Source organism: Monodelphis domestica, chromosome 2 (genome assembly GCF_027887165.1).
Source record: "Monodelphis domestica isolate mMonDom1 chromosome 2, mMonDom1.pri, whole genome shotgun sequence".
In the NCBI taxonomy this organism is placed as follows: domain Eukaryota; kingdom Metazoa; phylum Chordata; class Mammalia; order Didelphimorphia; family Didelphidae; genus Monodelphis; species Monodelphis domestica.
In genome coordinates, this window is record NC_077228.1 from 269472421 (window position 1) to 269611721 (window position 139301).

Below are 139301 nucleotides of genomic sequence, written 5' to 3' on the forward strand. Positions count from 1 at the left end.
CTGTTCATTGTTTTTTAAGTCTAATTCATGAATTCATTTGGAGCTCCTGCTTTTCTGAACTTGCCTAGTGTACACTAAATTTTACTTGTCTCTTGTTTATTCTATTTATATCTTTGCTTTTTAATTATTTCTCATAAGCAACAGACCACAGGGAGGGGATGTTTTCTTAACTAAACTGCTACTCTCTTTTATTTTAATAGGTTGCTTAATCTTTTCACATTTAAAGTTCTGAGAGATTTGTATTCCCTCCATTTGGGTGTCTAAAATTGCTTCTTTGTCCTTTCTAAGATTTGAATATGTATTTTTGTTCCTTTTCTTTTTTTTAAGACCCTACGTTATCCCTACAATTATTTTGGGCTTAATCTATTTGAAGGCAACCCTATTCTGTTAGGTTCTCTTCCCTATCCTCCCAATCTTACCTTCTTGATCTGTCCTCTCATTTCTCAACTCTTTCCCCAGTTCTGGAGTTTTACTTAGTAATCTTTTTTTTCTTTCTTCCTTTTATTTAGTTATCTAATTCTTCCTCTCTTCTTCCTTTGTCCACCTCTCAGTTAAGTGGTTAATTAAAAATCCCCCTCTTTTCTGTTCCTTCAATTTCTTTTGTTTGTCAGAACTTCTAAAAAAATGTCAGCACCTTTTACTAGAAAAGATGTTTTCTTACTTAGTTTTCTTCCCTTTCTATGTATTTTAAACATTCATTCTTTGATTTATATTTACTCATATTTTAATTAATTCTTTCTAAACTCTATACTCCTCATGGAATTAAAAACTCTTAAGTGTCTTGTTGAATTCTTTCTTTTAAACAATTTCTTTGTTATTACCTTGTAGGTCTTGCCCTCTTCCCTTTTTTTCCCCTTCTTACTCTTAAACTATTGATTCCTGCAGGAAGTATAAGGATAGAAGTACTGCCCCATAGTAGAAATGTCTCTGTGTCACAGGTTGTGAAATCTAATTCTCCCTCCTGCTCTCCCCCTGATATTTTCTTCTAACTTGCCACAAATTTGTCATAGAATCTCCTCTCCAATGCCTTCTGGCGGAGCCAGTTACTCCAAGTAACTGATTTCCCTTCTCTTGACACTGGAAGTTGTTCATGGAAGAATAGCTTCTCAGAGAAGAGGTGTCCCTTAGTACCAAATCCCAGTATATTTTACTCATTATAGGTCCCCACCTCCTATTACAGAATATTTCTCTTCTTTCATGAGAGTATTCTTCAGCATGATCCTATCCCATAATATAGTTCTGTCTTATTCAAATTTTCTTTATGTTATATTTAAATTTATTTTTCCTGGTTGCTTGAAGAATTTGTTGTTTGGCATTGGACTTTTAAACTTAACTACCATCTTGAACTTAAATTTAAACTTGAACTACCATCTTCATTTACAGTAGAGGGTCACCTGATGATCCTTTTGTTTAGTGCTTTATTTTCTCTATTCAGAAGTTCTTAGCATTTTTCTTAAATTATTTTTGTCTTCTGACATTCAGGATTTTTTTATTTGTCATGTTCTTTTGAGAAGCCTGTGATCCTTAAGTTGTATACACATCCAGACTTCAAGATTTGTTTATAAAGAAATCACGTGAAGGCAGCTGGGTTGCTCAGTGGATAGAGAACCAGTACTAGTGTTGGGTCCAAATCTGACCTCGGACACTTTCTAGCTATGTGACTCTGGGCAAGTTAATTAACTTCCCTTGCCTAGCCCTTGCCACTCTTCTTCCTTAGAACCAATATTTAATATTGATTCTAAGACAGAAGGTAAGGATTTTTTTTTTAAAAAGAGAGAGATTATGTGTTCTTTTTAACATTATACATTTGTTTCTCTTGTTCCAGGTTGTCCTTCAATATTATTATAAACATATAAATATACTTCAGTATATTCCCAAATAGTCATTCTCACTTTTTGCTTTGGAGAGATTTACCTTTATAGATGCAAGTTTTTTTGTTCTGCTAATTATTTCTGTAGTATAGTCAATATATTATATCATTTATACCCTTTAAATTTCTTTCAAAATTTCTGCTAAGGTGAAGTTACCTATGACTCAAATATCAAAGAAATGGTGCTCACTGGGAGGTCAGATCCTCATCAAGAACGCCTAATTGAGGGGATATTAAGTGACTCAGTGGATTAAGAGCCAGACCTAAAGACTGGAGATCCTGTGTTCAAATTTGACATTCCTAGCTGTGTGACCCTGGGCAAGTCATTTAACCCCCATTGCCTAGCCCTTACTGATCTTCTGCCTTGGAACCAATACAAATATTGATTCTAAGACAGAAGGTAAAAAAAAAAAGAACAGTAATTGACAGTCAAGTTGCTCATAGACAGTGATGAAGATACTGTGAAGGGGTCTTGAGCCATGCTACAGACTATTGGGAGGGATCTGAAACACTGGGTAACATGATGAAAAATGCTCTCCATAGCCAAAGAAAGAATGGTTAGAGTCTGATCAAAGCATACCATTTTCCACTTTATTTCCTTCATGAGTGTTTATTGAATATGTGATAAGTGTCTTCTGTCATAGCATGAGCAATATGGAAATATATAAAGCACTGGTATAACCCATATAGGACTATTTACTGCCTTGGGGAGGGGAAGAAGGAAGGGAGGGAGAAAATCTGAATCCTGAAATGTCAGAAAACAATTGTCAAAAATTATTTCTAGAAAATGATCTTTGTTTCCAATGAATAATGTTTGGAAATGACCAAATAAAATAATGTTCAAAAAAATTATTTCTATTCCCTAATTGACAAATAATCAAGGGACATGAATAGTCAATTTTCAGATAAAGAAATCAAAACCATTAATAAGCACATGAAAAAGTGTTCTAAATCTCTGATAATCAGAGAGATGCAAATCAAAACAACTCTGAGGTATCACCTCACACCTAGCAGATTGGCTAACATAACAGCAAAGGAAAGTAATGAATGCTGGAGGGGATGTGGCAAAGTAGGGACATTAATTCACTGCTGGTGGAGTTGTGAACTGATCCAACCATTCTGGAGGGCAATTTGGAACTATGTCCAAAGGGCGATAAAAGAATGTCTACCCTTTGATCCAGTCATAGCACTGCTGGGTTTGTACCCCAAAGAGATAATGGACACAAAGACTTGTACAAGAATATTCATAGCTGCACTCTTTGTGGTGGCAAAAAATTGGAAAATGAGGGGATGCCCTTCAATTGGGGAATGGCTGAACAAATTGTGGTATATGTTGGTGATGGAATACTATTGTGGTCAAAGGAATAATAAAGTGGAGGAATTCCATGGAGACTGGAACAACCTCCAGGACGTTATGCAGAGCAAAGGGAGTAGACCCAGGAAAACATTGTACACAGAGATGGATATGCTGTGGTACAATCAAATGTAATGGACTTCTCTATTAGCAGCAATGCAATGACCCAGGACAATTCGGAGGGATTTATAAGAAAAAACACTATCCACATCCAGAGGTAAAACTGTGGGAGCAGAAACACTGAAGAAAAACATTCAATTTTTCTTGTTTATATGAATATTGAATGTGGGGTTTTGGTTTTTAAAAGATTATTACAAAAATGAATAATATGGAAATAGGTATCTAATGATAATATATGTATAATCCAATGGAATTGCCTATCAGTTCTGGGAGGGGGGGAGGGAAAAGGGGAGGAAAAGAACATGAATCATGTAATCAAGGAAAAGTACTTAAATAAAAAAATTTTTAAAGTATTTCTATGTCACTGAAATTATTAATGAATTGTTTTTTAATTAGCTAATTTAAAAATAAACTACCAGGTGAGACAAAAAAGAAGGAAGTGGGTGCCAGTACACTACTATGTTAGCTGGCAGGATTTCAAAAGCATTCTTTTTTTTTTAGCCTTACTTTCTATTTTAGTAATAACTCTAAGACAGAAGGACAAGGAATATGCAAGCAGGGTTAAGTGACTTGCCCAGGGTCACACAGCTAAGAAGTATTTGAGGATTCATTCTTGGAACTCAAAAGAAAACTTAAAAGGAAATTAATAACCTCCCCTCCCCTCCTTGCTAACTAGGAATTGACCAGGAATTAAGTGAATTTAAAACTCTGGTAATCTTCAAGGTGGAAGAAGGATGATGTAAAAGTCCTTCAGAGGACTTTTCCCAGAAGTCAGAATCATTGTCATAAAATCCTTCTCGAAGGACAGTGATCATTTGCTGGCACTACAGACTGATCCAGACTTTAGAACAGTCTGAGCACTCTGTCAGGGGGCTCTCTGGTCAAGTAAAGTCTATTCTCGACATGACACCATCAATTGGCTACACAGGAAGCCTTTCCTGGCTTCCTAGAACATGCCACAATTATGCCTGGGAACCAGAGCAGAGGGCCATAAACAATGGAAAGCGCAGGGGACTTGCTTTTGACATTATTCAGACACTGAAAACAAAACAATTTGAGGATGCAGGATTCAAATATTTGTGGTATTGACTGCTTAGTTTGTTAGTGTTAGGAACACCAAAAATCCCTATATGAAATTCCCATTTCCCAACAGGATGAAGAATGATTTGTTTTAACGTTGGAGAAATTGATGCTGGAAATCAAAATGGGGGTGGAGTCCCTATGGAATTCCTAGACCACATTAAGCTGACTCAAGTGCTTTGTACTGTGTATTGTGTATAATTGTCTGAGGACGGAAGCTCGAATGGATCTCAGAGGCCATCTGGTCCAATCCCTCTATTGGACAGATGTAGAAACTGAGGCACAGAGAAATTCAGAAACTTTCCCAGGAATCCAGACAAGTACAGAGTAAGTATTTGAACCAAGGTCCTCTGACTCTCAGTCCAGCACAGAACCACACCAGTCCTGTAACCAAACTAGGATTCAGACTCTAGTCTTGTGACTTCAAGTTTAGCCTTTCAAGTTCAGATCTCTTTTTTTCTTTTCTTTTTTTTTTTAAACCATACCTTCAGGCTTAGAATCAGTACTAAGCAGAAGAGTGTTAAGTGACTTGCCCACGTTACAGAGCTAGGAAAGGTCTGAGGTCGAATTTGAACTCAGGACCTCCTACCTCTATGCCTGATTCTCTATACACTGAGCCATCTAGCTGCCCCAAGTTCAGATCTCTTTCCACCATACCATTCTACTTCCCTTAGCGTGCCTGTGACTGCTTGAGCAGTGGGAAGAACAACTATACTCCTATTTACTCAGAACATCCAGCCAATTTTAGAGATAGAGTATATGGACAGAAAGAGCACATTTAGACAATAAAAAACAAAAGAAGTCTCTAGAAGATCCCATTAATTAGGCACCACTGAGACCAAAGCAGAGTCACCTATTTGCCGGACCAATGCACAGTCATTCCTTCCGGATTGCCTACCTTCATGGGGGCGCATGCAGACAGAACAAAGTCAAAGGGACTTTTCTTCTTTTTTTCCTACAGATATGGACTAGAAAGGTATATGAATGGAAGGTGAATGTTACTGCATAATAGGTAGTCTCCCTAGCCCCCTATTTCCAGATCCTCTTTATATTTTATCTTCCCTCCATTAAAACATATGCTGGGGGCAGGGGCAGCTAGGTAGTTCAGTGGATTGAGAGTCAGGCTTAGGGATGGGAGGTCCTGGGTTCAAATCTGGTCTCAGATACTTCCTAGCTGTGTGACCCTGGGCAAGTCACTTGACCCCCATTGCCTAGCCCTTACCATTCCTCTGCCTTAGAACCAACACACGGTATTGATTCTAAGACAGAAGATAAGGGTTTACAAAACAACCAAAAAAATGCTTCTTAACATTTTCCCCTCAAATAAAATAATTTATTTGTGTTTTTATTTGGGGCTTTTTGTTTTATAGGAGTACTCTCTTACAACAATGATCAATATGGAAGGATGTTTTACATGACAATACATATATAACCTAGATCCAATTGCTTACCATTTTTGAGAGGGGGAAGGGAAGAAAGGGAGGGAGACAATTTAGATCTTATAATTGAGGAAAACATATTTTGAAAATTATTATTTATGTAAGTGGGAAAATAAAATATCTTTTTTTTAAACCCTTACCTTCCATCCTAGAATCAACACGGCATATTGGTTCCAAGACAGAAGAGTGGTAAGAGCCAGGCCATGGGGGTCAAGTGACTTGCCCAGGGTCACCCAGCTGAGAAGTATCTGAGGTCAGAGTTTAACCTAGGACCTGGCTCTCAATCCACTGAGCTACCCAGCTGCCCCCTAAAATATCTTTTTTTAATTGTTAAAAATTATGCTTCTCAAAGGCAAAGACTTGTTACTTGTTATTTTTATGTCCAATATTTAGCACAGTTCCAGGCATACAATAAGTGTTTAATAAATACTATGTATATATGTATACATTTATGGATCTGTCTTTCCATCTATCTATCCATTCATCCATGTAGCTATCTAAAGGAAGAATTTGTCAGAAGCTAACTTCAGCAGCTTAAGGAAGCAGAGAAAGAGAATGGGTAAGAGACAGGGGCCACTTGTAGGCTCACATAACTATTGCCATTATAATCTTCCCTCTAATATCCCTGCGGAATTTTATTCATTTCATTACTTCTATGAAGATCTCAGGGGCTGAATAAAAAGGGGGCACGGTGGAACAAATTCTGAAGAGTTAGCTCCCTTTTGAGACATCTAGCAGCAAGACAGGATAAAAGGGACTCTGTATTTATGATCTCTTTCCTAGTCTTATTCTGAGTACCAGAATTTTGAGAGACAAGAATTCTGGAGTTGGAACAGATGTCAAGAAAATCTCATAGGATTTGTGATTGTAAATAAATGTTTCTTACACGTTTGTAAGAAAAAAGTTTAAATAAATAACCTTAATATAATTTAATAAATATAATATATAATATAATAAAAATATAAGTAACGGGGGTGGGGTTGGGGGAAAGGGGGAAGAATCTTATTCACTATCGACTTGGGAGAGTCCACTCTGCATTTCATTGTTTCTAAGGGAAAAGGAGCGAGGCCAGCCTTTTTACTCTCATGCATTTAAAACAACTTAGCCGCTGGAGTAACTTGCCTGCAAACATTTTCTTTTCACGAAACTCCGCAGGGAAATGAGGGTGAAAAGAAGAGACCATTAGCAACGACTATCTATTTCTTCATAGGCAGAAGAACGAATATCTTCCTATTTTCCTTTTCTTCTGAGTCTAGATAAGTCATTAAATTGTTAACAAGGAAAGATATGGGCAAGATTCTCTATTCTATAGGAGGGGGGGTCCAAAGTACAATTATATTCCATATTTTAATATTTTATCAGTATTTCATCCTCTAGACTGGGACTCGGGAGAACGAGAAATTGACAAAGGAACTCGACCCTGCTGGGGAAGGAAGAGTCTCCAGGATTTTTCAGCCTGAGGCTGGTTGATGCTTTGAGTGCCCTCTAGTGGCCAGCAGGATATTGCAGCATATTTTTTTTAAGTGTTTACCTTTCCTACTCGCGATTCTCTCCCCCTTCCCGCACCTCCCCCACACATTCCAGAGTCTTCAAGGAGGAATCGCTATGGTAGAGCTCCCTCTTGTGGCAAACTCAGATATTACACTTTAATTCAAAAGTCAATTGGACTCAGCCTCTGAGAAAGCACACAATAAATATTTCAAGGGGAGCCTATCCACCATGTTTATCATAATACTGAGAATGGAAGATTCAGTGTTTCCTGCTGTTTTAAACATTGGATCTCCAGGGACAATTGTGTTTCATATATTTTAGGAATGGTTGATCCAAAGAAGTTCAAATTTGGAGACTTTTTACAGGAGACTCCCATGTGTGCAGTTCTCCTTAACAAGAGCAGTTGTTTTCACTGAGTTCTTTACTAGTTTAAGGATTTTGAGGTTAATACTAATGTATAAAATGCAAATTTTATTTCTTTTGTGAATACTACACTTGCCATTCTATGTATGCTGGATGACTAAAATTTATGTTAAATAAAAGTTTTTTATGAAAAAAAAATTTTGGAGACTTTTTCCAGTACTTGAGAAATAGAAGAATTATTTTAAAAAGAAACATGAGTCAGTGTGTTCTTACTGCAGGAGAGAAATATGGGACATCCCAAGGAGCAGTACATACAGTCCACATCAATGACTTTCGGTCTTTTCAGAAGGCGGTTGTCGGGTTCCCCCTTCCTCCCTTAAAAAAAAAAAACAACCCTTACCTTCCATCTTAGGATCAATACTGAGTATGGGTTTCAAAGCAGAAGAGTGGTAAGGGTTAGGCAATGGAGGTTAAGTGACTTGCCCAGGGTCATGCACCTAGGAAGTGTCTGAGGCCAGATTTAAACCCAAGACTTCACATTTCCAGGCTTCATTCTCTATCCACTGGACTGTCTAGATGCCCCTTGAGCTAAGTCTTGAGGAAAGCCTGGAAAGCTAGGAGGTGGGGCTGAGAAGGAAGAGCATTCATTATTTGACAGAATAAGCAAAGAAGGAGTTCTACCAAATTCCTTTTATGACACAAATATGGAGCTTATCCCAAAGCCAGGAGGTCAAAAATGGAGAAAGAAAACTACAGACCAATCTCCTTAATGAACATAGATGCAAAAATCTTAAATAGGATACTACCAAAAAGACTCCAGCAAGTGATCAGGAGGGTTAATCACAATGACCAGGTAGGATTCATACCAGGAATGCAAGGATGGTTCAATATCAGGAAAACCACCCACATGACTGACCATATCAACAAATAAACTAACAAAAATCACATGTTTATCTCAATAGATGCAGAAAATTGACAAAATACAACACTCATTCCTATTGAAAACACCAGAAAGCATAGGAATAGAAGAGCCTTTCTTAAAAATAATAAATAGTATATATCTAAAACCATCAGCAAACATCATCTGCAATGGGGATAAACTAGATGCATTCCCAATAAGATCAGGAGTGAAACAAGGATGCCCATTATCACCTCTGTTATTTAACATTGTACTAGAAACACTAGCAGTAGCAATTAGAGAAGAAAAAGGAATTGAAGGTAATAAAATTGGCAATGAGGAGACCAAGCTATCACTCTTTGCAGATGATATGATGGTCTACTTAAAGAATCCTAGAGATTCAACCAAAAAGCTAATTGAAATAATCAACAACTTTAGCAAAGTTGCAGGATACAAAATAAACCCACATATATCATCAGCATTTCTGTTTATTTCTAACAAAATTCAGCAGCAAGAGTTAGAAAGAGAAACTTAATTTAAAATCACTCTAGACAGACAATATAAAATGTTTAGGAATCTATATACCAAGACTAACACAGGAATTATATGAACACAACTACAAAACACTTTTCACACAAATAAAATTAGATCTAAATAATTGGAAAAACATTAATTGCTCATGGATAGGACAAGATAGATAACATAATAAAAATGACAGTCTTGGGGGCAGCCGGGTAGCTCAATAGATTGAGAGCCAGGCCTAAAGACAGGAGGAGGTTCAAATCTGGCCTCAGACACTTCCTGTGTGACCCTGGGCAAATCACTTAACCCCCATTGCCTAGCCCTTACCATTCTTCTGCCTTGGAAGGATTCCAAGATGGAAGGTAAGAGGTTTTTGTTTTTTAAATTACAATCTTACCCAAATTAATTTATTTATTCAGTGCCATACCTATAAAACTACCAAAAAATATTGATTCCAAGATGGAAGGTAAGGGGTTAAAAAAAAGAATTAAGAAATTAGGAAAGGCTTCCTGTAGAAGGTAGGATTTTAGCTAGGACTTGAAGGAAGTCTGGGAAGCCAGGAAGTGGAAGTAAGGAAGGATAACATTTCAAGAACAGGAAACAGAGAAAATGCCGAGTGAGTGGTATCTCATTTGTTAAATATTAAGGAAGTCTGGGTCTTTGGATCAGAGAGTATGTAGAAGCAATAGAAGATATAAAAAGACTAGAAAGAAGAAGACAGGCTGAGGCTAGGTTATAAAGAGATTTGAACACCAGAGGATTTTATAATTGTTCCCGAATATGATAAGGAGTCACTAGAGTTTCTTGAATAGGAAGGAAATTATATGGCTAGATCTATGCTTTAGGAAAGTCACTTTTATGTGTGAATGGAGGATGTATTGGAATGGGAAGTGTGAATCTTAAAATTGCTCAGACTCTACTTCAGAAGATTTGATTAAGCTATTCCCCATTTTTAGCAATGGAAGTACTTGGTCAGGAATGTATTGAGAACTTTAAAATTACTCCACCCTACTCAGACAGTGCCTTAGGGGAAGATAAAGTTGCAAATTCCTGATTGAACAATGAAAAGTCCCCAGCTCATACTTATAGTGAAGCAAAAACCCTAAGCTAAGTGGTCTATTTTTAGATCTAATACAAAAGGGTGCTAAGTACCTATAAAGGTTAAATTAATCACTAAAAGGTCAAGCAACTTACAAAAGGCAAGCTTAACAAAAGAGGTGTGAAGTTTTAGTCTATCCAGAGAAGGTGAGAACTAAAGAGTGGTAAGAACTAAGAATGGGCAGTCTTGGGGAAAAGTGTCTACTGTGATTGGTAGATGTGAAAATTTAGGTGAGGTGACACAAGAGAAAATTTCTTTAAAAGGAGAATTTAGTTCAGTTTGTTTTTAGTTCAGTTTGGAAGCTGAATTGGAGCTCTGAACTCAGTTCAGGAGTTCAGTGGAGGACTGGAGCTTGCTGTAGATGATCTTGTGGTGAGTGATAAAGCCTGACTCGCTCTCCCTTAAGGCCCTTTCTACTCTCTCTCTGTCTCTCTGTGTCTCTCTGTCTCTCTCCCCTTCCCTTCATTCCTTCATTTGTATTAATTAAAATCTCCATAAAACCCAGCTGACTTGGGTATTTTCATATTTGGGAATTTTCCCATGGCAACCACTTATTTTTAATATAAATCAAGACACTAAAAAGTATCTTTACAGTTTGGCCGAAATCTTTACAGTTTTGGCAAATTTTCAGTCTTGGAAACCCACATTTTCATTTACAAAAGATACTTGTGGCAGACAGGTCAGCAAGCAGGCTAATCAATAGACCAGGGTGGTGACAATATCAGAGGGAAGGAAGGGGCACATCAGTAGAAGAGTGAGGAGTTGAGGCTCACACCTAGGTTGGGAGCTGGTGTGACTAGATGAATTATGATGCCTTTGAGAATAATAGGCAAGTTCAGAAGAGAGATGAGATTAAGGGAAAAGAAAACAAATTTTGTTTTAGACATATTTAGTTTAAGATGTCTCCTGGACATCTAGTTGAAGATAGATATCTGACAGCAGCAGGAGATGTGAGATAGGAGGGCAGCAGAGAAAATAGGGCAGGATAGCAGATTTCAATCAATTGAATAAACATTTATTAAATGCCTACTATATGCCAGACTCTGTGCTAAGCTCTAGTTTGAGGATCATCAGCACAGAAATAATAATTAAATCCATAGGAGTTGATGAGATTGTTGTGGGAGAGCTTTGAGGTGAAATCTTGGGTTCAGGACAGGTTGCCCTTTGCAAGAATGCAAGACTCCAAAACTTAGTTTAAAAATAAAAAGAGAAATTTATTAATTTGGAAGCAATGTTGAATGGTCAGGAGATAGCATGCCTCTCCAAGGAAATGGGGTTTGGGGTTTTTATGCCCCTTTGACAACAGGGGTTACAGGATAAGAGGGGGAGATGGGGTGAATTGGGAATGAGGTAATTGGGTTGGGGGCTATAAGAGATGATCTGTGCAATTTAAAGGATGACTGGATTAGGTATCACTCAAAGCTTATCAGGAACTGGGAGGTACATATCTACGTTAATTGAAGATCTAGGAGGAATTCTAAGGGGGAATGTTCCTCTCTGGGAGAAGAAAGGAATTTCCTATGTCCCTTTTGACTTGGAACACTTCTGGAGTTTGGGGTATCTAGGAGGGAACCAATACCCCCATATCAGGATCACCAAGTAAAATAGTAGGGAGGAAAGGTGATTAAAGAGCATTGGCACTTATAGGGGAAAGAGAGTTAGACAGGAGCTTTAAGAAAATTACTTAAGCAACTGAATGGAGAATGGACTGGAGTGTGGAGAAACTTGAGGCAGGGATACCATTTAGAAAGCTATTGTAATAGGTCAGGAAAGAGGCAATAAGTGTCTACACTAGGATGGTAATTGTTTGAATGGGAAGAAGAGGACAGTTTGTTGAGATGCTGTGAAGATAGAAATGACAAGATTTGACAGTAGATGATATATGTGAAGAGTTGAGGGTTCCATCAAGTTTGTAAGCTTTGTGTTCTTAGGAGACTTGTGGTACTCTTGACAGTACAAGAAAGTAGGAAAGAGGGGGCAGATGGGTGGTTCAGTAGATTGAGAGCCAGGCCTAGAGAGGGGAGGTCCTAGGTTCAAATCTGGCCTCAGACACTTCCTAGCTGGGTGACCCTGGGCAAGTCACTTGACCCCCATTGCCTAGTCCTTACCACTCTTCTTCCTTGGAACCAATATGTAATGTATTGATTCCAAGATGGAAGGTAAGAGTTTAAAAAAAAGAGAAAGAAAGAAAGTAGGAAAGTGGATGGGAGTTTGAGGTGTATAGTGACCCCCCACGGGAGTCCTATATTGTTTATCTGTGGGTAATAACCTGAGGTGGGGAGAGGAGGCTAAGGAAATGGGAGAATAATAATGACTCAAAGGCAGAAGTAGAAATACATGGGGAGTAACGTAAACTCTGAGGAAATAAGAGGAATAAGAGAATAGGTGGGGAGTACCAACTCCTTGATACTCTATAGACAAGAGAGTCTGCTTTGGGGGCAACAGTGTTGCTAGAAAAAGTGGGGAGTCACAACTCCTTGGTGCCTCCTATAGCAATAGGAGGCATGGGGGGGGGGACCCTGTCACTAGGAAAGGGGGGAGTCTTAACTCCTTGGTGCCTCCTATAGACAAGGGAGTCTGAGCATTAGTAGGAGGCACTGGGGGCGACAACATCGCTAGAAAAGAGAGGTAAGAGGAGAGGAGGGGAAGGGAGAGAGAGAGGAAGGGTAAACGTAAGAGAGCTAGTCAGAGAGAGTTTCGAGCTAGTTCCCCAGTATTTATTGAAGGTTTTAGGAATGTGGATCAACCAATAGGTAATATGGCATAGGTTTTAACATTGGTTGAATTGACAATGATGAGATCAAAGAGGGGGAGATTAATCCAACCCATGCTTTGCAAATGAATGTAGTTGAGTGGAGGGCCCTAATCTTGCTTTGACTCCAAGCCAAGGCATGGCTATTAACTGGTGCTTTGCAAATGAATATATTCTGAGCCAAGGCTCAGCTCATGAATTTGCCCTTCCTATGCTAATGCCTAGGACTGTGCCTTTCCATACAATGAACATCAAGAGGTCTGACCATGTGTCTGGTAATACAATATCAATATGTTGATCATACCTCCCAGATGCTCAGATGCCTGGTATGCTACAAGGTGAAAGATAAATTGTATTGTGGCAATTTTGAGTTTCAAAGACCTGTCAATTTGGAATCTAGAAGCCCCAAGTTTGTAGCAACTTGAAATCTGAAGACCCCCAAGTTTGCCCTTGTCTCCTGAGAGTTTTGTGGAGAGGGAAGTCTCAGATTCACAGTTTCAAGCTAACAATAGACCTTAAAGTACTTGGAGGTCCTAATCAGGTGGAGATAAAATATTAAGTATGCTTTTTGTCCTGGTAGTTTCTCCCATTGTATCAAAGTCCTTTCCCAGGTAGCCCAGAACTTGGCTGGATCTTTCCCTTTTGCATCCACTGTAAAGTACCAGCCTCTCCCTGAGAACCCTGTCTTGGACTTCTTATTTCCTCATAGTCATTGTAAAGCCAATCAATCATAATCCCCCATCCTCAGTTCTCCAAGAGGTATATAAGTTCCCCAAGTTCTATGGTTCATTGGAGTTATCATCTAGCCTGGTGACCCTCCCAGGGCCCCAGGGTGTAGGCCCTGTAAAGTTCTTGGTGCTGGGCTCTACATAGTGGCCAAAAGTTGAACCTATCCCTCTCCTGATTAAAAACTTGGTTTTTCCAACTATTTAATAGTTTTGTGGGTGTTTTTTTAAGTTTAACAGACCTATGGAACCTCCAATTCAAGATAGCCAAAAGGCAGGTGGTGATGGAAGCTCAAGAGAGAGGTGACTTATTTAATAGAGGAGTTATGGTGAGGAGAGAGGAGAGGGAGACATGGTGTCTTCTCTTCCCCCTCCAATCCACTTTAGTTATGGCTCCTCACTAAGTTCTTCTGTTCACTCCCCACTATTTGGCTCCTTCTTCTTCTTCTTCTTCTTTTTTTTAAACCCTTACCTTCCATCTTGGAATCAATACTGTGTATTGGCTCCAAGGCAGAAGAGTGGTAAGGGCTAGGCAATGGGGGTCAAGTGACTTGCCCAGGGTCACAAAGCTGGGAAGTGTCTGAGGCTAGATTTTAACCTAGGACCTTCTGTCTCTAGGCCTGGCCCTCAATCCACTGGGCTACCCAGCTGCCCCCTATTTGGCTCCTTCTAAATAGCAAGCTTCTTTAATCAGGGGGAGAGATCACTTCTCCCCCCCACACACACACCCCCAGTTGTAATTGATCTTCCCTCGTCTTGAATCAGTTAAATTTGTTAATAAGTTTATTCTAAACAAAGGCATGAAGGACAAAGTTGAATGGTAGGTAAATTGGGGTCAGGAGGGAAGAGGGAAAAGGGATCCCTAGCTAGCTAAACTCTGCCCCCCAAAGTTAGGTAACCCAGGTTTGGAGGCCTGAGCTCTTGAGAGGTTCAGTGTTGAACCCTAGCTTCTGGCCCTGCACAGCATGTCCCCAAATTCAGGGTAAAGGGAGTTTGGGATTAATCTTCCTGTGAACTCCTTTTCTCTCTAGTTCTCTGTCCACTCGCTGGTTTGGGAGGATGGTGACAGGTTCAGGAAAGGAAAGATTTCTGAGATTGGGATCCAGTCAGATATTGATCTTCTCCTCAAGAGAGAGCAGACCAACTGACTCTTCTGGGGTTGTTCCTTTCCCAAGGTTTCAAAACCTTCTCTGCCCATCCCCCCTGCTGCTCATGGAATCTTTGCATTTTCTCCAGGCTTTTCTATTTCCAAAAGTCTCTGGATTTGTCTCTCTCACGCTTACCTCCAGAGAAAGAACTGTTGGAGTCAGTTGCAGATTAAAGCATACTATCTTTCACATTCGTTTATTTACAGTTTTATTTTGACCAATATGGAAATATGTTTTGTATAATATATATGTATAATCCAGATCAATTTGTTTGCCATCTCCAAGAAGGGGGAGGGAAAGGAGGGAGAAAGACAATTTTGATCTTATAATTTCAGAAAATCTTAAAATTTCAGAAAATTATTATTACATATAATTGGGAAAAATAAAATATCTTTGAATAAAAAGAGAGAAAGAGAGGTGACTTTCAATGATTTTTTAGCTCTCAATCTGTGTAATGGGCACTATGAGATCACCACAAGGAGGATAAGGAAAAAATGGTCTTCATCTCTTTGAGGGATTATACTCCTTGAGTACATGCAAAAACAAAAGAACAATATACACAATGACCACAGCAATATAAATGAAAAAAAATTACTACAGAGAAACAAATTCTGAACAGTGGAACAACAATGAAGGCCCCAGAAAATGGATAATAAAACATGTTCCCCCCTTACAGCCAAGAGATGGAAGAACTACTAGGAAAGAATATTGTAGGAACTACCTGATGTGGTCATTGTTTAGGACATTTTTGCTAAATTGTTTTCTTGGTTCCAAGGGAGAGAGGTCAATCTGGATCTTGACATGACTGTGATATAAAGCTAAGACATCAACAAAATGTACTTTTGTTCTGGGGTGCTTGAGGTGAACCCCTGGGGTTCAGGAAGGGCACCTTTTGCAAGAATGCAAGATTCCAAAGCTTAGCTTAAAAATAAAAAGAGAAATGTGTTTAATTTAGAAAGTAATGTTGAATTTGGCCAGGAGGATAGTGTAGGTGGAACAGCAAGATGAGAGACTGCTACCAGAATCCATCAATTCTGGGGATTATATACTTTTTACAACAGTGGGGATGTGATTCTAGAGTGGTAAACACTCAGGCATTTGGTGGGGGGGTTGGTCATCTGACCAGGGTCTGCCTGAAGACCCTGATAGTTTAGGGGACAGATGGATGTCTGAGATACAGTCAAGTCAGATGTTATCAAAGTGTAGCCTGGAGGTGCGTCTTTATGTCCATCTCAAATCTAAAGCATGGTCCAAGGAGTATAATTCTCTCGGGGTCTTATAGGAGTTATCAGATGTTTTAGGTTAGGCGTCACAAGGACAGAAGGGAGCAAAGGAATTTCCCTGCTTAGTTTGCCTGAGTTTGGGGGTTACAATACCCATGCCACTTTAAAAGTTGTGCATGTCAGAACTTGGAGATGTTATTTGCTTGGATGGCATCATAAGGTGACCTCACTGGTTTTAATGGATTCAATTATGAGCACTTTGCTGATACTTCACAAATCTATTTATCCAACTCTAACCTCTCTCCTAACCTCAAGACTTACATTTCCAATTAAGCTATTAGACCCCTTAAACTTGATTTCCTATAGACATCTTGAAAATAACATGAACTTATGTTTCCCCTATAAATGTTTTCTCTTTCCAAACTTTCCTATTATGTTTGAAGGTACCATTATCCTCCCAGTCACCCAGGCTGGCAACCTAGGTATTATCCTCTACTCCATAATTAATCTAATGCCAAGTCTTGTCAATTTTACCTCCGTAATTTCTCTCATATAAGCACCCTACACTCCCCTGACACTGTCACTACCCTGGTGTAGGTGCTCATCACCTTATATATTGTAATATGTAATGTAATAGCCTTCTCATCTGTCTTCCTGTCTCAAATCTCTCTCCAGTCCAGGCCATTATCTGCTAGGCTATCGAATTAATCTTCCTAATATACAGATCTGATCATGTCACTTGCTCTAAGGAATAAACTTCAGTGACTCCCTATAACCTTTAGGACCAAACAAGCCTATCCCAACCTGATCCTCTCCTACCTTTCCAGTGTTCTTATACCTTACTTCTCACCAAAAAGTCTTTGAATCAGTGATACTGGCCTTTTTTGCTATATTCCAAGAACAAGGTGCTCCATCTCTAGACTCCAAGCATTTTCACTGACTGTCTATCAAACCTAGAATCCTCTCCCTCTCATTTCTGTCTCCTGGCTTTCCTGGATTCTTTCAAGTCCCAGCTAAAATTCTGTCTTTTAAGAAGCCTCTCCTGATCTGATTAAATGCAAGTGACTTTCTTCTTTTTTATTATCTCCCTATTTTTAATTATTAATATTAATAAATTTAATTAAACTGATTACTTAAAATAAATTAATGTTTTTATTTATCCCACATACATCTTGTTTGCACATAGTTGTTTCCTCCATTAGACTGTTAGCTTCTTGAGAAAAAGAAATGTCTTTTGTCTTTCTTTGTATCTTCAGCACTTAGCTCAGAGCCTGGCACATAGTAGCCACTTAGTAAATGCATATTATTGATCAGTAAGACCATGGAAGAGCATAAGGAATACTAAAAGTATTAGATCAGCTAAAAGTCCAGATTTGAGGCTGTTAATTGACAACTTCAAATTATATAGCACTTCGATCAAGTCACAAAGAGAATAAGTACTCACAGCAAAGAGTACTCATTCCCAAGGGGAAAAAAAATTCTCATCAGTAGGCCAATTCTAAGTAGCTAAACACTTTTAGAATTTGATGGTTACTATCTAAAATTTATGCAGAACCATGCCATAATTGCAAAATCTCCCAATAATCTCACCCATGGTCATAAAGAACCAAAATCAGAGGAACTAAAAATGAAATTTTGGTCTGAATATTCGTATCCTGTTTGGAGACAGTTGGATGAAAAAAATGATTAACTGCCTCACACATGCATCACTGTTAGCTTTTGTAGATACACCAATGGGAGTTGCTGATAAATTCTACAATAATGTGTGAAGAACTCAATTTCAAGTATGGGCAGACAACCCACAGATTTACTGACAAAAGTAAATTTAGATGCCACCAGCCAGAGATAGGTAGCAGGACTGGTCAGCTATAAGTTCAGTCTACATTGCCAGTTAGACCAATATAGAAGCCCTATTTTATAGGTTCTTTACATTAAAAACTTTGTTGATCCATGTGAACAGAGTACAAGCAATCAGTGACATCGATAGACCCTGGGACCAAAGCCCCCTCTCCCTAATTCCTGTCCAAGACCAAAGCCCTGTCCCCCTTCCCCTTCCTCCCCAAACCTGCTGAGCCTGGGACAGAAACTGCCACAATAGTAAAACCTGGCAGGAAATCAAGATATCCCTGTCAGGCCCAAACAAATAGCCTCCTAGCTTGAGAATCATATGACCATCTGGCCTGAAAACTTCCCACCCCCAGAGCCAGAGGTTCCCAACCCCCTTAAGGCTGTCCAATGAGCTTTACCCAAATACCCCAATTTTGTCCAATAGAGGCAATCCAGATTACCTCACTGTCCCCTTCTCTACCCAGGTTGCCATCTATAGGTTTGTGGAATGCCTCCCCCTTGCTTTCCTTTCCTCCTCCCCCCCCTTCCTTTCCCACAATAATAAATAATAAATCTCTCTGTCTCTTTTGCCTCGGGTTGGATCCTATCAGTCAGGTCTGACAGACATGATCAAAGCTGGGCAAAAAAAGGGGAAGAAAGTACAGCTGAGAGTGTGGAACTTCCTCTGGGAATCCCATTCAATGGTGGGAATAAATGCAAAATGCCACACTAAAATAGTTGCCTCAAGCTGATCATCATTGGATAGTTGGTGTTGATTTCAGTTAGAAAATGAATGTCTACAAGAAGTTATAAAGTCCAAAGGAAAGGGATGTGGCCCAAGGGGATGAAGTGGATCTTCTTTGCCAACAGCCTCCAAGGTAATGAGTGGCAGAAGCTGGAGCTATGATCTTGCAGTGGGAACAATACTCCAACCCCTAGCCTATGAGCAAGCTAGGTCTGTTTTTCCTTAAAAGGTTTATCTTTTACACGGTGGCACAATCAACTGTAATAGACTTCTCTGCTAGCATCAATGCAATGATCCAGGATAATTCTGAGGAACTTATGAGAAAGAAGCTATTCACATCCAGAGGAAGAACTGTGGGAGGAAAAACACAGAAGAAAAACAACTGCTTGATCACATGGGTTGATGGGGATATAGACTCCAAATGATCACCCTGGTGCAAATATTAATAATATGGAGATAGGTCTTGATCAATGACACATGTAAAACCCAGTGGAATTGTGTGTTGGCTATGGGAGGGGGGTGGGAAAGAACATGAATCATGTAACCATGGAAAAATATTCTAAATTAATTATTAAATAAAAATTTCCAAATTAAAAAAAAAAGTTCATCTTTGAGACTTGATTGACCAGAGAAATAAAGACTTAGACTATTGGTATAACTTCCTGATTATCTGAATACAAAAGAGCCATGAGTAACTCCAAACATGCTCTGATGCTCTGGGTCACTATGGGTGACTCAAAGGCAGGGGAGTTTCATTCTGTGAAATTAGCTAAGAGTGTTCTCAATGTATATCCTTGTTGAATATTTTTCTCTTGCTTTGATTAAGTAAATCCTTTTGTAAACAATTGAATGGTGTATGACTAAATCTCATTTTGTTCCAATACCAAACATAAACTACCTGGGGGCCATTGAGAGCCAGATTTAGTCCATAATCTGCCAAATCTTTAACCATCTGAGGATAAAGTCTATTGATTAGTCACTAGATGGTGCCCCATCTACCCATAAGAATCTTACTCTCCAACTCTAACTCTCTCTGTCTCTCTCTTTGTCTCTGTATCTCTTTCTGTCTCTCTCTGTCTCTCTCTCTCTCTTTTTCCTCTTATCTTTGTTCTTCCTAAATGGCTAAGCCAGTTTCATGGAGCTGGAATCTATGCCAAATTTTCAAAATGCAAGTCTCTTCAACTCATTAAATATCTGTTTCCATGATACGACCCAAGTTCCCCTCAGTCACAACTCTCCAAACTCATAGTGTAAAGGTGGGGTTGTAAGGACTTTGGGTATGTATGGGAGAGGAGTTTATGGGAGTCATTTAATACCAAACAAAGCTAGGTGCAAGCAACAGTGCCAAAGTGGGGCACATGATGCTGAAGAAGAAGTCAAGCCCCCTCCCCACCCTTTTCCCCCTACCCTCTCTGACTGTGTCCTGGCCTTGAATCTGTAAACCTTAAAATTTCTTAGACTTATAAATGTTGGAAATTTCACCATTGGGAAATTTCATACTTGAAAAATTTCCTACTGATAGTCTATTGGAATGTTAACCTCCTTGGCATGGGAGGGTCTTTCTCCTCCCTACTTAAGATTACTTTAGGACAGAAACCTTTTGCTGAACAATGGAAAGGACTTTGACCTATGCTTAAGCATAGAACAGGAATTTCTTTGAGTCATGATTGATTTTAGAATTGATACAATGGAGATACTTGGAATGACAGAACCAGGTCTTGGAACTTCCAATCTCCACCCTACTCAGGGTAACAGGATTTAGGAAGGGCTGCAGCAAAGGATCAAGATTTAATTATTTGAGAATATGACCTTCAACAGACATGTGCAAAGCCCCAGACCTCTGGGTGGTCCTGGGTTAAGCTAGAGCCACCATTGGCACAGGGAAGACATGGACAGTGATTGGTAGATGTGAGAACTGAGGGGAGGGAACTTGGATGGTTTCCTTAAAGATAGAGGGGCTGAGGACTAGAGGTGGTTGGAGAGGTTTTGCTCTGAGAGGTTGTGCTCTGAGAAGCTTGCTCTGAAGGAAGCTGGAGGTGGAGGCCCCTGAGACTGTTTCTCCATTTTGGTCACGTGAGTGATAGGGACTGATCTCTTTTCTTTGCCTCAGCTATCTAAGGGCTTGGGCCTTTTGGCCCAGCCTAAACAGAGGGGGTATTTAAGCCCTATTCCCTTCTCCCCCCCCCCCTCTCTCTCTCTCTCTCTCTTTATCTCTAATACCTTTCTTCCTCCTGTTTATAATTAAAAACTCCATAAAAGGTTGACTGCTGACTTGAGTTTCATTTAGGAATTACATAGCTGAATTCCTTGGCGACCTTAAATTAATATATATCAGTCTTTTAAAGTGATTTCCTTGTCACAAATCCCAGGCTTATCATTTCTTCCTGCTCCTGACTATGTTTTAACCTTGAGTATGTCTGGTCAGCACAGCCTTGAATGTCTAGCTAGCTATCAACAATAACTATATGTTGTTGTTTTTTTCCCCAACCCTTGCTTTGATCATTACCCATCCCATGGCCCCAGCATATATACAAAATCTATATAAACCCTGTTTTTAACCCATTCTAGGTCTTAACCTCAATTTTTAAGAATGTAAAGACATTCTGAGATCAAAACATTTGAGAACCACTGCTGTAAATTCTCCCTCTCTATTTTTATGTACTTCAGCCTCCTATAGCAGCCAAAAGACTGCCTAAGTTGAGATCAAAGTCACCACAAATTTCAAATTCAAGTCCAAGGTAAGCCTTTCTCTTGATTCAGTCAATCTTGGTTGGGAAGAAGGAGCCACCAGATCCCTCAGAGCAGCCAGGACCAGCCAGGACCAGGGATGGGATCCATATCCAGGCAGCATCATCTCATGAGTTTTTTCCTGGATGTCAAATCTCATTGTTGCCTCATGTTGAGCTTGTAGCCCACTAAACCTGCCAGAAAATTTCCAAATACATTTCTTAGTACAATTTCCCTATCTTGTGCTTATAAATTTTAAGTGAATTTTAAGACAGAGTTGTTATGAGAGCCAGGCCTAGAGATGGAAGGTCCTAGGTTCAAATCTGGCCTCAGACACTTCCCAGCTGTGTGACCCTGGGCAAGTCACTTGACCTCCATTGCCTAGCCCTTACCACTCTTCTGCCTTGGAGCCAATACCCAGTATTGACTCCAAGAAAGAAGGTAAGGGTTTAAAAAAAAAAGACTGAGTTGTTATTCCAATTAAATTTTATTTTTATTAGCTGCAGCCTACCTGAGACAGCTAGGTGGTGGTATAGTAAATAAGAGTGCTAGCTGTAACAGTTAAATTAGTCTCTAGTAATAAAAGTATTATACTTTACGAGGTTTATTAAAGATTATTAGAAATCAAGGATAAAGAAATACAAAATAAGAAAAGCATGTGCCTAGGGCACATTAGCCTATTCACAACCTACTCACTACATCTTGCCTGCCAGGTAGAGAGAAGCCTGTGCTTAGAAGCCAAAGAAGAGAGACTCTTGGGAGGCAGAGAGCCCTTTAACTACTAAATTGTATTTTCTCACTCAGGTGAGATTATAGGGAATTCTGGGAAGTACCAAAGACTTCTGGGGATTGAAGTCTGGGGTTCAAATCTCCATTTTTACATAGCCCAAGAGTCAGGATGATCTGAGTTCAAATTTGGCCTTAGATACTCACTAGCTGTGTGACCCTGGGCAAGTCTCTTGTGGGGTTTTCCTTAATGGACCTCCCTGACCAGCAGGGTCCCACAAGGGAAGGGGCTCACCTTTGTGATGGGACCCGAGGAGAGGTAGGAACCGAGAACCAGGGTGGAGAATGAAAGACCTTCCGTCTTGGAATCAATACTGGTATTGGTTCCAAGGCAGAGGAGTGCTAAGGGCTAGGCAATGGAGGTTAAGTGACTTGCCCAGGGTAACACAGCTGGGAAGTGTCTGAGGCCAGATTTGAACCTAGGACCTCCCATCTTCAGGCCTGGCTCTTAATCCACTAAGTTACCCAGCTGCCCCTCACAGTATTGATTCTAAGACAGAAGGAAAGGGTTTTTAAAAAAATTTTTAGATGTAACTGAGTTTCTGAGCAGCATAACCTAGGTCCTTAGTTAAGGGTCTCTAAGCAGCAGGTAGAAGTGATTGACTTTCCTAGCCACACAGAGATAGATTCAAACAATACAATAAGAATTCCCACAACTGAATAACATTTTTTTTCACAAGACAGAGGTTGGATTCGACCTATAAATAACTAGAAATTAAGCCAGCTCCAGAATTGAGACACAAGCTAGAGTCAATGTGGTTCGCTCAGCTTCCACAATTAACCACTTGCTGTCCTAATCCCCTCAGTTTTCTCAAAGTAGAACTTCAACGGGAGTTACTAGCTCAACAAACAGAACAATACCCATGCAGGACCTAATCACCCCAATTATTAAATACCTTTGCACATACCCCAACAGGAATTGCTAGGGGGTCCCACAGCTCCCAACCTTCCCATTTAGTGCCTCATTGTAGCATTCCAGGAATATTTGCATCTAAGAAATATGATTGATGTATGGATATTGTATTATCAGACACATGGTTGGACTCTGATATTCATGAGATGACTCTTGACTTGGCCATGCTGCCTTTGTTCAGGGCAAATTCATTAACATTTGGCTTGGAGCCAAACTCATTTGCAAAATTCGGGTTAGAGTTATCCTAGAGTTATCCTAGAAGTTGTCATCATTACCATTGCATCCAATGTGAATCAACTATTGAACACCTCCCAATCCACACCTGAATAAATGCAGGGAAGCAGGGCTGATCCCTCTCTTGGATTTCTATTCTCTGCTTGATCACTTTGATTCTCTTTTCCTCATTCCTATCTAGGGATTCTTACTTCCACATGTTCTCTTATTTCTCATATTTTCCTTTAATTAATTTTCTAAGGAAAATATCACAGAAGCACAGGCCCATATAAATTAACTTGTCTGTGTCTCTTGATTTATCATCCATTTTCTCTGACTCCTTTCTCCTTCTCAAGCTAAAACCCACTAAGGAATTACTTTATGTAGCAGCCGCTGGTCAGACTGCTATACTCATCTTGAGTTTTTTAGTAGGGATATGAATTAACTACATATAACATGAGTTGTCACCTTCATGCAGCATGAGCAGGTTGTTCTATGACTCAGAGAGGTAGAGAGACATCTCTAGCCTCTTCTCCCAACACCTTTCCCCCAAGGAGGCTTTATTTCCTACTAGGAGGAGAAGAATGAGATTGGAGTCAGAAGTTTGTCTCTTCAGAGTGAGGGAGTACCAGCCTAGAATTATAACTTCTGTGCCCTTAAAAATTATTAGTGAAGGGGATGTGGTGTTCAGCTTCAAACTAGACTTCTTACTGCTCTTTCTTAATGGAGAAATGAGGAACCGAAGCCTAACTCCCTATCGAGCACCACAATGAAAATACACAAGTAATTGGAAAGAAACTTATTTATCTTTGATAGCAAAACAGAAATCGGAGAAAGTATACATAGAAAAGTATATTCTGGAAAATACAGAGTAAAAGAGCTTTCATCTTGGAAGCAAAACAAGGTAACAGCTCAACCAAGAGAGAGGAGAGAGAGAGAGAGAGAAGACACAGACATCCTCAGCAACTCATCTCAGCAGCTATTGGAAGTGAGTTTGGCATCTTCCATCTCTGTGTGTGCTTATTGTTATTTTAAAAACTCTTACCTTCCATCTTAGTATCAAATGTAAGACAAAAGTGGTAAGGGCTACAAAATTGGGGTTGACTTGCCTAAGGTCACATACATCTGTGGGAATGTTTTAATGCACTTATGAACCCCAAAAGAGAAGCACACATACTTTCCAGTCTTCTTACACCATAATTCAGTGACACTGTCTATCTGGTTGTTCCACAAACAAACTCCAATCTCTTGGCTCTGGGAATTTTCTGACTGGCCCCCAGGCCTAGAATATTCTCCAATCTCAACTCTGTCAATGACTTCTTTGGCTTCCTTCAAGACCCAACTAAAATCCCATCCATAGGAAGACTTTCCCAATCCCTTTTCATTCTAGTGCCTTTCCTCTCTCAATTCTTTCTTAATATTTTTCCTATATATAACTCATTTGTACATATTGATTTGCTTGTCTTCTCCCCTATTAGACTGAGCTCCATGAAGGCAGGGATTATCTTTTGCCTTTCTTAGTATCTATAGGACTTAAAATAGTGTCTGGCAGATAATAGGTGCTTGAATGACAATGTAAGGAAAGTGTTCTGTAAATTGTAAGGCACTGAATATGTGTGTTATTACTATCAACTACATTGAGGAGGCAACAGAGAACCACTGGAGTTTATTGAGCAAGAGGGACAAAATTGACCTGCTTTTAGGAAAATCACTTTGGTGGATAAATGAAGAATGGATTGGAGCAGGGAGAGATTTGAGGCTTAAAGACCCCCACCCCCCATCAGGATACTGCAATAATCAAGGTATAAGGGGCAGATGGGTTGCCCAATGGATTGAGAGCCAGGCCTAGAGATGGAGGTCCTAGGTTCAAATCTGGCCTCAGACACTTCCCAGCTGTGTGACCCTGGGCAAGTCACTTGACCCCCATTGCCTAGTCCTTACTACTCTTCTCTGCCTTGGAGCCAATATACAATATTGATATGAAGATGGAAGGTGAGGGTTTAAAAAAAAAAATCAAGGTATGAGTCAATGAAAGACTGCACTAGAGTGCAGTGTCAGAGGAGAGAAGGGGATTCGTTGGAGAGATATTGCTCAGATGAAGGTGGCAAGAGAGTTTTAGACATTATCCAGAGGTGAAAATATTCAACTTTGTTTTGTAGGTGAATAGAGTAGGAAGTCTCACCACACCTAGTGTGTCTCATCTGGATGTTCAGTTTGTTTTATAGGTTTTTGACAATTAAGCAACATAAATGATTAAGTTTAGGGAATATTTGCTAAGAAAGTTAACAAATTCCAATAAAAGGTTTAAGACGGATGCCCCCCATTTGTCCTTGTCTTTCTGGTGATTTAGCATCAATTAAGACTTCTTATTTGGTACACAGAGACTGATACATTATGGCACAATTGAATGTAATGGACTTCTCTACTAGCGGCAATGCAATGATCCAGGACAATTCGGAGGAACTTTATGAGAAAGAACACTATCCACATCCAGAGAAAGAACTGTGGGAGCAGAAATGAAGAAGAAAAGCATATGATGGATCATGTAGTTCAATGGGGATATGATTGGGGGGTTGGCGTTAAAAGATCATTCTACTGCAAATATGAATAACATGGAAATAGGTTTTGAATAATGATACATGTATAACCAGTGGAACTGCTTGTCAGCTCCTGGAGGGTAGAGGAAAGAGCAGGGGAGGTGGGGGATCATGAATCATGTAACCACGGAAAAATATTCTAAATAAAAAAAATTTTTTAAAGACTTCTTATTTGGACATCAGAAGGATTTACAAAGATCAGGGCCTCTTTTAAATGTCTCAACTTCTAGAATGTATGGCTCATGGTATGTACAAGCACCATTCATCATTGCAGTGTGGAAGTAAGGATAACAGTAAATATGGGAATGAATCTAATGAGGATACACTTTTCAATCATCTCTAATTGATACTATAAATAATAGTCTGACATAATCAGACTAAACTCACTACACTATCTCTGGAAGCCAGATCTTTAACCTTTTAAATGAAGTTCCATGTTCTTTCTCTTTTGGCAAAAGATAAACCACAATGTATCTGGGAAGGTGGGAGGTCAGAAGTACTTTAAGAAGACAACATATAATTAGTAAAATTTATGCCTTGTAACTATTATAAAGGGGTCATAAAAATATAATCGGTAAGACTTAGGAATGCTAGAATTAGCCAATTAGTCTATTGTGCCTAATGGCATTACATTACTTACAATGATGCTATACTTCAGGCAAATATAGACAGGGAAAGGATTTTGTTTCTCCAGAGATTCCCAGGCTTAAGATCCTGCTTAAGGGACAGATACAGAAAGCCAGGCCTAGAGGTGAGAGGTCCTGGGTTCAAATTTAGTCTTAGACATTTCCTAGCTTGTGTAACCCTGGGCAAGTCACTTGACCCCAGTTGCCTAGCCCTTACCACTCTTCTGCCTTAGGAACTGATACTTCATATTGCTTCTAAGACAGAAAGTAAGGGTTTAAAAACAAACAAAAAAGATCCTGCTTGAATGAAAACCAAAGTAAGCCTGTAGTCCAAGGTGTCAAGAGGTTATCAGAGACTTTGGAGATACAGTGTGATCAAGCAGTATAGGTAACAATCATCAAGGGGATTGTTCAGTGCAAAGAAGAAGACGGCAAGGTAGCCTTTTTTCCCTACTACCAAGAGCAGGTTTAGGAGAACAAAGGGAAAGAGAGATCTCCTGAGATGGTATTGAGAAGCAGACACATTCTGAGAGGAGATTCAGATGAAGTATAAATGCATATGCTCCTCACCTTTGTTGTAAAAACGCCAGAGACTTTACCATGCTTCCCATACCATGCCTAGCCTACTCCTCTATCTTAAAACTATACTTAGTATTCTAAAATAAAAAAGTAAGGGTTTTAAAAAGAAAAATCTTTAAAAGACTTTATTATATACCTACTTTGTACAAAACACTGATAGTTGCAAAAGATACCATTATACTTAAATTAATAACTCCAGGTTCTTATTTTCCATAGAGTTTATTAATAATAATTTGAAATAGAGAAAAAAGAAATATAGAGATTTAAACCTAATCTAATTTAGCCCTGCCTGGGGGTGGGGAGCAGATTCTGTTTACACAATACAGAGATAAAATTGAATCCCAGGTCCTGCCCCCAAGAAGTCTTTGTTTTTACTGAGGGGATTACAATATACAAACATAAATAACTGCATTATTATTTGAGGGGGACAGTACTAATTACTAGGGGGATAAGGAAATCCTTTCTGTAGCAATTGACATATGAGTTAGACCTTGAAGGAAGCTACATATTTTGTGGCATACATGCATTTGGGGCATGAGAGATGAAGATGGAATTCTGAAGCTCCCGAACAGCAAGTAGAACAATTTGGCTTGAAGGTAGTGGCAGTGAAAAGAAATAATGTGAAATACAGAAAATTAAGAGCCAAAATGTGAAGGGCTGAAATGTGCCAAGCTGAAGAGCTTGTATTTTATTTTAGGGGCAATAGTGGCCAATGAAGGGTTTTGAACAGATTTGTTTTTTAGGAAGTTCCTTTTGGAAATTAGATGAATAATGGATTTAATATGGGAGATCCTGGAAGTCTGTAATTCATTTAGGAAACTGCTGCAATAGTCAATGTAAGACTTGGGTGGGGGTGGGAGTGGCCATGTGAAGGGAGCAAAAAAGACACATGGAAAAATACTGTGGAACTAAAATCAGCAAGAATTGGCAAAAATGTAAAACAGACACGGAGGATGATGGCCTTACTTACTTCACTTAGTTTTTATTTTTATTTGCATGGGACATAGGAAACAATATGAACTTCTTCATCCCTGTCAGTTTGGGGGATTTAGGGGATGCAGACTCACAATCAGGGATTTAACTAGAGTTTTCTTTCCTAAAGTTAGACAGTTGTCTGGAACCAAGGACCCTGAAAGAACAATAAAAAAAAGTCAGCCTGATTTTGGCCTACTGTCTTTTTTTTTGTTAGTTGAGTGAGTTTATAGGTCTCAGTCCTGCAATAAAAGAGCTATCCCAGCATATAGTAGAAAACAACATCAGAAGAGAATGAAGAGGGCACCTTGACAATCCCCAAGCTTCCCACACCTTATATCCCTCTGTCCCTTACTCTTCCATTCAGTGGTACTGGCCTTCTTGCTGTTCTTCAACCAAGACAGTCCATCTCCCTATTCCAGGCATTTTCAGTGACTGTTCCCCATTCCTTGAATGCTCTTCCTTCTTATATCAGCATCCTAAATTCCTCCAAGTTCTTGCTGAAATGCCACTTTCTTCAGGAATCCTTTTCTGATGGAAACAATACTTACGTTACAGGGAAGATCAAATAATATTTGTAGAGTGTATAGCACAGTGCCTGGTGCTATATAAGTGCTTATTCCCTTCTCTTCCCTCCAACTTTTAAATTCTAGTGCCTTCCTTAGGTTGATTTTCTCTAATTTATCCTATATATATTTTGTCTGTACATAGCTGTTTCTATTTTGTATCCCCTATTAGACTGGGCTTCTTGAGGGTAAGATTTGTCTTTTGCCTTTCTTTGTGTAGGCTCAGCACTTAGCCCATTGCCTGATACATAAAAGGGGCTTAAATGTTTATTGATACAGAACAAAAAAAGAAATGCCCAGAAGACCCCGGTGCAATGATGATTCACCAGCAGGTATATTGTATTTCCCAGGTTGTCCAGGCTACATGGGCTCCTAGCATGTGAACACTGACCCAGAAAGTTCCCTGCACTCATTTCTCAATGTGTGTACCTTTCAGCCTGTTTTTTATATGCTTGTCCTCCACCATTAGTGTTACTGTCATCTAGAGAATATATTCCATCTTTTTGGTCCTTGCTTTAACTGTATTTTCTGTTTGGCTAGTAAAAGTAAATAATAGCTAGCATTTCCATAACAGCTTTAAGGTTTGCCGAGTGTTTTAAGCATTTACTAAACACCTACTGTGTTCCAAGCCCTTTACAAATCTCATTTGTTCCACCCAGTCCTGGAAGATGTGTGATTCTCCCCATTTTACAGTTGAGAAACTGAGGCAGACAGAAGTTAAATTATTTGTCCAGTCACACTACTAGTAAATATATGGGGGTGTTTTTTAGCTTGGGTTTTCTTCAGTCCGGGTGCTTTAGTCCCCAGGGGCTGAGCCACAAGCATGGTACTGGGTAGAGGCCCACTCAGAGATTCCAGAACTCCCAATAATTGTAGGGGTGAGATTCCCGTGAATCATTCCCAGGAGCTACAAAAACACTGGCTCCACTCAGAGAACCTGGGAGTCCCATGTCCCACCTCCCTTCTTCCTAACGTCTAATAATAGGTGGGCGACAGTGATTAGGGCATAGGAATTTTAAGAAAAGGAGGATTGACATCAATTGGGGAATGGCTGAGCAAATTGTGGTATATGTTGGTGATGGAATACTATTGTGCTAAAAGGAATAATAAAGTGGAGGAATTCCATGGAGAATGGAACAACCTCCAGGAAGTGATGCAGAGCGAGAGGAGCAGAACCAGGAGAACATTGTACACAGAGACTAATACACTGTGGTATAATCGAATGTAATGGACTTCTCCATTGGTGGTGGGGTAATGGCCCAGAACAATCTGCAGGGATCTAGGAGAAAAAACACTATGCATAAGCAAAGGATAAACTATGGGAGTGGAAACACCGAGGAAGAGCAACTGCCTGACTACAGCGGTTGAGGGGACATGACAGAGGAGAGACTCTAAAGGAAACTCTAATGCAAATATTGACAACATGGAAATGGGTTCGAATCAAGAACACATGTGACACCCAGTGGAATCACGCGTCGGCTATGGGGGGTGGGGGGGAGGAAAAGAAAATGATCTTTGTCTTTAATGAATAATGCTTGGAAATGATCAAATAAAATATTATTTAAAAAAAAAAAAGAGGATTGAGTAGGCTAGGGTCCCGACTGAGAGGAGCAGGAGGACCTAGAGCCAAGGCGGGAATCTTCTCTACGATGTTGCCCCGCCTCCCAAAGCTTTTAGACCAATCAGAAGTCCCAAACTTTCACGCTAAGCATTTCCTTGACACCTCCCTCCCTCCTTCAGTTCCAGGATGTCTCCTAAGCCAATCAGAAGACTGATTCCAGAGTAGGGCGGAGTTCTAGGGAAAGGCGGAAGAGGGGAGGGAGTTCGACGTTTCCTAGGTGACCCAAGAAAGAGGGTTGATCCCGCCCCGGCCCCATTTCTAGCCAATCACGAGATACTTGGCCCCCTTGTGGCTTAGGGAGCTATAGCCTTGGAGATTGCTAGAGCCTGCTTTTTCTGGCCTGCCCTGCAAAGAATGGTTCTGGGATCCCTGCTGGAGACACTTTTGGTTACATGCTCACCTGCCAGGAATCAGGGAGAAATAGCCTAAATCTAGTGGGCCCTCTCAGGATGGGGCTAGTCCCTGCCTCACGACAGCAGTCTTGGGAATTTTGTATGGGAGGTGAGGGGCCAGATAAAGACCAGAGACCAGAAATGAGAAGTAGAGAAAATGAAGCAACTCCCCTCCCGCTCCCGACTACTCCCCCCCCATGCTTTGGTGGTTCTCTGGCTGAGACATGAAGACCTTCTGGGAGGTGGAAACAGCTACTGGCAGAACTAAACTAATCCCTCTTTTTCAGAACCTCGATTCAGGTATTTGAAAACTCCTAAAATCTTTCCAGTTAATTATCATCCCCATGTCCCTCAACTGACCCACATAAGGCTTGATCTCCCGAAGTTAATTGTTCTTGAGGTTCTATGCTGGGCACTCTTCAGCTTTTATCAGTATGCTTCCTAAAATAGTGCTAAAAAGAGTTTATTTGTTTCACAAATTTTCAGATCTACACATGGGAGTTAAAAGGCCATCTAGACCAACTCCCACCTTTATTTTGGAAATTGAAGCCCAGTAATGTGAAAATCACAGGCAGAGATCTGAACCAGTTCTCCTTCCAATGTGCCATTTAGGCTAGCTCTCACTACATATCCACTCCCTCCCTGCCAAAAGCACAGAACTTGAAGAGATAATATGTTCCCCATGTTAAATTGTCTATATTCTTCCCCAGATTAAATATCCCCAATTTCTTCATCTAATCCTCAAGGGCATAGTTTTGAAGTCATTTGCCTTTCTTTGAATTCTCTCCAATTAAACATTCTTTTTAAAAGTTGGCATCCAGCACAATTCCAGATGTGCTATGGCCAGGTTTGAATACAGTAGGACTTAATTACTTCCTAGTCCTTAGGTCTTCTGACCCCCAATTCAGTGTTATTTTCATGCTACTTCAGAGATGTGAGGAGGAAGAGAATGGGGTTGGGGTTAGAAAGTTCTTAAGAGGGCAGCTTGAGGTAACAGTGGAAAGAGTGATTGAATTTGGCCTCAGATACTTCCTAGCTGGGTGACCCTGGGCAAGTCACTTGACCCCAATTAGGTAAGGACCTGGTCCTTACCCATCATTTGCCTTAGAACTGATACTAAGACAGAAGGTAAGAGTTTTTTTAAAAAAAGTTCCTTAAGGTAAGGTAAATCTCAAGTCTGGCTTAGACTTGAGACAGACAATTGTATGACAACTTTTTCTCTAAAATCAGTGGCCAGAAAGTCACGATGGCCTCCACTTCTCAGAGTTGATGAAACAAAACTTCTTTTCCTCCTGTGAATTTCAACAAGGCTATATATACCAAAAGCAAAGCCTGAAAGGTTCTACCAAACTGGAAAGGTTTTGAATATAGGTCCAGCAAGAAACTAGGGGTTTGGTCTGAGGACTTAACAGTTTCTACTTACGTGTAGAGGGCTGGCCCCCAGGTGATTTTTTTATTTTGTCACAATAACTAAGAAAGAACATAGACAAAATCTATAGCAACAAAGGAGTACCCATACTAACAAAATCATGAATATCAAAATAAGTCCTTGGGGCTGAAAAGTTGGAAATTCTGGAGTAAGCTCTACCCAGGGCTAGGATTTTTTAACCTAAGAGGTGCATGAATTTTTTTGTTTTTATTATTTTGATCATTATATTTCAACATAATTGGTTACCTTTCATTCTATGCATTTAAAACTAACATGAGCAGGGATCTATAAGCTTCACCAGACTGCCACAAGAGTCCATGAGACAGAAATGGTTAGGAGCCCCTGCCTTAGTGGTTCTGCTATCAAAAATGACCCTGGAAAGCTACACTTATCAATAGCAATTCTTTCATATCTCTCTTGTAACTTAAGAGTCCAAGAAATGATGAGAAACAAAAACAAAAACAAAAAAACTCAACAAAAACAGAGACACGGAAGTTTTATTGGCTAGAAGGAAGACAGAACTGGGAATAGGGAATGTCATCTTGAAGAATCACCAGAGTAGACTATGAGAACACAAATTATTCTTAGTCTGGCAAGGAGTAATAACAGGTTTGGAAATAGGCACATGAGGAGTCTAGGGAATGGGGAATCATTAGTTGGGCAAATTAATCCCTGAAAAATTAGAGGTATCCTGGGGATAGACTGGATTGAGAGAGGGCTTGGAGAATCTCAAGGATAAACATATCAGAAGTTGGGCTTATGCTTCTTAAGCTCAACCATAAGGTGATGAATATTGATGAGCTCTGCACGGGCTGGGAGGGCTCGGAGCTGGGGCTGGGATAAGACTCGATGGAAGCGGTGATAAAGCTGGATCAGCTGGGTCAAGGCACCCTGGTCAGAGGTCATAAGAGGTTACAAAGGTGGTTAGAGCTTGAGGACCACCAAATGATGCCAGTAAGGATTTGAAGGTAGAATCAATGTTTGGAGATTATTAGGGGGTCACAAAGATGATGCTGGGCTCCTGGTAACTGACCTCAATGACTTGGAAAGGGGCAGGATCAGAGAATGGGAAAAGGGTGTCACCTGGATGATGCTGGTCCCATTTCGGAAGTTAGTGAAGCTCCTCATGACATCCTGACTTAGTGATTCAACAGAAGATTTCCAAGAGCTGCCAAAGCCCCTGATCAGCTGAGTCACCCGGGCTAGAATGTTAAGGAAACAGGGTTGGTATTGGTACTATTGGTTGATATTGCTCAACTCTGTATTTTCTTCTTCCCTGCTCTCCCCACATTCATCTGGGTCAGTGGTATCAAGTATAAATAAAAACAAGGGCCACTAAACTGTACATAAGGATCATTGCAGGCCTCATATTGACTTGGAAAACCATACATTTTATATATATATTTTAATACATCAACAAATGAAAAATCAATTAGGAACTATATTTTAATCTGGTTCAGGTGCACTAAGAAGTGTTGTGGGCTACCTATTTGACACCTCTGTTCTAGCTCCTATCTCCTTTTCCTTCCAGCCCCTAGAATTCTTCCTTTCTCTCAGCCTTTTCCTTATACCTTCCTCACCTTCTTCCCCTCGAAGACGCTCTGCCTGCCCCCTCTCAATCAGACCTTCAGCCTCCTTCACAAATGCCACCAAACCTCCAAAGGGTGGGGACAGAAGCTCTTCAATGAATTCCTGGAGAACACAAAGTGGGGGGTGGGGAGGTAACTCAGAATGAGCTAGGTTTGGAAGAATACTTCCTCAATTAATTTAATTAACTACTCAAGAAAAGGACTAGGAGTGAGAGAAAATCAATGACCTGAGTTCTCGCATTAAGCAGCTGCTGGAAACTCTCAACTTCTTTGCTGTCATCTGCTGCACGTTCCTACGGAAAGGGGATGAAAAAGAAGAGATAAATTTGGAGATGGAAAGAGGGTTCAAAATGTCTAAGAGCAGAAAAAGTGGGACCTTTCATTAAAAGGCAAACCCTGGGGGTAGCTAGGTGGCACAGTAGCTATATTGCCAGGCCTAGGCAGTCAGGAACACTTAGATTCAAATCTGGCCTCAGATATTTACAGATCCAGGTTAAGTCACATAACCTCATTTGCCTAGCCCTTCCCTTCTGCCCAAGAACTGTTACCAGAATAGAAAGTAAAAACTTTAAAAAAAAAAAAAAGACAGCCCCATTCCTGGGTGAGGAATAATCTTTAAGATGGAGGGGTGGGGATGGAGAGAGGGAGATCTTTACTTTTGTTGGTTTTGGGGGAAATTTGTTACCATGAGCACGCCTAGCATCATGTCATAGTTGTTGATCAAAAATACAAGCTGCTCTTTCCGTGAGGAAAACTCTGCTGCCACTCGGAGCACAAAATTCTCCACCTCCACCTGGAAAAGCAATCAGGAAGAAAGGGAACAGTGGAGGAAAGCAAGGCTATCTAAAGAAGGGTTTCTTTCCTCACCTCCAAAGTCCCAATTAAGAGAAGGGCCACCTCACCTGCAACTGTCCCAGTAGCTGCATTGTCCGCTCATTGGGAATAGTCTGGTTGATGCTGACAAGAGCTGAAGAAAACTCTGCATAACGACGTGTGATCTGATGAAGAATTACATCTCACACCAGTTTTCCAGAAGGGCCTTTGTTTTCCAGACTGCTCAGTTTCCTAACTTCACCCATTTTAATTCACTGCTCCTCTACCCCTTTAGTTTAGTTCTTTAGTTTAGCCCAAAATCTCTTTTTATCCCGTCACCCCCAATAATCCCACAGTGGTTTTTGCCCTGCCCTCACATAGTGGGGTCGTGTGTCCAGCCCTCCGAGTCGTTGGGGATCAGTGCTTCGGACACTCTGTACATTCATTTCCAGAATCAGCTCGAACCGAGGCCACAGCAGAGCCAGGACCTGTTCCCAGTACCTGGGGATCACCCAGGATCAGAAGTCAGTGATGAAGGGCACATGATCCAATCTAAAATAATCCCTTTGGACCTCCTTCCAAATAAAGTAAAGGGTCAGGCATCTGAGGGAATGGCACCAGTCTCTTGCATTCTAAACCTTGCTGTTCTGTCTCTTCTCTCTTCATTTCTCACATCCAACCAATTACCATATTTTATCATTTCACTTATACATCTTACAGTTCTATCCCCTTCTCTCCCAATCTTATTGTCACTATCCTAGTAGACTACTGCAATGGTCCCCTAATAGATATCTCCCTCACATCTCCTCTTTCCCCTCCAATCTATCCTTCATACTATTACCAGAACAAACTTCTTTGTGCATGACTCTAGTCCTATCACTCCTCTGCACAAAAATTCTTCAGCAGTTCCCAACTGCCTAAACTTCTTTGCTTAGCAGTCAAGACCTCCACAATCTAGTACTACCTGACCTCATCAGTCTTAGCTAATATGACTTCCCTTACTCCAGTCAACCAAAAGATCTCTGCCTTCCCCTCAAAAGACCCTCTGCTCATTAAAATTGTTCCCTATTCTTGGAATGTCCTCCTTTCCCTTTACCTACTACAGAGGATCATAAATTTAGAGCTTGAGATTCATCTTGTCTTTACTGGTAAGGAAACTGGCACATAATTCTTCTAAGCCCAACTCACATGATGCCTCTATGGAAACTGTGATCCTCAGCAGTGATGCCTTCTCTACTCCTGAGTTCTTTATATGACTAATACCATATGTTATAACCATTTGCATCCAATTTCCCTACTAGACTATAAAAACTATATGAAAGGACTGTGTCATGACTGAACTTGAATCTCCTCCAGTGTTTAGCACAAGGCTCTGCTTTTATAAGTAAATGCTCTTGACTGAATTGAAATTCACAGACTGGGGAGAGATGGGTAAGGAATCAAATCTAGCATGAAGAGTCCCTTTGGGTGTAAGGATTATCAGTGTCCTGTTCAACGCAGGATTGTTTCCTCTAAGTGAAGGAGTTAAAGGGCAATATAATCCAGGACGAGATATTAATAACCTGTCCAGTGCAGGGACATCCCTCTTGGCTGCAATGTTTCGGAATCGGAGGACAATGTGGATACAGAGAAAAACAGCAATGGCATCATAGCAATCAGCCAAATATGATTCCAGATGTTTCTGTAGATTGAGGATAAAAATCGAGGTGAGACAGCCATAAGGAAAAGAGGGTCAGAGAGATAGAAATAGTTAACTGACACTCCTTCAAATGGGTAAACACACACAAACTCGAACTCTTTCACTCATCTCTCCCTGGCTAGGGTATTAAAGTTCACTTATTAAGTGGCAAGGGAAGGAAAGGGGAGAGGACACCTATTAAGTCAGAATTGGGGTAATGAAGGTTTTGAGAGGCCAAGAGGCTCTTATTTTGGTGTTTCCCACAGGTCATGATGAGAACTCTTTACATAAGAGTGAAAATCTAAACTAAGGGGTCTCAAAGTTTCTAGGTCCCTACAAGGGACTAAGGAGATCTCACCAGAGTCATGCTGAGAGTACGCCCCATCACAGCATGGAAAAGATCGTGGGCTGCAGGGCCAGAAACAGCGAAGAAATCACAGATGAAGAGAAACTCACGGCAGGAATTGTCTAGGAGGGCATAGTGTTGGCTCCGAAAGAGTGCCTCAAAGGGATACTGGGAGCAACAAAGACAATTTGTGAGATGGGAGAAGTGGTGGAATTAGAGAGGACTAGAACTGATAGATGACATGTGATACCAATCTCTCCAAAGATTAGCACACAGTCTTTTCTGCTTTATCTAGTGTTAGTCTTGAGAAAAAAAAGTAAAGGAAAATCAAGGTTGGGGAAAACCCCCACCACTACTAAGGCTCATCCTCCTCCACCCACAATGTTGGTTATACAAAAATACCTTAAATGAATATTAAGGGAATAGAAAATAGGGAATGTAAAAGATGTTCACAACAGTGGCATTTCCCCTACCCCAATGCTTCCTCCTTTCCTAGGGGAGAACATTATACCTTCTTTAATTTCCCTGTCCTAGCTCCTCTGCATGTCCCTCAAATAGAAGCCTCCCACTCTGCCGCACTACATCCCAAATCCCTAACCCCTTCATACCCTCTGCTCCCCACGTTGAGCTGTATGAGGCACAAGGATGGGAGCTTCAAGCTCAGTAGGAGAGATGACAGAGCCACGGGTCCCCAAAGTGAAGATTGTATTTCTACTTCGGAGAGATGGCTTTGAAAAAAATCGTTATTAGGAAGGGATAGTTAGGGAAAACAAAGGAACTTGGACAAGTGGGCCCAATACTGTTGGATATCTCAGATACCAAAACACAGAATTTGTCTAGAAAGGAATGCCCAAGTGACCAGGTCTCCTTCCTACGCATTGAGACTTTAATTATCAGGAGCCCAGGTTCTTCCTTCCACCTAAGACTTCAATATCTAGTTACCTTCCCCTTAGAAACTAGTTTTAGTCCCCCTCCCATTTTCAGAAAATCTTTCCCCTTGGCTCTTAGGATATCTTTCTTCGCTGTATCTTCCACACCCATCAGATCATCTTTCTCAGCCACCTCCTCATACTGGTGGAAACATGGAGAAAAAAAGTTAGTGACCATCCACACCCCAAAACAAAGTGCTATCTATACCTTTCTCCCCTAGCCCAGATAAAATGTATCTCAGCAGGGTTCTCCTTCCCTTCCCCAAGCATCTCTTTGGTTTGCTGCTGTCCCTACCCCTTCTAGTTTTGTTTTTTAAACCCTTACCTTCTGTCTTAGAAGCAATATTAGGCAAAGGGAGTTAAGTGCCTTGCCCAAGGTCACACAGCTAGGAAGTATGCTGAGGCCACATTTGAACCTAGGACCTTCTGTCTCCAGGCTTGACTCTCAATCCACTGAACCATGTAGCTGACCCCAACACCCTTGTCCAGTTTTTACCTGAACCTTCATGAGCCTTCCCAGGTAGGAGCGCGAGTATGACAGATAAACCTTGCCCAGCGTCTCCACATATTCATCCCTTATCTCTCTTGCAGTTGCTCGTTCATTTCCCAGCAAAAACTGATAGAAAAACCTGTAATTTCCATAAGAATAATTCCATGGGAAGCTCAGGAAGTATTCCCCCTCCCACCCTCTACTTCCAAATCCCAATGCCTGTCATCATGCTCATTTCCCCCAACTGTGACCTGTATTTGAGCAAGGCAGTCTGTGGGATCTGATAGTTAGTCATCGGTTTTCTAAATGAATAGATCTTCTGTAGGACAAACTCTCGAATCTTAGCCACAGCCTGGTGAGAAAAGGCCACAAAATGTAAAGACATATACCCTACCTCTTACATTTGAGGGGACTGGGGGAGAAGGATATAACAGTGAGATCAATAAAGGAAACTTCTCAGAGTTTCTGAGTATTTCCAAGACAATTTTCTGGAAACCAGAGGATAAAATACGTTATCTCTTTGAGGAGTGTGGAAGTCTTGGGAGGGGATATTCTGGAAGTCACTGGGGGTACCACCATCCTCATCCCCACCTTGACCCTAAGCCGATCCAGTACACCCCTGACATCTGCACAGGCTGCTGTCCCACGAGCCTCCTGTTCTCTGACAGCAGCTGCCTTAGCATCAAGCTCTTGTAACTGTTCCAGGAACCGAGGATCTGTCACTGGTGCTTCTAGGATTGCCCTTGGTATGGACAGAGGGGATAGCAAGTTATTATGTAGTAAGGAGGAAACAAGCATCCTTAGAAACACTCCCCAAGAATAATTATCTCTTCATTAAGACACAGCTCCATCTCCTGTGTGCTGAGGGCAGGATGGAGTTATATGACTTTAATAGTCCCTTGATTCCCATAGGATCCCTGATAACACCATTCAAAAAATACCTGACTCAAGATGATTCCTATCTTCTGACCCCTGATTCAGATGATCTGACCATGGGAAATGCTGATCAGTGTAAGCACAAACTCCTGTTTCATTGAATAACCTCCCCCTACTCCAGTGTACTTGACTCTAAGACACTTGATAAGAAAGGAAAATCCTGGGACAGCTAGGTGGCTCAGTAGTTTGAGAGCCAGGCCCTGAGATAGCAGGTCCTCAGTTCAAATCTAGCTTTAGACACTTCCTACCTATGTCACCCTGGGCAAGTCACTTAACCCCCATTGCCTAGCCCTTAATGTGGGCAAATCACTTAACCCCCATTGCCTAGCCCTTAATGTTCTTTTGCCTTAGAACCAATACACAGTATCCTTTCTAAGACCAAAGATAAAGGTGTTTAAAAAAAAAAAGGGAAAGCACTAATGTGTTGAGCAGCATATGGATTTGGCTCTAATCTGTGACCCAAGTGGTTTACAATACCAGGTGACTTACGTAACCAGAGCAGAAGGTACAACCAAACCATCCACAAGCTCCCCAAGTCTCCCACGCACAGCCTGGCGGTTCCGGAGTCGAACATTCATGGCTCCAGATTGTTCCTGTAGTGTCCGAATCTCAGAGCTAATAGAGCTGAGATCACTCTGGAAAGCACCCAGCATCTGTTCCATGCGCTAAAAGGGAAAGAAACAAATGTGAATCAATGATATATTGTGGAGGATAACAATCATTATAGGAACCGAAGCAAAGATTTTGGGAAGGGCTTGAGGTATCCCTGCAGAAATATCTAGCAGATGCTCTAAAACTAAAGGAGGGTAGATCACCTAGAGAACATGGGTTATGAGGACCACAGAAAGAAGGTTAAATCCAATCTTATCCAACTTTAGAACCTGGTCCTATGTGAGAAACATAAAGGATGTCAGGTCTTGAGGTGAAAAGTTTCTCAATCTAATCAGTAACCAGAACCTAGCGTTCCATTTCATTTCTGTTACAGATAAGGATGGTCACATCCTTGATCTCAAAAATTTCATGATCAAAGATAGAAACTCTCCCTAAAGTCATCACTGATCTGTCACTTGCCAAATCTAATGGCATCTTCTCAGTCTTTACCTTTGTCACTCTACATCTGGCATTACCTGATATGGCTACCCTGCCCTCCCTAGATATTCTCTCCCTTCTAGGTTTTGTGACACTGTCTCTTGGTTCTTCACCTACTTGTCTATGTCCTCAATTAGTCTTCCTTGCTGGATCAACTTTCAAGTTATTTGCTCTGTCTGTAAACCCCAAGGATCTGTCCTGGGCTTTCTTGACTCCTTATTGTTTCTTTCAGGAACCAAATGAGTGCTCATGAGTTCAATTACTATCTCTATCCAGGATCTCAGAAATCTATAAATCCACCACTGCCTGGTCTCTCTCCAAAGCTACAGTTCTACAGCATAAACTAACTTTTAGATATTTCTCATTGTATGTCCTTCAGGTATATGGAATTCAACATGTCCAAAACAGAACTCATTTTCTTTTCCTTCAAACTCATCCCTCTTTCAAATGTTCCTATTACTATCAAGGGATTGAGTTCTAATCCCCACAATCTTGGAGTCATGCTTGACTCCTCATTCTCCCTCACCCTATATAAATCAGTTTCCATATCTTTTAGTTTCTATCTCCCTAACATCTTTCATATCCATTCCTTTCCCCTCACAGTCACAAGACTAATTCAAGCCCTCATCTCTTTTTGCTTACATTATTGACATAGCCTCCAATTTGATCCCCTTCCTCAACTCTCTCTCCAATATAAACCATCTACCACATAGCTCCCAAAGTAATTTTTCTAATATACAGTGAGTGAAAAAAGTATCAAGCACATACACGTGCAAAGCAAAGGGGATAAAAAAATATAGAAAAGCAAGACGATGGTCCCTGCTCTTTGGATTTTAATAGGGAGAGACAACATATATAAATTTCAGCTACAAGTCAGATGGAAAAACCCAACAGTTTTTAGCGTGCAGGAGCAAGGCAGGTGGTAATTTATTTGATCTAAGTCACACCCTACTCAATAAACTCCAATGGCTCCCTTCCAATTACCTCTAAGAACAAATACAAATTCTAATTAGCATTTAAAACTTTTTGCAATCTGGTCCTTTCCTACCTTATTATACATAAGATGTCCCATCTCTCATCTGTGTGCCTTCTCACTGGCTGTCCCCCTTCTCTATATCTGGAATACTCTCCTCATTTCTGCTTTCTGGGAATCTCTGGTTTCCTTCAAAACTCACCTCAAGCACTATTTTCTACATAAAACCTTTCCTTAATCCTCCAGTTACTGGTATAACACCTTTCAAAAGTAACTTGTATCCTTCACATAAATATTGTGTTTCCTTTCTCCCATTAAGTATAAGCTTCTTGAGGTCAAGAATGATCCACTTTTTTAGAAAACTCTAACTTTCTGTCTTAAAATAAATACTTATTATTGATGTCAAGACAGAAGTGCAGTAAGGACTAAGCAACTGGGGCTAAGTGGCTTGTCCAGGGTCACACAACTAGGAAGTCTGAGACTAGATTTGAATCCAGGACGTTTCTTCAGGTCTGGCTCTCTATCAGTTATCTAACTGCCCTGACTGATTCACTTTTGTCTGTTATTTAAGTGTTTAGCAGAACTCCTGATACATGATGGGCACTAAATAAATGTTAGTTCTTAAATATATTCTGACCTTGGAAATGGTATCAATGTTAACATACCAATTCAGATTTCATAAGATCTTGAAAATCAAACAAGAAATTGAGTCACTAACCTCGAGGACAGCATCACAGGCAGTGATCTGGTTGTGAAGTGATGCAATATTCTCACTTTCCTGGATGTCTGAGACATAGGCAGTTAAGGAGATTTATAAAAAGGCCAAAGACCCCCTTAAGAACTCTTGTATGCTAAGCACCCACCTTTTCATACCTGGGATGACAAGAGACAATTTTAGCTACACATTCTACCTCATCCTGTAAGCCAGTGTCAGAAACCCCCTTCTTTCCCAGAAAACGAGGATACAGTCTCGAATGGATTTCTGTTCTATCTGCTGTAGCTCCAGTTCCACCTGCTTTGAATAATGACGGAGATCCACACCCTGGGAGGACCAGAAAGAAGACATTCTAAGTCAAAGAAACCACAGAACTTGATCTTCTGCAGGGATTAAGATAAGAGAAAAATATCAGGGATCCCAATAAGGAAGATACTGGCAAAAATTACTGGGAGAAAAATGGAAGAATGGAGGGCAAGGGCAAGTTGATATTGTAGAAGTCTCACCGTTTTAAGAGCCTCCTTTACCAAATCATCTTCAAGATTTGCCTGAATGTGAACTAGAACCAGAAATAAGTCATGAGGACTCAAGCTCATAGTTCTTTCCCTTCCAAAATCCGTCCCCACAGAAATACACGCATTTGCCCAACAGACAATTCCCAGCTTTCCCCATTCCAGTCTTTCCTCACTTTTAGAAAACTCAAAACCCAAGGTCATTTCCCTTCCCCACCCCTCAGGTTTTCTAGGATCTAATCATCCCTCACCATCTACTTCATCTAGGATGAATTCATCAGATGTGATATCCAGCTCTCCCAGCTGCAGTGGCTCTGGGAGCCCCGGGCCGCTCCCCTGAGGAAAGAGCAATTAGCAGCCGAGATGGGGAAGGAATATGACATATTGGTTGGGGAGAGGGGGGAGAATGCACTTCCCCCCCCCCCCCACCAAAGCCCACCCACTGCGGAAAGTATGCTCGTAGATTGGGATAATGGGAATAACAACACACGTTTCCCTTGCAGAAGGAAACACTGAGACGAGGGGGTGGAAAGTGGAGCCGCCGCTCCTCAGGGTAAACAATAGTGGGGACGACTGTCCCGGGGCTCCGACTAGGAGGACAGAGCCCAGAGAGGTGAATGACAGCCCAGGCTCCGCGCAGCCGTACAAGTCTTGCCTCACTCAGTACCCCCCACTTTTGTCCCTAGCCTCGCGTTGGGAGGGCAGACGCGGGCCCCCTTACCAGGGTGCTTTCGTCCTCCTCCATGTCCGAGGCGCCGGCAGGCAGCAACAACTCCGGGGCTGCCATTCCTGCCACCTCTGCCCCGCCCCTCGGCTACTTCCGCTAGGTGTCGGTAGAAATAGGTCCGTCCACACCCCGGATGGGGTGCACAGGGTCGAGGATGGCTCAAATCGAGGAACCCAATAGAGTCGCAAAAATGACGCTGTAACCCAAAAGCGTGCGTATGAAAATCGTTTCGCCAGTTCCTGGGGTCGTTCTCTGGAGCCCTCTATTGGAGACCGGAGTCGGTACACTCCATGCTCGGGACCTTCACTTCAGTAGACATTAGTTTCTAAGACGGAAGGGACTTCAAAGTGCACAACGGAAACGCCGGAGTCCCGAGTTGGCTTTCGGAACGCCCCTCCCGGAAGCAACGTCATCCAAAGCGACGAAGAGTAGGAAGTACTTTTGCATTCGATAAGTCTTTTTTGCCCCTCTCTCTTCCTTTCCCTTCTTCCCCGCCCTCTCGGGAGAGTATATAAGGAGTACACGTAATTTCCGTTTCCTCTTCCAGAGGAGGCTCTCACGCCGCCGTTGCAACCATGGTAAGTCTGGCTTCAAACCTGGTCCGGGGATCCGGCGACATCGGGGTCAGGGGTTTATGGATCGGGCCGGGGACGCTTCGAGAGCGACCCAGCCCAAAGGTCTGCAGGTTGCTGGCGAGATTGCTGAGTTTGCCCGCGTGGTTAGGCCAGGGCGGGAGGTCTAAGCAATGGAACCGGCTCCTGGGTCCTTGGAGAGGAGGGACGGAGAATGGCGCTGGGGGAGGCGGGTATCACCCTGGATCACCTACCTCCATTTGCGGATAACTATTCGAAGGGAGGGATTCTCACTTCCTGGCTGGACTCCCACACTTTACATACGTTTTTCGGCTTTCTAGGGAACTTTCAGGGGTCATGCCCAGGCATGTGTGACGGAGGGGGGGGGTAGGTGATTTCATGCCCTCCTTTGTATTTAGGGGACAGAGGAATGGTTCTGACTACCATAACTATTAATGTGTAACTTGAGAGTTCTCCCTATGTAGTACGTAAGGAATTCATGGTGGTGCACACCCTGTGATTGATTTAAATTTACCCAAATTATTTATCTACTGTCTCGATCCCCTAGTCTCTTGTAATTCCCGAGAAGTTCCAGCACATTTTGCGAGTGCTCAACACCAACATTGATGGACGGCGGAAAATAGCTTTTGCCATCACAGCCATCAAGGTAAGGGCCTGCCACGAAATTTTGGAACGGAAAGATAGGGCAAAAAATAGATTTGCGGAAACATCAAAGAAGAGAAGTTTGGACATGAGAATTTAAGGGTGTTGTTACCTGATGAAACACAAACTCAAAAGTACCTTTTCACACTAAATGGAAACATTCTTCCAGGAGTTCTGCTTCCTATCTGCCTCAATGCTACTTATTTCCTTCCCTATCCTTTTAAAACGTGAATATTTTAACCTGTGTCAGATACCTCCTTGAACAGTACTAAGACACAGTAGGACGGTAGGGGGTGGAAAGTGCTGGACTTAATAAGTCAAGTGGGTTCAGGTGCCACTTACTATATTACCTTGGACTGGGTAAGAAAGTTCTCAAAAGTCTTGAGTTCCCATATATGTAGGATGGCAAGATTGATAGGTGACGGTTGAGACCTTTTCCAACTCCAAATATTGAAAATCTGTCACTTCTAACCTCCAATGTAGCTTGAAATATATTTAGGAAGACAAGTAGGGAACATTTTTAGGAAAGTTATACTAATGGATAAATGGCCCATAACTAATCTTTGGATTTTTTTCTTGAGACATTTCTGATATTTCCTTTTGTCAAGCCTTTATATTATGTCCTATCTTATTAGGCTTTCTTTGCCCTTCAGGACTACAGTGATTTTTCCTCTGAAATTCATTTCTTTGTACAAATGTTTGTTGAATATCATCCACATGTATCAATATTGTCAATATTGTCTTGAATTTTCCAGGCTTGATTCAAGAACATCTTCAGTGTTCTGAACTTTGGGGGATGTCCACTTTTGCTTTCAAAAAGCCTAGGGTCTTAACTTCAGAAAAACACAGATCTAGTGAAGTCTAAAAAAACCAAGCCTTTAATCAAGAAAGAGATAGTGTTCAATATTTGCCACTACACAGAGTCAAACTTATATCTCTGGCACCAGTATCTCTTGAGAGGATCACCTACACTAGATGATAGTCTGAAGGACAATAGAATTTGTGGAACTAAGCACAGGGAGGTATGATTGATTGGCATTTCCATGGTTACAAGAGGTCCCAACTACACTGACAGGATGCAAACAGGCTTAGGAACGCCACTAGCTAGGGAGTGGGGCTGCTTGGGAAGGGATCTCTGATACAGTGGGGGAAATTTCAAAGACTAAAAGGGTACTTAGCATGTGATTAGATCTGCTAGCCCCACCAAAGTTAGGATTATCAATTTAAGGTCTATTCAATCAGAAATGGGCAGTCAGACCTCCCTAGGCAAACTTGGGGTCTCCAAATTTCCAGTTGACAACTGAAAGATTAAAAAACAAGGTAGCCACCTAGAAATAAGGTGTCCATCTTATGATCAATACTCTGTTTTGTTAAGAAGGCAGAAGAGTGGTAAGGGATTGGCATTGGGCACTTAAACAGGGTCACACAGCTAAGTGTCTGAGGCCATATTTGAACCTAGGACCTCGTATCTCTAATCTCTCAATCCACTGAGCCACTCAGTTGCCTCACCTTGCCACTCTTTTTTTTTAAAAGGGTGATATTTGAAAACAAGCTTTCTGAAGTTTTTCCTTCTAAATTCACTTTTTTTTATATAGAGCCTTTTGAATATAACAGTTTTTCCAAGTGCTCTTCCTACTTACATCTTTTTTTGTACTCCAGTGGTGGAATTTGGACTAGACCTTAAAGGATGAGTCCAGAAATGGAACCAGTCACTGGCTGTGTTCTACTTGGGGGGGAGGGGGAGGTGAAACCAGTGGATCAGTTAAAGGAGAAGGCAAACAAAAGTGGTGAGAGTGGGTAGGAGGAATCAGTTTGAGACAGAACTGAGACTGGCAGTTGTTAAGTGCTGGGAGTGAAAAGAAAGAAAATACAATCTCCTTTCAGGAACTCATCTCCTGGTGAAGGCAACATTCAAATAACACTACAAACAAATTATGTATAGAACAAATTGGAAATAACCAGAAGGAAAGCAGTGGAATGAAGGATGGGAAAAGTTTACTATAGAAGATATATAGTTGGAATTTCAGAGCATTTCAAAATCTGAATCCCTGTTTTCCTATAATTTGAATTAAAGCAATATTTCGCTACATATTAGTTCCCAGATTTGGCATTAGGTTTTCTGCCTTTGTTCCTCATTCCTGTAATGTGTTCTTTCACTTCCTCTTCAGATCCATTGCTTCTTTAATAAACAGACAGGATATTGGCCTGAAGATCTGGACTAGATTCAAATTTAGTATGGGCAAAGGGTGGTACATCTTTATTTTTATTAACCTCCAAAAGCAATTTAGCATTTCTTCAGTTATGAAATTAAGGCAACAGACCACAGTATTTGTAGTCCCTGTAGATAACTCAGTATATATTATTTTGGCTTCTCATTACTTTGAAATTACTGTAGTTAGACACAGATGTTTCGGGCATATTTTAAGAATTTTTGTGTTATATGCATATTTTAAAACATTCTAAAGCAGTTTCTAGGTTTCACTGGACTGCTAAAAGTAGAGAAGGCTCAATGACAGAAAAAAGGACTAAGATCTTTTGGTCTAGTCCAAAATGAGGAAAATGAAATTCCAGAAAGTTGTGACTTGCCTATGGTGGCCATATAAGTAGTAACTCAGAAGTGGAATTTAAATCTTATTTCCTCAGATTGGAGCTAGAGTGTTGCCATCACTACCAAAATGGGAGAGGGTCTGTCAGGCAGCTTCCCTTGTGTTTATGTAACTTAAGAAAAGAGGCCGAGTGACAGACTGGTAAAGAAGTCCTCTGGGAGTTTGCAAGAACCAAGAGTATAATGGACTGTAGTCAGGTATAAAATGTAAAAGAAAGTGTGATAAAAAGATTGGGTGTTTATCTGGGCTGTAGGATATTGGCTTTTTTCTGGTCAAGTTGGATTAGTTTAGATGGAGTGATAAGTGGGGGTCAGAAGACATGACTTGCTTGTTAACTTATTTTTAAAAAAAACTTTAGAGACTATTAAGACATAGTAAAATCTATAGTTATTTTTCAGTGTGTCTGACCTTCATAACTGCTTTGGGAATTTTCTTTGCAAAGATACTGGAGTGGTTTGCCATTTCCTTCAACTCAATTTATAGTTGAAGCAACTGAGGCGTTTCTGACCATCCTCTAGGTTAACTAGTTTCACCTCCACTCACCCCAAATTATGTTTAAATTTGGGTTATTAGATCTACACTGATTTGGGGAGCATTGGCAACTTCTTGAGTATAGACATTTCATCACATTAAAATGAGATTGTTGGGAGGGGGGTAAAGTACATATGAAAAACAGTAAATTAAAGGTAATAATTAGGGTTTATACAAATCTTATTTGAAGGAAGACAGTCAATTAAGCCAGTATAAACTATAATGGATAGAGGGAAGAAGTTATTGAGTGGTGAGAAATCAGAAATCTGACAACTCTAAATTTACTGTTGAAGGAAATCTGTTTTGCCTAAAGAAGGAGCTTTTTAAATATTAGGCTATAAAAGAAAAGAGGCAACTATGGCCCAATGATAGAGTGGGTAAGAGAAAGACCTGAGTTGAAATCCAGCCTTGCATTTCCTAGTTGTGACCCTGGAGTGTCATTTAAGCTCCGATTACCTGACAGGGATCCACTGGGGAAGGAAATGGCAAACCCACTCCAGTATCCTTTCCAAGAGACCCCATGGATGGCTATGGATCATGGGATCACCAAAAGTCCTATGTGACTGAACAGCCACAAAAAAGGAGGGAAACTAACACAACTTGTGTGTTTAGTTCTGGGTTCATAATCATAAACTTGGAAGGAGGTATATTTCATCTTAGTCTTCCTTAGAATTAGAGGTTAGATAAGCATCTATGAAGGTTCTTTCTAGCACATGACTAATGGGACAGGTTCTGTTCATTGGTCTAGCTGGCTTTTGAGGGCCTTTCTAGCAAAGTCATTCTTCGATTCACCAGTTTGCCTTGCATTTCTGCCACAAGCATTCCCAATCCAGGGTCTTTTCCACCCCCTATATGGGGATTATTGAAACAGCTTTGCCTGGCTCTCCTTACCTCTAATGTACAATTAATTCACTTCCAGAATAATCTTAAGAAAATCCTGCCACTTGCTCCAATTTTTTTATACTTGAATTGAAATTGTTCTGAGCCCTTTCTTAACTATCACCAAAGAGCTTGACTCATTAACCCGGGGACTAAAATAAATAGGAATAGGCAGGAAGAACAGTCCTGCTACTGCCAAATGACCTTTTGATGCCAGCAGATAAGAATGAAAAGCTCTGATTGAGCCTTTATGTCAAACCTGACGCTTAGAACAGCATGTGTGATAGCTGCCTTGTCATCTGTTCCTGGTACTATTTTCTTAGGGTGGAGTAAAACATCTCTTTACTAGTTTCATCCCCCTGGTACGCACAAAACTCAACAGATCCAAAACAGCATTTACCTTGTTTCCAAACCCTCCTCTTCCAAATTACCCTATTACTACTTGGGTTGCTACCATTCCTCCACCTACTCAAGTCTTCCATGTCATCCTCAAACCCTCACAAATTGCATCATTCATGATACCTTTTATAGAAATACTCTTCTCCGCCAATCCTGATGCAGTCATCACCATACTCTGCAATATAGATCCTTCCCCTTTATAATATCAGATGCAAGTAATTTTTCTAAAGTACTAGTCTGATTGTGATATCTACTTGAGACTCAGTAAAAGTCACATTTGGTATATCTCATCTTTGGTCTTAACTAGTCTCTTCCTAAACTCCCATCCCTTTTACCTGGCCCTTCCTTTCCCATACACTGGTCCTACCTTCCATTTATATATATTGCATGTAATCTTGTACAGTTACTTGCAGGTTACCTTCCTCTTAGAATATGAGCGCCCTTGTTTGAAGGCAGAGTCTGTATTTTTCCTGTTTGTACCCCATTAGCTTAGCTCAGAATTAATGTTAACAGGAAGTACTAAGTGCTTGCTTACTGACTGGTCCTTTTTTCTCCGGATATTTGAAGTTATGTTGCCCTTTTTTAAAAACTAGGACTGCATTTTGTCATTTGATCTTCACAACAGCCCTGGGAGATGATTGATATTGTCCCCATTTATAGATGAGGCAGAACTAAGAACAGTTAAGTGACTTGCCCAGGGACACATAGCTCATGTCTGAAGTCACATTTAAATTGAGATCTTAGCACTCTACATAACTGTCATAAAGGAGTATTTCTCACTTGTCCCGGCTAACACAGCTAATAAATGCCTGGAAAAGGTAGGGCATGTGTTTATAGTGTTGAGTGATAACAAAATTGGTATTAGCAGCAATAGACCATTGAAGGAAGAAGTTTGAGAATTAAAAAATCAGCATTTTGGGGGCAGCTGGGTAGCTCAGTGGATTGAGAGCCAGGTCCAGAGATCCCAGGTCCTGGGTTCAAATCTTGCCTTAGACACTTCCCAGCTGTGTGACCCTGGGCAAGTCACTTAACCCCCATTGCCTAGCCCTTACCACTCCTGCCTTGGAGCCAATACACAGTAGTGATTCCAAGACAGAAGGTAAGGGTTTTTTTTTTTTTAAATCAGCATTTTATAATGTGAGCTGTGTGCTTAAGGAACCACATAACTCATTCCACAGTGATGAGATAATGGGCACAGTGAACAGAAACATGTTTTTGATTTGTTGCCGTGTGTACCTTTTGGCTTAAGAGACATGAGTCCTTGTTCTTGATCAGAGTACTCCTTGCTGAGGGGTGGAGGTTACTGGGTTGCAGGCTTAATATAAGAATCCCAAATGTGAATGCCCCAAAAGCTAATGGGACCCTAAACCATATTGAGTAAGAAGCATACTCCCATTTCATTCCTGGGCACTAAACTTTTCTAGGGACGGGTTTTGAGGGAACACATTTTTGTGGTTTGGCTGAGCAAAGGCCTGTTCTGTTGCCCTGTAGGAATGCCCATTACTGTTTGATTTTGCTGATCTTCCTTCTCCCTATTTTCTCCAGGGTGTGGGTCGAAGATATGCCCATGTAGTACTGAGGAAAGCAGACATTGACCTCACCAAGAGGGCTGGTGAACTCACTGAAGATGAAGTAAGAAATTCCTGAAAGTGGGTGGGAGGGTGGGCATACCTTCTAGAAGGGAGCTTTGGGGCTGTACTCTATTATTCCCACTTCCATCACAGGTGGAGCGCGTGATCACTATCATGCAGAATCCTCGGCAATACAAGATCCCAGACTGGTTCCTTAACAGACAGAAAGATGTAAAGGATGGAAAATACAGCCAGGTAGGAAGTTGGGGAGATGGGGTGGGGGAAGGTAGTTAAGGTAACAGTCTAGCTTTATAAGACAACATAGGTTGGGTGCTGGTGGAGAAATGGGCCAAGAGATTGAACAATCTCTAAACTCTACCTGTACAGGTTCTGGCTAATGGTCTGGACAATAAGCTGCGTGAGGACCTGGAACGACTGAAGAAGATTCGGGCACATCGTGGCCTTCGACACTTCTGGGGGTGAGTGGAATGTGATGGCATGATGAAGAAAGCAAACTAAGCTCTTATCAGCTGTACCTTTTCATTCTGTGAAATGCCAAGGAACTATAGAAGCATTGGGGCTGCCAGGTGATAGAAATTCCTATGAATTATGGTGTAGGAAGGTGAAATTTTAATATCAAAATCGTGTAAGAATGTATGGCAACAACAAAGTTGACAAATTTAGGGTAGAGCAAGAATATATGATGCATAAAGGCAGAAGGTAGGCTGGGGGGCAGGGTGCCATAAGTATAGAGGACCTTGATTGGGTGTTAATAGTTTGTCAAGGAGAGGGAAACAATTTGGGACTCTTGAATGTTATTAATTTTTTTTTATGTAATTGGGAAATATTTGACAAGCATATTTTAAAAATGCATATGTGGCAAGAGCTAGAACCTATGTAGAAATTTTGGATGTAGAAAAGGGTGATATTTATGGAAGAACAGAATTGGCAATTGAGGGTCAAGGGTCATTGAGGTTTGAAATCTCATGGAAGACATGAGAGGTGGGACACAAGGGTAACAATTTTGTTTGGCTGAATAAATTTTATTTGTAAACAGTATTAGGGCTAAATTGGGGGTTTTCCACTCAAGGGAATGAGTCATTGAAATTAATTAGGCCAGATTTGGAAGGATTCTGGGAAATGAGGAGCCTTCAGCTGACATCTTGACTGCCAACTGTGCTGTTCTAATCCTTGTCCCTTTTCTTTCCTATAGTCTCCGGGTCCGTGGCCAGCACACCAAGACTACAGGCCGCAGGGGTCGCACTGTGGGTGTGTCCAAGAAGAAGTAATCATCCTCACTGGCCTTGTCTATTAATAAATAGTTTATATCAAATTTGTTCAAGTGTCTGGTTTCTGTCCTTTCTCAGTTTGTGACTTTTGGGTTCAGTGAATAATAAAACACCTGCACCTGATGATGCATTCATTTTTGGCCATTACAAGTAAAATGCTCAAAATCCCAATAGTAGCTGTTTTAAAGCAAAGCACATGAACCCAGAATGGTTGGACTCTACTTTTATTTAACCAGTCTCCCATGCTTCAGCTCTGCCCAAACGAAAGGATCCTAGATTAATAGGTTACCCTCCTTGAGCTTGCTAATTAGTTGAGAAGTGGAGCACGTGGGACGGTTTGGCAGCCGGCCCAAGGCTTTCCTTCCTGGATTGGCCATGGCCCTGAAGGTGAGGGGGCACACCCAGGCTGAGACTTCCTGCCTGGACTTGCAGTTTGGGAAAATGTCATAGGGGTGGAGTCGGGTCTCGGTGAAAAGGAAGCAGGGGTGGGACCTTTCTCGCCCCCACCTTCCCGATCTCAACAACTTGGCTGAGCAACGAGACTGAAAAAGGCCGGAACCCTTCCGAGTTGAAGGGGCTCAAGGAGGTGAGGACCTTGGGCTCCGGGTTCGGCGCGTACAGAAAAAGTGTGGGAAGGCATCTTGGCTGGGCCGGGCTGGGCAGGGCTGGGCTGGGCCGGGCCGGGGAGGGGGGGGGGGGTTCGGGAGCCTGGCGACCATTCGTAGGGAATCCCAGCACAGCCTCGGCTGTACAGAGGAGCCGGCCCCCAGATGTAGAGATATCCAAGGACACGTTGACATCCAACGGAGGTGGGAGACCGGACCTCGCGGCTCCCGCACGGGGAGAAAGCGAATGGGAGGGGACAGGCGCCCCGCCCCGCCCTCCTCAGTCCTGGCGAGGAATAGCGCGAAGGGGGCCCGGCGGGAGACGGGAAGGGACCACCCAAACCTAGACGGAAAGAGGGAGGGGGAATGGAGATAGAGCGGGGAGCCCGGCGCCATCAAGAGCTCTGCTGATCTAAGGCAGAGGGAGATTGCTGACAGCAGGCCGACTGGGGGGGAGGGGGAGTTAGAAGGCGGGGCCAGGGGGATGACGGCGAGAAGAGGCGTGTGCACGCAACTGATAATCGGCGCAACCATGGAGCTAGGATTTGGGGCGTCAGGGTGCTGCAGACAAGGTAACCCCCTCCGGGTGGCCCCCTTGTCCCCAGCTCCCTTTCTTCCCCTCCCTCTCCCAGCCCTTCACCATCTTGGTGTCTGTCAGTCCGCTCCTCCATCCTCTGAAATCAGCATCCTCAGTTCCATTGCCCCACCCCCCACTCCTACCTTCTTTTTTCCCAGTCCACCTCCCAGAGCAGGAGCTGACAAGGAGGATGCTGGGGTCTCCGAGGGGCAGCTAGAATGAAGGATGATGAGCTAGGGCTGCCTAGGAGGGCAGCCAGGACCGAGATGACTATCTAGTGGGTGCCTTTGCCTGTTTCAACTCTAATCTACTCTTCTTGCTCTCCATTTCTCTGTTCCCAGGTCACAACCAAATCTGAATCTATGCACCCTACCATGTCCTTCTGCCTTCACCCGCGCTGCATTCTCCTGGCAGCTGTGACATTCTTGTGCATCTGGGCCATCTTCTGTCCCTCTGAGATAAGGAAGGAGCTCTCCTGCACTCCTCTAATGCCAGCTCCAGCTGCACCTGTGCCCCCACTCTCCTTGCCTCACCTTCTGATCCCTAACATAGGAGTTTGCACAGGTCTTGGTTCCCCACTTTTCCTTCTGATTCTGGTGAGCTCCGCGCCTGACCACCAAGAGCAGAGAGATGCCATTCGAGCCTCCTGGGGGGCTCTGCAGGAGATCCAGGGCTACTTGGTCCGGACACTCTTCATGCTGGGGGAACCCAGTAACAGTCCTTTGGAAAACATTAAAGAAGTATTGAAACAGGAAGCACAGGTTAAGGGGGATATTGTGCAAGCTGCTTTCATGGACTCCTATCGAAACCTTACTCTAAAAACTCTAAGTGGGCTGGCATGGGCAGCCCAGTACTGCCCTGATGTCCATTACGTCCTCAAGACTGACGATGATGTCTACATCAATGTCCCAGGGCTTGTGGCTGAGCTTAAGCAACGAGGAAACGACCTGAAAAAGGACTGGCAACAGAGATATCTCGACAGAGATGGAACTGCTGCCCGTAGCCCGAATCTTCCTGTACCCTACCTGTACCTAGGCCATATTCATCGGAGAGTCTACCCTTCCCGGTCGGAGTACAGCCGGCACTGGGTATCAGAGGTGCAGTGGCCTTCTGCCCGGGGTCCCTTCCCACCCTATGGCTCAGGCACTGGCTATGTGTTATCAGCCCCAGTCCTGCGGCTGATTCTGAGGGCAGCTGGGGGTGTGCCTCTGATACCAGTAGAGGATGTCTTTATCGGGGTGATTGCCAAGAGGGTGGGGGTTATCCCCACCCACAGCATACGGATAGCAGGTGCCTCCCGCTACCCCATCGACCGATGCTGCTTTGGGAGGATCTTGCTAACCTCTCACCATATTGAACCCTGGGAGATGAAGGATATCTGGGAGCTTGTGAAGAGTTCCTCAGGGAATAGGCCACTCTGCTCCTGGCTCCAAGAAGCCTTGGGAATGCTAAGATGTTGGGTGATTCACCACTGGCATTTTTGACACCTCATAAGAGCTAAGGTGAGCTTGAGATGTCAAGAGGGGATTAGAAGAGGTTGGGGGTCTCAGCCCCGTCCCACATTCTAGAGCTGGAAATGATCAGGAGAGGGCTCAGATCAGTGAGCTAGTTGGGCCCTGATCAGCTGGGAAGAAAAGCCTTCCTCCCTTTCCTGAGATGGTCGGAGGGGACAGTTGAGACTGTCTCCCAGGGTGTAGTGCCTTTCTGCAGGGGCAGGAGGTGATAGCTATTCTTCTGTGAATTAGTAAAGCCTCCTTGTTTTCTTCATCTGCGTGTATTGTATTATGAGACTACAGTAAGAAAACTAATGTGACCTGAGGTTGCATTAAGTGATGTCTAAGACTAGGAGATAATAGTCCAGCTATAAACTGGTCTGCCCAGACCACATCTGAAACATTCTAGAAACCACCCAATCAGCTGGAAAGAGCAGGCCTGTTACTGTCCTATGGGAAGATGAAGCTAGTAAGAGCTCCCTACACTGTTAGAAAATCAGATGAAGGAAACTGCCACGTTTTGCCTGGGGAACACATTGAATAGTTTTCTTTGGACCAGAAAACAGAACCAGGAACAAGGGATGTAAGTTTGGAGGCAGCATGCATAATGGTTAACCAATACATGTGCCTTATTTTTCTATGAAATTCAATGTTTGTTTACTGCCTTCTTGACCTTGGGTAAAGAATAGCCAGTATTATTTTTTTTTATAAACGCTAAACTTCCATCTTAGACTTGATACTGTGTATTGAATTGAAAAATGGTAAGGGTTAGTAGGCAATGGAGGTTAAGTGAATTGCCCAGGGTTACACAGCTGGTGCCTGAGGCCACATTTAAACCCAAGGCCTGGTCTTAAGGGCTGGCTCTCAATCCAGTGAGTCACCTAGCTGCCCTCTAGCATTTATTCATGTAACACTTCTATGTCACTCAGTCCTCACAACACTGTGACTAGCATTATCCTCATCTGCAAGCTTATGAGTTATTCAAGGTCATACACAGCCAAGTGTCTGGGGTAGGATTTTAACTCAAGTGCAGCACCCAAATTCTCTGTGCCAGCTGGTGGCCTAACCAAATCACTAACTCTGTGGGCCTTGGTTTCACCATCTTTAAAATAGAAAGGGTTTAATCAGATGTCTTCTGAGGTCCCTTCTAGCTCCAGTGATAATGGCAATCAGGCATCTGATTCTGAAGAATTCACTCCTCCCAACTCTGGCTTCCTGCTTCCCTCAGAACTACCCTGAATATCATATAGTAAAACCAATCATTAGGTTTATGAGAGTGCTTCTACTACTTTTCTCTCCAGGCCCCCATTGGGGTTCATAAACTCCCTCCACCAACACCAACGAAAGGCTGACCACTGGGCTTTAGGACCATGTCCTTCAGATCACTAGGCACTGTTAGCAGTATCCACAGCAAATCCAGGAGTATATGGGTCTCAGATTGACTAGGAAGTGGACAGGAGTGGGCCATGAGGCTTCTGGTTGTAAACCTTAAAATTTCTTAGACTTATAAATGTTGGAAATTTCACCATTGGGAAATTTCATACTTGAAAAATTTCCTATTGATAGTGGGTCTTGGCTATTGGAATGTGAACCCCATTGGCATGGGAGGTTCCTCCTCCTCCCTTCTTAAGATTACTTTAGGACAGAAACCTTTTGCTGAACAATGGAAAGGACTCTGACCTATGCTTAAGCATAGAACAGGAAGTTCTTTGAGTCATGATTGATTTTAGAGTTGATACAATAGAGATACTTGGAATGACAGAATCAGGTCTTGGAAAATACAATTTCCACCCTACTCAGTCCTAACAGGATTTAGGAAGGGCTGCAGCATAGATCAAGATTTAATTATTTGAGAATATGACCTTCAACAGACATGTGCAAAGCCACAGACCTCTGGGCAGTCCTGGGTTAAGCTAGAGCCACCATTGGCACAGGGAAAATGATGGACAGTGATTGGTAGATGTGAGAACTGAGGGGAGGGAACTTGGATGGTTCCCTTAAAGATAGAGGGGGTCTGAGGACTGAAGTGTGGTTGGAGAGTTTTGGCTCTGAGTGGTTGGAGAGGTGCTCTGAAGGAAGCTGGAGGTGGAGGCCCCTGAGACTGTTTCTCCATTTTGGTCACGTGAGTAATAGGGACTGATCTCCTTTCTTTGCCCCAGCTATCTAAGGGCTTGGGCCTTTTGGCCCAGCCTAAACAGAGGGGGTATTTAAGCCCTATTCCCTTCTCTCCCCTTTCTCTCTCTCTCTCTCTCATTCCTTTCTTCCTCCTGTTTGTAATTAAACTCTATAAAAGACTGACGGCTGACTTGAGTTTTCATTTAGGAATTACATAGCTGAATTCCTTGGCGACCTTAAATTAATATATATCAGTCTTTTAAAGTGATTTCCTTGTCACATGGTTCACAACTGACCCTAGGAATCCTTTGAAGAAACCTCAGACTACCTCAAGTCCCACTACCAAATTCCTAACAAGATTATCTAGCCTTTGCTTAGAAGATATCTTCAGGGAGAACTCATCCAAATTACTCTAAGCTCTGAGAATTTGAGTTTTTTTCCTATAGGGTTATAAATCCTGAGTCTGCCTCTATTAACATGATGGACCAGTTTACTGTTTTTCAGGCTTTGGAGTTCAAACGGCAATGGTGCTGGGAGTGACTATAAACATGGTAGGACTGTAGAACAATGAAAATGATCATTAACACTTATCTAGGGCTTCATATTTTACTAAGAACCATTTGGCTAGTCTGTCATGTAGTAGGTGGGTAGATTTAAAAATTAACATTAAGGTAAAATAAAACAAGTCAAGATGTTTAACTGGGAGCTGCCTTGAGAAAGTTGCCCAAGCACAGGCTGAATGGGACCTTATGTTAAGAAACTCTCAAAAGGGATTAATTTCAGAAAAGGTGTTACACTATGGTCTCTCAGGCCTTTCAAATTCAGATTCTAGGATTAATTGGATCTAGAACTATTAAACTGCCATTTAAATATTCTAAAAATGGGAAGCTTTTGCTACCTCTTCCCAAAATAGTAGGTGAAGAACACAGAGAAGGGGATTGATTTCTATAAGAGAGGAGTGATAGATCCTGGGACCAAAATCCCTTTTCCCTTTCCCCCAATCCCTACCAAGACTAAAACCCCTCCTTTCCTTCCTAACGCCAGAATCTGCTTGAGCCTGGAACAAGAATTGCCACAACAGAAAAATCTGGTAGAACATTAGGATTTCCCTGTCAGGCCTAGACAAACCTATACCTCCCGTATAACTGGCCATAAGGCCTCAGAACTTACCACCCTCAGAGACCAGGACTCCCTACCCCTTCAGGGCCAGCCAACAAGCTTCACATAAGTACCCCAACTTTGCCCAATAGAAACAATCCAAGTTACCTCATCCCAGACCACCATCCTATAAGATTGCCCCCTTCATCCAGGTGGAGACCTCTAACCATTTGCTGCCTGCCCCCCCCCCTTTGCTCTCCCTAACCCCCCCCTTCCCTCAATAAAGCCTTGCTGCATAACTCAACTCTCTTTCCTTTGCCTCATGTTGGACTCCCCCTCCCCCACCCCCCACCCCAGCTAGGTCTGACAAGGAGTATAATGGTACTTTCTCTGGCCTTAAGAGATGACTGTATACTCATCTGGAGGAAACATGGGTTAATCAGGTTAGCCAAATCCCAAAGCTGCTTCCCTGGCAAAGACAGACATCCTCATGCATGGCATCATATCAAAAACAGCTTTTCTTTAAGACACCCCTGCTCCTGCAACTCTGATGTCCAGGTCCTTTTGGGCAGGAGTGCAAGGAGGGTCTGAGTCTGTCCTAACACACAAGATCCAAGAAGCTGAGGCTTCCCTTAGCGTTTAAATCTATCCAGAGCAGAAGGCGGGGGTCCAGTAGATTGGGAGGTTTGTAGTTTTTTCTGTTGCTGTTGCTGCTGCTGAAGGCTTTGCCGGACCTGCTCCTAAAATGGAAGACAACAAAGTATAGGAGGAAGTCTAGGAAAGAAGCCCCTAGCTGGGGTGGTTTGGTGAGGAGAGCTTGTGTCCTGGGAGACAATTTTCTCTCATTCTTCACCTTCCCTCCGTCCCACCACCAAACTACTACCATGACTCCAGTTCCCCTTACCCTGTGTTCCTGGTCTTTAACTTTAATTTTCCTCTTCACCAAGTTTGCTGTTGAGCTCCGTCCCTTCTTTTTCTGCTTTGGCTGGAAGGGGGCCTTAGCTTCAGGGTCAAACCCCTGGTAAAGGAAAGTGGTTGGCTTGTGAAATAACAGAATTTACTTTCTGGGTATTCCGAGGGGACAGGGGAATTTCCCCAGAGAGTAGAGGTCTCTGTATTTGGAACCAGTATTATTTTTCCCCTGGACACAGAGGTGAGCATGGGTTCGGATGAGGCTCTGTCTGGGTGGTTCAAAGATCATTCTCATTCTCTCTCTCTCTCTCTCTCTCTCTCTCTCTCTCTCTCTCTCTCTGGGGTTGGGGAAGCAAAGTGTCCAGGATTACAGATTGGCCTTTTGGAATCTTCTGCCAACTAAACTATTCCTGATTCTATCCTCTGAGTCCAAGTAGTAGAAGTCAAGATTACACCCCTCAGTTTTATAAACAAAGAACCTGATGTCACTGGTCAGTTTTCAGTCATGAAAATTGAAACATGAAAATCAACTCTTTCTGACCCCTTTTGGGGTTTTCTTGACAAAGTTACTGGAGTGGTTTGCAATTTCCTTCTCCAGCTCATTTTTACTGGAAACTAAGGCAAACAGGGCTAAGAGACTTGCCCAGGTTCATACACTTAGTATCTGAGGTCACATTTGAAGTCAGGAGAATGAGTATTCCTGACTCCAGGCCCAGCACTCTATCCACTGTGCTTCCTAACTGCTCCTAACATGTCTAGATATAGAAAAAGAATTCCTGAAGGTCACATGGGTCTTTTGTGTTTTTTTTTAAAAATACTTACCTTCCTTCTTAGAATCAAGACTGATTATCGATTCAAAGGCAAAAAAAAATGGTAAGGGTTAGGCAATGGGGGTTAAGTGATTTGCCCAGGGTCACACAGTTAGGAGGTATCTTGAGACCAAATCTGGACCTAGGACCTCCTGTCTCTGGGCCTGACTTTCAATCCACTGAACCACTCAGCAGCCCTACAGAGACCAGAAGGGGCAGAGCCAGGTTTTAAGTGGAAGTTCAAAGTCACTGTTTTTTCTAACATTAAACTGCTTCTCTGAGATGAGTCTGGGATTGACTATATTTTCAAAATGCAGAGAAAGAGGATCTTCTCACCAGTCGTTCTACTCGCTCCTTCTTCTTCTGCTCCAAAGAGATGACATCAATTTCACCTAGATTCCGAGGATCCAGGCCAATCAGTTCTGCTGGGATCTGGGAGTGTTATAAAGAAAGAGGAAAAAATAGGATCATGGGTTGTCATGGAAAGGAGACAATGGAGAAGAGGTTTATATAGAGGGCCAAGTCTTACCCAAGGGCATTATCAACTGATTTTTTTTTTTAAACCCTTACCTTCGGTCTTGGAATTAATACTGGGTATTGGTTCTAAGGCAGAAGAGCAGTAAGGGCTAGGCAGTGGGGGTCAAGTGACTTGCCCAGGGTCACACAGCTGGGAAGTGTCTGAGGCCAGATTTGATCCTAGGACCTCCCATCTCTAGGCCTGGCTCTCAATCCACTGAGCCACCCAGCTGCCCCCTATCAAATCTGATTCTTAATAATCTTCAGTTAACTCATGCAAATGCCAATACCCCCCCTCCCCATCTTGTATTTCACTCACACCACCACTTCCCTCCCCTTTTCTCTGTCTCTCTTCCTGCCTTCCTCCCTCCCTCCCTCTCTCCCTTCTTCACCTTCCTCCAACACACCCTTCAGGTAAGCCCTCAAATATACGTGTACTCACTTTCTCCATCAGAGCTTTCACTTCCCATTCCTGACGTTGTTTACGGCTCCTATAGGGGTTACTCTCCAGGCCATCAAAATTGGGTTCCCCAGCCCCTAGGAAGGGGAGGGAACACAATCTCAGGAACAGAAACTAAACCTGAAAATAGCCTTCCTTTGTTCCATCTCCCTCTTCTCATGAATCCATTCTCATCCCTAGGGCATGACCTCCTATTCATTCTTCTCTACTGCCATTCAAAACCATTTGGGTTTACTTCCTAGTTCCCAATTCTTTTGTTGAGAATTCTGGGATTTATACCTTTCTCTTATCCTCTGCTCTCCCAATTTCCTATATCTCCAGCTAATTTGCAAACAGCTGGGTGACAATGGATAGTGTGTTAAACCTGGGGTCAAGAAAACTTGGGTCCAAAACCCACCTCAGATAACTGATTGAGCTGTGTGACCCTGGGGAAGTCACTTAACCTGCCTTCCTCAGGTTCCTCATTTGTGGGGATAATAATATCGCCCATCTCCCAGGGTTGATATGAGGATAAAACAAATTAATAATAGCAAAAAACTTTGCAAATCTTAAAGCATGATACTGCTACCTGTTATTAGTCTGAGGTAATAACCTGGGAATTGTGTATTGCTTATGTAATGCTTACAATGGGCCCTTTGTCTCATCCTCTTCTCCTTACTTCCTGTCCCTCCTGATCATGTTATGGCCCTCTTCCTGCTGGGATCTCTAGCTCACCAGGTACCAGGATGCTGGTGAAGCCTCTGCTGTGGCCTGCCCCAAGCACATCCTCAAAGGGGCAAAACTGAAGGCTATGGATGTGGCCATGGGGCCGATGGGTCAAATATGGCTGGTCGAGGGAGGGAAAGCCACCCTGTCCTTGTCCCCTCCATATGGTCACCACATCCCCCATGCCTCCAGCCAGCAAGCCTCTCTGGGAGAATGCCAAGTGTCCTGCTCCCTGGGGCAGTGCCCGAGCTGTCAGAGGCTGGTATTTTCCTCGAAGGTCAAATATTTTCACCTGATGGTCCAGGCCAGAAGTTGCCATGTACCTGGAAGAATCAATTAGTATTCACTGAATATTCATCTATGTGCGCAGAACTGTGCTATGCTGCTTCACAGGATATAAAAGAAAGTCTAAGACACTCTTTGCCTTCAAGGACCTTAATTTTGCCTTTCCCACTTACTGTTAACTTAATAAAACAACTGTGGATTGAGAGCCAGGCCTAGAGATGGGAGACCCTGGACAAGTCACTTAACCCCCAGTGCTTAGCCCTTACTACTGTTCTTCTGCCTTGGAACCAGTACACAGTATCAATTCTGAAACTGAAAGATATCGGTTTTAATAAGGGGGAAAAAAAGTACTCTAGAACAAAGAACTATTGTTATTATCAAGAAGAAGGAACCAGGCAAAGCCCCAGGAGGCAAGAAACATGAAGAACTGGGAAGTTATTGAAAAGTTCCCGATGAGATTTAGTTTGGTTAGTTACAATGACCCACTGTTCAATAAACCTAAAAATATAAACTACTTAGAAAAGAATTCCCTATTTGATAATGGCTGAGAAGATGCAGAACAAGGGGCCTGGAAAAATTAGGCTTAATCTTATACCATACTTAATATTAAAGATCATGTGATGAAAAAAGAAGAGAAACAGATTATAGAACTTTCACAGCTCTAGATGGAGATTTTTGTTAAACTCTTACTTTCTGTCTTAGTAACAATGCTAAGAAAGCAGGGCAAGGGCTAGGAAACTGAGGTCAAATGACTGGAGTCTAGGGCTCTATCTACTGTGTTCCCTAGTTCTTAAACAAAAGATGAAGGCAATGATAAAAGATGATAACTTTGATTGAAACTGAAAAGTTTCTAAGCAAACAAAATTAATACACCTAAAATAACAGAAAATTCGGGGGGGGGGGGGGGGGGGAATCTCACCCTCACCACCACTACCACCCTACTCCCGATTTCTCCGAAAAGGGTTTCTTTTCAAGATCTATAGACAAATCACAAAAATAAGACCAAGGGCTGTCAATCAGAGGATAGAGCACCTTGGCCGGAGATGGAAGGTCCTAGCTTCAAACTGTGCTTTAGACATTTCCTAGCCATGACCCTCACCACCCTTCAGTTTCACAATTCTAAGACAGAAGAGAAGGCATTTTTTTTAAAGAACAAAAAAATATAAAGTAAAAAACTATGTTGAATTAGAATATTTTTCGAGAAATGTTTCCACTTCTGGCCTCCAAGAACAGTTTGAAACTGGGTTGGGTCTTCCTTTCTTTTGTCTAAATGTAAAAAACTAGCAGAGTGGAGACCTGTTACCTATTTATCTGTAAACTAGGTCTTAAGTAGGCGTTGAAATCAACTAGGTAGCTGTCCTGTCATGTTGGGATGCATGTCACTACATGACAGGGAAGAAGAAGGTCTCCTGGCACCTTCTGTAGAGCTACCTCTGCCTTGATGAAGGGAGAGTTGAGGTCTGAGGCCACTCCCTGCAGGCCTGTTTTCTCATCAGAGATGTCCTGGGGGAGGACTGAGTGATGCTATCAGAAAGGATATGTACAAAAAATTTTATGGCAAATCTTTTTCTGGTGACAGAACTGGCAACCAAGGGAATGCCCTTCAATTAGGGACTGGCTGAACAAGTTGTAATAAAATAAATGTAACTGAATTCTATTAATAATAAGGGTATGATTTCAGAAAAAAAAACAACTAAAAATATCTGTATAAACTGAGACAAATGAAATGAACAAGGTGAGAACAATTTGTAAGATAACATCACCATGAAAACAAATTACTCTGAAAGATTTAGGAACTTTGAGCAATCATACAATAACCAACCATAGTTCCAGATGATCCATGATGAAACATGCTATGCACCTCCAGACAGAAAGGTAATGGATTCATAGTGAAGAATGATAGATACTTTTTAGAAGGAGGTGATTAAGAAGGGAATTTATTTTGCATGACTCCAGGTTTGTAATGGATTTTGGTTTTTTATTTTCTCAAAGGAGGGGAAAATGGAAAGGAGGAGAGAACTCGGACTTTTAAAAATAAAGTTGAGCTTTGAAAAATTTATGAAGAATAAGCATAACACTAAAGTAGCGATATGAGAAGACATCTTTCCCAACTGCTGTGGCAGATGGAACACTTTCCAGTCTTTTTAGATATGGTGATTCACTAGGGTTTTTTCTTTTCCTTCTACTTTCTCGTTTTCTTTTTTAAAAAATTGTTTTTTAAATGGGATGACTGAGAGGGGAAAAGAGAAGGATATTGGGGAAATTTAGGCAATATAAAAACAAAATATGGCAGCTAGATGGGTCAGTGGATAAAGTGCCAGACCTAGAGTCAGGAAGACTAAATTCCTAAATTCTAATCTGGTCTCAAGTCTTATAGCTGTGTGATCCTCGTTTGCCAGTTTCCTCATCTGTACAAATGAGTTGGAGAAGGAAATGGCAAACTACTACAGTATCTTTGCTAAGAAAACTCTAAATGGGGACATGAAAGTTGGATATGACAGAAGAACAAAACCAAAATATTATAGTAATTTTTAGTAATAGTAATTTAGTAATAGTAATTTTTATTTAAGTTTGAACAACTATATGAGAGCCAAATAAATAACCTAAGCCATATTACATATAAACTAAGTAGTCATCTGGTATCTGTTTAAAGATCTCAAAAGAGAGCACACTCACTACTTCCCATGTTAACTTGATCCACTTTTGAAGGATGGCATTTATTGTCAGGGAGTTTTTTTGGATTGAAGGTTATATTTGTTTTCTGTAATTTCCACCTAATTTTGGCTCCTACTTCAGCAAAATTCAATACTCTTCCAAATGAAGACATGGTTTTCCTGTTCCCAGTATTCTATATTCCACATCACTTGGAGTTGAATAAAAAAAGAAGGAAGTCATACCACCAAACTGAATGGGTCCACTATAAAATTATTTTATCTAACTAGCACTGCTGTAAGGCAGTTATTCCACCTTAACTGATTCTTTCTCACTCACCAAACCTTTTCTTTCTCCTAAAGCCTCCCAATACAATTTCTACCCTCTTCCTCCCCTCCAGGGGAAGACTTCACTTAATACTTCATGAAGAAAACAGAAGTCATTTACCAAGGAGCTCATCTCTTGCTACCTTTTAAAACCCCTTGCTTGAAATCTCTGTGACCCTTTCCACCGAGGGTAATCCCTCTCTATCAGTACTTGGTTTCATCACTTCTTGTCTTCTTCATCAGGATACACCCACATCATCTTCACTCCTACTTCCAAAAGGTCCCCAAAGAGCCTACAAATATTTTATTTATTTATTATTAATTAGATTTCCTAAAACCTCTCAAAATATCCTTTAGTCTCTCACTTTTCTCTTTTTTTTAACAGAACAAGTGTTAAGATGTACATAAGGAGGTAAAATGCAAATAAGGATTTATTTTTTAAATTATTTTTATTAAGTACGTATCAATCTCTACCTCCCATTGTACCCTTCCCTCAAATGAACACTAAAAATCTTATAACAAACAGACCAAATCCAGCAAAAACAAAACCTCACATTAGTCATGTTTTTTTTTTCAATTAAATTCTTAGAAAAAATTGTCTCTACTCAGTTCCTCTCATTTTTCAGCCCTTTGTGATCTGGCTTCCAAACTCATTATTCAACTAAAACTTCCCCCATGAAAGTTACCATTTGTATCACTTTCTTAATCGCTACAACCCTGGTGCAGAATAATCTCGACAGACACCAATATCCCACTGTTGGGTCTGCTTGTCTCAAGTCTCTCCTGAGTCCAAATCCACCCTCTGTTCAGTCACTAACATGATTTTTTAAAAACTCAGTCCTGCTCATGTCAACACCCTACTCAATAAACTCCAGGGGCTTCTTACTGCTTTCAGGATCAAATACAAAATGCTGTTTGTCCTTTATAACCCAGTCAGCTTCTACCTTCCCAGTGTTCTAACATACCTCACCTCAACATGTACCCTTTGATTCAGTGATTCTGGGTGTTCAGCTAACAACACACTCAAATCTCTTGGCTCTGGGCGTTTTCCTCCAGCTTTCTCCCATGTTTAGAATACCATCCTTCTTCAGCTCTATCTGCTAGCTTCCTTTAAGTCCCATAAGACAAAAGATTCAGTAAAAACAAGAGGTTATTGCAAAAGCAATTCTCTTGTCATGGCAGCATCATGAAACTTCATGAGTTAATGAAGTCATTAATTTTGGGGATAATTTTCAAATTCTTAAAAATCTATTCTTTGGCAAGAAGGACAAAAATTTCCAATTGAAATATTGGCCTAGTTGGTGTTTTCATTACCTGGCCCACAGACATTTACAAAAGTATATCTGGCCTAGGCCCAAAGATTCCAGTCTCCTCTTGTCCCTCTCCCCACCGTCATTGTTTCCAGTCATAAATGTATGAACTTCCAGTTATGAGAATTTAGCAATTCTGTGTTTTGTTAGGACTTTTGTATCTCAAAATTATTCCTTTGAATTAACTCTCTGTATTGTTTCCCGTCTGCTACTGACATCTGCCAGGTGTACAATGGATAATGATTTTTCCTAATAAAATAACTCAAGCTGGATCACAGCATGAGCACTCTTCCCCACCTTCATTGTGACTCCTCATCTTTCTGTAATTTCTACTGCTTCATGCCAGTTGCTCCTCCCCAGTCAAAAAACCCTATCTGGGCCTGATCAAGTAGGAGGTAATAGTCCCAACTAAAATCCTACCTTCTACAGAAATCCCTCTAAATTCCAGTATCTCCTCTCTTAAATTCTTTCCTATTTATCCTGTCTCTATCTTGCTTTCTATATATGTTGTTTGCACGTTATCTCACCCATCAGACTATAAGTTCATTGATGGTAGGGACCATCTTTTTGTATCCCCAATGTTTCAGCATAGGGCCTGGCACATAGTAGGTGTTTAATTAATGTTTACTGATTAACTGCCAAGTCTGACAGCCTTTCCTCAGCCCTCATTCTTCTTAACTCCTCCTTGGCATTAAAACTGCTGCCAATTCTCCCTTCCTAGATATTCTTAGTTTTTCTTAGATATTCTAGTTTTCTTGACACTGTTCTCTTAATACTTGGGAGCTAGTTGGTGTTCTCTTAATACTTGGGAGCACTGGACCTATAGTTATGAATTCAAACACTAGCTGTGTGATCCTGAGCAAGTTACTTAACCTCTGCCTCTAATTCCATTTGTAAAATAGGGATAACAACACTGATCTCAGAACTATTGAGAGGATCAATTGTAATATTTGCAAATGATTAGCACAGTTGAGCACATAGCAGGTGTCTAACAAATGCTTGCATCCTTCCTTTTCCTTCTTTTCAGTCTCTTAACTGCCCTGTCTAAATGCTCCTTCTTCCTCTGCTGGATCATCACCTTCCCTACCAGTAAATGGACCCCAGAGCACTTTTTTCTCCTCTTTCTATAGTCTTTCACTTGATAAAAATCATCTAGAACTAATAACCAGCACTAGTGTCTGTCTCCTGAGCCCCATCATTAAATACAGAGGCATCTCAAATTCAACATGTTCAAAACACAACTTGGTCTTATCCACTCCAAACCTATTCTTCTTCAGACTTCCCTATTTCTGTCAAAGGGAACACCACTCTTCTAGTCTCCAAGTTAAAAACCTTGGTGACATCCTCAACTTCTGTCTCCTTCACCCTATACACTCAATCTTCTTATTCCCCTCTCACATCTGCCTCCTTCTACCCATGGAAAAGGCCATCGATCCAGTTCATCAGCTCTCTCCCCTGGCCTGTTTTATAGAGCCTCCTGACTGCACTCCCTGCCTTGTCTCTCTCCTCTCTGATCTGTCCTACACACAAGCTGCCAAAGTGATCTTCCTAAAACACAGGTTGCTCCCTTTCATCAAACTTCAGATGTTCCCTATTGCCTGTGGGACCAAATAGAAACTCCTATTTGGCATGTTAGCCCTTTACTAGCAGGCCCCAGCATGCTTGTTGAGTCTTGTGTGTATTGCTTCCCTTCCTGTAGCTCATACCATAGTCAGACATGTTTTCTTGTTCCTCAAGACAACATCCTTTACCTATGCTGTCTGTCCCCTACAGTGCCTGACAATCACTCATTGCCCTGTTCATGACTCAGTTTAAGCCTACCTTTTACATAAACCCCAGCTGCCAGTTCCTCCCCACAATTACCACTTATTTTATCCACATGTGACATGAAATTGGGGCCACTCACTGTCCTGACTGCCCTTCTCTGGATGTTTCCAAGCAAAGTGCCTCTTAAACCCTGACACCTGGGGCTCAACCCAACATTCCTTATGTGATTTAATCAGAGCAGCCCACAGAAAGACATATCACTTCATTATTCATAAGAGTGACTGCCCTCCTGACATTACCCAGAATGCATTTTCTTTTTGGTTGTGTCATCCACAATGATGAACAACACTGAATTTGGGAATATATGAGACTCCACTCACTTTTCTCTTCTTACCTCGGATTTTTTTCCCAAAGTGCTATTTAACCATGCCTCTCCATCTTATACTTGCTAAGTTTATGTTCTGGATCCAAGTGTAAGACTTGACATGTATGCTAACCAAAATTTACCTTATACATTTACCTTGTCAAGATCTTTAACTCTTTGTTATTGGTCCCTCCCAGTTCTCTGTCATGCTGGAGTATTTAGATGTAGGGTATCAATCACTGAAAGAGTTAAAAAACTGAAAGGAAGGAAAGCAATATTTTGAGAACTTGGGTGTATGCAAAATACCTAAGAAAGTTAGGTTCAGAGGTAGCTGTGGGGAATAAAGGAAGTTTGAGGTGACAGGAAAGATTAAATTCTAGGGTGCTACCAATGTGAAAGGATGTAAGAGAGGTATGGTTAAATAACTATAGTGTAGACAAAAACAAGAAATGGATGAGCTTCACTGATAGCAAGAAAGGCCAGTGAAAAGGACTGGGAACACTGGAAGTAGTTCTGGCTTGTGAGAAAAGACAATAATAAAGTTTAAAGTTATGTCAAGTTTAAGGTAATGCCAAATCTGGCCTCAGACACTTCTTGCTGTGTCTAGGCAAGTCACTTAAGACCAACAGTCTAACTGTTCTTTTGTGTTGGAAGTAATATATGATATCAATTCTAAGACAGAAGGTATGAGTTGAAAAAAAAGTTAAGGTAATGGTTGGACTAACAAAATGTAAATCTCTGAAAGTAGGAGATGAATCTTGGCTCAATGAATAAGACTTAAATTAAAAGTTTGATAATTAGTGAAGAAAGCCAAAGCTATGAAAATGGATGAGCCCATCTAAATAGATGGGATTCCAAACCAATTAAGGGATAGGTGTTTATAAAAGATAAAACAGGTAATTTTGATTACATGAAATTGGAAAGCCTTTGTACAAACAAATGTGATGCAACTAGAACAAGAAGGGGAAAAAAATCAACCCAGGAAAGAGGTGATGAGGACCTGATATCCAAAATACAGGACCAAAATCCATTTTCTAGTAGTTAAGGAGTCAAAGAATATGAACAAGAAGTTTTTAATTGAAGAGTTTTAAACCATTAACAAATATATAAGAGAATACAAGTTATCAATAATAAGTGAAATGCAAATCAAACCCTGAGATTCCACTTCATAGCCTGAAAATGGACAAAGAGAACACAGGAAGGAACTAGTCCCACTTGGATGGGTTTTGGAAAGATAGACAAAAGCACCATTGGTGGAGTTGTAAACTGGTACAATCATCCTAGAAAGCAGTTTGGAATTACACAAAGAAAGTGACTAAATTAGAGCCAGCTAAGTGGCTCAGAGGATTGAAGGCCAGACCTTGAGATGGGAAGTCGTGTTTTTAAATCTGGCTTCTAGCTATGTGACCCTTGGTTTCTAAGCTAGAAGGTAAGAATTAAAAAAAAAACTCCATAATTGTTCACTAAATTGTCCATATCCAGAGACCTCATTACTAGGTAATATGCAAAATCAGTAATAAAAAGACTACTGAAATATGTACAGCAGTGCTTTTATAGGATCAAAGAACAGAAAACAAAATAGATTCCCAATGACTGAAAAAATGGTTATAGAATAAGAAGGGGAAAATAGTATAGAATATAATGGAAAATGTTTAATGGAGTATTATTGTACCATTTCGCAAAGGTAGATAAAAGTGAACCAGGAACACAATATATACAATAAACTATAACTGCTAAAATGGGGAAAAACAACAAAATGATTGAAAACTGAGATCAGTCATCTCCTCCCCCCCTTCAGAGGCAGAAGGACTATGAGAGTGGAACATTACAAATAATTTCAGACTTTTTTTGCTAAGCTTTTTTCCCCCTCCCTTTCATTTTTTACTTTAAGAGAATGCCCTTCACAAAGAAACAGGAAGAATACAATAGTAAACATATGATATAAAAACAAGATATTGCTTTAAGCAAAATTTTAAAGGACAACAAAAACCTTTTTTAAATGATTAATGTATAAACAATTATGAGGCACTTATTATGTGCCAGGGGCTGTGCTAAGCTTAATGGTTTTGAAAAACAGAAGGATCTGGACCACACTTGAAGTACTCTAACAATTAGGAAATAGAAAAGGGTGATTATTCCTATGGAAGGACAATTATCTTTCCCCACAATACAAATGTATAAGTGTGCCCTCCAGGAAATATGGAAAAATCATCTTAAAAAATGATTTTTTTTTAACCTTTACCTTCGATCTTATAATCAATAACTAAATATTGGTCCCAAAGCAGAAAAGAGGTTAAAGGCCCAGTAAATGGGGTTAAATGACTTGCCCAGGGCAAGTTACATAGCTAGAAAATGTCTGAGGCCACATCTGAACCCGTAACAACTTGTCTCTTAGACCTGGCTCTCTATCCACTGAGCCAGTCTAGTTGTCCCTTAATTCACCTTTAAAGTAACAAATAACCCCCTTCCCATCTTTATCTAAATCCATTCAACTTCAAGCCCAAATCTCAGATACCTGAGCCTTAATGTTAAGTGACTCACGTGCCAGAGGAATCCACTGCTACAGCCCGGACTCCACCACGGTGACAGAGAATCTTAACCACTGGTTCTTTCATGGCTGGACACCAGAGGGACACAGTGCCTGGGGGTCAGGAAGTCAGGAGTCAGAGGGAACAGAGGCCAGGACTTCACAGGGGACAGACCTACAGGGATAAGATAAGGGCATAGGAGGAGTCATGATGCTTGGGAGTCTGAGGTTTAAGTGATCATGGGAAGCAAAAAGGGAAGTGTTAGGGACTAAAAGGGAGAAGCAACTTAGGATAGTAGACCCTGGATATGGGTTAGAGGATAAGAGTTCTATTCTTGATTCTGTGTGATCTCAGGAAAAATCACTTAACTACTCTAGTTCTCCAACAGCTCAGTTGCAAAACAAGGAAGTTGAGCTAAATCATGTCTAAGGTGAATACAGTCTTCTGAATCACCAGACAGGTCTTGGAATCCAGAGCAGAAAAGGATCAAGTTGCAACACTTACTAACCATTGCTGTGACCAAGATGGATGACAGCATTGTGGGGATTCTGGGTCATCACATCCAGTCGCCCGGCCCGAGCCATCAGGGATGCAACAATCTTGCCAACAGATACATCCAAGTAAGTTAGGAACCCTGTCTCTGACTGGAAGGTGGAGAAAATGAGACTGAGATGGAGAGTCACAAGCAAGGCTTCTTTCCATCTCCAATCACCCTGCCACCAATCCACACCCTTTACCAGACCTTCCCTAAACATCTCCATAGAAGGAGAGGTCATTTCCCATGGTTAATCAATTTCTTCTGGTTCCTGAGGATGACCAGCACTTACAGCAGTGGCCAAAAGGAAGTGGAAGGGCAGAAACTCAAGTCGAGTGACACGGTCACACCTTCGGACACAGTGGAGCTCAATCCCTTGATTGTCATAAATGTGAAGCCACCGTTTCTGAGCAACTGCAAACAATGTCTCAGTGTGCAAGAACCTGGAGTCAGGAATCATAGACCATACCACAAAATGACCTAAAGCTAGGTCAAGCACCCAACCCCTTTCAGACTCTCAAAAGGTCATTGAACCTCACCCACTCAAAGATGGCCCCAGAACCCCAGACCCTACTGACCGTATATCCCTCACAGCCTCCATCACATTGATTTCACACATTAATTTTTTTGTTATCCAGTCAAATGTGGCCACATGACCTCTCCGGCCACCCAGGGCAAGGTGTCTGGTGGAAGAGAAAAGGAAATCACTGTGTTGGGAACCCTTAGTCCCTAGAGTTTATAATATGATTGGAACACACCCCCACCCTAGGAGAAACACAAGGACACAGACTTTGGGTCTGAAGAATGCATGCACGGAGGGAGTTATCAATAACTTTAATCCCTTTCCCTCACTCAGAAATAGACAGGCAACACAACAGAAGTGCCAAAGAGATAGGTGACAGCATCATACTGACCTTGGATGAGAAAATTAATCAATCAATCAATATTTGTTAAGTACCTACTATGTGCCAGGAACTATGTTAAGTGCCAAAAAAGAAAACTGTGTAGAGAAAGGTTCACTATGCTGATAGAACTAAATCCCTCACCTTCCAGTCCGTGAGTAATTCAGTCTGTAGGGTCCAAACTGGTGCAAATTCAGATCAAAATGCTACAGTGGGAAGGGAAAGAATGGAAACAAACATTTGTGTAGCACTCAAGCATTGTGTAAGTACAGAGACATCCAGAAAGCAGTGAAGTCTGGAAATTCTCCCATCCAACCCCAATCACACAGGTAATCAATGACACTGGTGTCTTCCCCATCATTATCAATTTCTTCCCAGTTTTCCATCTCACCTTAGCAGCACTTGCAATGTCCACAGCCTCTACAATGTCAGACTGGTGGATTGTAGCTGTGTCTTCTCCATCCTCTCCCTCCAGAAACCTGTGGAAGATGAGGGCACATTGAAAAGTTCACTAGCACAGGGTTGAGCAGAATTGGGAATACTGGGTATGAGAAGAGGGTGGAGGGGGAGTCAAGGGACAACAATAACACAGGTTAGATCCCAAGAGTTGTGGCTGTTGACTTCTGAAAGGTGAATAAGAAGCTACTAAGCAAGGATGGATCATTTACCCAGGCTCCTCAGAAAGTAACAGTTCAGCTCGGGCTGCACGGACACTTGTTTCCTCCTCTTCTGAGGCAGCTACCTTGAGTTTATCCTTAGTTACCAGCTTAAGGGGTTGCTTCTGAGAGAATGAAGAATCAAAGGTCATAAATTAGGAATGAAAGCCTAAGAACCCCTAAAACTCTTCATTCTCAATCACTGTGATGATCACTAAGAGAACAATGAATCAACAATAAGGAATGGGGAAAAACCACCACAGGTTAAAGATAAGAAACTATCAACTTTGAGTTTTCATTTTCAATTATTGTGATGGGTATTAAGACGCTCAGCTGCCCCTTACCGTCACAAATTTAGAACCACCTCTTCGGAACTTATTTACAGCATTCTCTGAGACTGGTGCTGGTCCTGGAAATGGATCCTGAGCCTAGGTGTGATGAGATGAAGTTTGCACCAGAGATGGTCAGTCTCTTTTCTCACATTTTTTCCTAATAACAATGCCTCACATTTACATAGCACTTTATACTAAGTTTTACCATTTCAGGAGTTCCTTACTACTATTCTTCAGTCCCTCAAATTCCCTTATTTTGTCCTGAGTTAATTCCCCAAACAGATCCTACCCTTTCTCCTCTATTCAAAAAATTCAAATCAAAGCCCGTGAGAGGGGCATGAGGTAGAACAGCTGGGAGCTGGTGATATTCTTGCAGTTTTATCCAATGATGCAAGCTTCCTGCTTCCCAACCCAGATCTTACCCCAGATAATGTCTGATTTGGCTTCAGCTCCTGCTTCTGATCTGAGTTACAATCTTTCAGGTTCTGCTTTGGCCTTAGAACCTTCTGGGTCTGCTTTGACCTCAGAACCTTCTGGGTCTGCTTTGAGCTTAGTTCCTGCTTCTGCTTTGGTCTTGGCTCCCGAATCTGCTTTGGTTTCTTGGGTACTTGGGCATCCTTAGGCTGGGGCCTCTCCTCCCACTTCCTTTTGGATCCCTTGTCAGGGAGGGGATGGGCTTCATCATTTCCCCCTTCCCAGTATCGTCTTGGTTTCTGGAATAAACGAGGTAAGGATGATCATGAAGCAGCACCAAACCTAGTGACACCTTGATACCTACTCCGATCATATCCAGAAAAGATATGACTCCTTGGCACTAAAGGTTTAGAAGATATTAAAAGTGTTTTCAACAACATTAATTTGTCAATATGTATTTTCAATAATAAAAATCAACATGGATGTCCAAAATCACATGCCTTTCTTGTCAAAGATCACCCAATAGTTTACCATTTAAGCCTATTCAAGTTCTGCAACAACAGCCTTCACCCAAACATATCTTTCAAAAATTAAAACTTAACTCTAATTTTCTTGTGTTTTCAAGCACATTAAATTACATTAAATACATTTAGTGTTCTAAAGTACATCTATTACTACATCACAAATCTGACTTTTGACTTTTTTTTTTTTAAATAACCCTTAACTTCCAAAGAGTGGTGGTAAGGGCAAGGCAATGGGAGTTAAGTAACTTGCCCAGCATCACACAGCTAGGAAGTGTCTGAGGCCAAATTTGAACCCCAGGACCTCCCATCTCCAGGTCTGTTTCTTAATCCACTGAGCCACCCAGTTGCCCCCTAAACTTTTGATAGTTTGATAACCATGTTATTAATTTTATTTTATATCTTTAAAAATATCATTCTAAGAAGGGGCTCATAGGCTTCACCAGACTGCCAACGGGATCCACGACACAAATAAAGTTAAGAATTCCTGCTTTTAGACTAACAAGAGTGAAGACACGGAGAAGACATAGAAACGGATTGACCTCACGGCCTGGGCCGTCCACGGTCCTTCCCATTCTCTCCGCCAGGATAGGGGGCAGAGGCACTCCGTACCTGTTTCTTGCCCTGGCCCTTAACGTGAGCCCCGCTGCCCGGCTTCGGAGCTGCCTCCATGCGCCCCGGAAACCGGACTCTTCAAAAACCACGTGCAAACTCCACACTAAGGTCCCACGATCGGTTAAATGGAAAAACCGGAAGCTTTAGTTGGCGTAGGAGGATCCCAAAGACTAGTGACCAATCAGAGGACGAACCAGGAGAGCTGTCTTCCGGAAGCCATGTTGGGTAAGATTGTATCTGTAGGCGGCGGTGTCTGACGCCGGAGCAGGAACGCTACGTGTCGATTAAAGATGAAAATTCACCTTGAAGGACGGAACTGGCCGCCCAGGGAGGGCTTGCGAAAGCGACAACAGCTTTGTCTTGTGTGTTCCTCAGGCTGATGTTCCGACATCAAATCCGTTCGAGTGACCGGCCTTTTTGGCAGCCCAGTTTAGGTATTCTGATAATTTGGAATTACATTACCCGGCGTGCCTTAGGCCGTCCTTTTTTTTGCTCGTCACTTGCCATGTGCTTCTTGTTTTCCCAGCGTCCCCTATCTGCTTCCGGGTTTGGGGGCTGTTATAGGTGAGAGTAAAGGATCTCTGTGGAGCTCGAGACCTTTCTTCGGGTCTGGGGGGTTGGAGGCGCGTGTAGAGGCCTAGGCGGGCCGGAGCAGGCCCGGGGCTCTGAAGAGGGCAGGGCCAAGCTGCCAGTTGTGGACTGACGCTCTCCCACACCTCTTCTCTGTGATTCCCAGACCCTTCTTCACGCCATGGCGGAGGTGATTCAGAAAAAGCTTCAGGGGGAATTGGAGAAGTATCAGCAGCTACAAAAGGGTGAGTGAACAGGGCCTCAGGGCCATTTCGGGATTTGGCTCCTCAACCGGGGATTCCTTCAAAATGATCCCCACAGCAAGCCCCTCCATGCCATCTACTCAGTGTCCTAATCTTTTTCTCCTGAAGAGGTTAAATAGCAAAAGATTCAAGATTCGTGAATTCAAGTACTGACTTTAAAAAAATAATCTTTATCTTCTGTCTTAGAATCAATACTAAACATGGGCTCCAAGACAGAAGAGTTGTAAGGACGAGGCAGTTGGAGTTGTGACTTGCCCAGAGTCACATAGTGACTGAGAGTAAATCTGAACTTCATCTCTAAGCGTGGCTCTATTCCCTGAGCCACCTTGCTGCTCTTCAAATGCTTACTCTTGTACACAACTTGATGTGCTATGTTGAACATGCTCTCATTTACCTCAATTGTGAAATGGGGATTTGTCATTACAGTTCTCCAGTACAATCGTGATATAGGGGAATGAAAGTGAGTGCTTTGTGCACAAAATTTGATCTGTTGTTTAAAATTTCTTCATCACCGATGCCCTGACTTAATTTTATGACCCTACCCAAAATACAATTTTCTTTGATCCATTGAAATTATGAGGGGTTTCAAGCTCTCTAATATATTTTTATTTCTTTCCTTTCCTCATTTCTGTCCACTCCAGACTTGAGTAAGTCTATGTCTAGTCGACAGAAGCTGGAGGCACAACTAACAGAAAATAACATTGTGAAAGAGGTGAGAGTCTAGATTTGTAGGTGTCCAGGAGCCAGAAGGCATATCCAAGCATTTTGTGTCTCCAACTGTTTTCTCTCCATCCCTAGGAATTAGCTTTATTGGATGGATCCAATGTAGTGTTTAAACTTCTGGGCCCAGTGTTGGTCAAACAGGAACTAGGGGAGGCCCGAGCTACTGTGGGCAAGAGACTGGACTATATCACAGCAGAGATGTGAGTATTATCCTCCCTCCACGTTTCACATTACAATCTCCCCACCACCACATTTGACTCTTATGCCAATACAATTCTCATACCATATTTTGACATATAACTTCAGTTTCATTATTCATTTCTTCTCTTCTTGTCTCTGTTAATTTCCTCTATCCCCAGTAATCAGTCACATTGACCTCTTATTAACCCACTAATCTGCTTTTCTGCTTTATAGTTGTCCCAGGTCTTTTGTGACTAACAAACTTGTGATGAAGTTAGTATGATTATCTTTTTGTGTTTTCCTCACTTCCTTTAGCAAACGATATGAAACTCAGCTCCGAGACTTAGAACGACAGTCTGAAAAACAACGTGAGGCTCTGGCCCAGTTACAACAAGAGTTCCAGCGTGCCCAGGCTGCCAAGGCAGGGTCTGTAGGAAAGGCTTGACATCTCAGCTTGGGGAGAGAATAGAGTAGGGAAAGATAATGGGTCATCTGCATTGTGGCAAATAAAATGTGAAAATTCCTCTCTCTTGTCTTGTTTTCCAACTACCCCATTATGTTACTTTAATTTATTTGGCTGCCTCCCTTCCCCTTCCTTAAGGCCGTTTCAATCCATGTACCTATCATAATTCCTTCTATTCAGTTTAGATTCCTGTTTCTTTCCTAGTGGATGGGAATCTTAAGTTTGGGTAGAAGCTTTAAGTTACAAATTAAGAATTAAATCAATTTTCAACCCATTTCTTCAACTTTATATTCTTTAGTACTCTTGCCAGACATTAAGTTCATGTACAAGTATGAGAAGAGAAAAGCCATTTATATCATGGCCTAGGGATGGGAAATACCCTTTTCAGGGGCACAAACACAAGAAATATCTGTTTTATGACAATCACTGTGATGAGGCTATAATTGTGTTCCTTTCCCCAAGAGGTTATTGACATATACATCCTTACTACACAAGATTTTTGTAAGAATCAAATTTTGAAAGAGACCTCAGAAACCATGAAAATTGGTGCTTATTTAATCCATTTTATCCAGTTCTAGAGGGGTTAAGTGATCTTATTTTCACAGATCCTCTAATTCAAATTTTAGTTTTTGCTACTTACACTTGAACTCAAAGGTTATAAATGTCACTATATGAGAAGTATACAGGTGTATACAACATACACCAAAACATCCTTAGTTTCTCGGGAAACATACTGTGATCCAGAAATTTGAATTGTTTTCATGAATTAGAATGATTTTTAGCTTATACTGCTTTTCAGAATCACAAATTCCATTAGTTCATTCTCTTTAACATGGCTTTAAGACTCCCTTTTTCATATTTATAGCTAGAAGAGCTCTTTGGTGTTCAGCAAAGGTTTTGGGTATATGGTAGAGATCCATGATTGAATAACTAGGGAGGGACAAAGTGGGGCCTGAGCTGAGTGATGGGAAGTTGGCTAGAACTTTTTAAATGATGACACCCTGCACTCTTGAGCTTGTGAAGTACACAGATTCTAGAAGTCATATGGGTGGAGGTCATGTAGTGTTTTTATTGTTTTAGTGTTGTCACAGCACAGGAGTCCCTGTCTGGGGATGGGGGGATCATAGAGAGAAAGGGAGCCCCTGGAAGACCTTCCTTCTTTTTCTCCCCTCCCACCCATTCCTGGTACTCAGAGCCTCTAGGCTATACCCCTTTCAAGCCTTTCCCTGGCCCTTTGCATTCTGAGATGTGACAAATAGAGAAGAGTTAGGGGTGACAATGACGCCACTAATAAGAGGTATCAAGAGGTAGGAACCATAAGAGATGTAACCTGTCCCTGTTTCCTGCCAAAATAGCCATAGGAATCCAAAGTGACATCTGTTTGGATAGGCTGTTTCCAACATAGCTGCACAGTAAATGAGGGCTACTCTTTTCTGACCAAGAATGACTGGCTACCTACCATACGAGATGACTGTTCAAATCCAACATGGCCACCACCATTCAAGGTGGCTAATAACCAATAACATAGTCACCATGGCTTCTGTAAAACAATATGGTTTCCTCAGAACAGTGCCCGAGCAATTTTCCGTCCTGTGGCCTTGATTCTGGGGAAAGAGCCTCCTCCTCCTCCCTCACTAGGAGGATTTGCAGGTGTAGGAGGTCCAGTGGAAAGACATGGAGTCACTGAAGAGGGTCGCCGCCGCTGCCTCAGGAGGAAATCCTGAGAGGCACCATCCATGGCATAGAAGACATTGGCTGATGGTGGAATAGTCAGCTCTGGAATGGGCAACCCAAGGCAGACATAAGATCCAGGGTCAAAAATATAAAAGCAAAATTAATTATTCCAAATCACTGAGGTTCTCAATGACTGACTCCTCCCCTTATAAGACACCTTGGCTTTATTATTATCTTTTAAGTAACATTTTCTGTCTTAGAAAGAAGAGCAGCAAGAGCTAGGCAAATGGGATTCAATGACTTGCCCACATGGCTAGGGAGTATCTAAGGCCAAATTCAAACCCAGGTCCTCCCAACTCCCCTGGCCTAGTGCATCATTCACTGTACCACTGCTCCCAACTCCTTGACTTTTAACCTGCCCTTTTATGACATCTTACCTCGATCACCTGGCAGCAGTTGCACCAATTCGTATTCTGAAGCTGCTACTGGATCTCGGTTATTTTTCTTCAGGACACGACTGATAACGCTTGGAGCCTTGTCCTGACTTGTCACCTAGGGGCAATAATCAAGGAACCAGACTAGTTGGACTCGTGCCCAAATCTAACTCAAAACATCTATCCTCAATGCATTCGTGCGTAGAATAAAATCCAGCATGGTGTCCATAATCCAAAACAGGCCAGCGATCCCCACCTGACTGCTCACAGCACACCCCAGAGGTACAAGGAATCCTCTGATCCCCAAACACCTACATAATCTGTCAGAATTATGCCCATTCAATGTGGCTACAGAATGTGTCAGGTGGCTACTGATCCTCAACAAGGCCAACGGGATAAAGGATTGTTACACTTCATGTGAAAATCTGACTGGATAGAAACAGAGGATCTCCTCATCCCCTATCTCTTCCACCCTTTCATAAATAAGTAAGCAGGTTCCCCTTACCAGGATGCTCTTGTAGACACTGCCATCCACCTCGAGCTCCATCTGCACACGAATGATGCGACAGTCTGAGGCCCCTGGCCCGATCCCAGACCCTGGCCCCAAGGAAGCACCCTCCCCCGATCCAATGCTAAGAGGAGAGCCACACGAGGCCGATCTTCGGTGACCTCTGGAGGGCCTGGGAGAGTGGGCTGTTGGGGAAAGGAACCCAGGATCAGCAGGAGTGTGGCAGGAAGAAGCTCCATCCAGGGCAGAGTCCAGAGAGGAAACAGATGGCCATTTCATATGCTGGGGACAGATAAAACATAATAAGGTCAGTGCAAGAAGCAGGGGGAAGAGGCTCAGAAGCAAGAGTGGTTCAGAGAGTGAGCAGCTGGCTAGCTCAGTGGATGGAGAGCCAGGCCTGGGGTCAACTCTGGCCTAGGACAAATCCCAGTTGTGTGACTCTGGGCAAGTCACTTAATCTTAGCCTAACTCTTACCACCCTCTGTCTTGGAAACAATATACACAGTAGCAATGATAAGACAGATAAAGGGTTTTTAAAAAAAGAATGGCACTGAAATCAAGGATCAAAGCCTCACCTGGGCAAGTCGAGTGAGCAAAGGGGCAGGGGTTGTGACTATGTCATCTTCTCTAGGACTAGGCTGATCCCAGGAGACAAGAGGAGTAGGGCCACCAACAGATCCCAGTACGCTATGGAAAAGGGCTGGATAGATCAGAAAGAAACACAGAGCCCCCTACCACCTCCCACCCTTGCCTTCTAAAGGTTACTCTTGGAATTCCATTGAAGCACCCTCCCCCAACCCCTATTCTTTTCCATCCTCCTCTCACTCTGTCCAGTGAGAGATGACCAATGTTGGCCGAAGAATCCGGGGGGCAGGGGAGTCACTGACTCCAGGGGGCTCCACTTCACAAGATACACGGTGACTGGCAGAGGTTCAAAGGACAGAGGTCAAATATCTCTTAATTACTCCAGGCTCTGGCTCCCTTCTCCCCTCCCTTAAGCCTCCAACCCCACTTGGGATATTAAAGTCAGTCACCTTTGGGCCTCTGTCAGAGGCTGGAGCCCCTGAAGCCATTGCTGGACATCAGGGTCAGGGTGGAGGTCATAACCTCGACATTCATCCTGAAGACGTCTAAGCTCAGACAGGACAGAGAATTCCTGTAGGAGGTACCCCAAGAAAGAGGGACCCTGAGACTGAGGGAGCCTGAGGCCAACTCCCTCCTCATCCCTTCCCTAGGGAGCTCCCATTCTCATTACCTTTCTCCTCTTGTCAAAGTTGATGTAACCATTCTGATAGGGAAAAAGGGAGGAAGGGAGAAGAATGAAAACTCTGACCTAGTTTTCTAAAACTCAATTACTGCTCCACCTCCAGCCACACATTATTAAAAAAAAGTCACTCTGACCAGCTTGTGACCAAAGACATACTGCCCTCCCCCATCTCTAGCCATAAACACTGACCTCCAGCTCATCCCTGGAAGCTGCATCCAGCATCACAAGATCTTTTAGGAAGGTGCCAAGGTATGGGACCACACCCTGAAGGCAGGAAGTAGAGACCACAGTTTAGCTACCTCCCCACTCATCCTGGCTGTCCTCCTGGAACAGAGCATTTGCCCCACCATCACTCTGTCCTCTAATAATAATAAGAGTTCATCTAGTGCTTTGTGGTTTACAAAACATTTCTCGAAATGCAAGGTAGATAGTATCATTAGGAACAGGGGCAAGGACTAGACTCATGATTTTACTGGCATAAGAAATTCCCTTCTAGATGAGGAAAGTCCCTCTACTAGCTCCAACAGGCATCTTCTCTACAACTCAGAGCTGTCTCCAACACCAAGGCTAAGTGACTTGCCCAATACATTTGCCTAGAGTTAAACTGCTACACTCAAGCTTTCCACACACCGAGGCCAGCTCTCTGTCCTTGACTATATACTGCCTCAAAGTTATGCACCCCTTTTTCCAGACCTAGGAAACTAAGGCTTGCTTAAGAGATGAGGAGTGTTGGTGTTAGAACTTGGACCCAGATGTGTGTGATTCCCTGTTCTAGGGCCCCTTTCTACCACATCAAACTGCTTCTGTCTCCATTTGGACACTCTCTCTATCGACTAACCCTAACTCCTTACTACCCTACTCCAAGGTCACTTTCCCTAACCAGGCACTCACCCCACCCCGAGATGGCACATTTCTCACAGGCTTCTTGGTGTTTGGCTCCAATGGGGGAGGTATCTTTACCTCCTGTAGAAAGAAAATAGGTTGGAAGGAATGAGGGAGGGAATTGGAGAATAGGAGTTGGAACTAACTTTTTTTTTGAACCCTTACCTTCCATCTTGGAATCAATACTGTGAATTGGTTCCAAGGCAGAAGGGTGGTAAGGTCTAGGCAATGGGAGTTAAGTGACTTGCCCAGGGTCACACAGCTAGGGGATGTCTGAGACCAGATTGAACCCAGGACTGCCCATCTCTGGGTCTGCCTCTCAATCCACTGAGTGAGCCACCCAGCTGCCCCGGGGAACTGGCTTTTGAGGGATTAAGAGGGAGTAGTAAAGGAACTAGGAAGGAAGGGAATTACCTGCAATAGTAGCTCCCGACTTTGAGAATAATTATCCTCTTCTGAGAAAATCTGACAGAGACTGGAAAAGAGTCGAAGGCTGTCCCTGATTAGGAGAAAGAGAGAAGCCCTGAGAACCTTTTATCTTCAACTCTCTTAAAATCCTCAGGATCTACCCCCTAAAATGACCTCTTCTTTATCAGATGAATGTCTGACTTTCTCTTAAGGATCCAGATAAGGCATCTTCCCTTGCATCTCTGCCTCCATTTCCCACAAAATACCTCGCTATCTCTCCCCAGGCCATCCGAAGCCGGTGGACAGGACTAGACTGAAGGGCAGACACAACAGCATAAACAGATGAGAAATTCCGGAGAAGGCGGCACTCCTGGAGGAAGATAATATAGAATTCCCCCCATGCTCCTGATTTTTCAGACCAGAAAAACCTCCCCATTACTCTGGGTGGTAAAAGCATTTGATCTTATATCCATTCCCTCCAGTTCTACTTACCTCTGCCACCCGGATCCATTTCTCCAGGAGCCTTGCTCTCTGGGGGGGTCGGAGGGGCCGAATGGACACCTCCTCAAGTCCCTCTCCAGATGCTGTGGCCCCCAAGACTGAGCTGACTACAGCCCCAGCCACCTTGTTGAACTGTGTGACTGTTGCTCTAACAGAGGGGCAGAGGTGGGAGTGACCAGGTCGGTCTCTGTGGCCCCATATTGCCCCCAGACACTGAGAAGGGACCAAAGAGAGGAACAGCTCCTGGCAGGGGGGAGATTGAGAGGTCAAAGATTATGGGTGGGGACAAAGAGAAGGGGAGGTGGATAGGTCAATGTTCCAATAATCTTGGGTTTAGAGACCTCAACTGGCCAATAAATCAGTTTCCATGGTATGTTATGGATATAGATGGGGTTCAGTAGGATAAGTCAAAGACAGGGAGGGGGCAAGGACAGTTATGGGGGGGGCAAAGATCAGAAGCAAGGGATGGATCAGGAGTAAAGGAGAATTTAGTGAGGGGTCATTCAGAGGGGCAATTGGAAAGGTCGGAGGTCAGGGTCTCACCGCATCCAGCAGGGTCAGCTGCTCAGCCAAATGGTCAGCGAGGAACACCAGGACATCCGTGGGGTCAGCAGGGGAATCGCCAGGGGGGGCCAGGGGCTTAGGAGGGTCAGGGGCTGGGGTGTCCACCCGGGATCGGAGGTCTCGGATGAGATCATCGATGCCCCCCCCAACAATCTCCCCTGCTGCATCCCCTGTCCGAAGCAGGAAGCTCTCAAGCCGGTCAAGCTGACCCCTGACCTCAGAGTCAAAATCCTCAGGGTGAGAGGTCAGCCAGGTTGACAAAACAGAGATGGCTAACCTGGGGGGGGGGGGAGGGGATCAGCCTGGTGTAAGAAAATCAAGCTGGGGTCAAGCTGTAGCTAGGGTGGGGAGGGATCAGGAGGTCAGTTCAGGGGGTCACTCACCCTCTTGTCCTCTCCAAATCATCACAAGGCCTGGACTCTAGGGTCTCTAGTCTGGAAGGAAGGGAGGGAAGTCCATCTGTCCATCTTTCCTAAACAGCCTATTGCCTCTGACCAGTAGTAGCCAGATAATTCCTCAGACACCCAAACTCCCATCCCCTCTGACCTGTCAGCTAACAATCCCAGTACAGTGGATGTGGAGGTAAATGCCTTGTGGGTGGCCAAGAAGGTTGGCATGAAGGTCACATCAGACCCTGAAGTCCGGCTATCCAGCAGATATCTGACCAGAGCAGACAGAGTGCCAGCCCGCAGTCGACGGGAAGAACGAGGAGGCGGCATGGGAGCCTGCACAGGAGGGGAGGAGGTCTCTGATTCTTCACTCCAACCCCCCAAATAATCACTGAGCTAGCAAGTGGTCTGTGAAGAAGTAACTTGAGGCTATCTGAGGGTTCAGCAGAAATCACCTGGGGACCTTGGGAAGGTTAGGGGTCAAGAGTATAAAGAAAGAAGCCAAAGCTCAAAGAGAGTTTCTTGCTTAGACTCATGAAGAGAATCAGTGGCAGAAAAGAGCCCCTAGTTTCAATGCTATTTTCAGGAAGTTGGGTTGTAGGAAAGTAGGGAGTCAGAGACACAGGGACTGAGAAGTCAGAAGGCAGGAGCTCACCGAGGGATCCAGGGGCCTGTATTGACGACTGGTAACAGTGAAGGTAGCATCATCCTCATCTTCATCCCAGACAGACACAGGAGCCTGAAAAGGGAAGGAGGTGGGGTACTGTCAGCTCTAACTTGTCCTTCCTCTAGTGCCCTGCCACCCCAGTCATCCCCATTTCACTCTCAAAGCCTGCTCCATCACCTGGGGAGGGGGGCAATACCAGCGTGTTCTGGGAGTGGGAGAGGTTGGGGATCCCGAATCCCCTGCCTTGGGAATGAGGCAGCCCCCCCCAAGCCGCCTCAGTGCTCTGCGAAGAGGGGGGGGCTGCAGTGAAGGAGGTGGTGGGGTACACAAGCCCAGATTTAGGGGCTGTCCCTCCCAGAGCTGAACCTCAAAACAATGGTGGCCCAAGTAAGAAAGTGAAATTTCAGGAGAGGGGAGCTAGAGGCAAAAAGGAGACAAGAAAGGGAAAGAAACAAAGAGGCAAAGGAAAAGAAAGCAAAGAAGACGCTGAGACTTGGGGATTTGGGGGAAGAAAATGAAACTTGAGTTACATAGTTTCATTTCTATCTCCCTCCCCCAATGAGGGCAGTGTCTGAGTCTGGGGAACAACCCTGTCCCCTCCCCCACTCCCTGGCCTCATCCCCCTACAGTAGGTTCCCTTCACATCCTCTGTCTCTCCCTCCTCCCAACCCCCAGGACCCTTTCCCAAATCAGCAGCTCAGATCCTAAAGCAGGAAGAAGATTGGGGAAGTAGGATCATAGAGAGCTGGAGTGGGAGTGGAGAAGACTCACGTGGCCCCAGTCCCTCCCCCACCCAATCCCGAAAAACCAGCCCAGCAGGTCACATTGATCTAACCCAACCCAGGGACCCAGGAGTGCAGGCCCTGGGGCCCCATACACAGTCCCTGGCCACCACCTTCAATCCCCGAAGAAACTCAGGCATCCAACACTCCACCACCTCCACCTCCACCTCCAGGCCTCGGCTCTGCCCCTCCTAGGGGAGGAAGCTCCTCCGCCTTTCCCCTAGGCTCTTCTCCATCCCTGAGGGGAGGGGTCATGAATCTGAGGGCTTCTTCCCCAATCCCAGAGCAAGAGGATCGGGTTACTGTGGAAACAAACCCCTCCTCCCCAAACAACAACAAGGGAGACCAATCCACACCGGCTGGACTCCGAAAGGGACAGAGATAGATTCTGAGGGAGAGCTAACAGGAGAGAAAGTGACAGAGAGACCAATGGGTGGGCAAGCAGAAAGCATCCTGACTACCTGATTGCCAGGCAGGCAGACAGATGTCTAGAAATGGAGCCACAGAGGCAGAAGCAGAAGCAGGCACAGGAAAGAGAAAAAAGAAACCTACATAGAGGAACACCTTCATGCACTAATTCCCCCCCAGCTACCCCGAAGTCTCACCTCTTCCTCTTCCTCCTCCTCCTCTTCCTCCCCGCCCACCCCTAGGCCCCCGCCCCCTTCGGGGTCCCGGCTCCTAAAGCTGCTGAGCACGACTCCGCCGGGGGAGCCCCCTCCAGAGTCCAGTAGAAGCCGCAGGGGCCTAGGGAGCATGGCTGGAATCAGGGCCTAGGGGGTCAACTGGGTCGGGCCATGGGGTTGCCTGGGAAGAAACAAGGAAGGAGGGAGGGGCGTCAAGGTGGGAGAGGACCACCAGGGAGGGGCAGAGAGAGAAGTGAGGTCCAGAGGTCGGAGCCTGGCGGGGGGAATCAATAAATTCATTGGATGTCGGGATCCTGGGGGTTACAAGCACTGTGCAGGGGATCAGAGCGGAAGGCTTGTAGGGTGCGGGCTGGGAGGAAACTTGTGTAAGGGGGGGGGTGGTATGTGGGGAATCTGACGGGAGGAAGGCGGAGAGAGTTTGGGGGCCGAGCTAGAGGAGGGGACCGAGTCTGGGTGTAGTGGGGGGCTCCGGGGCTCTGACCTGGCTCCGGGCTGGGCGGGGGCGGCGCGGGCCTCAGGGCAGCTGTTCTTGTCGGTCTCGGGCCGGGGCCCCGAGTCCCCTCCCTGTCTTTTCCGCCCCCCTCTCCCTTTCCGCTCCTCCCCCACCCCTCCTCTCTGCAGGCGTCCGCCCGCTCTGAGGGCAGGAGTCAAATAGGGAAGGAAGTAAAGGACAGGGAGGCGAGAGGGGGAGGTGTGTGCTGAGAGCCGGGACATTGGGTGTGTGTGGGTAGATAGCCAGGCACCCAGGACTCCCCCAGCCCTGAAGCCTTTCTCCTTTGGGAAACCCGGCCCTCAGTTTTGGGGTTTTTACACCTCACTCCCCGTCCAGTTAGGAAAAAAAAAACAAAAAAACTAGAGTTTTTAAAATCCTCCGAGCCAGGTGCATTATAGACTGAGATAGTCTCCCGCTAATCCACGCTTTCCATTTCTCAATGGGGAGTGGGTCGGAGATGGAATCCAGTGCAGGGTTTCCAAGAGATCCAAAGGGTTTGAGGTAGGTGGAGAGGGGGAAGGGGGACCTTCGGGTTAACGATCACATCCTATTCCGTATTCCTAGGCTCCGGGATTTATACTCTCCTAGGCCCAGTCTCCTTTGGAGTTGGGCTAGCCCGGTTTCCCGATTCCTTCCATTCAGTACCCGTTTTCCAAACGGATGCAGGTGTCTGATGTTAATGGATGCCTGCAAGGGGAGTGGCTGCTGCAGGGCCAGAACGGGGAGGAGTTTAGGGCTTGGTCCTGAAGCTGGCATCTGGGGTCCTTTTCTCTTCACGTCCAGGGATGTGATCCTAGCTCCAGTCTTCTATGATTCAGCAGGGAGTGGGGTGGGCACTACCATGGTATTCGGGAGTGGGAAAGTTTGGGGACCCTGCACCCCCTGCTATGGGAATGAAGCATCCTCCCCATCCCCAAGCTGACGGCCTAGGAAAAGGGAGCAGCAGCAAAGGGGGAATCTGAGAACACAATCCGGATCCTGGGGGCTGTTCTTTTCCAGAGCTGAACTCCAAAACAATAATGACATGAGGAAAGCTTTCTCTCACTAAGAGCAGAGTTGTGGGCAAGAGGAAGATAAGGAGGGGGAACCCAAACCACCTCTCACCACAAGAACTCCTCTAGAGATCCCAGGTTCATTGTAAGGTGTCCTGAAGGGGTAATTAGCTTGATTAATTAAAACCCCATCCTTTCTCTCAACATCATCCCTAGAGTCCCAAGTACTGAATTCCCTGGGCAGTGCCCTGGCTCAATCCCTCTTCTCAAATAAACTGGCCTCATTCACTTCAATTCCTGGGGGCTTCTTTAAGACAATCACCTCCTGTCACCTTTTCACCCCCTTCCAAGGTCTGAAAGAAACCCAGAACCTTGAAATGTCCTCTCTGACAAGAAGTTCCTGGAAGCCTTTCTTCCCCCAAACAGCCAAGCTTCTCACCCCATTGGGTTAGGGGAAGGCACACACTTAGTCCTTGGACACCATCATCTCCTCCCAGGGATCTTCATTGTTTTTGCCCCAGCTGAAAAAATCCTAATTAAACTTCAGTTGTTAATTAAGAATATTGAAGAGATATGGGAGGAAAATGGACCAGGTTATAGAGTGAATCAAGTCAGCCACAATTGGAACCATTCTTACAAATCCAACTTTATTAACCTCACAAGCATACTTTTCCCAACCCCAAACCACATCCCCATCTGTATAATGGTCAATCAGGACTCTCCTGGAGTTCTAAGCAGCTCAGTGTTTTTCTCATTGTGATTTCTGGAAGAATGAGAAAATGGGAGATGCAGGACCCTGATCAATAAGGAGCAAGGGGGAAATGTGTGATGTGGGCTAAGGTTATTGAGTCCAATTCCCGCCTTTATACATATGAGAAAACTGAAGTCCAGAGATGACCAATGACTTGCCCAAGGTCATGACCATCAATAAATTGCAGATCCCGGATTATGAATGTTAGGGAGTGGAGTGGAATGGGTTTATGGACTGATAGTGGGGAAAATAAAGAATTTATATGGGTGATGGGGGCTAATAGACTGATATGATTAAAAGATGATAAAAATGGGTACTAAATTCAGTTTTGAGAGAATAGGGTAGGACCTTGGGCACCAAGGAGCCATTTACCTTGTCCTTTGTTTCCATGGAAAGAGTCAGGGAGGCCACTGTGGAAGAGAGATGGAGATTAGAAAGGTGATTCTGCTTAAATACCCCAGATCTGGGAAGTGTGTGTGTTAGAGGGCTTGGTGGTACAGAACTTACAAGAAAAGGAGGAGAATGAAGATGGAATTTTGAAACATAGTGAATAAACAAGATGGCCCAAAGGTTTTCTATTAGGAGAACTGACAGGGTTACAGCCTAGGGCTAGGCTTCTGGAGGGATTTTTTTTGGGGGGGGGGAGTTTCTAGATTGAGAATGAAAAGCAAAGACTTACCAATCCAGCCAATTCCTTTGATCAACCCAAGAAGGAGAAATGCTGAGAGGAATAACCCTACTCCATCTTCCAAGGAAGGCCCAGAGACTCCTAAGGGTACAGAAGAGGTGGGAGATCACATCTATTTTGTCTTGGACTCCTGCTCTTATCCTTTGGATCCATAGACTGTTCTCTCTCCCATCACCTGGTCCTTCCTTACCTGCCACTTCCAGAGACACCTGGGCACTGATCGATTTGGCCTGCAGACTGGGGTGGTGAACCCGGCAGACATAGTGGGATCCATGCTGCTCCACTTTTACCGAGGGTGGGCGAAGGTATGCAGAGATGCTGACCATGCCATCAGGGTGGTATCGATAGCTAGAGCACCAAGCTTGGCCACCTGCCACCTTGCTCCTTTCTCCTATACTACTATGAAACTCCCAGGTCACGTTTAGCTCCTCCGGGGGGTAGAAATGGGAAATAAGGCAGAGAAGCTCTGGGGGAGCTTGGCCTGGGTATGCCCAGACTATAGGTGATGGGCTAAGGGTCACTTTTGGGGGCTCTGCAGGAAGAGGAGGAAGAGTATTAGGATTATCAGGATCAAAGGGAAATTAAACATGATTTTCTCTTTTAGCTTTATCTCAGCCTCCCCTCAGAGAGCTTTAACTTGCCTCTTCCCATTACCCAGAACCCTTTACCCTCCCAGTTTAATATTGCCTTCAATTTCCTTATAGACCCAGCTTCTTTCCATACATTCCACTCCCCCTTCCCCATGTCAGTCCCACTGTCTAGGTCCCTCTCTCACTTACTCTGTACTTTAAGCTCCAGGGCGACTTGGGCCTGCAGGTGAGGAAGGTGGACTGTAGCCAAGTAAGTACCCTCCTGGCTCAGCTGCACAGCAGGCAGCAGCAGGGTTCCATTCCCATTCCATGGGCCCTCCACTCCCTCCTCATCCCAGGTTGCAAATGCCACTGCCCCCTCCGGAGATCCCAGAGCCTGGCTACCCAGTCCTGGAGTCACGGCCAAGAGCAGCTGTCCAGTCCCTCGATGTTGTCGCCGCCACTCCAGCCCAAAAGGAGGGGGGCCCAAGGAAGAAGGGGCCCTACCGGAATTGGGAGGCCAATAAGTAAAGCTCAAGTCCAAAGTAGCCTTCTTAGTGGGCCGCACCACAGTGGCAGGAGAGCGGGTGAGGACTGTCAGCACAGCTTTGGAAACAGTGGAAATACAAGAGAGAAATAGGGAGAAGGGAAGAGAATTGGGCACAAATGAATAAGAATAGGGTAAAAAAAGGGGAAGGAAATGAATAGAGAAATGGGATAGTGAGTGAGAATTGGGGGAAGAGAAGATTAGAGATGGCAAAGGGAAACATAGGGAAGAATAGGAAAGAATTTGTGGAAAAGAAAATTGTAGAGAAATTGAGTTAATGAGGGCACTCCTTTTGGGAGGCCCATCTCTCAATATCTTTCTCTTGATCAATTTCTATCTTTCCTTCCCTCTTTCCCCTCCCCCATAATTAGTAAATCTAGAAGACCCTTGTATTTCCCCCTGTCACCTTGACAACTCCTCTTCTCTGGTCCCAGGTTGCCATGGCAACACTTTTCTTCTCCCCCCCCCCCCACTCATTAAATACCTTTAGTCTTGGAGGGGTGGGGAACAGGGACCAATCAGATGTTTGACTAAGATGGGAGAGGGTATCAGACCCTTGAGTGGATGATCCTTTGAAAGCTGCCCTTAAAGAGGCCTTGAGATCCGGTTGATGACATAATTCTTTAAAGGAACCTCCATGCATACTAATGTACATACCCATACTCAATCCATACCCTAAGCCTTTGCTGTACCTAGAAGCTCTTACACATAGTAAGTAACAGATTTGGGGAGAAGCTGGTCTGTATAGATCAAGTTTACTGAAGTATACAAAGCTAAAAACAATGTGGGTGGAAAGCTGGGGAATGGGTCCCAGATGGGGATGGGGGACTGGCAATGGAGGTTCTGTGTGATTCTGACCCAGAGCCATCTCTAATCTCCCCTGGAAGACAAAGAGTTCAGAAAGGCCAGGGATGGGAATAAGCAGGGAGATGGGGGCAGACAAGACTGTATATTGTTATTTAAGTCAAATAAGTGGGTCTATGAGGGTCAGGGTGGGAGGCTTTGAAGAAGAGAACCAATACTCTTCTGGGCCTGAAGTCTTAAGGATTCAGAAACAAGTTAGTGTGCCTATTATAGGAGACACTAGGGAATATCCAAAGTTTAAATGAGAAGAAGTCCTTGGCCCAAATAGATCTGAAACACAAAGAACTGAAATGCATACTATGTTCATTACCTAAAAATGCATACAAATTGTATTAGGAGTGAGGGTAGGGCAGATCATTAGATATAAGATCAGGGTTCTGCACCAACTTTAAATACCTTCCCCCTTAAATGTCTTGACTGATTGATTAAACCTATGGAACACAGCCCTGATTTTCAAAACTCCAACTCCACCCTGGTCTGGCTCTCACTCCAAGGCAATTCCCACTCCCTTACCTCTCTCCCTTACCTGTTGCTAGGGTAACTGGGGAGGGAACAGGCTGGGACTGAGACAGCTGCAGGAGACTGGAGAGTCGAAATTGGGGGCTAGTTAAGCTGACCACTAGCCAAGCCCCATCCAAGGACCGAGGAGAATGAGGCTCAGGGGTCAGACCAGCTGCCCAGTCCGAAGCTGCAGGGCTGGGGACATAGTGGTTCAACTCACAGCTTGGGGCTGGTGACCCCTGAAGGGCATCTCCAAGAGAGCCAGCAGGATCTGGGACAGGAGAAAGAGGGAGTGTCAGCTAGGACTGGTCAAGACTGTAAAGTAGATAGGTGGTACCTTAGGTAGATCTCCCAGGGGCAAGAGGAGTTTGGGGTGAAGGCTGAGAATCACCTTGGTAAGGCCTCAATAAACAAAGGGAAGGGGGCCTTGGAGTGGGAATATTAATGCTAATTAAGAATAAGAATACACTTCTTAAAATAATTAGAATAATGGCTTACACTTATATAACACTTAAAATGTACAAAGCTTAGTGTACACATTTAACTCGGCCAAATTCTCTGGGAAAGGGAGTGACTGGAGTCAGATCTGACTTTAATATTCATTTAATCCCCTTGGGCCTCAGTTTTCTCAACTGAAAAGGGGGTTGGGGGAATCTGGATTAGATGCCTGCTTAGGTCCCTTCCAATTCATGATCTATGAGTTTAGGATTCTTACAAAACAAATAATCTCCATTTTATAGGTTCAGGTAAGTGACTTGTCCAAGATCATACAGCTCATAAATGATACAATTCAGATGAGAACCAGGATTCCAAATCCAGGCCTCATTTCACTATACCACTGCTGCAAACTCCTTGAGGAAGGAAAGTGGAGAGTGGTGTGGCAGAGCTGATTTCAAGACGAGGAAGCTCCTTTCCGGGTAGTTAGGGAGGCTCTGGGGTGTCCAAATGAGAACACTTACCATACACTTTCAGGTAGAGTGAAGGATCAAGGTCAGGTCTAGGTGGTGGCTCCCCAGGCCCCTGTCTCAGCAGCAGCATGGCAGGTCGCTTGGTCACTCCCCGAAGCATGCCCCCACCACCACCCTGCTCTTCGACAAACCAGCACTCCAACTTCGAGGGCCCCGGGCGAGCATCGGACCATCTCACTGCCAGTATGCCTAGGGAGAGGAGGTAGCTGGGGGAAAGGCCAAATTCTCAAGGAGTCACCTCCCACCACGACCCCAATCTTAATGGGGTCTAGAGCGCTTGGAACCATGATGCAATCGGGAAGGGACAACTCTCAGCTCTCTCAGCGGGTCTCAGGGAAAGGGGGTCACCTCACCCAAGGCGAGGAGCAGGCACAGTGGCTTCATAGCTCCTCTCTCAAGCCCCGGCAGCAGCTACTGCTGCCGTTAAGAGGTTCTCCTTTCAGTTTCACTTTCCCCTAAAAGGCAAGTACCGGGAATCCCCTTCTAGGAAAGAAGCAACTGGCAGAAGGTGAGATTCTAGTTCCCTCACCCCACCCCTCATGAAGTCCTTCCTCATTTCCTCAACTACATACCCAGAATAGATCTTCCCATCCCCTACCATATCAAGTCTCTGCTCCCTTCCCTGGTCTTGGGGTGGTCTTGGGCAGCAAAATCATGGCATGTCACACCTGGGAAGATTTAGGAGTCAGTCCAACAACCCTCTCATTTTGGAGAGACTTACCTTCCCCATATCCCTAGCCCCACCCTGATCACTTTCTCTTCCTTGTCTCCCATAAGCAAAGAAAGACAGGTGATTGTCAGGTCAAGTGAAGAGACCAATAAATATTTTAATCACCGTTAAAAAAAATAATAAAATTAAAAAATAAAAACCTTAAACTCCCCGAACTGGCTCCCTCCATGACCTTGAAAGCCCCAATATGTGCATACCCCTCTGGGGACTCACTGCAGGGATTGGTGCTGGATGGGAAGAAATGGATATAGGTTTCACTCTCGAGTCAAAGTGGGGCAGGAGGGCGGGGTCCAGGAAAGAAGGAATGAGTGGCAGGCCTAGTCACCACAGTGGTACACACACACAGACTCCAAGTACAAACTACAAATGAGACCACCTGTCCTGGAATTCTTGAGGATTCTGGACACATCACTAATCAAACCCTTCCCAGGTACTGGATAACCTGAAGGGCTGGGTCTTAAGTGTTAGCTACCTGTTCCCACTAGTGAAGGGGAAAGTATAGGGCTCAGTTTCAGGGTTTCTCATATGTTGGGGAATGGAATGGGATTAATGGGGGAGGGGGAAGAGAATTGTCATGAATTTCCCTCTTTATATACAAATTCATAGAGGAGAGGGTATATGATATAGTCCCATATCTCCTTTCCCTTGAAACCAAGGATTTTTGAGGAATCAAGTCCTTGGCTCATGCCCCTGCTCCTCCTTTCCAGGGTTATCCATCAAACAAGGGAGGATTGTGGGAGTTACTCAGCAACTGCTTTCTCCAGCTTTTGGATCCAGTCATGAGGGAATAGTTCCTTAATGTCCACCTCCACTGCCATTGAAACCCATCTCCACCTTGTGTGTTCCCTGTGGGGACCAGACTCTCCTGTTGGGGGGAGAAGTGGTCCCTCCTACCTCATCTCCACTGCCCCCCCCAGGAGGCTCTCTCTTGGGTAGCCCTGTAGTCCCTGGGGTCCCCCCTCCCCCCAGGCGATGCCTCCTTTCACAGTGGCCACGGTGCCGCATGAAGCTGTCCCTCCACATGAATTTCTTCCCACACACTCCACATTCATAAGGCTTGAGGCCTGTGTGGGTCTTCATATGCTCCGTCAGGTGGTGTTTCATCTTGAATTTTTTGTTACATACAGGACAGTCAAAAGGGCGCAGGTTTAGGTGCATATTGACATGTCTATCTCGCATGCTCTTGTGAGAGAAAGCTTTCCCACAGTGACAGAGAAAGATCTTGTTCCCATCCCCACCACCACTTCCCCCAGAACTCCCCCCACTTCCAGACACACCCAAGTTGCCCCCTCCTGACCCTGCCATGGTCACAGCTCCATGTTCAGCCTGGCTTCCTGGGGGTTGGGCTGAAGCTTGAGAGGAGGAGGGAAAGACTAAGAGTTGGTTGCCCTGCATGTCCAAGGGCATCAAGGATCGGGGTTGATGGGAGGTAAAGGAAGAAGGGGCTGGCCCTCCAGGGTCATCCAGGCCTGTCCCAGTTGTCCCAGACTCATAAGGGCCAAAGTCTTCAGATGATTCACAAAAATTCACTTGTTCCTCACCCTTGTCTGGGGGGTCAGTCAGTGTCCGTACATCAGAAATACTTAGGCCAGGGCCAGAACTTCCACCTGGTGGGCCCCCTGCTGGCCCACCTAGCTCCTCATCCTCATCATCCTCACAGGTTAGTACCAGGTCTTCCTCTTCATCTTCTTCCTCCAAGTCTGGGTCTTGAGGGGCAAGGGGAGCTGGGGCAGGGCAGCCTCCCCCTCTTTTAACATATACCCAGTGTTTCTGAGGCATGATGCTGGGGGCCACATAGGTAGGGCGCCGTAGCCCAGCCCCAGGAACTACCACCCCAACTCCATCCCCTCCATCATCACTCAGCTCATCTGCCTCTAGTAGCAGCTTCCCAGAAGCACCACTCCCACTGCCCATCACAGAAGAGGAGAACAGAGGTCCTCCCCCACTCCGTCTTTCTGCTACCCCCATGGAAGAGGCCGAATATGCATCATGAGAAGATGAGAAATCACCAGAGTCTCGGGGGCTGAAGTAGTTGCTGCTGCTAGGGGATTGATTCTCACTAGCCCTGCTGGATGAATGGGGACGGCCAGAGCCTGTGACTGTGGTAGCTGGTCCTGTTCCCCCAACTCCGGTTGAGCCTCCTGCCCCAGAGGCAACAGCTGCTGTAGTGGCCATGGCGGTGGTAGCTGCAGAGGCCCGGCCCTCTCGAAGGAGCTCTGTGCACTTGTCCACAATATGCCACATCTGGAGAACTGAGCCAACAGTGAGGAAGTTGACAATGTCTGCAGCAGCCATACTAAGCCGGCCTGTATAGGCAGAGGCTAGAACTGTCTCAAAGGCCCCAGGGTCCATGACGCTGGGCAGTGAGATTGAGGTCATGCCTTTAAGCAAGACTTGGTCATGGAAGTAAGGGGAAGAAGCAGCCAGGACAGCCCGGTGAGCCCGGAATTCACGGCCCTGCACTCTGATTGACACATCACAAAGCTGCCCTTGTAGCCGCTGCTGGTTGAGTGACTCCAGCAAAGCACTGGTCACTTCAGGGAAGGACACATGCACCACAGCTGCTGCTGGCAGTGGCAGTGGGGGGGGTGCCAGTGACATAGGCAGGGGTAGTGCGGCCCCCTGGGGAGAAAGTGGGGATGGCTCCATTGTGAGGAAGAACATAGGGAAGGGGGCACCCCCCCCCAGCCACAGGAACAGAGAAAGAGGAAGGGCGGCCGGGGGGGTCTCTGTGAAGAGAAAGAAAAGAGATGGGTCAGGAAAGTAAGGGATTCTTTGGAATGGGGAGCAGCTTTCTTTCCATGCTCTACGCTCTTTGACTTTAGGCACAGAAGAGCATATTAAAGTTGGAAGAGAGCTCAGAGACCTGGCAGGTGGCTGTGATACAGTGGAATAGGCACTAGGGAGAGTTTGACACCTAGGCTAAGGAGGATCCAGACTGCCAAAAACTGGATGAATAGTGGATTTTGGGTCAAGCCATCTCCAGGCCTCAGTTTTCTCCTCTGTCAATCCAGGAGGCTCTACCAGATCACCTGTAAGATCCCTTGCAGGCCTGATATTGTGACCACATAATATCCATTCTGCTATGCTGGCTATCATGTTTCCAGATGGGGAAACTGAGGCCCAGGGAAAGAAAGTGCCATATTCTTCCTTTCAGGAACCCACCTTTTTTTTTGCCCCTTTTGACTGCTCTGCCACCATAGGCAGAAGATGTGAGTGTCCCACTAATTTCCCCGGAGTATTCCCCCCATCTTTCCCTCCCCTTGAAGCCCCACCCCCCGTGCAGCCTCAGGCCACGCCTCTCCCATTTAACCACGCCCCTCGCCCATATACAACTCCACCCCCACTCAGATCCTGTCTTCTGGAATCCCCACAGGCCCCGCCCCCTTCTTAGGCCACACCTCATGGAATCCTCCCCCCAAGCCTCTCCCCCTTGCATCTCTAGGCCCCGCCTCTTCACTCCACACCCCTCATCACTACCCGACCCCACCCCCCTCTGGTCCTCCCACCACTGCACACCCAGCACTCCTTTCTGGACTATCCCTCCTCCCCCCCCAGGCGCGCGTCCCCGCTTACCGGGCCGCGCGCCCCCGGGCCCCCCCGCCCCTCACTCCGCGGCCAGAGCCGCAGCCCGGGCCCCTCCCGCCGCCATCTTGCGCCGTCTCCCTCCTCCCTCCGCCCCCGGCCCGCCCCCTGCCCCGCAGACGTTAAGGGAGCGAGCCCATAATACGCCGACCAACTAGGACAGATTTCGCCGACTCGACCACTTCCCCTTTAAGGAACAAATACCTCGCTCCGTGTTAAAGGTACCAGTCCAACTTCACCACGGCATGCTCACTTACCGTTTCATCCGACTCGGTGTTTTTCCCTTTAAAATATTAACCCAGCCTGTCCTCATTGACGATAGGTTCAAAAACCAATCGATCATCGCTTAGGCAAAATGAAAGCAAATGGAAAAAGAAATGATAGCCAACTATCCAATGGCAGCAGTACAGACACCTCTATTTTGCTAACCATTGGCTAGTTGGCTCTCATTTCTGTCTCCTCCCTTTCTCCTACCCGCCTCCAGGCTGCGATTGCTTCTCTCAGAGGGGGTAACGCCCCCCCCGAAGCAGGTGTGGATTGGCTAAAAAGACTTTAACTTAGCGCTGGATTGGTCCTCTTATTCTTGTGGCTCTACGCTAGGGGAGCTGGGGAAAGGGGGCTGGGCAGTAGGAAGTGTGTTTTCACTGCAGGCGTGCAAGCTGGGATTGCAGAGCGAGCCATGACAAGTGTCAAATGTAAGAGAACAAGATTATTGTGTGGAAGGCAAAGCCAGGGAAAATGTTAGATTACATCTACAGGGTAAAGCAGTTATGTAAGCAAAAAGCATTCGCTCCCCCTAAATTGGGATCCGGTGGGGACACAGCCAAAAAATTAAATATTCTTTCTGTGAGAAATTAGGGAGAGGGTTTGAGAAAGGGGCATGAACTGCTCAGTGTCGAGGAAACAGAGGAGGCATATTAAAGATAGAAATAAGAATTACAATAAGAAAAGAACTTTATTTATTTTCATTTTTATAAACCTTTAAAGTTTTTATTATTTTTCAAAACACCAACAAAAAGGGTATACAGCTCAGCTCCCCCCTCCCCCCCAAAATAAAACCGTGGGAAGTGAGGGCAGGGAAAACCCAACAGCTAGTCAGAGTCTGAGAGGATGATGATCTCTTCAGGGTCACATTGTGTTGCCACACTCATCTGAGGGAGAGGAAAAAGAGAATTGGGGAGAAGTTGGAGGAGACAGTCAGATGTGGGAGAGAAGCTCTATCAAAGGATTTAGATCTGAAAGAGGTCATCCAGTTCAACATTCCTCATTTTACAAATGAGGTAACAGCTTACTTCAAAAGTGGCAGAAATTATAAGTGGAAGACAGAGGGAAGGTAGTAGGATCACAGGGAGAGTGAACAAAAAGAGCAAGAAAGATCAGCACCCCTCCCTAACCCCCCTTTCTGACCTTGCAGACTCCAGGCCTGGGAGCTTGTGGTCTAGGGGGCCTGGATGGTTGCGGGCTACACCTAGAGCTGGTTATCAAGCCATGGCTTGGTGAATCTGCTCGAGTGGAAGAGTCAGCAACTGGAACCAGGGAAGAAGCCAAGGGGGAGGGGGCACTGGAGAGGTGACACCTCTTCCCATTCTCTTGTTCATCTGTAGTTTGCACCTCAATGCAGCTGAGGGAACAGGAATTGAATATTAGTACTTATAGGAAAAGTTGGTCTCCCAGATCCCATGTAGCTTACTCTTTATGGTCAGAAGCATCCTCCCTCCCCACCCCATCCCAAATTGCTCCTAGCTATATTACCTGTGTTCAATTAGTTTTGTTTCTGCTATGTCTTCCTTCCGAGACTTCTTGAGGGGGGGACTAGGAACCCTCAGGGTGTTAGGAGACACCCCACCATTGAAGGAATTAGAGGTAATAGTGGTTGCCCCATTCTCCAGGAGGCTGGTGGGGAGGGGAGGTACTGGGCACTTCTTGGGAGAAGGGAGGTCCCTATCCTCAGGAGAGGGGACGGCGTCCAAGGGTAAGGCTTCAATCACCAACTCAAATAGTTGGGAGGCTGGGCTTTCAACATCCTGGGACAAGTCTTCTAATGGGAGTTGTTCCCCATTGTCTTCATTTTCAAGGCAAATGGGAACAGGTGTCTTCCTTCCAGGTATTCCTGCTTCATCTTCCTCCAAAGAAGAACTACTGCTATTGCTTCCCTGTTCAGGGTCCAGCTCCTGCTCAGCAGTCCTCTGAGATGGAGACTGAGAATCTACATAATTCTTACCTGGAAGTTATAAAAAAACAAACAGGAGGCAAGGTTAGTATGGAAAGTGATTGATAGGAAAAAACTGGGAGAGAGAGATGGGTAATATGGAGGAAACAACTTGGATAGGGTATGTCTCACATACCTGGCTCATTTTCTTCTCCTATACCCTCTTGGCTCTCTTCCATCTCTTCCTCTGAATCTGTGAGCTCCTCCTCTTCCTCCTCTTCCTCTTCTTCCTCCTCTTCCTCATCCTCATCTGTTTCAATTTTGGAGACCTTAGGGGAGGTTGTGGACTTTTTTCCACTAGGGCCCTGGAGAAGGAAAGCCTCTAATGAAATCATTTTCCCAAATCCCTCACCTCTCACAGCTAATTAAGGGACAGTCAGGATTCTGCCCTCAAAGAATATGTGATATAATATTGGCATCCTCTGTCTGCCCCCATACCTCTCCCAAGTCTGTGGATGCTGTTTGAAGGTCTTCATTATGAGGAGAGTTTCCTTGGGAAAGCCGGGCTGCCCTCCTTCTCTCTCTCTCACCTTCCTCACTCTCGTCTTGCATCATTGCATATTTGGTGATCACTTCATCAAGCCGACTGAGTGCCAAGCTCCTGTTCTCCCGAAGCCTACGGGCCAGGACCGGATCTGACAATGCAGGGTCAATGCCTGAGGTGGGAGGAGGGAGACATGCAGTGTGAAGACATAGACCCAGCATTCCTAACTCAAAAGCCCAAGAAGTAACACCCTCCCCACAGGCCTAGTTGTATGTGACCCCACTCTCTATACCTGGCCTATAGTCATCTGTGAGGTGACAGCCAAAGTTGTAGACAAGATCAAGATGGCGCCTCTCCTGTAACTTGGTCCCAACATCTCGAAAAGCATCCTGAGCAAGGAGCTGGAGCTGTCGACGGGGGAGGCAGAGGCCATGTCTCGTGGCTGCCTTTTCCACAGCCCGAAGGACATCTCCATAGTCTGGAAAAGTGTCTGGGCCAGGCCTGTTAATGAGTCGCTCTACACGGCGGTTGACCTCAGGATATCGAGTGCCCCGGAATGGTATCCGTTGCTCAGTCACACGGCCAGTCAGTGAGCTACAAGCTTTTAACTCACACAGACGCCCAAAGAGTCCTAGCAGCTTACGTTTCAGCCGCCCCTCTTGTAAATATGCAGAGTCCGGGTCATCTAGCTCTGAAAGGTCCAGCTCCTTTTCCTGTAGTCGTTTTATCTCTCCCACATATAATGCAAGCAACTGCTCTAAGCGCTGGATCTGCCTCCGTGAACCTCGAGGTCGTGGAGAGTCAGGAGCAGTTTCTTCAGTAGGGGCAGGGTTAGAGGAAGGATCTTCAGGAGGTGCATCTCCAGGGGACTCAGTGGAAGCAGGAGTCAGGGGTACCTTTCTTTTGGTCGAATGGGCTTTGAGCAATGTACAAAGCTCATTAATGTAGACATAGAGCTTGGTAGGCCGGGCTTGAGCACGAGAGAGGACTCTAGAGAGCACATTTCGGAGCTCAGCTGAGGCCAAGAACGTAGGTCGAGCACGCTGCCTTTTGTTACAGAGGAATGGGACGACCTCAGGGTGTTCTCCAGTCTGCTTCTTACACAGATCAACAAACTGGGAGGGGAAAGTGGAGAGAGAAGTCCAAGGGGTTGGAGGAAAAGAGATAAGGGAGAAGATTGAGAAAGACAGGAAAAGTTAGGATTAGTAGGGAGAAACTGATTAAGTATAGCTTCTTTGGCTCCCCCTCCCTGGGGCATGAGAACTTCTCCCCTGCAGCTCACCTCTTCAAACAGCTTCTCATTCTCCAGCTGGTAGCATTTCTTGCTGCCCCCACTACTGCTGCTGCCTTCCCCACTGGACTGGAGGGAATCAGAGGCTGCTGCCAGGGGTGGGGCCTGAATTGGAGGTGGATAGGAAGGCCCTGGCTGGACAGCTGCTTCATCCTCCTCCTCATCATCATCCAGCACGATAATGCTGTTAGCGGCAGCCATGGGGGGAGCGAAGCCCCTGGTGGGGGTGTTGGGGATTTCAGGAATCCTGCTGGGGGGGATGGGGCCTCAGAGACAGCCCCTCCAGGACCCCCTCCCCTCCAGGACAGCCCCCCCCACCCCTATTCTCACACCTTCTAGCTCATGTTACTAAAACAATACTTATTCCCCCATCACCTTACCCTTTCCCCATTCAAGGACTTCTCTGTTGTCCTTGTCTTCTCAGAGTATCTTGTCCTCTGACTTACTCCACAAGCTTTCTCGAAGGCCCCCACCCTCCTCCTCCCCACCCCAAAACTCTCAAGTTCCATCCCTTTGGCTCTATTCCTCAGTCCTCTCTCCTCCACTTCCGGTCCCATCTTTATCTACTCTCAGCTATAGGATTTTAGTCTTAAAACATCAGCGCTTGTCGCACATTTACCAGCACTGCCCTCCATAGAGCTCCATCTAAAATCCATTAACGAACTGATTCCACACCCCAAATCTTCATTCACCTACAGCCTTGTCGGTCTGTCCTATGCCTCCTCCCTTCAGAGCTGTCAGCAGCACATCTGTCCCTAAGCTTTCCCCCTGCATAGCCTTGGCAGACGCTTCCTCTTCTTCGCCCCCTCCCCAATTCCCCCTCTCCTCATGGTCCCCACTCGCAGCCCCCTTACCCGATCCCAGGAGTCTCCAAATGAGCCCCGCCCCCCCTGCCTCCCGCAGAGGTTTCCCTCCCCCGCCCCGCATCCTCGCACTCACACTCGCCATACACACTCACACGCATACACGCGCGCGCGCGCGCTCCCTCCTCAAGGGAGGGTCTCCGGCCGCCTTCCCCTTCTCCCCACCTCAGCCTAGTCACCGGGTCCTCCCCAACAGACTCTTCCCTCCTCCCGCCCGCCCCGTGCGGCCCCCACCTCAGAAACAGTCCCTACGCCGCGGCAGCCACCGCCTCCACCGTCGCTGTCCGTCCCTCCCCCCTCCCCCTTACCCCCCGCTCCGTCACCCTCAGCGCGCGCGCTCTCTCTCACACACTCTCCGCCCCCCCTCCCGCAGCGAACCCCCGCGCAAGAACGGAAGCGATCACCGCGCTTCAGTCCCAGCCCCCGCCACCACCATGTCCCTGGGCGCCGCCATCCTACCCTAATGGAGTCCGCCAGAGGGATATAGGAAGTGACGACACACAAGCTACCTGCTCGGCCCTTCTCCGGGAGACGTACGGCCAGTCGCCCGGTGATTCCATTGGTCCGCTCCGATCAAATGCCTCAGGTGGGAGGGCTTTTCTGGGACTTGCATACGCGGAAGTTCCTGAGGAGGAAAGGGGGAGGCCATCTTGTCGTACGGAATCTGTGATGACTGAGGGAATCTAAACTACACTAGGGCGAACTACCTGGGCTTTATGCCACCCGGGGTTTGCCGATCTGCGGTCACGAGGTAGCCCTGATCTGCCAATCAGAGCCTGGCATTCCATTTGCCCAATAGCGCTCCTAAATAATATTGCAGGGGCAGATGGGGAGGCAAGATTTGTGGACACACCGATCCACTTTGGGGTGGGTGGGAACAATCCAATCTATATTGAATATTGATGAACTAAATTAGGCTGGCGGTGAGATCCCAAGAAAGCTCGGGGCATATACTACGAAGAGAAACGAAAGTTTTCTTTCAAGGCTTATTGATATCTGACCCTGACTCCGCTTGTGACTTCGTGCCCCGGTCACTCCGACCTTCCAGGCCGTTTCTCAGTCTAGCATCCGCCAAGAATCGCTCCAGCCGCTAGTGATTCACAAGACGAAATTATTTTCATACATACGGAATGTGTGCACGTAAGTAACCAACCCTTCCATCAATGAGGAAAGCCTTATGTAAATAATACCAGGTTCGAACCTTTGGGTCACCGAAGTACGAAGAGCTGACTAATCGTCTCTGTCCTTAAAGGTTACCGTGGCAACCAAGTGACGGCCGAAGGGAGAGCAGGTCCTCTGGTCCTGCACAGGGCTTTGCCTACCGTACGGCAAGATGGCGGCCTCCAGGGCGCGGGGAGGCATGCCCTCTCACCTCCTGTCGGGCTAGGGGCATCGGCTCCGACTCTCACTTCTTCGGCCCTAGGCTCCTCGAGGCGGCCGTTTTGTGGGGGGTGACCGGTGGGATTCTAAGATAAATGGAGGATGGGGAACTTGGGGTGTGTGGGACGGTGTTCAAAGTCCTCGACTGGAAACGGTGCTAAAAGGCCTGTAGCCTCCTCTCTAGTCCACTTCGGAGTCGGGCCTGGGGCGTTACGGCCTAGGAAGGGAGGAAAGAGGAAAGAAGGGGAGCCTGATGCTTCTTTCTGATCCCAAGCTTTATTAGAGTGAGAGGAAAGATAAGGAGATAGTACAAGGCTGGTCCTGGGGCAGGTTCTGGTCCCTGGGGGGAGAAAGTAGGATTAACAAGACTGGATTACTTTCTTTTCCCCCTTCTTACTCTCTTTCCCCCAGTTTGGTATTCTCTTCCCTCTTCCTTCTCCCGAATAGTTCTTGCCCATCTTCAGCTGACCTAACATTGGAAGAGCCCGGGAATAGTATTCAGGAGGCTTGGGGTTCCAGGCTGGCTCTTTTAGTTTTCTGCCGGTAACATGGCCAAATATCCCTCTCTTGGCCTTATTCTTCTCTTCTGTAAAATAGGAGGAAGGCAGCTATGTTTCCAAGTAGGTTTGAAATCAGGAAAACCTGAGTTAAAATCCTGCCCTAGATATTTATTAGCTGGGTGACCTTGGGCAAATTACTTTACCTCTGCCTGACTCCTTCATAAAAAAGGGACTATAATAGAACCTACTAGAGTTCCCTAGGTGTATAATCAGGAACAAATGAGATAATTTTTGCAAAGCATTTTGGAAATAAGTAATAGTTATTATTATCTAGATTTCCATGAGGGGTCCCCCCTCCCCCAAGAGATTCTTTATAATTCATCTCATTCCCATGTCCATCTTTATCTCTTGGCATGTTTTTTACCTTAGTTGAGAGGGAGGAGGCAGTCAGTGATTACAGCTCCAGTTCTTCTTCTTTTTGAGGTGTTCCAAGCAACCAACCCCAAAGGTTTGCCCAAGGTATTGGCCATAGCAGCTTGTAGGCAGCCTCTAGCATCAGCACTGCTAGGAAGAGAGCAAGAAAAATGAAAAAGGCCTTGTCCAGGGCCCGAAGAATGGGACCCCTGGGAGGAGCCGGACCCTGGGCAAATGCCAAAAATACATCATCTTCATCCCTATCACCCTCCTCCTCCTCTGCCATCCTGACTGGAAAGCCTAACAGCTGAGCAGATCAAGTTTGATGGGATGGAGATACTAGGTCAGCACTAGTTGGATTAGTGGTAATTTAGGGGGGAAGGAATTTTCTTGCTGCATCTGCCCTCTGTGACCTAATTCTCCAGAGACAGAAATAATAACTATAATAACTTAACATATAGCCCTTTAAAGTTATTAAAGTGATTTACTTGAGTTAGTGAGAGGGCTGGGATCCCTGAGTCAGGTACCAAATGGCATTGGACAGATTTCTGGGGTGAGGGCCCTTATCTGGGCCTTAGCACATTATCAAGAGCTAGGGGTTATCAGGACACCTGGCTCCCTCTAATGAACAGCTGACTGGAGAAATAACATTAGTTAACACCTGTGTAGAGCTACCCAGGCGTCCCTGTCCATCTCCTTAAACCCAGCCCTGTGGAAGGGGCAGAGGAACCTTGATTTTTCTCTATAAAATTCTATCCCCCCACTACTCCCAGAACTCTACTTCCACTACTAGCCTCTGGACTACATCTCCCTGCTAATCCCAACAAAAGCTGAGATGAACAGAGCTTGAGTGACAAATTCTTTTGAAGAGAACTCAAGTCCGATCACAATGGGGGGGGGGGTCCCACACCATTTCATTAATGTAATAATAGAGTAGGCTATTAGACTGAATGATTCCATCACAAGTGTAAAACTAAGTATTAATCACTTTGAAAGAATTTTAGGACTTAGATGAAGACAAATGACACCACATAGGAAACATTTGTGTTCAAAAGAAAGGATAAAAATAAAAAATACATCTGAGATCCTAGTGGCAGAAGAGCTACAATCCTAAGGATTCAAGTTTGATCCAAGCTTGTTAGAGGGTATTTCTCTCTGTGGACCATAATATTGCAAAGATGTTATTGGGTCAGTAGTAGAGTTCATCCAGTTGAAATCAGAGAGACTGGACCAGGAGCACACAGTCTACATAACTAGAGGATATCAAAGACCATGAACCTCATGGCAGAAAGAAATGACTACCTATAAGCACAAATCACTGAACCTCAGAGCCTAGCCTATGCTATACCTAAAGAGTGCTACATGCAGATTCTTCTAAGGAAGAACCAAACTTCACTAACCAGAGATTATTACCCCTTTGCCATGTATGCCTCCCAACCTTTGTATATTACCCTTATGCCCACTCTTTCCATCATCCCTATGTGTGTATTTGTTGGGGTATTTATTCAGACTCAAGGAGGGAAGATTTTTTTCCCCAACTACTCCATTCTTGCGGTACTACCAACCATCCAACTATACCATCATTTGAAAAGGTATTTGAGGACATTAGCTGATTATCACTAAGGAGTATATCAGTAGGTATTACAGAGCCATAGTAGTAGAAACCCACTCCCAAGATCCTGAAAATAGTAGACGACTCCTCTCTGGGAACCCAACTGGCTAATGCAAGTAAGAATTGGGGAAGTAGCCATGAAAAGGGTGTTGCCCTTACATTTGAGCAATTCCATAAGTCTTTAAGACAATGACTATCTCCACTTTACAGATGAAAAAATAGGTCTAGCAAGATCATGTGATTTACCCATAGGTTTGGCCCAGAACTTACTGATTCTCAAGTCTGACTGCATCTGCCAGACCTCCAGGAAATTAGAAGTCTTTCATTCTGATATGCAAACAGCCTCAAATGTCCAGGGTCTGAAGGCCACCCCTACCACCGCCACATTGACTGTTTTTCAAAGCTTGTGACTATCTCCTGATTGGTCAACTGAGAATCAGCTGCCCTTCTATAAAAGTAAATGGGTCACTCTTTTAACCTTTGAGGAGATAAAGCAATGTTCAGTGGAATGGATCTATATTTTGAGAGCACTTGTTTTTTCCCCCTTAGGAGAAGGGACAACTGTGGCAGAGGCAGACTTATATGCACTTGGTTTGGATAGAAGGAAGGCAGGCAGGAAGACAATTGCCACCACTCTGGTATGGGCCCTTATAAAGATTAAAAATGGGAAGACTGGCTGTAGGTTTTAATATCTTATTAATTAGAAAGGAGAGGATGGGAGATCAAGGAAATAGATCATTCCTAAAGAAAGGACTAATATATAGCCTCAATTTAACTGGCTTTCGTCCTATATGCCACAGCAGTAATGCAGGCAGTACTGGAGTCAGCCTCAATACAGAAGTAAAAGAGAGAGTGAAATGTGCTCTGACCTCAGTTTATCAAACTTTCTGCCCACTAACTCTCACACGTCACACCTTGTGAGTCAACTGCCACTCTTCCTCCTTAGCCTGCATGCCACCCAAGGACATTGGCCTGCCTCCTGCCTCGTCCTCTATCCTAATTGCTGGCTTTCCTGCTGACTACAGGGGGCACCAGTTTCAATTCTGTCCTCATTGTCAAAGTCCCCTCAATAACTCCCTTCATATACCCATATCACTTCATGTCTAGACTGTTGCAAAGCCTACTAGTGGGTCTGCTGGCCTCAGGTTTCTCTCCACTAATCCATTCTCCATTCAACCAAAATGATTTTCCCTAAAGCAGTGATCTGATTATGTCATGCCTCCCTTCTCAATAAACTCAAGTTTTAACAAATTCAGTAAATTCCATATCACCTTCAGGATCAAATATAAAATACTCTATTTGGTGTTGATAGCTCTTCATAACCTAGCCCTTTCCAACCTTTCCAGTCTTCTTACACCTTTTTCCCCAACACATACTCTCCCAGTCTAGTGACACTGACCTCCTGGCTATTCTACAAATAGATCCTTCATCATTTGGCTCCTGCTTTTTCTCTGGGTGGCCTCCATACCCAGAATGTTGTCTTTTCTCTACTTTGTCTACTGACTTCCCTAACTTCCTTTAAGCCCAAACTAACATCCTGCTTCTACCATAGGCTTCTACCAAAAGTCTTCCCCAAACCCTCTTAATTCTAGTGTCTTCCCTTTGTTAATTATTTCCTATTTATCCTGTATAGCTTGCTTTGTATATATTTCTTTGCATATTGCCTGTAAGCTCTGTGAGGGCAGTCTTTTGTATCTTTTTTTTTTAATCAGCATTTAGCATAGTGTCTGGCATATAGTAGGTGCTGCTTAAATGCTTATTGACTCATTGATTGGTTCTAATGAGGGAAGACCATATGCAAAAGCAAGGTGTTGGGAGGGAACTTTGGGGAATGAAATGATGGCATGGTTTTGAAGTCCAGAAAGTCAGGAAGAGGGGTAGGAGAGTTATGGAAGGAAGGCTGACTTGGCCATCTTCAAAAAATGGAGGCTTCTGAAGGAACTAATTTATTAAGTACCCACTATATGGCAGGCACTGTGCTAAGAGCTGAAGATACAAATGATTCTTCTCATCTCACTTGTTATAAAAAGAACTGGTGTTTCCTTATTGATTTGAAGTTATTTAAAACCGATTTCAATTACTATGGGGATATCCCTCATGTGGGGAATGGCTAAACAAATTGTGGTATATGATGATGATGTTGGAATGCTATTGTGCTATAAGAAATGATGAAACGGTTGATTTCTATAAGACCTGGACGGACCTACATGAACTAATGTGGAGTGAAATGAGCAGAACTGGGAGAACATTGTACACAGAAATTGAAACATTTTGGGATGATCAAATTTTGCTTTGCTACTGACAACAATAAAATGATTCAGGACAATTCAGAGGAACTTATGAAAAGAATGCTATCCACATCTAGAGAAAGAACTATTGGAGCAGAAATGCAGAAGAAAACATGATTCATCACTTGTTTATTTGGGTATATGATTTGGACTTTGGGTTTTAAAAGATTACTTTATTACAAAAATGAACAATATGAAAATAGGCTTTGAGTGATAATACTCTACATGGGAAACTCAGTGGAATTGCTTGTCAACTGCGAAAGAGGGGAAAGAAGAGGGGAGGGAGACAACATGAATCATGTAACATTGGAAAACATATATAGATTTGTTACTAGAATAAAAATATTTTTTAACCTATTTCAATTAATATCCATTCCAGAATTGAGAAGTCCAATATAATTTATACCAAGATTTCCAATTTCAAAATATATACACTGGTTTAAAAATTACTTCCTAAATTGATTTGTATTTAATTTATAAAACTCGCAGGCACCTAATTAGATGTACCCTTCTAATATAACTCATTTACTTTTTAGTTCCCTGATTTCCATGAAGTTTTCTCTTTTTCATGAATAGGAAAGAGTTAATAGGCAGCTCTTAAGTGGTACAGATATTATTTTATATATATATATATGTCATTAGGTACAGTGGAGAAGATATATAAAAATACAGATTTTTTCCCTTCACTTTGGAATGTTACTGATACTACTATCAATTTAATTTAGATTCTGTTTAATCAGTGAAATTACTGACCCTCCCCCCCCAACAAAACAAAACAATACAATAAATCTGTTACTTTCTAAGTAAGGTGCAAGAAGAGATGTAAATGTTCTTTTCTGCAACTTTCACAGTTCTGGTCTCAATTTTCTCTAAATTCTATAGTGAATGACTTCAGAACTCACTAAAGCATTTCAGCATTTATAAAAACATTCAGATGCAAGTTTGGAAATTCATAGTAGAGGACTTACAATTTTAGTCTTTGATTAGTTTATGATATAATTTTTTGAAGATTTGGGGGAAAGATCCCCCTTCCTCTTATCTGTGTTTCTTTTTTCATAGAAAATTTCTATAATCAGGGCAAATGGCCAGTGGAAGTTTTGCTGTTACAATACCAAATCTATTAATTAATAGAGTTATACTAAAACATCTGAGTTTCTATAATAGGATGCAAATAGAAAAAAATCTTACTATTTTAATACAAAGTTGGGGTCAGTTCCATATTCTAAGCAACTAAGTAAATGAGTTAATGGGTTTGCCACTTGCTAATAGTTATATATTTCTGTATAATGTATATATTAATCCTTAAAATAACTAATTTCTTCAAAGAACATTTGTGGAAAATAAGTTGTTTCCTCAAAAAAAGAAGAGGATAAGACAAAGTTGTAAAGGTTTTTAAATTAACTTTAATAAAGCAACAAGATTAGACTGTTAGAAGTCTAAAAACTAAGAGATAGACACACACATACAATTGGTTTCCAAATGTTTTTAATGGGAAATATAGGCCAGAGAGTGTTTTCATAATACATTTCCAAAGTTGGATGAAGATTTTTACATATAAGTTTGCATTAATAATTGTAAAGAATTTTAAATCATGTCCTTTTTTCTTAGTTTGAAGTCCCTATCTGATAATATTAAGGGAAAGGAGGTCTCATTTTCCAAGTCAGCCCTCTTCCTTCAGCTTATGGATGACATTGTCCATATCAGAAACAGAAAGAAAAGAGACTGGGATACCTGGGCAAAGATCTGGCTTTACTGTGAGAAAAGAAATCACAGGCCAGAGTTTTGCATACTCTCCAGTGTGAGACTCAGAGTTGCAAAATACACACTACATACTTAATTTCATGTTTGGTCCTAATCCTGCATTTCTGAGACATCTCCAACCCTCAAAACATCTGGAGGCCTTCTAGGGCAATTAATCTGGTCCAGCTGGTTTAGGTGCCCATTTACAGCGCACCCCCCCCAATTCTGTTTAATATAAAGAATAGCATAATGCACCTATACTCCTTTTATTTATAGCCATAATACACTCAGTAACCAATTGCATTTTGATTCTAGTTCTCTATGGATACTAATCATCTCAGGTCAATTCTTTGTCTTTGGCACTAAGGCATATAGTACCCTTCCTGAAAACTGGTACTATATTTGTGGTATCAGCTGCCTAAATACTCCCTGTTTCTGTTTCTAATCACACTGAGACTATGGGGAAACATGTTATTCAGAATGTAGGCTCATACTGGCATAGGAAGTTTAGGAGAGACTATGTAGCAGATAATATAGGTGGTTAACTCTTCCTCCTTCAGGAGGTTTTTATAGTCTCATATTCCACCAATACGGATACATTTCCTTATGAACTCTCAGAAATCTTTCTCTTAAACTTCAGAACTTAGCCCAATTTACCTCCCAGGTAACTGGGTAACTTCAGCACAGGCAGGTTCCTATTGGTGGGGACACCCTATGGCAGTGATGGTGAACCTATGGCACAGGTGCCAAAGGTGGCTCACAGAACCCTCTCTGTGCATGCAGCTGCTGTCCCCCACCCCCCAGTTCATTTTTAGAAAGAGACTCTGGTGGAGCTGCTCTCTTCTCCACTGTACCTAATGACAGCCCCTCCTCCTCTGCCCAGCAGTCCAATGGGAGTGCTTTTTTCTCTGCATGGAGTAAGGGGGAGTAGGTCCACCCTGCATTCAATGCAGGGTAAGGCCATAGCACATGGCCTCTGGGTGGGTGTGGGGCCTGGCACTCTGTCTCTAAAAGGTTCGCCATCACTATCCTATGGGAACCTTGAGTTTGGGGCCTCAGCAAGCTTCATTCTGCTTCTGTGCTCATTTTGAGGCCTAGCAGGACTCATTCTGCCACTATACCTGGGTTTTTCTTCTAACCCCCACGTTTTCCATCTTTGGGGTCTTGGCAGACTGCCACTGTGCCCTTCTCTGACCTTAATTATGGAACAAGCTCCTTCATTCCTTTTATCCCATGAAACCCTTTTAATTGGGAAAAGTTCAACTTGCAGGACTTAAAAAGGAAACAATTATTCTGTCCTTTAATTGAATTCATTTTATAAGAGGGAAGGAAACTCAGTCAGGAAAGAAAATCAAACTGCCCCAAATGGGTTGCTTTTTAACAATGGCAGTTAGAAGCAGTTAAAAGAGAAGCCACAAATAATCTGACTTTGGTTAAAAGAATGCTTAAGTAAAATGAAAGTAGAAAGCTACAAGGTAGAGGATCAGCTCCACTCCTTGCAGTCAGACTTAATTCTGTTCTGTAATAAAGTCAGCTGATAATTTATTTTAGCTAAATTTGGTTATTTCATTTTTTCAAACTGAAAAAGTTAAAGCTAGCAAGTATGTGATCATTTGTTTTGGTTAATTTGGCTATATCATTATTGTAAGAAAATCTTTGTTTTGTGCCCTTTTTAGTGTTATTTGTAGATTTTGTTACCTTGAAAGATTTCTAACAGGGAAAATGCAGTCAAGCCAGAAAGATTGCTAAAAACTGCAGTCAAAGAGCTAATATGTTGGGAAAAATTAATGAAGTATCATACTTAAGAAATAATTATCCCAGTGAACAGATAAAATAAATGAGGTGGTTTAAAGATGGTACTTCAATATATTAATATGAGAAAATCACACAGCAAAAGTGATAAACAAAATCTGCAAATTGAGACAAACTTTCTTGTACAAGTTGTTCTCTAGTCTGGCTATTCCTTGACCTTATTATAGAACACAAGGTGGAGCATGTGCTATTATTAATCAGTCTTGTTGCTTCTACATCAACCATTCAAGTGAAATTTATTGCCAATGTACACGTTCTCCAAGGATCCTGTCCAAGACTAATTGAAGAGCAGATGAAATGATTTTCCATCCATCCCTGAAGGAATCCACTTTCTTTGGTTGCCTCTGTATTCAACTGATTTTCAGAGATAGTTATTTTTGCTACTATAATTGGGTGATTCCTTAACCTGCCTCTCTGAGTTGCAGACCTATGATGCTTTGTGCTCTGATAATTAAACTTTGGTTACTTCATCTTAGGTATGGTCGTGACTGTTTTTAGTGTTAGTGATCTTAATAACCTTACTTTCAACACGCATATTACTTTTAGAAGAGATAGTCTTACCACTGGTAGCCACAAATTGAACCAGTAGGGTGCATGTATAAGAATCATCATCCTGTTTCTTACAAAGTTACTGAATTGTGGCCTACATCAAGGTCCATGCCCAAATCTAGGTCATGGATCAGGCCCACATCTGCTGACAAGTCTCCAAGATTGCCCTGGAAGCCTGATTTTGAGTCAAAGATCTTGCCCTCATCTGGATCTGGTAAGGTCTGACATATAATAAGTGGTGCAAAGGCAAGAGCAGTCATCACTCTCTGATTATGGGTGGGAGGGAACTAATATACAAAATGATGAACTTTTCTCAAAATGCAGAAGTAAGCACTTAAGTTTCATATTTCCTAAGGAACATATACTTTTCCCCAAAGCCATGTCACTCTAAGCTAGCCTAAGTTTTACTGAGTAGACATCCTACTTGGCCTATAAGGAATAAAATGTATTGGGTCAGAACTTTGTACCAAGAATGTGAGCCCATAGTAACCAGTCAGTGGTAAACTAAGAGAGAGGTGGGGGATGATCATATAGGCAACTGCATCTGCTGCCAGGGCACACTTGCCATACTTGGGCATGTGCCCTTTCTCATGAGAAAGATAAATTTGCCTCTATTCACCTCAGTGGCCTTTAGTTATTCTTAAACAGTGTTGTTCCATACATAATAAATGTAAATCCTAGCATGTCAAGTATATAAAAGAGAGCACACTGCCCTGGTATAGTAGTGCAGTGGGTAGAATTTGATACAACACTCTTCCTTGAAAAGGACACAGCTTGATCTAAAGCTAGGAAACAATGGAGACAGAACACAGGGAACTTATAAAGCATCCTCTTTATCTTGTCCCCTTTTTGGAACCTGAGCAATCTTAGCATGAGAGCCCTGAATACAAGTTTTTTCCTTCCACATTAATGGGCAGTTGGGATTGTCAGCAGTATTGAGAATAGTTCCTCCCAGAACAGCTGAGTGTCTCCAGTCCTGTGAACATTTTTAATGTAGACAGTGTCACCTGTCTGGAAATCATGCAATGAAAAGTGCTCCTTTAACCAATCATAGTTTTAAGTTCTCTATTCATTCTCTCAGCTTGACCTGAACTCTGAAGGTGATATGGGATATTGATAGTTTTCACACTGAGAGAGGAATGAACCTAGGGTCAGAGTTGAATCTATAGAATGAGTCCTTCTATCAGAATCAATAAAAGCTGAAGGTCCAAATCTAAGAATAATTTTTTAAAGTAAGATCTTAATAACAAAGGCTGATGTAACCCTAGAAATGGGGAAAACTTCAACCCATCTTGTAAGGTGATCAACAATAATAAGGCAATACTTGGAAATAGTTGATTTGTGCATGTTATATAATAAATTTGGAGATGTTCAAATGAGGTATAGGCTAAAGAGTGAACACCAAATATCACCTTTCTAAAGGCATGTTGATTATAAGGCAATATGTATGGCAAGAAGCATATATATGTTTAACAACAGAGGAAATACCACCAGGGTCAACCCCAACATGTTTGAATGTGTCCACCATTCCCTGAGTACCAAAATGCCCCATTTTATGTGCTGAAAGATAAATTTGGTGATAAAATTTCTTAGGGAGAAGAGGCTTACCAGTTTTTGTGATCCAAACCCCAGGTACTTACTTTGCATTAAACTTTGTCTTCCAGGACTCAACTTCTTTCTCACTGTAGATAAGGGAATTGACTTTATTCTTGAGGAGGTGCAATGTTCCTTCTTCAGTGAAAAGAGTTGTATGGGTAGAGTAAAAAAGCAGGGCTATTGATAACAGCAGCCTTAGCTGTCATGTCAGCTGACTCTTTGCCAAGAAACACTGGATCAGTGTCTCCAGTATGGACTGTGCAATGAATGACAGAGAGAGAGCAAGCTAGGAAGCTCAATAGCTTCCAGGAGATCACAGATAAGGTCAATGTTTGCTGTAGTTTTTCTAGAGGATTTAAGAAAACCTTGTTGCAACCAGAGATTTTTACTGCCTGTGAGAGCAATGAATTCAAGTGCATGGGTCCTGAGGTGATGAAATGGTAGAAAAACAGACTAGAAAAGGTCTCAATCAGATACCACTGAAGCACCGATGTAATGGACCCTATCCCTCATAAAGGAGAAGCCTTCAGTATAGAGTGTCAAATCTGGATCAGCAAGTGGAGCATCATCAGTGAGGTCTTGTTGAAGTCTTTCAGCCATATTAACAACAAGGCTGCAACCATATAAAAGAAATACATCATCATCTGACAAAGTAATCTCTGGTAGGAGTGAGGCAGGATTAAGGACAGAACACCTTTTAATGGTAACATTTTCTTTGTGTCTAGCAGATCTCTCCTCAGAGAAAGCCTGGATCCCGTGTCTCAGCAATAAGGCTTCCATCTCATAAAGGCACAGCACAATGAACTGAAAGCCTAGGACCAGATCACAAGCCTTGTCTACCATTAGAGCAGCAGCTGCCATAGCCCAAAGGCATGGAGGTACCTCAAGGTGATGACATATAGCTGGCAGGGGTGAAGGGATGGCCCAAGTTCTGGGAGAATACCCTGTATGCTACATTCTTCTGCTCATGGCAAAGAGGAAAAAAGACTTAGTCTGAGAGGCCCAAAGCACATCTTGGGAGGAGAGACTTTTTGAGAGTGTCTGTCAGGTATTCAGGCTGCAAAGCCAAAGATTCTGGAACAGAGTCTTTAGTTATAACAGTTAATGGTTTAACAATCTCACCAATGCTGGGTTCCATTGAGAACAGTAATCCATGCTGCCTAAGGTGGCATGTAGTAGTTCCTTAGTCTTCAGGTTTTCCAACCTCTATATGGTTTGAACATGCTTTGGTGACCCTTGTTGGAGTTTTATGATAAAAAGAAAACCTAAATATTCAACTGAAGGGAGACATCATTAGACTTTACATTTAGAAATCTTATGACCTCTTTCATAAATTGTAATAACAGGTGAATGCTGTCCTTTTCACAAATCTCATCATCAGGAGAGACTAATAATAAATCATCAACATCTTGTACTAGCATAGAGCCTTGAAAGGAAATTAAAGATAAGTCTAGTTTCTGAATTTGAGAGAAAAGAGCTGGACTTACTACATACCCCTGAGGAACTCTTGAACAGGTTTAATTAGTCCTTTTCCAGGTGGAATACAGATTCACTTATCAGAACACTGAAAAAGGCTAAACATGAATCAATTATGGTAAAGCATTTGGCTATACATGGAATGGTGAGACAATGTAGCCAGATTGAGAACTACTAGATGTCTGAGAGGAATAACATAAGAATTAATAGCACAAAGGTCTTATACAAAAATATACAAGTTTACCATCAGGACCTGGTTTGGGTTTCTTAACAGAGGGTATGGAAGTGTTATATGCCAATTAAAATCCCTTGATCAATTACTGCATTAATTATAGGTTCAATTTCTTCTATAGTTTCTTTGTACAATGAATATTATGGCTTAGTGAGAAGAGGATCACCCTTTACTTCAGTAGTAACAAGTACAACAGAGACTGATACCCAATGGCACAATCAAATATCATGAACTTCTCTACTAGCAGCAGTGCAATGATCTAGGACAATTCTGAGGGACTTATGAGAAAGAATGCTATCCACATCCAGAGGAAGAACTGTGGGAGTAGAAACACAGAAGGAAAACACATGATCAATTAAATGGTTTGATGGGGATATGATTGGGGATGTTGACTTTAAATGATCACACTATTGCAAATAGTAATAATATGGAAATAGGTTTTGAACAATGATACATGTAAAACCCAGTGGAATTGCTCATTGACTCTGGGAGTGGGGAGCGAGGAGGGGAAGGAAAAAACATGAGTCATGTAATCATGGAAAAATATTCTAAAGTAATTAACTAAATAAATAAAATTTAAAAAATAGTAACAGGTACAGCTGATTTGAAAAGTCTCACATTATTAGAGGATTTAGCCCAATCCAATTCAGGAATAGTAGGTCTAATCTGTTTAGTAGCAATACAAGCAATGATAGCTGGTTCTGAATCTAGTAACAGAATAAACACAGAAAGAGAATCTTCTGGCAGCTCTAGACCAATCAGGTAAACATTCAATAGTTAACTTTTAGTTTGTGGCATGAACAGGAAAGAATGACTTATTATCAAGGGACCAACATGTTATAACCTGTTTGGAGGCCAAAACCTTTGTACACCAATTACACCAATAATATGTAACCAATGATATCAGGTGAATCTGGCACTGAAATTAAAACAATGAATCTCCCACATCTAGTAAGCAATCATAGACAATGTCATCTGTTGTAACAAAGATGTAAGACTGGGGGAGAGGGGGGATAAGAGACTGAGACGACAAGTGCCACAAGGGCAAAACAAATTCTATTTCTAGCTGTGATTCATCCTTTTACCCACCCCCATCCTCCCACTCTATACCTTCATGCATCATTTCTATGAGGAAAGCTGAAGTTCCTGCTTGTTGGCACAGGACTAGGTGAAGAGAATCTAAGCTGTCTTGCCTTGTTGTAATTCCTTTGTAATTATCTTTCTGGTTTCATTTATTTATCTGGTTGTTTGTTTTGATGACACTGCTTTTTAGCAAGGTGGCCCATTTTTCCACAGTTGTAACAATCACGAGGTTAACCTCTGTGTGTCTTAGATGCAAATATAGGTGTGACTGCAAGGATGCTTTTAGAGCCTGATTCTTTTTTTGTTTCATCATTTTTCTTTTCTCTCTCAAGGACATACAGAGCTATGACTTTAAGCCCATCAATATTCTTTTCATACCTCCTGCCTCAGCCTGGTAGTTTCCAGATGCAATGTTTTAGCTATCTCAGCCCAATACCAATGTTTCATTTGTCTTGGATGTTTATCTTGCAGGGCAAGTCTTTGTTCTTTTAAGGTTTCTATTTGTAGACTTCTAAATAGTGGCCAAAACAAATCATCTGAAGAGTTATGGACCTATTCAGACCAAATCTTGCACAATTTAACTGCTTTAACTTTGATTATGCCAGGTTGAACAGGAAGTTTGCCCTGCCCCCACGCTTACAACTACTCCAGGGAGCTGTGAGACAAAAAAGAACTAAACTCACTTCCCATTTTCTTTTAAATATTGGGAGAGGGGGGAAAAAAACCAAACTCCTTACCAACCATCTCTAGTAAGTGTATAGCCTATATAACTAACCCAAGAGTTTCTCTAGCATATAAACAGAACAGGAAAATTGCAAATTCAATATCTGCAGATATAGGTGTCTATGAATTCGAATATGACCCACAGGAATCTAATTGGCCTTGTATATGTGCATATAACCAGTGTAAAATGCTCTTAGCAATCAAATGAGTAATTTTAAAAGCTTCTTTTATAGTAGCACAATTCATAACAGCTTAAAACCAAAAATGGAGCAGTGACAAGACTGAAACAACCACACATGAGTAAAATGTTTCCTCTCTGCTGAACAAATGAATCCCTGTCAAAGTAAAATTTACTCTCAGCCTTTCACTCAAAATAGGAAAAGAAAGAACCTGGGTTTGTTGTTGCTATCTTGTAACAAGAATAGCTTTCTGTGAGAGAAACCTGACTCTATGAGGAAAAACCTCAAAACCTTTAGTACTTATCCAAGTCTTCTTCCTCAGCATGAGGGGAACCATTAAACAAAAACCATTTAGTACAAATCCAAGTATTCTTCTTCAGAATGAGGGAACTCGACCAAAATACTTATGTGTGCATGCCAAAATACAGAGGTTTTAACAAGAAAAATCAATCTGTAAAACACAAATAGACCTAAAAATGAGACAAATGTGAATAAAAAAATATAACAGGTAAAAGGCCCGAAAAAGAAAAGAAACAAGATCTTCCTATGGGTGGAGGCTTACTTCCCTAAAAGGGAAGGGATCAAAGAGGGAGAGGAGTCCAGATCCAGAATGCCTCAGGGAGGGATCCAGGCATCCCTAGATGAGCCTCACCCATGTCTTAAATCCAAGTCCTGGACCTAATGGGCTTTCAACAAAGAAAAGAGACTGGGAAACATTCTGAGCAAAAATCTGATTTTAATGTTAGCAAAGAAATAGACCAGAGGTCTGCAGACTCCAAGTTTGAAGTCTGAGACCCTGACTTGCAAAAAACATCCTCTTTTATAGTTTCATGTTTGTCCCCAAAACTCCATTTCTGAGAAATCCCAAATCCTCTGGAGGACTTGGGCAATCTAGCCTAGCTGCAGTTAGTCTGGCTGCCCACTATAGCTCTCTTCCCTTACATGATTCTATTTGATATATAGTATAATGTATAATACTCATTTATGATTAATATACTAACACACACATACTTAAGACAATTACTCAAGTACTATCCTGGGACTATATTCTTTTTTTTTTTAAACCCTTACCTTCTGTCTTAGAATCAATACTGTATATTGGTTCCAAGGCAGAAGAGTAGTAAGGGCTAAGCAATAGGGATTAAGTAATTTGTCTAGGGTGTAAAATTCAGATTAATATCAATAACTCCAAATATTATATTTTATAAGATTTATTAGTAATCACTTGAAGTAGATGAAAAAAGAAATAGAAATTAAAAGCCCAATTTTCTAACTAAAGTAAGATCATGTGAGTAAACTTTCCTGCCAAGTTCTCCCCCCAGCCTCCACAGCTGCATTCAGGGAAGAAGAGAGAGGCAGGGTAACATCAAAATATATCTTCCCTATGTATGCACACAGTGTGAGCACTCAGTGTGAGCACATAAATGGGATGCTAAGTAAGAGAGTCCTGGGGAACAAATTCTATCCATATAACCCCCCTTGTGATTCCATTGGGAAATGAGCATGTAGAAATCTCCCAGATTTACATGCCTAGTTTCCCCAATGAATCTTTATACATAACTACCTTATATCCCTAAAGATCTTTAACTAAAGGTGTATACAATATTGAAATTTCTAAGGGGAAATTACAATAATTTTGGGATAAGAGGGAAATAAAAGAGAAAAAGAACAAAACCAATGATTGCTAGGCGCATGGACAAAAAGCCAATGAGGGGGAAGTCCTCTTTGGCATAAGAGTTTACATTCAAAATAAATGTGTTCAACCCCTCCCAGTTCAATTCACTACATCCCAAAGTTCATTCTGGATCTTTTGGGGGCAGTGTGGGGTTTCTGCAGGCTTCTTTATGGCACCTTCTCCAAACAGTTCACTTTCTTGTTTCAGGGAGGTAGCAAGTTTTTTATCCTAAAATTACTCTCAAACAAGAAAAATTTTTATGAATCTAGAATTTTATGACAACAATACAATCCTCCCTGAGGAGGGTATTGACCAACATATGGATCACTCTGGGATACATGGCTGAATTATGAGGTATAGGAATCAATTGTCAAAAGAAAATAAAAAAACAAAAAAAATAAAAGAGAAAAAAGTAATTTCTGGATGAAACATAAAATATCAAAGTCTCATGTTTAAAAATTCTAATTAAGGAAGAATAAGCCCATAACAGATCTTTGAATTAAAGTGATTTTTGTCCCATAAGCCTGTAGTAGCAATTAAGCACTTAGCCAATCAGCAGCCAGGACTACAGAAAATTACCATACTATGAAAGAGAAAGAAAAAGGACTAGATTTTGAAGCAGAAGGGAAATATTCTCTGGCTTGATTTTACCTTTGCTCTCAGGGATAGGGGAGCCAAACAGGTTCTTGGTAGAAGTCTGGATCTGGCACAAGGGAATCCTGTTTCTGAGGGTGTCAAACAGCCACATCGTCAAACTCAAAATAAGTTCTAGTCCCCTGTCTTGGCGCAGAATCTCATAAATCCCATTGGGATTGGTTGGTCTCCTTGACTTTGTGCTCCTAGGCACTGTGCAGATTAACTTTGTGCTCCTTTCTCCTGGAATCTGACACAATCATTAATCAAAGTCCCATAATATTTAACAATCAATAGCTGGTTTGTCTTACCCTCATATGTAAATTGTTTTACTGCTGTTTAATAAAAGCATTTCTGCCTTGTGCCAATAAACTCTTTTTGTCCTATTTGCCAACTTTACCTTTACTTGAGACCCCCAAAGAATGTAAATTCCTTAAGGGCAGGGTTTCTTTTTGCTTTTTCTTTGGGTTGCAGGGATTTGACTAGAACAATGCATAGTCTTGCTTCTACTATCTCTTTTTCCCCCTTTAAAAAACATTCTTTTTATAACTATAGCCCACTGAGAAGAAGGAGGGGAAGGGATATAAATGGAAATCTAGGAAATGTAAAAACATAAGTAGTAGTAGTAGTAGTAGTCTCTCGGTAACTGAGGATGATGATTGTTTTTGTGCACAAAGACACTTGTGCATGAAGATTTAAGTGGAAAAGTCAATGCACAGAGACAGTCCCACTCTCTCGGCGTTGGAAGCCTGGGTCCATTGGCACGAAAAGTCGTTACATCTGGAGACTTCCTCAGCTGCATTGGATGGCCTTGTTGTCTTTTGTGCTCCAACACGCCCTAAGCTCCACAGTGCTTTGCTGCGTCGCCCTCTCAGCTGTTGAACCTTCTTATTGGTTTCTTCCGCCTGTTCAGCCGAAGCAGTCTTCACATGCTGGGTGAGCAAGGCCCTGGTTCACCAGGGGTCCATGACGACCTGATGGCTACCCTCACAAGGTTTAGCCAGCCTGTCGAAGCCGTTGCCCGGGATGTGGCCGCTGCCTCATGCTAGCAGCTACTAGGAGCCACAAGTGAGAGCTGGATGTCAGGTGAGGGTCAGAGGCTGGAGAGCTGCCCTAGGAGGGCATGACAAGCCCTCCATACCAAAGATATTACTCCTCTCTGAGCACCCCATACACCCCATAAATAAATACATAAATTATCTAGAAATAAAACATACATCTATATACATAAAGTGTATTTATGTATTTAACTAAAAATATATTTTGAAAAGGAACAACAAAAAAGCTTAACAGAATATATCTTATCCAAAGGCAGCTAGTCAGTGCAATAAAGTACTAGGCTTGAAGTTGGAAAGACTTATCTTCCTGAGTTCAAATAAGGCCTCAGACAGTTACTAGCTGTGTGACCTGGACAAGTCACTTAACCCTGTTTGTCTGAGTTTCTCATCTGTAAAATGAGCTAGAGAAGGAAGTAGCAAATCACTTTAGTGTCTTTGCCAAGAAAACCTCAAATAGGGTCACAAAGAGTTGGATACGACTGAAATGACTGAACAATAAATATATTTTATCTTAGAGGCAATAGGAGGCCATTGAAGTTGACATGCTCAAATCCACACTTAAAGAAAATTACTTTGGCAACAATATGTAGGATGGACTAGAGTGGTGAGAGATTCAAGTTCTTGCCAGCCCCACTTAAATCAACCTAACTTGGCAAGTGTAGTCTCCACTATATCCAATTCCAGTCCTCAATAGTGAGTATGACATGGGCACTGTACCCCAGAAACCCAGGTGAACTATTACCAGGGAAACTCCTTTGTTTTGTCTCCTCCTGACTCTGAGCCTAAAAACACCCAATGACCCCTCTAGGGTCCTGAGATGACTATCTTCCTTTAATCGTCCTCTAGATGGACAGAAAGATGCACCTTCAGGCCACATCTCGATCCTATCAGACATCTGTTTGTTCCCTAAAACTAAGGAATCTTTATGTCCCCAGGCAGACCCCAGTATGATCACCCCACCTCATGCCTATATGACTAACTCTGTTGTAAAAAGTATAAAATCGCCAGAACTGATGTCATCTGGGGGAACAGCCTTTTCTTTCACGCTGTCCTCCCAAAGAACTGCTCCCCATCTTGCTGTTGCACCTTGCTATCCTCCTGGCCACTGTGACAAGGAAATCACTTTAAAAGACTGATATTTATTAATTTAAGGTCGCCAAGGAATTCAGCTATGTAATTCCTAAATGAAAACTCAAGTCAGCCATCAACCTTTTATAGAGTTTAATTACAAACAGGAGGAAGAAAGGAATTAGAGATAGAGAGAGAGAGAAAAAGGGGAGAGAAGGGAATAGGGCTTAAATACCCCTTCTGTTTAGGCTGGACCAAAAGGCCCAAGCCCTTAGATAGCTGGGGCAAAGAAAGGAGATCAGTCCCTATTACTCACGTGACCAAAATTGGAGAAACAGTCTCAGGGGCCTCCACCTCCAGCTTCCTTCAGAGCAAGCTTCTCAGAGCACCTCTCCAACCACTCAGAGCCAAAACTCTCCCACCAACCCCTCAGTCCTCAGCCCCTCTATCTTTAAGGAAACCATCCAAGTTCCCTCCCTTCAGTTCTCACATCTACCAATCACTGTCCATCATTTTCCCTGTGCCAATGGTGGCTCTAGCTTAACCCAGGACCGCCCAGAGGTCTGTGGCTTTGCACATGTCTGTTGAAGGTCATATTCTCAAATAATTAAATCTTGATCTTTTGCTACAGCCCTTCCTAAATCCTGTTACCCTGAGTAGGGTAGAGATTGGAATAATTAAATTTTGATCTATGCTACAGCCCTTCCTCAATCCTGTTAGGACTGAGTAGGGTGGAGATTGCAATTTCCAAGACCTGGTTCTGTCATTCCAAGTATCTCCATTGTATCAATTCTAAAATCAATCATGACTCAAAGAAATTCCTGTTCTATGCTTAAGCATAGGTCAAAGCCCTTTCCATTGTTCAGCAAAAGGTTTCTGTCCTAAAGTAATCTTAGGAAGGGAGGAGAATGACCCTCCCATGCCAATGGGGTTCACATTCCAATAGACTATCAATAGGAAATTTTTCAAGTATGAAATTTCCCAATGGTGAAAATTCCAACATTTATAAGTCTAAGAAATTTTAAGGTTTACACCACTCTCAACATTACTTTCTAAATTAATAAATCTCTTTTTTGTTTTTAAGCTAAGTTTTGGAGTCTTGCATGCTTGCAAAAGGTATCCTTCCCGAACCCCAAGGGTATCCTTTCTGCCCATAACAAGTACAGTTAGGATCTTTCAGAAAGCAGGGGCCCTAGGACTATCACAGTCTTTCCTCTTTTGCTCCCTTAAAGTCACAGGTCTGAGATCTGCCATATCCCTGAAAGGCGATGGAAGCACAAGGAAGCAAATGCCTTTTCTATAGCTCTTGGTACAAGGTACCAGGCTGGATTTCCTCAGTTGAAAGACCTCACCTTAACTGGTGGTAAATACTCAGGTGTCTCATCTATAAAATGAGCTAATAATGTCAGTAGTACCTATCTTTCTATTGAATAATTATTGTGCAAAATCATCCACTGGTGCAGTTAGTCTGAGTGACCTGATGACCTTTAGATTTTGGATAAAGGATAACCTTTGGGAGAGGGTGGTCACAATCATCAACCTCACTTTCTCTCCCAGAGTCATGGAAATTTAGTGGCAAGGCAAAAGTCAGAATGAGTGGCAATGGTCTGGGTTCATGGCTGACCAGGCCCTAAGAATTCCACAGAACTTACTTTAGGTGCCTTCATTGCCAATGGAACAAATCGTTCTTGTTCACCCATTCTACCAGGGGAGGTCTTCACAACCCTTCTACCTAAGTCACAGATGAGTTTGAGACCTGTTGATTATCTTCAACCTAGTTTAGCCTGTCTGCTAAGACTGGGGTATGGTGGCTGAACATGCCACAGCTTCTTGGAGCCACAGATGAGAATCTAGTTCCAGATGGATACCAAAGGTAGATGTGCAGGTCTGAAAAGGGCTCAGTAAATTCTCACACCAGAGGTGCTAATCCTCCTTACTCACCCTTTATACTTCTCCACTTACTGTGGTACTAACCTGGAACTGAGATTTCTTCTCCCATAGACTTGAATAGTTCATTCAGAGAACCTATGGTTGACTTCAGTGAAAAGAAAGGTCTGGGTTTGCCTCTCTACATGGTGCCATTACAAGACTTTTTAGAGTCCTTGCTAAGCCACTGAATGAGCTACTACAGGTTACAGACAGAAGGGTACACTGGGGATCAGAAAAAAATATCTTCAGGTATTATCTGTTCTTTTATAAATCATGTTAGACTTTTACTAAAATCAAATAAATTTCTTTTTTCATTCATTAAAAAATTAAAAACAACAAATGTTAAAATTTTATGTTTATATGTAATTGGGGGAAAATAAAATATTATTTTAAAAAATTGAACTAATCCCCACTTAAATACAAACAACACAATTATAAGATTAAACTTTTCATTTCTTTTCTCAGAGATTTTAAGAATGTTTTTGCTTTCATTTGTGGGGAAAATTCTATTAGCAGGATACTGGGAGTCATCAGGCCATAATGTCTTGACAAGGTCACTCATGTTAACCAAAAGGTCACAGAGTAGCTTTTTGGCAGTTTGGACTTGCTCACTCAGCTCCTTCTGCATGACTTCTCTCATTAACATCCCTTATTAATGGAATTGACATGATTGTTGCCCTCTCCCTAGCCTCAGAAGGAATAATTTAAGAGCAAAATGCTTGCACACTATTTCCCCCAAATATCACCAAAAGATCAGACTCCAAAACCCAAACCTAAAAAGACCATCATGAGTTAACTTTTGCCAAGGTACATAATTCCCAGTAAAAGCTGTACCCACAAGCCAAGCCCAGAATATCCCCCACTCCCCCCTGTACAAAAACTCATTCCCCTAACGTCAGTACATAAATCATTCATAAGGAAAGACTTGTACAGGTACACCGAGCTTCATCATGCCTCAGTGATTAGATTCTTCCCCTTGAGAAACTCCCTAGTAAACCCTGAAAAATGATCAGTCTAATATTAAATCTGAATTGTGTTCTCAATACCTTTCAACCCCAATGTTATGATTGTTGAATTGTTGCTAGAATTTCTGACTGATTATTTCTTTTTACTAAAAGTAGTAAGTAAATTTCCTTGATTGTTTGTAAGCTCAAACTCCTCACAGGGTAATGAGAAAAGTAAGCCATCTATGATGAAATCATTTATCTTGTGTGAAAACTTTATTCTGTTAAGAATCTGTAATCACAATACAAGAATATAGAATGATCTGAGTTAATCAAGTGATTTGTTAAAAGTTAATGTGTCACTTTTCCAATGATCTTTACTTGAACATGTATGTTAGATAATGTATCTGTGTGCTAAGAAAATGGGTATAAGAATAAACACCAAGCCTGGGCATGTGGAGCAGCCACCAGATTGCAAAACTTGCCCCTGGCTGATTTATATGCACAGCTGTATTCTGTTTTTTTATTTTCTTGCTGAACCATTTGTCACCTGCCGAGAACCCATGAAGTCATGAGTGGGGCTGAACCCTGTCTGTGACAGCAGAAATGCCCATAAGAGAAACAAAGTCTCCAAGCCAAAAATAGAGAGAGGGCCAGTCTCACAATAAAACCAGACTCTGGTCAAAACCAAAGACTTAAGGAGATGGCCTCTTTATGTTCAGAAAGTTGATGAGACAGTGTCATATTAAAGACAGAACATACAGTTAAAACGAACATAAATCTTCCACATGGGCGGGTCTTAATGATGCAAGTGCTGAATAAGCTGGAAAGTACAGAAATCATAACTATGGTTGGTAACTAATATCTATTATTAGGCTTGACTTCTGCAATAAAGGGACAGAGTCTGATTTTTGCTGACAATTCTCATCCCTGTCAGGAGTCAGTCCCTCCTATAAAGATGACACCTAAGGATGACTGACCTAAGCCATTACACCTATTAGATGGGCATCCTATACTCCTGACTGAATTCCTTATGTCAGGCACCTAAAAGCAGCCCTCCACCTCCTGACTGACTGTCTTATGTCCTACATGCAGCAGGATGTGGTGGGATTGGTAGGAACATTTGGGTTGCAGGTTTAAGGTTAAAGTGTCTGTCAGCAAGATTTAATAGCACCTTAAGCTATATTTTTCTTAGCTAATGCTTGTAATTAATATAGCTAACTATTAACTCAAAACTAATGATTGTGTTACAAAAATAATCATAAAGGTTAATAAAAGGGAGTAGGGAGTTTCACATTCACACTTTTTTTTTTTAACCCTTACCTTCCATCTTGGAATCAATACTGTGTTTTGGTTCCAAGGCAGAAGAGTGGTAAGGGCTAGGCAGTGGGGGTCAAGTGACTTGCCTAGGAAGTGTTTGAGGCCAGATTTTAACCTAGAATTTCCCATCTCTAGGCCTGGCTCTTAATCCACTGAGCCACCCAGCTGCCCCCACACATTTTTATTATGAAATTAGACATCAAAACCACAAACATTGATATGCAAATAAGAATAAAAAAGAATATTGTATATAGAATTTTTTTGATTTTCAATTTTTTTCCTCCTTTCAGCCTCTTCCCTACCCATTGAGAAGGCAAGCAAAATGATGCCATTATACATATGAAGTCATGCAACTTTTATTTCTTTATTAGCCATGTTGCAAGAAAAAGAAAATGTTTAAAAGTGACCTTCCTTACTCTGCACTCAGAGTTAATCCATTCTCTTTGGAGGTGGATAGGATTTTTCATCATGAGTCTTTTGGAACTATCATGGTTAAAGTTCTATTTATTTCCTTAATTTCTTTCTTATTTATTTTATGGTTGGGTTTATTTAGATCTGAAAATAGTAAATCAAGATCCCCCACTAATATTGGTTTTTTAAAAATCCTTATCTTTTGTGTTAATATCCAAAGCTGAAAAGTAGTAAGGGCCAGGCAATTGGGGTTTAGTGACTTTTATATAAGATGTAGTGTCTTGCAAAAACATTATGGCAGATTGTCCCAATTTCTAAAGTATAAAAGTCCTCTTTACTTCAGGGTTGGTTCTCTATTGACTGTGCTGCCTGGTTGCCTCCACTAATATAGTTTTACTGTCTATTTCTGCCTATAATTCATTCAACTTTTCCTTTTCAAATTTAGATTCCATGCCATTTGGCACATTTTTGTTTAGTATTTTTATTCATTTTCTGATATCTTTTAGGAAAATGTAGTTTTCTTTTAATTAGGTACATTTTTGCTTTTACTTCATTTGAGATCATGCCTTTTTTACTTCAATGACTTATTTTAGCACTATGTGTGTCTTTCTATTTCAAGTATGTTTCTTACAAATACATATTGTTGGATTCTGGCTTCCATTTGAGAGAAGTGGAAATTTAAGGGTACCTTGAAAAAAATCAAGGTATGCCCTCTTTAATTACACAATGCTTTATTGAGAGAGAGAAATGTGGGGAACTATTTCAAGACATGGATTTAAGACAGAATGCCCAATAATTCACAGAAAAATTCCTTATTTGTAGGAAAATCTTGATACAATCTAGCTTCCCTAAAAGAATTATGACAACGGTTTAAGATAGGGGTTTTAATCCAGAAATAAAGGATTATATATATATATATATAAATAATAAAAAAATAAAGGAATATTATACAAAGAGAGGAGGAGTTCAGGGCCGGATTGTCTGGGGAGGCTAATGTTTTGCAATGGGTACACAAGTATCATTCCATCCATAGGGCTTGACCTCCTGAGAGAAACTCCCCAGATCTAAGGTTCTATGACTGGTGAAGTTCTGGAATCCCCTTGAGAATAACACACTAATTTCTCTCTCCACACCCAATTCATACCACTATCTACTTCTATTTTATAGGTGATTTTACTCCATTCTCAGTCATAATTATGACTGTTAACTCTGTGTTTCTCTCTATTCTATTTATCTCTCTATTCTGTTTATCCTTCTGTTTTTTTTAACCCTGTTCCTCTTTAAAAGTCTGTTTTGCTTCTGACCACTGCTTCCTTTAATCTGGCCTCTTCTTAGTCCCTTCCCTTTTACTTCTCTTTTGGTTAAGATGAGTTTCTATATCCAACTGAGAATGTAAATATATTCTTTTCTCTTTTAGCCTTTTCAGATGAGAGTTAGGTTCAAGCATTGCCTGCCCCACTCAATTTCCTCTTCCACCTTAAAAATGATTCCTTTCATGTCTTTTCTGTGAGATAATATCTCCCATTCTTCCTCTCTCTTTTCTTTCAATATATCCTTCTTCATGATTCTATTTTTCTTTTTAGATCATTCCCCCAAAAGTGATTCATATCCGTACGTACCCTTTGTAACAGCCCTCTTGATGATAAAGTTCTTTGGGAGTGCGTGTATTATCTTTCCATTGAAACTGTCAACCTTGAAAAACACAGAACTACCAAAGTAGTCAGAAAGAACAAGTCTTTAATCAGTATGAGGGAGACAATGCTCTATCAGCCACTACACAGAGTCATGTGCAAGATACCACACAGAGGAAAACCTCTGGCCTCTGGGAAAATGCACTTTAAAGAGATTTTCCAATGAGCTGAAGAACTTGGTGTCCTATATATACTCTAGGGAATAAAGGACAGGATTGATTGGTTTACATGGAGAGCAGGGAAGGTGGGTCCTGGGCTGGACTACCTGGGAGAGGCCTACATACAATGGGAGAAACTTCTAAGACAAAAGAGTACTTAACATTTGAATATATCTATATAGGCAGAGTTCATTGGGTGCTTTAAGGTTTATTGTTCAGTCTAAGAGGAGTCTGAGACTTCCCCAAGGCAAGTTCCCAAGGGATAAAGGTATATTTGGGGGTTCCATAAAATAAGATCCTCAGGACTATAAAGTTTAACTCTTGTTAGTTTCCTTGTTTCTCACTCATTTACTTTTTTATGCCTTCCTGAATCTTGGGTTTGAATGTCAAAGTTTCTATTTAGCTCTGGTCTTTTCATCAGGAATGCCTAAAAGTCTTCTATTTTATTAAATGTCCATTTCCCACTCCCACCCCCTAGTTTTTTGAGGTAGAGAGGTAGATTATTTTCTATTGTAATCCTAGTTCCCATGCCTTCTGGAATCACATATTCTTTTTAAGCCCTTACTCTCTATTTTAGTATCAATTCTAAGACAGAAGAGCTTTAAGGGTTAGGCAGTTGGAGTTAAGTGACTTACCCAGGGTCTTACAACTAGGAAGTGTTCAAGGTCAGATTTGAACCTTCCTCCTCATTCCTCATCATTAAACCTTGAAGCAAACTACTACCACACAAATTTTCAAATAACCCAAAGCTTCAACTACCTAAATCCTTTACTAGTCCTACTTTAAATGGAATGCAAATCACAGCCCCAAGCTGGACCTTGGTTTTATCTTTTATAAAATGAAGACTTTGGACTAATGACTTTTAAGACCCTTTCTAACTCTAAATATTATTATATTAATTCATCTATTAAGCTGTCATTTTAGCATTTTTTTTAAACCCTTAATTTCTTTCTTGGAGTCAATACTGTGTATTGGCTCCAAGGCAGAAGAGTGGTAAGGGCTAGGCAATGTGGGTCAAGTGACTTGCCCAGGGTCACACAGCTGGGAAGTGTCTGAGGCCAGATTTGAATCCAGGACTTCCCATCTCTAGGCCTGACTCTCAATCCACTGAGCCATCCAGCTGACCCCACTTTAGGATTTTTTTAAACCCTCACTTTATGTTTCTAAGTAACAACGCTAAGGAAAAAGGACAATGGCTAGGTAATTGAAATCAAGTGACTTGCCCAGGGTCACAGAGCCAGGAAGTGTCTAAGATTAGATTTGAACCCGGGACCTCCCAACTCCAGCTCTGGATCTCTATCCACAGAGACACCAACTTTAGCATTTTTAAGGTATGCATATTTGCATGATGTCACCATTCTGGGAGAGAAGGACAAAGAAGATCCCAAAATGGATCTAATGACTAGAAAAGGATGACTTTTAACAACTAAGAGGTAACTTACCAAAGAATTATTCTTGTTCTCTTATCTTGGAGGAATTTCATAATGATTTTTTTTTCTTTTGTGTCTTAAAGAATTTCTTTTCCCATCCCAAACTATTGTGTATTTAGTTACTAATAAAACCCTTACCTTCCATCTTAGAATCAATACTAAGTGTTGATTCCAGTGTAGAAAATTGGTAAGGGGTAGGCAATGGGGGTTAAATGACTTACCCAGGATCATATAGCTAGGAAGTGTCTGAGGCCAGATTTGAAACCAATTTGAAACCTCTCTCGGCCTGGCTCTCAATCCCCCCAGTTACCTAGCTGGCCTCTTGTATTTATTTTTATATAGTTATATAAACCCCCTGTGGTGCTAGCAAGGCAGGCTGAGCTTTGGGTCAGACCTTTCCTAGTAACTACTTCCCTTCAGAGGCATGGTTCTCCCTTTCAAGCCCAACATGGGCTTTTAAAGTAAAGAGACAGAATTGCTACCATTGTTTTGCCATTTACCCAGCCACATAGATAGCTAGCTATTAGGTCACTTGTGCCAGGAGTTTTCTTTTCTTTTCTTTTCTTTTCTTTTCTTTTCTTTTCTTTTCTTTTCTTTTCTTTTCTTTTCTTTTCTTTTCTTTTCTTTTCTTTTCTTTTCTTTTCTTTTTTTTAACAGTCATATCCAACTCTTCCTGACCTCTTTTGGAGTTTTCTTGGCAAAGATACTGGAGTGGTTTGCCATTTCCTTTTCAGATAAGGAAACTGAGGCAAACACAGTGAAGTGGCTTGCCCAGAATCACATAGCTAATAAGTATCTGAAGCCGGATTTGAACTAAGATTTTCTTGACTCCAGTCCCAGTACTCTAGCTACAGCACCACCTAGCTGCCCTTATTCTAGAAGTATCTATTCCTAAAAATTGTTCTCTTTCTTCATCTCATTAACTCTTATTTTCTCAATGTGTGGCATTTTGACATTGCCTAGAGAGCTACTCTTCTTCATGGTACTTGGAATTTAAAAAATAAAACCCAGTGCCTTAAATCTCTGCTCTTTCTAGTTTTCTCTCCATCTCCCTATTAGCATAGCAACCAAATACTAGTGTAGACAGTTGTGCAATTCTGGTGATGAACAGCTTTGTCACATCTTTAGGCTTATGAAAACAAACTTTTAAAACAAAGGGAGATGTTTCCCAACATGGAAAGGTGTCAGGCTCTAAGTGAATACAAATGTCTCTAAGATGAATGGATAGGGAGCAGAAAACAAAGGCTGTCCCTGGACAAAATGTATTCAGCAGGACAAGCATGTCTACCTTGACATGATTCTTACATTCATCATTCTCTCTGCCCTGGCTCAGGATCCACTGTCCATGGTGACAGCATCCTTGTTCCTCCCTGGTTCTTCCCTTTCTCTTTGCCTCTTGCTTCTGTAAGTCCCCTCTGTATCAGGGTCAGGGCAAAGTGTTTCAGAGAGCTGAGGAGGGAGATGCTGAGAAAATATCTTCCTGAAGTCACAGATATCCATCTCGTGACTCTCCCAAGTCTTCCAAGATGACATGGGCAACAGGCTTGTCTATGATTGCACTTGTATATATGTATATACAGGTTGTCTCCACTGATATGAGGGAAGGTGGTGTAGACATACCAGATCTCAAGCTGTAACTTAAAGCAACAATCAAAGCAATCTGGTGCTGGCTCTAAGAAATGGAGTAGTGGATCAGTGGAATATACAACACAGAGTAGTAAATGATCATAGTAACTTAGTATTTGATAAACCCAGAGATTCAAGCTTTTGGGACAAAAACTCACTATTCAACAAAAACTAGAAAATAATATGGCAGAAACTAGGCATTACCAACACCTCATATCATATACGAAGGTAAAGTCAAAATGGATACATAACTTAGAAATAAGGGGTGATACCAAAAGCAAGTTAGGGGAACATGGAATAGTTTAACCTGTCAGACTTATAAATAAGGGAAGAATTTATGACCAAACAAGTCATAGAGAATATTACAAGATGTAAAATGAATAATTTTGATTACATTAAATTAAGAAGGTTTTGCACAAATAAAACTATACAACCAAGATTAGTATGTGTCCTAATGAGAGGTATATCTACCCCCCACGGGAGTACTATAACATATATTTGTGGGAATAACCTGAGGTGGGGAGAGGAGGCTAAGGAAATGGGAGAAAAATAATGACTCAAAGACAGAAGTAGAAACACATGAGGAGTAACACGAACTCCAAGGAAGTAGGAGGAACAAGAGAATAGGTGAAGAGTATCAACTCCTTGATACTCCTAGACAAGAGAGTCTACTTTGGGGGTGACAACATTGCTAGGAAAAATGGAGTCTTACTCCTGGTGCCTCCTATTGCAATTGCACTGGGGGCGACCACATCGCTATGAAAGGTGGAGACTGAATTCCTGGTGCCACTATGGTAATAGTTGGCACTGGGGCGACTTTGTCGCCATGAAAGGGTGGGAACCTCAGCTCCTGATGCCTCTATAGCAATAGCAGGCACTGGGGCGACCAAGTAGCTATGAAAGCGATATAGTGAAGCAAGAGAGTAAGTGGCGAGGAGGGAACAGAGAGAGAGAGGAAATGAAGGACAAGAGAACTAGTCAGAGAGAGCTGGTAAGAGAGCGTTAGTAAGAGTAAGAGAGGGGTTAGTCAGGGAGAAGTTTTATGCTTGTTCCCAGTATTTATTGAGGGTTTTAGGAACGTATAGGTAACATGACATAGGTTTTAACATTGGTTGAATTGACAATGATGAGATAAAAGAGGTGGAGTTTAATCCATCCCGTGCTTTTGTAAATGAAGTCCAAGCAGAGCAACACCCTGATGCAAACAGAGCTATGTTAATGAATGTGGTCCTAGCCAAGGCAGTGTGGCCCTGTCAAGACCCAGCTCATGAATTTGCCTGTCCTTTGCTAGTGCCTAGGACTGTCCCTTTAACATCAAGAGTTCTGACCATGTGTCTGGTAGTTCTGACCATGTGTCTGGTAGTATAATATCAATACATCAATCATACTTCCCAAATGCCAACATGCCTGGTATGCTACAATTAGAAAGGAACTAAAAAACTGCAAAAAAAAATTTCTAAGTTTTTCTGATAAAGGCTTCATTTCCCATATATATATATATATATATATATATTATATATATATATATATATATATATATATATATATATATATATATATATATATAGAGAGAGAGAGAGAGAGAGAGAGAGAGAGAGAGAGAGAGAGAACGGAGTCAAATCTATTAGAATATGAATCATTCTCCAATTGATAGTTGGTCAAAGGAGATAAACAGGCAGTTTTTAGAAGAAGAAATAAAAAATGCTCCAAATCACTGATGATTAGAGAAATGTACATTAAAGCACTCTGAAGTACCACCTTACAATAGACAGGCTAATATGACTAAAAAGAAAAATGATAAATGATGGAGGAGATGTTAGGAATTATGCCACTAATACACTATTGGATTATAACAACCATTCTGGAGAATAATTTGGAACCATGCCCAAAAGGCTATAAAACTATGATCCACAATAAATATTACTTCTAGATCTGGTTCCCAAACAGATCAAAGAAAGAAGAAAAGGACCTATTTATAAAAAAATTATTTATAGCAGTTCTTTTTTGTGCTGGCAAAGAATTGGAAATCAAGGGTATGTCCATCAATTGGGGAATGACTGAAGAAGTTATGGTATATGTTGGTGATGGAATACTAGTGTGCCATTAGAAATGATGAACAGGTCAATTTTAGAAAACTTGGAAAAACTTATAGAAAGTGATGCAAAGTGAAGTGAGCAGAACCAGGAGAACATTGTACACAGTAATAGCAATATTATACAATGATCAGCTGTAAATGACAGCTATTCTCAGCAATATAATGATCCAAGACAAGTCCAAGGAACTCATGATGAAAAATGCTCTCATTGATAGAGTCTAAATGCAGATTGAAGCATGCCATTTTTTCACTTTATTTCCTTTTATTAGTTTTTTCTTATATGTGCTAAATATGTTTTCTCTTACAACATGAGGAATAAAAAATATGTTCTGCATGATAGCATATGTATAACCTATATCAGATTATTCACCATCTAGGGAGGGAAGGGAGGGAGAGAGAAAACCTGAATTGCAAAATGTCAGAAATATTTCTACATACAATTTAAAGAAAAATTATAACAAAATATTACTGGGGTATAAAAAAGAATATAAGCTTCCTGAGAACAGGAATTATTTCATTATTGTCTTAGTATCTTCCTTGTACCTAGTACTGTTCTTGGAACATTATAGGTAATAAACTTAATAAACACTTCTTGATTGATTAATATGATTATTAGCAGTCAAAGTATCTAGAAGAGGTACACTTAACTCTACTCTGTTCTTACTACTTCGTACCTACTTACTCAGAAAGTCCTTACACTAGAGTTTACGATAGGCAAGTAGGGTCCCTCCATCCCTCCTTCTCCTACAATTAGGTGAAAAATGTCTTTTTTGTTGTTTTTCAGTCATGTCTGACTCTTCATGACCCCATTTGTTTTTTTTTTTTTTTGAGAAAAGATACTTTAAATAGTGTGACAAGGAAATCACTTTAAAAGACTGATATATATTAATTTAAGGTCGCCAAGGAATTCAGCTATGTAATTCCTAAATGAAAACTCAAGTCAGCAGTCAACCTTTTATGGAGTTTAATTACAAACAGGAGGAAGAAAGGTATTAGAGATAGAGAGAGAGAGGGAGAGAGAAAAGGGGAGAAAAGGGAATAGGGCTTAAATACCCCTTCTGTTAGGCTGGGCCAAAAGGCCCAAGCCCTTAGATAGCTGAGGCAAAGAAAAGAGATCAGTCCCTATCACTCACGTGACCAAAATGGAGAAACAGTCTCAGGGGCCTCCATCTCCAGCTTCCTTCAGAGCCAGCTTCTCAGAGCACCACCTCTCCAACCAACCAACCTCCCAGTCCTCAGACCCTCCTATCTTTAAGGAAAACATCCAAGTTCCCTCCCTTCAGTTCTCACATCTACCAATCACTGTCCATGTCTTCCCTGTGCCAATGGTGGCTCTAGCTTAACCCAGGACCACCCAGAGGTCTGTGGCTTTGCACATGTCTGTTGAAGGTCATATTCTCAAATAATTAAATCTTGATCTTTTGCTACAGCCCTTCCTAAATCCTGTTACCCTGAGTAGGGTGGAGATTGGAATAATTAAATTTTGATCTATGCTGCAGCCCTTCCTAAATCCTGTTAGGACTGAGTAGGGTGGAGATTGTAATTTCCAAGACCTGGTTCTGTCATTCCAAGTATCTCTATTGTATCAATTCTAAAATCAATCATGACTCAAAGAACTTCCTGTTCTATGCTTAAGCATAGGTCAAAGTCCTTTCCATTGTTCAGCAAAAGGTTTCTGTCCTAAAGTAATCTTAAGAAGGGAGGAGGAGGAACCTCCCTTGCCAATGGGGTTCACATTCCAATGGTGAAATTTCCAACATTCACAAGTCTAAGAAATTTTAAGGTTTACAATAGTCCAGATCATTTTACAGATGGGGAAACTGAGATGAACAGGGTTAAATGACTTGCCTAGGGTCACACAGCTGGTAAGGATCTGAGGCCAGATTTAAAGAAGGTGATTCTTCCCAATTCTTAGCCCACTATGTCACTTAGCTACCCCTAAAACAATCACAAACATCAAATTTTTTTCAAAAATTTAATTAAATGTAATTTTTTTACCCCTTGTCTTCTGTCTTAGTATAGGTTCTAATGCAAGAAGAAGAGCAGTAAGGACCAGGCAATGGGAATTAAATGACTTGCCCAATGTCACATAGCCAGGAAGTGTCTGAGGCAATATTTGAACCCAAAATCTCCTGCCTCCAAACTGGCTCTCAATCCACTGAGCAACCTAGCTGTCCCTCAATAACTTCTTCTTCTTCTTTTTTTTTTTAAATAAACCCTTACCTCCCATCTTGGAGTCACTAGTGTGTATTGGCTCCAAGGCAGAAGAGTGGTAAGGCCTAGGCAATGGGGGTTAAGTGACTTGCCCAGGGTCACACAGCCCTCAATAACTTCTAAAAGAAGTCAGCTAGAGGAAATCTATGAGCAAAGAAAGCACTGAATCCTCTTCCTTCCTTTGTGTAAGTGTGAATGTGAAATCCCCTACCCCCCCACTATGATGACATCATTAGTAGATATTTATTTTTTACTTAGATATTTTTGCAATTCAGTCATTTTGTAATTTTATTGAATAAGCATTCAATTATTTCCTGCAAAATAGTCATCAAGGTTTTTCCTATAAAAATTTTGCCTAAAAGGACTATATAGGAAGTATATTATATGAAATTTTTCTTCATTTCTCCATACCCATAACTTTTTGCATTTCTCCTTTATCATGTAATTTTTCTTCTTTTTGTTTGCACATTGGGGAAGAGTTAAGTATAAATATATCTGAAAAATATTGTATATTTAACAGAAGTTTGTGCTGTATAAATGGAGGCTGTTCACAAGGATGGAGGTCTTCAGTTACTAACTGGAGTCCAGATTTATTGTGACACCTATTTCCTTTTTTGCTTGGAGACTTTGTTTTATTTTTGGTGATTCAGCTAATAAATTTTCATCATAGTAAGTCTAAGTGCTCCTGCAGACATAAATGCCTTTTCTTGAATTTGAGAACTCCTGCTGAGTAAGATTTAGGAACTTGGTTAAGTTTAATTTAGTAACCTAGTGTAAAAAATAGACTCGAATACAGGACTACAATCCCCACGAGCCTTTGCTCCACTTCCCCAGAATGCCTTGTAATCTCACCTGGGCCGAGATCGAGAAGATATTTAAGCAAAGGCTTTTGAAGGGCTTGGCTCTTTTTGGACTTCCGTTTTGGAGCAGACACGGCTCTTTCCATAATGTAGGTGAGGTCTAGGCCTCTGGCCTAGACACGTGTTTTTTCTTATCCTGTATTTTCTTTTAATCCTTAACTTTAATAAACCTCTAAAAAATATAATACTCCTTGCAGAGAGAAACTAATTTCTACCTGCCTCAGATGCCTCAGTCTCCCCATATTCCATAAATTTTAATCTTTACAGTTGGCGACCTAATGGAAAAAAGAACTTTCAGTCTTCTGATTTCTTTTCTGATCTTAAATTCAGTTTTAATATCTAGTACCTAGAAAAAAAAAATTTTTTTTTGAGCCATATCTCTCTGGCCAAGGTTTTCTACCCTCGCAAAGCTGCTACAGGCTCCGGACCTGCCTCGCCGCTTCCTGCCTGCAGCCTGCAGCCCTGATCGTCCTCACCTGGTACCTGGTCCCGGCCTTGCCCACGCCCGCAGCCACTCCTGCTCCTGGCCTCTCACCAGCCGCTGCCTGCCTATTTCTGAGCCCCAGACCCAAGAGTGTGACCCCAGCCGGCTCATCACCCAGATCCTTGGAGCAGATCGCTCAGGACTCATTGCGACCAGCTGGTAACAGTATTGGCCACGTGGGCGGAGGGGAGAGACCAGAGGGAAAGGAGACCGGGCAATTTTCCCTTAGGCTAAGCCTCCACGTGGCTGGGGGTATTGGCCGCAGGGGTATCAGAGAGGGGAAAGAGAGAAAAGACTAGAGAGAAGAAACAGATCTTTTCAAACAGAAACTTAATAGCAATGGGCTGTTTAAAAGGATTTTTGACTCTTCTGGCAATTTCATTGATTTTACCTGCCTGTCTGGGAGCAGACTCAGCCCAAAGATTCAACTTTAACTTTGGGGAGGAAAATGGGTGGCCCAGCGAACTGGAAGCCAGGCCCAGAGCCGGGAGGTCTCTAGTTAAAATCTGGCCTTCGATGCTTCCCAGGTATGGGGCCCTGGACGGATCCCTTGAACCCCATAGCCTAGCCCTTACTACTCTACCTTCGGACAATAGACATTTAAATGGATAATTAAAAACAAACAAACAAACAAAAAAAAACCCAAGGAACTTTGAAGAGACTAAAGGCTACATTCTAAGGCATTTCAGACTCCAATGGTTTATAAACATCTCTGTATTCTATTGCATTGTTTTGTTTAAGGTTTAACTTTGTGATTTTAAGTTCATATATTACTGGATTCAATATTATTCTGCTTGAACTGAAGGTTGATTGAATTTATTTTGAATGTACTGAGTTTTGAAATTCTGTTGTTTTTCCCCTATAACTGTGTTGAACAAATATTATTGTGAATAAGCCCATATATGAAAAAAACAGCTTTTTTTCTATTTTGCTGAGGATAGATGGACTTCAGAACTGGTTATAATTGTATTAACAACCTTTGGAATTTTAATGTGCTAAATACCTCAAATGATTTGATTTTAAGGGTTTTTTAAATATGATTTTTGGAATTTTTTTTAACAATCTGGTTATTTTTGCCTGCCCCTACCACGAGGTAAGGCCCATTACAGTAGCTGAAGTGAAATGTATTTTATAACCCCCAACCTTCCCACATGTGAATGGAAGTTGGGCAGTTAATCTCAGGGCATTTGTATCCCTATAAGCCTCCAAGAAAAAGGAGCATCCCTTTATTTATGCTCTTCAGCTCACTATTTTACTTCTACCAGAATGATATATAGATTTCTTGATTATCTTCTAAACCCAAGATGAGTTTTACTTTGTTTAAAAAAATATGTTTAAATACCAAGGTTGAAAGACTTCTATGTTTGTAAAAATTGTGACAAATGTCCATCAATTCATAGGTTTTTTTTTTTAAATGTCATACAGCAACTTATGTGAAATATGAAAGTGTGTTTGTTTGCTATTGTAATTAATTGGGCTATTGAGAATTTTGGGGATTTTGGTATCTACATATTTGTACTACTGTATTTTTAAAGATGAAAAAATTGTTAACCTTGTTCAATTCATTTGCCTTCTACTCACAGCGATCATGGCCAGATACAAAGAGGAAATGGATCTCATTTTTTGGTGAGAAAGCCTTGTATTTTATATTTTCTTAACTGACACAGAGTGTCAATGATTATAAGCTATATTTTTGAATTTTTTAAAGCTCTTTTATTATTATATTTTTCTTGCATGTGCAATATACTTTTTCAGTTTTTTTTATTATTTTTTTTCTCCTTTTATATTTGAAGCACATGTCACCAGTATTAAGATTTTCTTTAACCTTTTGATTTTCAGTGCTACAAGTGTAAGATACATTTGTCAGAGCATGCCCAAAAAGCTTGTGACTATAAAAACGATGCCACTAATTATTTAAATAAATTATGGGACTTTGCTTAATGATTCTGTCTGATTCCAGGACAAGAGATACACACAAGAGCCATTTCATAGGGCCAAAGAAAGGCCAATCTAGGATGGATTGATGCACTTCTAGGCCAATACAAAGGTCTTGAACCTAGTGTGAAGACTCGAGGTTACTATGTTTAACATGTGTTAAGACATAGGCTTTCCTTGTATCTACACTCACTCTGAAGATACTCACAGATGAGTATCCCCAACACCTTGGCTCCTCTTGGCTTCTATAATCTCGTTCCTTTCTTTTCTGCCTCTCATAGTGTGGTACCTTTCTGTAGTCCTGGCAATGACTGGGTAAATGCATCATTACTTAGATCATTTTGATTGGGCCCTGATTGAAGGACCTGTTATAGATTTATTTTTATTCTACTTGGAATTTTTACACATAAGACTTTGATAGTCTATATTTTCATCCAGAAATTTTTCTTTTCTTTTGGATTTTCTGATGTCTTTTTAATATCTCTTGCCAATTGATTCATATACCTCATACCTCAGCCATGCATCCCTAACTGATTCTGAATCTTTCAATCACCCTCTTAACGGGGGGAATGTAAAAAAAAAATCATTATTTAAATTGCAATGTTTAAATTCCTTTTGAGAAGAATTTTAGGTAAAGAAGATGCTACTTCCCTGAATTCAGAAACTGAACTGTTGGAGAAGCCATTATGAAGAAGCCTCCAGACCACGAACTGCACAAAATGAACTTTGGGTGTGGTTAATGAACATTTATTTGCATGCATACTTTCATGCCAAAGGGGACTGCCCCCTAACTGGCTTTCTGTCAATGCGTCCAGTAATTATTGGTTTTATTCTTTTCTTTCTCTTATCCTCAATTATTGTAATCTTTAAATTGATTATGTTTTCATGATCCTTTGGAAAAAAATTAATTTTTTGCAAACGATCAAAGGGGGGAATGTAAAAAATAGACTCGAATACAGGACTACAATCCCCACGAGCCTTTGCTCCACTTCCCCAGAATGCCTTGTAATCTCACCTGGGCCGAGATCGAGAAGATATTTAAGCAAAGGCTTTTGAAGGGCTTGGCTCTTTTTGGACTTCCGTTTTGGAGCAGACACGGCTCTTTCCATAATGTAGGTGAGGTCCAGGCCTCTGGCCTAGACACGTGTTTTTTCTTATCCTGTATTTTCTTTTAATCCTTAACTTTAATAAACCTCTAAAAAATATAATACTCCTTGCAGAGAGAAACTAATTTCTACCTGCCTCAGATGCCTCAGTCTTCCCATATTCCATAAATTTTAATCTTTACACTAGTTAGCACAGTTAGTTAGTTTTTGAATGAGAATAAGCATAAGTAAATCCCTACGCCCTTATTCCTTTCCCTTCCAAAACAATAAAGTAGATTTTTATATGTTTTTTCCTCTTGTGTTTCCCTTATCCATAATCCTATCCTAATAGTTTGGCGAAGGCAGCTAGGTTAAGAATCTGTATATTGTATTTATTTCTTGTATGAGTGTATATTTCTCTGTGTACTTAGCTAGCTAGGAGCTTAGGGGGTTACATAGAATTCTGAAGGTTGGTGTCCTGAAGGGGTTACTGAAGTTGCATCATAGACCCCGGCAGCTATCTTGGGGAAGCCATCTTAAGAGAAAAAAAAACTATTTTGATTGTTTGAAATTTATTTGTGTTATCTTTAGTTTATGTACAATATACATTGTAGCAATAATCTTACAATGGAAGCTGGCATGTCTGTAGACATGTTTAGCAATGTACTATTTCTGTTCTTCAATTCTTTTCTTCATGTACCATATTTTGTATTTTTGATGTTCTCTAATTATTGTCATTATGTGTTTGCTATGGATTGTCTGAAAC

The 139301-nt window shown here is 42.5% G+C and overlaps 9 protein-coding genes and 1 long non-coding RNA gene across 30 annotated transcripts; 4 read left to right on the forward strand and 6 right to left on the reverse strand.

Moving 5' to 3' along the window:
- Positions 1-28051: 28051 nt before the first annotated feature.
- Positions 28052-42998, reverse strand: VPS52 (VPS52 subunit of GARP complex). Of its 6 annotated transcripts, none has more exons than XR_008916506.1 (21): positions 42869-42998; positions 42399-42483; positions 42142-42194; positions 41887-41962; positions 41639-41706; positions 39348-39523; positions 38514-38664; positions 38174-38274; positions 37929-38061; positions 37517-37574; positions 37112-37245; positions 36516-36671; positions 36042-36160; positions 34857-34980; positions 34569-34664; positions 34352-34459; positions 33894-33959; positions 33658-33769; positions 33161-33279; positions 28425-28600; positions 28052-28226 (listed from the first exon to the last, which is right to left on the reverse strand). XR_008916506.1 is itself a non-coding variant. In XM_056818018.1 (20 exons), the coding sequence occupies exons 1-20, from the start codon at positions 42932-42934 to the stop codon at positions 28541-28543; spliced, it is 2061 nt and encodes a 686-aa protein (XP_056673996.1). In that variant the 5' UTR covers positions 42935-42998; the 3' UTR covers positions 28052-28540. The 6 variants fall into 6 exon arrangements, 4 of the variants coding, with proteins under 4 accessions (XP_056673996.1, XP_056673995.1, XP_056673994.1 ...); XR_008916505.1 differs by having other exon boundaries at positions 33649-33769; XM_056818018.1 differs by having other exon boundaries at positions 28052-28600.
- Positions 42999-43312: 314 nt separating this feature from the next.
- Positions 43313-51428, forward strand: RPS18 (ribosomal protein S18). Its single transcript, XM_056818023.1, has 6 exons — positions 43313-43452; positions 44015-44113; positions 50070-50156; positions 50249-50350; positions 50483-50574; positions 51309-51428. The coding sequence occupies exons 1-6, from the start codon at positions 43450-43452 to the stop codon at positions 51382-51384; spliced, it is 459 nt and encodes a 152-aa protein (XP_056674001.1). The 5' UTR covers positions 43313-43449; the 3' UTR covers positions 51385-51428.
- Positions 51429-51536: 108 nt separating this feature from the next.
- B3GALT4 (beta-1,3-galactosyltransferase 4) lies at positions 51537-57541 on the forward strand. 2 transcript variants are annotated; one of them, XM_056818022.1, is made up of 2 exons: positions 51537-51970; positions 52908-57541. In XM_056818022.1, the coding sequence occupies exon 2, from the start codon at positions 52929-52931 to the stop codon at positions 54048-54050; it is 1122 nt and encodes a 373-aa protein (XP_056674000.1). In that variant the 5' UTR covers positions 51537-51970; positions 52908-52928; the 3' UTR covers positions 54051-57541. The 2 variants fall into 2 exon arrangements, with proteins under 2 accessions (XP_056674000.1, XP_003340432.2); XM_003340384.4 differs by lacking the exon at positions 51537-51970 and adding an exon at positions 52068-52561 and having other exon boundaries at positions 52908-56354.
- On the reverse strand, positions 56647-74017 carry WDR46 (WD repeat domain 46). The gene is made up of 15 exons (XM_016430990.2): positions 73879-74017; positions 72754-73044; positions 72344-72427; positions 72012-72124; positions 71735-71822; positions 71488-71549; positions 71020-71124; positions 70734-70884; positions 70415-70550; positions 69920-70019; positions 60684-60997; positions 59952-60046; positions 59330-59425; positions 58177-58290; positions 56647-58012 (listed from the first exon to the last, which is right to left on the reverse strand). The coding sequence occupies exons 1-15, from the start codon at positions 73936-73938 to the stop codon at positions 57905-57907; spliced, it is 1917 nt and encodes a 638-aa protein (XP_016286476.2). The 5' UTR covers positions 73939-74017; the 3' UTR covers positions 56647-57904.
- Positions 74018-74176: 159 nt separating this feature from the next.
- Positions 74177-76140, forward strand: PFDN6 (prefoldin subunit 6). Of its 2 annotated transcripts, none has more exons than XM_007483674.3 (5): positions 74177-74315; positions 74618-74696; positions 75356-75426; positions 75513-75637; positions 75933-76140. In XM_007483674.3, the coding sequence occupies exons 2-5, from the start codon at positions 74633-74635 to the stop codon at positions 76060-76062; spliced, it is 390 nt and encodes a 129-aa protein (XP_007483736.1). In that variant the 5' UTR covers positions 74177-74315; positions 74618-74632; the 3' UTR covers positions 76063-76140. The 2 variants fall into 2 exon arrangements, with proteins under 2 accessions (XP_007483736.1, XP_001369480.1); XM_001369443.5 differs by having other exon boundaries at positions 74314-74445.
- Positions 76141-77129: 989 nt separating this feature from the next.
- On the reverse strand, positions 77130-85935 carry RGL2 (ral guanine nucleotide dissociation stimulator like 2). 6 transcript variants are annotated; one of them, XM_001369472.4, is made up of 18 exons: positions 85282-85935; positions 84762-84960; positions 83363-83446; positions 82865-83043; positions 82702-82752; positions 82298-82595; positions 81746-81997; positions 81520-81623; positions 81260-81344; positions 80855-80926; positions 80153-80227; positions 79952-79984; positions 79731-79852; positions 79522-79617; positions 79272-79383; positions 78694-78978; positions 78192-78306; positions 77130-77856 (listed from the first exon to the last, which is right to left on the reverse strand). In XM_001369472.4, exons 2-18 carry the CDS (start codon positions 84909-84911, stop codon positions 77642-77644), a joined length of 2328 nt encoding a protein of 775 aa, XP_001369509.2. In that variant the 5' UTR covers positions 84912-84960; positions 85282-85935; the 3' UTR covers positions 77130-77641. The 6 variants fall into 6 exon arrangements, with proteins under 6 accessions (XP_001369509.2, XP_007483738.3, XP_016286474.1 ...); XM_007483676.3 differs by having other exon boundaries at positions 82298-82529; positions 85282-85425; XM_016430988.2 differs by lacking the exons at positions 84762-84960; positions 85282-85935 and adding an exon at positions 84270-84713.
- Positions 85936-86911: 976 nt separating this feature from the next.
- Positions 86912-91722, reverse strand: TAPBP (TAP binding protein). Its single transcript, XM_007483679.3, has 8 exons — positions 91527-91722; positions 91165-91362; positions 90231-90476; positions 88504-88899; positions 87915-88256; positions 87716-87805; positions 87409-87446; positions 86912-87048 (listed from the first exon to the last, which is right to left on the reverse strand). The coding sequence occupies exons 1-8, from the start codon at positions 91555-91557 to the stop codon at positions 87037-87039; spliced, it is 1353 nt and encodes a 450-aa protein (XP_007483741.2). The 5' UTR covers positions 91558-91722; the 3' UTR covers positions 86912-87036.
- A 253-nt stretch (positions 91723-91975) lies between these two features.
- Positions 91976-95848, reverse strand: ZBTB22 (zinc finger and BTB domain containing 22). 3 transcript variants are annotated; one of them, XM_001377523.4, is made up of 2 exons: positions 95746-95848; positions 91976-94632 (listed from the first exon to the last, which is right to left on the reverse strand). In XM_001377523.4, exon 2 carries the CDS (start codon positions 94565-94567, stop codon positions 92699-92701), a length of 1869 nt encoding a protein of 622 aa, XP_001377560.3. In that variant the 5' UTR covers positions 94568-94632; positions 95746-95848; the 3' UTR covers positions 91976-92698. The 3 variants fall into 3 exon arrangements, with proteins under 3 accessions (XP_001377560.3, XP_056673999.1, XP_056673998.1); XM_056818021.1 differs by having other exon boundaries at positions 95693-95750; XM_056818020.1 differs by lacking the exon at positions 95746-95848 and adding an exon at positions 95480-95588.
- Positions 95849-96424: 576 nt separating this feature from the next.
- On the reverse strand, positions 96425-100948 carry DAXX (death domain associated protein). 6 transcript variants are annotated; one of them, XM_056818009.1, is made up of 8 exons: positions 100845-100948; positions 99464-99719; positions 98474-99296; positions 98136-98353; positions 97834-98002; positions 97241-97709; positions 96896-97109; positions 96425-96639 (listed from the first exon to the last, which is right to left on the reverse strand). In XM_056818009.1, exons 1-8 carry the CDS (start codon positions 100946-100948, stop codon positions 96580-96582), a joined length of 2313 nt encoding a protein of 770 aa, XP_056673987.1. In that variant the 3' UTR covers positions 96425-96579. The 6 variants fall into 6 exon arrangements, with proteins under 6 accessions (XP_056673987.1, XP_056673988.1, XP_056673992.1 ...); XM_056818010.1 differs by having other exon boundaries at positions 100795-100916; XM_056818014.1 differs by lacking the exon at positions 100845-100948 and adding an exon at positions 100570-100661 and having other exon boundaries at positions 99464-99689.
- Positions 100949-101335: 387 nt separating this feature from the next.
- LOC103101318 (uncharacterized) lies at positions 101336-114885 on the forward strand. Of its 2 annotated transcripts, none has more exons than XR_008916507.1 (2): positions 101336-101475; positions 101588-114885. It is a non-coding gene; the product is annotated as an uncharacterized LOC103101318 (long non-coding RNA). The 2 variants fall into 2 exon arrangements; XR_008916508.1 differs by having other exon boundaries at positions 101342-101475; positions 112955-114885.
- The last annotated feature ends 24416 nt before the right edge of the window (positions 114886-139301 follow it).

Excerpts from the sequence above, each read along its gene's own strand:
- VPS52 (XM_056818015.1), bottom strand. The coding sequence starts at position 42,934 with ATGGCAGCCCCGGAGTTGTTGCTGCCTGCCGGCGCCTCGGACATGGAG. Across the intron at positions 39,524-41,638 it reads CCTGTGATGCTGTCCTCGAG|CGCATGGAACAGATGCTGGG; the intron begins GTTAGTGACTCA and ends TTTCCCTTTTAG. Across the intron at positions 36,672-37,111 it reads CTCAACGTGGGGAGCAGAGG|TATCCCTTTGAGGCACTCTT; the intron begins GTATGAAGGGGT and ends TGTTGCTCCCAG.
- RPS18 (XM_056818023.1), top strand. Across the intron at positions 50,157-50,248 it reads GTGAACTCACTGAAGATGAA|GTGGAGCGCGTGATCACTAT; the intron begins GTAAGAAATTCC and ends CTTCCATCACAG. Across the intron at positions 50,575-51,308 it reads GGCCTTCGACACTTCTGGGG|TCTCCGGGTCCGTGGCCAGC; the intron begins GTGAGTGGAATG and ends TCTTTCCTATAG.
- B3GALT4 (XM_056818022.1), top strand. The coding sequence starts at position 52,929 with ATGCACCCTACCATGTCCTTCTGCCTTCACCCGCGCTGCATTCTCCTG.
- WDR46 (XM_016430990.2), bottom strand. The coding sequence starts at position 73,938 with ATGGAGGCAGCTCCGAAGCCGGGCAGCGGGGCTCACGTTAAGGGCCAG. Across the intron at positions 70,551-70,733 it reads ACTTCCTTTTGGCCACTGCT|TCAGAGACAGGGTTCCTAAC; the intron begins GTAAGTGCTGGT and ends TCCACCTTCCAG. Across the intron at positions 59,426-59,951 it reads TGAAAGCTCTGATGGAGAAA|ATCCCAGCAGAACTGATTGG; the intron begins GTGAGTACACGT and ends TAACACTCCCAG.
- PFDN6 (XM_007483674.3), top strand. The coding sequence starts at position 74,633 with ATGGCGGAGGTGATTCAGAAAAAGCTTCAGGGGGAATTGGAGAAGTAT. Across the intron at positions 74,697-75,355 it reads GTATCAGCAGCTACAAAAGG|ACTTGAGTAAGTCTATGTCT; the intron begins GTGAGTGAACAG and ends TGTCCACTCCAG. Across the intron at positions 75,427-75,512 it reads AAAATAACATTGTGAAAGAG|GAATTAGCTTTATTGGATGG; the intron begins GTGAGAGTCTAG and ends CTCCATCCCTAG.
- RGL2 (XM_001369472.4), bottom strand. The coding sequence starts at position 84,911 with ATGCTCCCTAGGCCCCTGCGGCTTCTACTGGACTCTGGAGGGGGCTCC. Across the intron at positions 83,447-84,761 it reads AGGAGGAGGAAGAGGAAGAG|GCTCCTGTGTCTGTCTGGGA; the intron begins GTGAGACTTCGG and ends TTCCCTTTTCAG. Across the intron at positions 83,044-83,362 it reads ACAGGCCCCTGGATCCCTCG|GCTCCCATGCCGCCTCCTCG; the intron begins GTGAGCTCCTGC and ends CCTCCTGTGCAG.
- TAPBP (XM_007483679.3), bottom strand. The coding sequence starts at position 91,557 with ATGAAGCCACTGTGCCTGCTCCTCGCCTTGG. Across the intron at positions 90,477-91,164 it reads ACTCTACCTGAAAGTGTATG|ATCCTGCTGGCTCTCTTGGA; the intron begins GTAAGTGTTCTC and ends CTCCTGTCCCAG. Across the intron at positions 87,806-87,914 it reads GGTGTCTCTGGAAGTGGCAG|GAGTCTCTGGGCCTTCCTTG; the intron begins GTAAGGAAGGAC and ends CTGTACCCTTAG.
- ZBTB22 (XM_001377523.4), bottom strand. The coding sequence starts at position 94,567 with ATGTTCTTCCTCACAATGGAGCCATCCCCACTTTCTCCCCAGGGGGCC.
- DAXX (XM_056818009.1), bottom strand. The coding sequence starts at position 100,948 with ATGCAAGTCCCAGAAAAGCCCTCCCACCTGAGGCATTTGATCGGAGCG. Across the intron at positions 99,720-100,844 it reads CCCGGAGAAGGGCCGAGCAG|GATTCCTGAAATCCCCAACA; the intron begins GTAGCTTGTGTG and ends CCCCCCCAGCAG. Across the intron at positions 97,710-97,833 it reads AGGAGAAGAAAATGAGCCAG|GTAAGAATTATGTAGATTCT; the intron begins GTATGTGAGACA and ends TATAACTTCCAG.